We start from the raw sequence: 112,664 nt of genomic DNA, 5'->3' as shown, positions 1-112,664 counted from the left end.
TATTATTATCCCTCCTTCCTTCTCCCATTTTGTTTTAATGTATGAAGTCGAATGTGTTTTAAGATTTGACAAACCCTTATACACACTTGAAATGATTCTACTACCGTTATCTGAATTATATGCTTTTCTAAATAGCTCTATCGGACTAGTACTTGCCTTGGTTACATTTTTAACCATCCTATTAACATATTGTCGCATCTGTAAATACCAATAAAAGTCTTGTTTTTCTAATGTTTTTCTCTTTAAGCATTTCAAAACTGAACAGTGTTCCTTCTTTCATTATATTGCAAAGAACTGTTATTCCTTTAGCTGTCCAGTCCTCAAATCTAGCATCCAGCTTATTCGGCGTAAAATTCGAGTCACATGCACATCATTTAAGAATTGCAATGTCTCCCTCTAGTTTATATTCTTTTATAATAGTTTTCCATATCTTAAGAGTCCATTTCACCCATGGGTTATCAATAGTATTTATGTACCTTTGTAGTTGTTATCAGCCAGAATTGCCTGTATGGGGATGGGAAGTATCCCCTCCTCAATGTTCTTCCATTGAGCATCATATGATGGGTTGCACCAACATATAACAGCTCCGACCGTCTATTCCTCAGCCCGAAACACCGACTGTTTATTCCTCTCCATAGACGCTGCCTGACCTGCCGAGTTCCTCCTCTAATTTGTGTGTACTGCTCAAGATTTCCAGCATCTGCAGAATCTCGTGACCACAATCAATATAAACCCTACCCCCTACACAGCCCATAGACCTCCATTTTTCTTACATCCATGTGCCTATCTTTAGGAATCTCCTGCTGTATCTGTCCCTACCACCAGCCCTGGCTGTGTGTTCTGGGCACCCTTCACTCTCTACCAATTCCCGTAAACCTTCCTGCAGTCACCTCAGCAGGATGTCCTCCGGCACTGGCCCCTGCCTTCCTGGGAAAAAGTGTGTCAGAGACATACAGCACAGACTGGTCCATGCTCCCTGCTGGTCCCAGTTGCCCGTGCTCGGCCCATCAGTTTCCAAATCCCTCTGCTCCACGTACCTCTCCAAAACCCTCCTATTGTGCCCGCCTCGACCACTTTCTCCAGCAGCTTGTTCCAGGTTCTCACTATCCGCTGTGGAAAGAGTTCATTTCTCAGGCGTTTCCCCTCTCGTATGTGTGCCCTCTATCCTGGGGAAAAGACCATACCACTCATAACTTTATATACATCTTTACAATCACCCCTCATTCTCCTATGCTCCAAAGAACACAAATGCTACATGGCCAACCTGTCCCGGTAACTCAGGCCCTCTAGTCCAGACAGCATCCTCCCCGGCTTGACAATGCCTCTCCTATAACAGGGGACCAAAACTGTACATACCGCTCAAGGTTCAAGGTACATTTATTACCAAAGCATGCATTATACAACTCTGAGATTCTTCTTTTCCAGATAGTCACGAAACAAAGAAAACCATGGAGGCCGTTCAAAGAAAAACAACAAGCACTCCCCTCCCACACGCACAAATAAAAACCAAATCGCACAAAAGGCAACAAGAACATCAACCCCTCCTCTGGCACAAAAAACAAATCATGCACACTACAAGAACATCAAAACAATGAACCACCCCATGCAAAAAAAATGAGAGGGTGCAGGGATTACTAAAGATATAAAATTTCTATTTAAAAAAAGAACAAATCACACAAACAGCAACAAGAACATCAAATTCCAAACGTCAAACACACTCCCTCCTCCCCACGCACAAAAAAAGACTAAATAAATTGCACAAACGGTAGTGACTACACCCTCCTCCAGCAGCATCGAGCGACAGGCTGGCAGACGGCACTGAACACCCGCTTGCCTTCCGCTGCACTCACCACGATCTCAATCTTCCTCGGCAAAAAATTGAGTCGATCATGGGATCGCGCCCCATCTCTAAGCTTCTAGGGCTCGAAGTGTGGCTTCACGAAGGACTTTAATAATTGCAATATAATGCCCCTACTCCTAATCTCGATGCAGTGACCGATAAAGGCCAGCATATGATGGTGCCTTCTTCACCACCCTCTTTCCTTGTGCGGCCGGTTTCCGTGAGCTCCTGCTCCCGGGTCACTCTAGTCCACAACACGTATCAGTGCCCTGCACACTGCTTACAAGTCCCGCCCTGGTCTGCAGGTCAAAAATGCATCACCTCACACTCACACTTACAAGACCACAAGACAAAGGAGCAGGATTAGGCCATTCTGCCCATTGAGACTGCTCACGGCTGATTTATTACCCCTCAACCCCATTCTCCTGCCTTCTCCCCGTAACCTTTGATGCCCTGACTAACCAAGGACTTATCAATACACAAAAATGCTGGTGAACGCAGCAGGCCAGGCAGCATCTATAGGAAGAGGTACAGTCGACGTTTCGGGCCGGGACCCTTCAATGACCCAGCATTTTTTGTGTGTGTTGCTTGAATTTCCAGCATCTGCAGATTTCCTCGTATCTGCGTTTTTAAAAGAACCTATCAATGTCTGCTTTTAATTTACTCAATATATTTATCACTCTTCCTAAGAAACCTGGAGCAAAAGAATGTGAATTACATAGGACCATAAGTTTAATGAGTCATATCACTAAGATACTTCTAAGAATTTTGATGACAAGAGCTAAAAGTAAGATACCAGCTGAAAAAGGTAAAGAACAATGTGATTTTGTGAAAGACAAAGGTACAAGAAACGCAATATTGATATTACCAGATCAAGATATTCAAGTGCAAAGAGATTTGTTTCACAATAAGTTATTTGAAATATTACAGGAAACTCTAGATCTAGATTTGAAAGACCTCCGCCTTATCAGAAATCTGTACTGGGAACAAACTGCCGCTGTAAGAATAGATGGAGAAGTGAGTCAGTTTACGAAAATCAAGAGAGGCATTAGACAAGGGTGTGCTTTCTCCCCCGATTTGTTTAATGTGTACAGTGAAACAATATTACAAAAAATAAGAGACATCTTGGGAATCAAAGTTGGCGGTGAAAACACCAATAATTTTAGACATGCGGATGGCACTGTGTTAATTGCAAGTACGGAGATAGAACTACAAAACTTAATTGATATAGTGGTTGAAGAAAGTGCAAAAATGGGTCTGTCTATCAATTGCAAAAAGACAGAATGTATGGTGATATCCAAAAAGGAGGAGAATCCTATCTGCAGGCTGAGAACAAATGGGGAAGACATAAAACAAGTAAAGAACTTTTGCTACTTAGGAAGCTGGGTGACATCAGATGGCAGGTGCGACATGGACATCAAAAGAAGAATAGGGATGGCAAAAGACACCTTTACGACAATGAAGAGTATACTGACCAACACTAAACTAGGCATGACAATCCGCCTCAGAGTACTGAAATGTTACATTTATCCAGTTATGTTATATGGCTCAGAATGTTGGACAATATCTAGTAACATGAGGAAACGAATTGTAGCAGCAAAGATGTGGTTTTTGAGGAGGATGCAAAGAATACCATGGACGAAACGAATATCTAACGAGGATGTCATGAACAGAGCAAGCACAAAAAGAGAAATAATGTATGAGATCATGAAAAGGCAACGTGACTTCATTGAACATGTGATTAGGAAAGAGGGGTTAGAATGCACGGTAATTATGGGAAAGACTGAAGGGAAGAAAGCAAGAGGAAGACAAAGACAAATGCTGATGGAGACAGCAGCCAGAGAACTGGAAATGAATACCAATAAATTGATCCATTTGACCCGAAACAGGAGTGTGTGGGCCATGGCAGTCAAAGCTCAAACTGGGCACGGCACCTGATGATGATGATGATGAATGACTTGGCATCCACAGCTGTCTGTGGCAATGAATTCCACAGATTCACCACCCTCTGGCTAAAGAAATTCCTCCTCATTTCTGTCCTAAAGGGACATGCTTCTATTCCAGGGACTCCCAACCTAGGGACCATGAACCCCTCGGTTAATGGTAGGGGTCCAAGGCATAAGAAAAGTTGGTGACCCCTGTTCTATTCTGAGGCTGTGCCCTCTAGTCCTAGACTTCTGTTTTCCTTTTTCACACCTCAACGTACTCATGTGCGGAGTGATCAGCCTGGATGGTACTGTATCCAGTTTGAAATCAGTTCTGTTACCAGCGTTGACATACCGCAGGCTCCACGGTAGCATGTTGGTTAGCGCATGGCGATTACGCCGCAGGAGTTCGGAGTTCATTTCTGATCCCGTCCATCAGGAGTCTCCGCATGTCCTCCCCCCCGTTCAACGCGTGGGTTTTCCCCAGGTGCTCATTTCCTAAGATTTACTAGATAGGTTATTCGTCATTATAAATTGTCCCATGACTAGGCTAGGGTTAAATTGGGGTTGTCGGGGATTGCTGGGGCAGTGCGCCTCGAAGGGTCGGAGGGACCCTATCGCTAAATACGTACATACATCAGCTAGTGAGCAGTGAGTCAGACATGTCACAAAGCGAAGTGTTTCTGAACCAAATGGACACGGTTAGACTTCTCCCATTTTCACCAAACTGGAACATTAGAAAGATTTGGACAAGAACAGGCCGTTCAGCCTGACAAAGCCTGCCAAATTCCTATTCACATAGAGTGTTGAAGTAACTATCGAGTTTAGCTTTGAACGTCTTTAAGGTACTACTCTCAACTACACAACTAGGTAATTTGTTCCATGAGTCCAAAACCTGCCCTGTAAAGAAACACTTCCTGATGTTAGTCTGAAATCTCCCCTTAACCAGTCTCCTCGTGTCCTTGATGACGGATTAATCTTGAAGTAGCAGCCGGCATCTACTTAATGACTTTGAACATTTCTATCATGTCTCCTCTCATTCTTCATCTACTTAGGCTAAAAAGATTTAACTCCTTCAATCTTCTTTCATGGAAGAAAGCAAAAGGTTTCTGTGTGAAGCTCAGAGAACAGACCGAATACAGACCTTATTCGTTCCTTCACTCACCTCTGCAACGTTTGTTTCAAAATTCTGCTTATATTTTATTTGTGAGGTATAGAATGTGACCGGGGAAAGAAAAAGCAAGAGATTCCGAGCAGGGTCTGGGCAGACCAATGGAGTTTTACCCTCTTTCCCTAGTGCCCCTCTCTGCCCCGTCTTTGTACTCCTAACTCTGGTGAAATGTCTCCTATAGACTACAGGAACAGACCACCGTCTTCAACCAACACAAATAAGAAGGTGGCAAGTTAGTGGGGGAAATTGAGGAACAGTAGTTGGTATATTACTAAGTGGCAAGACAAGAAGAAAAACTGTTAAAAACAAGGGAACCCAGGTTTTACAAACCAGGATGAACAGTACAGCGAAGAAGCTAAATTAATACCTTCTGAAAGACATGTTCAGTTTTGGGCATCACTCTTTAGACATGATGTCAAGACCTTGGATATAGTTCTGAGGCTTCCTAAAATGCCAATGGAACGAGGGATTCTATGATCTCAAGTGATTAAAGGTGTACTGCCCTCCGTAAGACCAATGGGAGATTTTAAGGTGATGTACAAAATGTTTCTAGTGATGGTAGGGTTGTTAATTTCAAGGCTCAGACTGTAGCCCTTTAACAAAAATAGAAAATTGCTAAGTTTTTTTTCTTTCATTCTTATCTTAAAGCTTCAAATATGGGGAATAAAACAGAAGGGAGTGATAATTGGAATGCTCTCTTAAAGAACTGTCATAAACAGAATAGATCAAGTTTCCCTTTCCCTGCTAAAACTATGGGACAAACACTTGTTCAGTCTTGGCTGTCTGGAAGTAAACTGCTGGGTTCCATCTGAACTTTTGTGAATTGTTTGCTCTCACCCAACTGTGGTGCCAAAATTCTCTGGGAATTTCTTTAAGAGATCTCCTGGGTATGTGCACTCAGCGTTCCTGCTGTCTGCAATCAGACCCCTGTGGGCAACATTTGGAGGGCAGGGTCAGTAGGGAGACTTCATTTGGGATTAGGGTCACTCCAACCTCTAGCCAGAGGTAGCCACTTGGACTTCCCAGTGAAAATGGTCCAGTGTGAATGGAGGGTTCAAACCAACTTGTACAAAGCATGGAGCCAAATGCTTAGGGGAGATGGAAGTGCTAAAAGGGGGCAGCCAGATCCCGCACTGGCATCATTTATTTGTAACTATAAGCCAATCGACCTGACCTTCTGATTGTTTCCAGAGTGTCCTTCATTCATTCTGGGGCCAAGCTAACCTGCTAGGACAGTGCACCCCACCCGCCCCTGCTCTCAAACCCCAACCCCTAGCTCAATAATGTAGACTTTAGTTAACCCCACTCCTGCGTACAAGTCTCTGTCCCCACAGTCCGAGCTCAGAATATCAGGCAGCCCCAGCCGTCCCGGGCCACCTCGGCTGAGCAGTTCGCCACCCTCGGGACGCTCCTTCTCCTCCAGCCCGATTCCCCCGAGCAGCTCTCCGGCCTGCAGGCCGTGGGCGAGGGGACTCTCCGCCGCCGCTGCCGCCTCCCCCCGGGGCGGTCCTTGCCGGGTCTGAGCTGAGGAAAGTCCTTGAAGTGCTCCGGGCCTGGGCCTGGGTCCGGGCCCGGGCCCCGCTGCTCGGTGCTCCGGCACACGGGGGAGGGCGGCGGGCTGTCCCGGCCGCCGCCGTGGCTGGAGGTGGGGCTGCCGGAGCTGCGGCTGCTGCTGCTCCCCTCCCCGAAGGCGAGCGAGGAGGGGTCGGGGCTGGGCTCGGAGGTGGAGAGGTCGGAGCAGCTGCAGAGCGCGCAAGGCTCGGTCTGGGTCTGGGCGTCCGACAGGAGCGCCGCCCGTCGGCCCCACGGCTTGTGCCGCCGGCGCGGGCGGGGCGCTGAAACCGAGCACCGGGCGGGCGGCTCGTCCTCCTCCTTGCCGCCGGGGCTCCGCGCCGCCTGCAGCCGCTTGTCGACCACGGTGTCGCCGTAGGTCCGCTTCAGGGACAGGCCGTGCTCCCGCGCCAGCCGCCGCCTCGGTCCGGGCCTCGGCTCCTCCGCTTCCGGCGGCCGCCGCTCGCACTCACTCACCTCGGCCGCCGCCGCCTTCTTCTTCCTCTTCCTGCGGCCCTCCGCTCCATCCTCCTCCTGATTGCCACGGCAACCGGAGGCCGGGCCCCGCTGCTGCCGCCAGGCCGCCGCCGGGGGCTCTCCGGCCCGCTTGCAGGGCTTCCGCTTGCGGTGGCACCGGAAGGTGAGGAGCTTGCCGCCGGCTCGCAGCTTCAGCTCGCCGCGGCCAGGCTCTGACTGCCTGCGGGATGCCTCGCCCTGCGGCGGGCTCGAACAGCCCTTGCCGCTCGCCTTCTCCATCCTCTCGCTCGCTGTGCTGTGGCCGCCCTACTGCCTTTGGGGCCCGGCCGTGGCCGTCTCCACCTCCGCCCGGGCCGAGGCTGCCGGCCCGCTGCCCGTCGCCTGCCTTCCCCGGGACCCTGGCGTCATCCTCGGCAACTCGCTGGTCGTGGCCGCGCTCACTGTGACATCTGCCCAGGCCGCGGCGAAGAGAGACCTGAGGGGAGAGCAAGGCACACGATGGGCTGAATGGCCTGTGTAGCTGAGGGGAGCAAGTGATAAAGACACGTCCACTTCCACCAGTAAAAGACATTCGGACAGACACATTAATAGAAAGTTTGGGAGGGATATGGGATTAGCTCAGGAGAATGCCTCGTTAAAATTGAATTTGAAATGGTTTCAGAGTGAACAGCTACTGTGTCATCTGTTCATAGAGATCAAATCATTTCACGGTGAGCAATTAGAGGCTTGAATGAAGTATAACAGGTACAGAGAAAGTGCGGTAATGAGATAGTTTGATAAGAGTCTATCTCAGATACTGCCCCATCCCCTCCCTCAGTACCGGCTCTCCTACAATGTGGCACTCCTCCAGGTACTATCCTTTCCACAGCAGCATGACTCTGCAGTACACCCTTTCCAACATTGGCACTCCCCTGGTACCACATGGCACTGTGACTCCCTTCATTGCCCCCCTGCTACCCTGTGGCACACCCCAGAGCTGATTTCCCCTCAGCAACCCATCCCACCTTGTGGCACTCTGCCAGTACCACCCCTCCCATAGTACGATGTTCTCTCGGTGTCACTCCCCCCAGTACCACCCCTCCCACAGTGCGACGTTCCCTCGGTGTCACTCCCCCCAGTACCACCCCACCCACAGTGCGACGTTCCCTCGGTGTCACTCCCCCCAGTACCACCCCTCCCACAGTGCGACGTTCCCTCGGTGTCACTCCCCCCAGTACCACCCCTCCCACAGTGCGACGTTCCCTCGGTGTCACTCCCCCCAGTACCACCCCACCCACAGTGCGACGTTCCCTCGGTGTCACTCCCCCCAGTACCACCCCTCCCACAGTGCGACGTTCCCTCGGTGTCACTCCCCCCAGTACCACCCCTCCCACAGTGCGACGTTCCCTCGGTACCACCCCTCCCACAGTGCGACGTTCCCTCGGTGTCACTCCCCCCAGTACCACCCCACCCACAGTGCGACGTTCCCTCGGTGTCACTCCCCCTAGTACCACCCCACCCACAGTGCGACGTTCCCTCGGTGTCACTCCCCCCAGTACCACCCCACCCACAGTGCAACGTTCCCTCGGTGTCACTCCCCCCACACTGCAGCAGTACCCAGTACTGACCCTCACACAGTGCATTAAGATCCGCCCCCACCCCGAGGCACTTGCCCCACAGCCCACTGTGCAGTGATCACCACTGTCACCTTTGAAATTCCAACTGAGATTCACTACCTTAGCTTCACTTCTTCACTGGTGGACTACAAGTTGGTTGCCGTATATCCAGAGTGTCCTCCTGAACATCCATTCACGGGTGGGCACAGGGTCAGTATCTACCACATCCTCGATTGCTCCTGAAGTGGTTCAAAGTGTTACCATACTCTTAACGAGTTATTTACTTGCAGGCATCTATAGGAAAAACAAAAAAAAATAGAATCTATGAGTGGGTGGAATCCAGTTGCAGATTTTAGTCAAAATTCAGAGAGATTGTAATTGAGTGGATTAGAGAGATCTGTGTGTTCTTGTGAACAAAGGAGCTGAAGGACCTCAGCTGGTCAGGCAGCATCCATGGAGGGTAATGGACTGTTGACGTTTCAGGCTGAGACCTTTCCCAGGAATTAATTTTCCGCCTTTTGAACTTGTATCCACATATCTGATCTCCATCTTGTCCCCCTTGTTCAGTCTCTTCCCATCTACTTCCCTGACAGCTCGCAGGCCCCCTCCACCACTTCAACATCTTTCAGTTGCCTGGCCCCCAAGATTTCCAGCATTTCTGGTCTCTTGTGTCTCTGCAAACGGTAATTAACATGGCAAATGGCTTGTTAGCCTTCATTGTTGAGTTGGTGTAGATATCCATCATTAAGGACCCTCACCTCTTCTCATGGGGACCCTGAGGACGCACACTCAACGTTTTAGGAACAGTAGCTTCCCCTCTGCCAACAGCTCATGAACTGCTCCGCTGTTCCTCGTCCATACCCCTCTATCCATCTATAATTGTAACTTACAATAATCTTTTATGTCTTGCACTGTACTGCTGCCACAAAACAACAAATTTCACAACTTAACTGATTCTGTGAGGCAATACCTGAAGCACTGTGCACTGTCATGCTCTTGAAGTTTGGAGGCAGTCCAGATTGGTTATTTTCCAGGGTTGAGACGATTATTCTATCATAACTGATGTTTTTCATGTTAATATGAGTAACAGGGTTATTATGGTGGCATGTTTACTTTTAATTTCTTAGCAAAGTGTAATTAGAAAGGAAACAGTACAAGTAAAGAAGTTTAATTACTGAGACTTGAAGCACCATTTTACCCAAGGTTGGGGGTAGTCCTAGGAAGCTTCACTGATTTGAGGTTGAGGATGAATGGATTAACCAGTGAGGAGAAATTGAGTAGGGACAGACTATATTCCTTCATTTAGAAGCTTTGGAATTTTCCACTGCAGACATGTCTTCGGTTAAGTGGTCAGAATCGGGTTTAATTTCACTGATTTATGTCGTTTTGCGGCAGCAGTACAATGCAATACATAGAAAACTCTATAAATTACAATAAGAAATATGCTGTATGTTTAAAAAGAAATGAGTGGAAAAGGAGACACAAAAGTGAGGAGGTGCTGTTCACGGGTTAGTTCATTGTCCGTTCAGTAATCTGGTGGCAGAATAGCAGAAGCTGTCCCTAAAATGTTGAGTGTGTATCTTCAGTCTCCTGTACCTCCTCCGTGGCCAGCCTCCCCAATGTCGAGGACATCGTCATCGTACAGTGGAGATTAAGAGGATGTGGTGGAGATCTGCTACAGTCAGAACGGACCTTTTCTTTCATCGTCTCTAATAAGAGATCTTGTCCAGACAAGTTAGAACTATTCAGCTTGGAATGGAGCAGGTTAAGGAGCAATCTAATATAAAGATAGCAAAAGCTATCTTTAATGAATGGGTTAAAACTAGAAATCTAAGGCCTTCAGGGCAACATGGTCATAGTGGTTAATGTAACATTATTACAGTGCTGACACTGTGAGATGTTAGTATGCTACTGTGCGTTAGTAAGTTAATTGATCACATGGGTGTAATCAGGAAGCATGGGGAACTTATTAAATAATGACTTGATTGGCCAAATGGCCTATTTCTGCTCCTATCTCTTACAACTTAATTTCGGACTTGTCATGACCACTCAAAGTCAAAGTATTATCAAAGTACATATATCACTATATACAACACCGAGATTCATTTTCTTAAAGAAATACAATAGAATTTATGGAAAAAATATGCATGAGCAAAGACTGACAAACAATTAGTATGTAAAAGAAGACAGATTATGCAAATAGAAAATAAATAATACTGAGAACATGAGTTGTAAGGTCCTTGAAAGTGAGATTCCTTCAGGGGCAGCCTAGTCGCAATGGTGCAAACAGGCTCTACTGTGAAGTCTGTATAGTTTTATCAAAGGGTGGGTACCAGAAGTATTTTAGATGGGTAGGTTAGTTTATTATGTCACTTGATGCACCGACGTACAGCGAGAAACATCCACAGTGAGCTGAGGAAGCAGAAGGGAAAACAATATTGCAAAATAAAACCTTACAGTTACAGAGAAAGGGCAGAGCAGCCAGACAACAGGGAAACTTTATAAAGCAACAGAAGGCAACTTAAAAATAAAACTAAATAAAGTTCAAAGATGAAATATAAAGGTAAACTATCCAATAACATCAGAGAGGATACCAAAGGATTTTTGCAGCTATATAACGAGAGGTGAGGGTGGAGATTGGACAATTGGAAAATGGCGTTGTAGAGGCAGGTAGCAATGGGGAACAAGTATGCCGGACGTTCAATAGAGTCAGCGGGGCAGAAGTGAGAAGAGTTGTTATTACAAAGGAGAAGATGCTTGGGAAACTGAAAGGGCTGAAGGTAGATAAATCACTTGGACTGGATGGTCTACACTCCAGAGTCCTGAAAGAAGTAGCTATAAGAGATTGTGGAGACATTATTAGTGTTCTTTCAAGAACTACAAGAATTTATGGTGACACTCTGCAGGGGAAAGTTGTGCTTTCCCCATGAATGCCTATGGTGGAGGCTTTAAGGGTGTAATTTGACTAAATCGGCTAACTGGCTGAAGATCCCTCTGATCAGTACATAAAGAGAAGGGGGTATTGGGGCTGTGTTGGAACAGGGTGACTTGGAATGCTGGAGATCTCACAGCATCTATGCAGAGGAATAAAAATGAAGAGTCGGCCCAAAACATTGACTCTTTATTCCTCTCCATAGGTGTTGCCTGACCTGCTGAGTTCCTCCAACATTTTGTGTGTGCTACTCTGGATTTCCAGCAACTGCAGAATCTCTTGTGTTTGTGAAATGCAATATGTACCCCCAACAGAAAATCATTTACCTTCAAGTCTTCACAGCAAGTTCAGTCTCTGGGCTCAGGCAGGAGAGATCAGAAAGAGGCTGGGGCACTACACCTGCAAGAAGTAGGGGAACAAGGTTGCAGCTCCATCCGCTAACATTTTTCTTTGAGCTGGACCCTGCACTTACCGAGTCTCTGCTCTGAAGGGTATGACCTTTCCCTCCAAGCTCACAGATCAGATTCAATATAAGCTGGCTTGATCAACAGTGAGTGTGACTTCATAATGGGACAATGGGCGAGTAGATGGGGTGAGCATCAAGCGGTTTCAAATGCAAGGCCAACAAGCAGTAGGAGCAATGATGCTGTTATGTTACCAGACACAGGTTATAAAGTTACTGAAATGAAAATATTTTAAAATTCATTTGCTTGTTCTTTCCCAATTCAACAGTAGGAGGAGTCCGCAAAGGAGGCACTGTGCACGCATTAAAGTTTATAAGAAGGATCAAAGATTAATTTTATTTGCCATATACATTTACACAGATTAGGAATTTGCTGTGGTGTGTTGGTGCAACATGCAACGAAAACAATTATAAAGAATTACAGAAAAATAAAGTTAGAAGTTCAACCCTGGGAAACAGACACTCCCTGTCTACTCTACCTATGCCTACCGTGATCTTATAAACCTCTATCAGATCTCCACTCAGCCTCCGCCGCTTCAGAAAAAACAACTCAAGTTTATCCACCCTCCCATGATAGCACGTGCCCTCTAAACTAAGCAACATCCTGGCAAACCTCTTCGGCACCCTTGCCAAAGCCTCAAAGTCATTCCTTTAGTGGGGCAACCAGAACTGCATGCAATACTCCAGATGTGGCCTAACTGGTTAAAGTTGCAACATAAACTCTTGGCTTTTGAACTCAATGCCTCAACTAATAAAAGCAAGCTTTCCATAAGCCTTCTTAACCATCTCATTGACCTGTGTATCCACTTGCAAGGAGCTATGAACTTGGACCCTAGGATCCCTCTGCTCAACAACACTGTTAAGGACCTTGCCCTAGTACTGTCTCCTTGCATTTGCCCTACCAAGGTGCAACACCTCACATTTATCTGGGTTAAACTCCATCTGCCATTTCTCTATCAAGATCCTCAACTGATCTATATTACGCTGTATTCTTTGCCAGTCTTCTACACTATCCACAACTCCGCCAATCTTGGTATAATCTGCAAACTTACTAACCCACCCACCTACATTTTCATCCGGGTTGTTTATATACATCATAAGCAGCAGAGGTCCCACCACTAGTTACAGACCTCCAGCTCAAATAAGTCCCTTCAACCATTACCTTTTGTCTTCTATGTGCAAACCAGCTCTGAATCCAAACAGTCAATTCGATATGGATTAGCTTTCCATGAGGGACTTTGTCAACTGCCTTACTAAAATCCATGTTGGCAACATCCACTGCCCTACCCTCATTAATCTCTCTCATCACCTTGTCAAAAAAACTCAATCAAGTTGGTAAGACACAGCCTGCCTTTCACAAAGCCATGCTGGCTCTCCTTAATTAGGCCATGGGTTTCCAACCGCTCACATACCCTATCACTAAGAATTCTCTGCAGTAATTTCCCTCAACTGACGTGAGACTCTCCAGTCTATAGTTCTCAGGATTTTCTCTTGTTCCCTTCTTAAATAGAGGTACAACATAACCCACTCGGCAGTCCCTGGGACCTCGCCTTTGCCTAGAAAGGACTCAAAGATATTGGTCAAAGCCCCAGCGATTTCATCTCTTGTCTCCTTCAATAACCTGGGTAAATTTCATCAGGCCTTTGGGACTTATCCAACTTAATACTCATTAGGAACCCAACACTTCTGCCTCCTTGACCTCAAAATACCCTAATGTATTTACACACTCAGCACTGATCTCCTGATCCTCCATATCCTTTTCCTTGGTCAATATTGAAGCATAGTACTCATTAAGTACCTCACTCACATTCTCACATCCAGGCAACTGTTCCCACCCTTATTCTTGAGTGGTCCCACCCTCTCCTGAGTTATCCTCTTGCTCTTGATGTATGTATACAATGCCTTGGGATTCACCTTAATCCTACTTGCCAAGGACTTTTCATGGACCCTCCTGGCTTTCCTAATTCCCTTCTTGAGTTCCTTTCTACTTTCTTTATCCTCCTCATGTGCTCCGTTTGATCCTAACTTCTGAAACTTCACATACTTTTCCCTTTTCTTCTTGACTAAACTCATCTCCTCTCTGGACATCCAAGTTTCTCTTATATTTCTATCACCGTGCTTCCTTCATACATTCCCTGTGCTCTGTGCAATGGATCATTAAACATCCTCCACATGTCTGATGTGGACTTGCCAGAAAAAAAAAAGTGGTCCCAATTAACTCTTCCTAGTTTCTGCCTAATGCTGTCATAATTTGTCCTGCTCCAATTTAAAACTCTCCTGCAAGGACCATACCTACACTTATCTATAGCTATCCCGAAAGTTAAGGAGTTGTGGTCACTGTTTGCAAACTGCTCACCCACTGATAGGTCAGTCACCTGGCCAGGTTCAGAGCAGTGCCTCCTCTCATTGGACCATCCAAACAATGATTTAAGAAACCCTCCCGGATACAGTTAACAAATTCTCCCCACCTAAACCTCTTGCACTAAGAAGGTCCCAGTTTATATTAGGAGAGTTGAAATCCTACATGTCAACAACCTTATTATTTTTACACATTTCCTTAATCTGATTACTAAGGTGCGGGTGGCTATCTATATCCAGGGTCTTTGGTGACATCGCAAAGCCGCTCAAACTGCTCATAGAACATAGAATAGTACAGCACAGTACAGGCCCTTCGGCCCACAATGTTGTGCCAACCCTCAAACCCTGCCTCCCATATAAGCCCCCACCTTAGATTCCTCCATATACCTGTCTAGTAGTCTCTTAAACTTCACTAGTGTATCTGCCTCCACCACTGACTCAGGCAGTGCATTCCACGCACCAACCACTCTCTGAGTGAAAAACCTTCCTCTAATATCCCCCTTGAACTTCCCACCCCTTACCTTAAAGCTATGTCCTCTTGTATTGAGCAGTGGTGCCCTGGGGAAGAGGCGCTGGCTATCCACTCTATCTATTCCTCTTATTATCTTGTACACCTCTATTATCCTCTCATCCTCCTTCTCTCCAAAGAGTAAAGCCCTAGCTCCCTTAATCTCTGATCATAATGCATACATTCTAAACCAGGCAGCATCCTGGTAAATCTCCTCTGTACCCTTTCCAATGCTTCCACATCCTTCCTATAGTGAGGTGACCAGAACTGGACACAGTACTCCAAGTGTGGCCTAACCAGAGTTTTATAGAGCTGCATCATTACATCGCGACTCTTAAACTCTATCCCTCGACTTATGAAAGCTAACACCCCATAAGCTTTCTTAACTATCCTATCCACCTGTGAGGCAACTTTCAGGGATCTGTGGACATGTACCCCAAGATCCCTCTGCTCCTCCACACTACCAAATATCCTGCCATTTATTTTGTACTCTGCCTTGGAGTTTGTCCTTCCAAAGTGTACCACCTCACACTTCTCCAGGTTGAACTCCATCTGCCACTTCTCAGCCCACTTCTGCATCTTATCAATGTCTCTCTGCAATCTTTGACAAACCTCTACACTATCTACAACACCACCAACCTTTGTGTCGTCTGCAAACTTGCCAACCCACCCTTCTACCCCCACATCCAGGTCATTAATAAAAATCACGAAAAGTAGAGGTCCCAGAACAGATCCTTGTGGGACACCACTAGTCACAATCCTCCAATTTGAATGTACTCCCTCCACCACCACCCTCTGCCTTCTGCAGGCAAGCCAATTCTGAATCCACCTGGCCAAACTTCCCTGGATCCCATGCCTTCTAACTTTCTGAATAAGCCTACCGTGTGGAACCTTGTCAAATGCCTTACTAAAATCCATATAGATCACATCCACTGCACTACCCTCATCTATATGCCTGGTCACCTCCTCAAAGAACTCTATCAGGCTTGTTAGACACGATCTGCCCTTCACAAAGCCATGCTGACTGTCCCTGATCAGACCATGATTCTCTAAATGCCTATAGATCCTATCTCTAAGAATCTTTTCCAACAGCTTTCCCACCACAGACGTAAGGCTCACTGGTCTATAATTACCCGGACTATCCCTACTACCTTTTTTGAACAAGGGAACAACATTCGCCTCCCTCCAATCCTCCGGTACCATTCCCGTGGACAACGAGGACATGAAGATCCTAGCCAGAGGCTCAGCAATCTCTTCTCTCGCCTCGTGGAGCAGCCTGGGGAATATTCCATCAGGCCCCGGGGACTTATCTGTCCTAATGTATTTTAACAACTCCAACACCTCCTCTCCCTTAATATCAACATGCTCCAGAACATCAACCTCACTCATATTGTCCTCGCCATCATCAAGTTCCCTCTCATTGGTGAATACCAAAGAGAAGTGTTCATTGAGGACCTCGCTCACTTCCACAGCCTCCAGGCACATCTTCCCACCTTTATCTCTAATCGGTCCTACCTTCACTCCTGTCATCCTTTTTTTCTTCACATAATTGAAGAATGCCTTGGGGTTTTCCTTTACCCTACCTGCCAAGGCCTTCTCATGCCCCCTTCTTGCTCTTCTCAGCCCCTTCTTAAGCTCCTTTCTTGCTTCCCTATATTCCTCAATAGACCCATCTGATCCTTGCTTCCTAAATCTCATGTATGCTGCTTTCTTCCACCTGACTAGATTTTCCACCTCACTTGTCACCCATGGTTCCTTCACCCTACCATTCTTTATCTTTCTCACTGGGACAAATTTATCCCTAACATCCCGCAAGAGATCTCTAAACATCGACCACATGTCCATAGTACATTTCCCTGCAAAAACATCATCCCAATTCACACCCGCAAGTTCTAGCCTTATAGCCTCATAATTTGCCTTTCCCCAATTAAAAATTTTCCTGTCCTCTTTGATTCTATCCTTTTCCATGATAATTATAAAGGCCAGGGAGCGGTGGTCACTGTCCCCCAGATGCTCACCCACTGAGAGATCTGTGACCTGACCCGGTTCATTACCTAGTACTAGATCTAGATCTGGTCGGCCTGTCCACATACTGTGACAGGAATCCATCCTGGACACACTTAACAAACTCTGCCCCATCTAAACCCTTGGAACTAATCAGGTGCCAATCAATATTCATGAAACGTAGCTGCTGGCGTGCCTTCTTCGTGATTGCATCAAAACATTGTGCTGAGGACAGAGCTTCAAAGATGTTCACATTTGATGCTGTTCACCCTTTCCACCACCAACTCCTGTGTGAAGATAATTCTTTACTGATGTGTGTTCTCTCAAATACCCCTTCCTTAAAGTCCACAATCAATTCCTTGGTCTTGCTGACATTGAGTGCAAGGTTGTTGTCATGACAACACTCAACCAGCCAACTTATCTCACATTTGGACATCTTCTCACCTCAACTGTGACCCTGCTAACAACATCAGTGAACTTATAGAAGGTGTTTGCACTGTGCCTAGCCACTCAGTTGTGGGTATAGACGGAGTAGAGCAGTGGGCCAAGAAGGCCTCCTTGAGTTGCACCTGCGTTGATTGTCAGTAAGGAGAAGATGACTACCTCAGTATGGCAACACTATGAACAAGTAAGTCTGAGCCATGACATAGACGGACATTACAGCTTGGCGCCACCTTGATCTATGATGTGACTGCAGTGGGTGTATTTGATAGGTATTTTAAAGGGAACTTAAATCTAGACCTCACTCGTGCTAGTCCTGAGGATGACATTTTGCGTAACACCCCTTCACCCACATGGAAAGTGCTAGCAGTGTGCCAATGTTGAAGAGAAGTGAGTGCAGCTACTATTACAAGGGAGAAGTTACTGAAAAAGCTGAAAGACCCAAGAGTACACAAGTCACCCTGGGTTCTGAAAGAGGTAGCAATGGAGATTGTGGTGGCATTAGAAATGATATTTCAAAAGTCATTGGACTCTGACATGGTGCCAGAGGACTGGAAAATTGCAATTCTTTAAGAAAGGAGGAAGGCAGCAGAAAGGACGTTTTTGACCAGTTAGCCTGACCTCAGCAGTTGTGAACATGTTGGAGTCAATTGTTAAGGATGAGGTGATGGAATACTTGGTGACACTGGATAAGATAGGATAAAGTCAGCATGGGACAGCATTACTTAAGGGAAAATCTTGCCTGATGAACTTGTTAGAATTCTTTGAGGAGATTACAAGTAGGGTAGATAAAAGGGATGCAGTGAATGTTGTATATTTGGACTTTCAGAAGGCCTTTGACAAGCTGCCACACATGAGGCTGCTTACCAAGTTAAGAACCCATGGTATTACAGGAAAGATACTGGCATGGTTTGAGCACTGACTGATTGGTAGGAGGCAGCAAGTGGGAATAAAAGGATCCTTTAATGGTTGGCTGCCAGTGACTAGTGCTGTTCCGCAGGGTCAGTATTGGGATGACTTCTTTTTATGCTGTATATTAATGATTTAGATGATGGAATAGATGGCTATGTTGCCAGGTTTGTAAATGATACAAAGATTGGGAGAGGGACAGGTAGTGTTGAGGAAACAGGTAGGATGCAGAAGGACTCAGACAGATTAGGAGAATGGGCATGAAAATGGCAAATAAAATACAATGTTGGAAAATGCATGGTCATGCACTTTGGTAGAAGAAATAAATGTGCGGACTATTTTCTAAATGGGGAGAAAATCCAAAAAAAATTTGAGATGCAAAGGGACTTGGGAGTCCTTGTGCAGAACACCCTGAAGGTTAACTTGCAGGTTGAGCCGGTGGTGAGGAAGGCAAATGCCATGTTAGCATTCATTTCAAGAGGTCTAGCATACAAGAGCAGGGGTGTAATGCTGAGGCTTTATAAGGCACTGGTGAGGCCTCACCTTGAGTATTGTGAACTGTTTTGGGCTCCTCATCTAAGAAAAGATGTGCTGGCATTGGAGAGGGTTCAGAGGAGGTTCACAAGGTTGATGCTGGGAATGAAAGGGTTACCATATGAGGAACGTTTGATGGCTCTGGGTCTGTACTCACTGGAATTTAGAAGGATGAGGGGGGATCTCATTGAAACCTTTCGAATGTTGAAAGGCCTAGACGTGGTAGATGTGGAAAGGATATTTCCCATGGTGGGGAAGTCTAGGAAAAAGGACACAGCCACAGGATAGAGGGGCATCCATTTAAAACAGAGGTGCAGAGAAATTTCTTTAGCCAGAGAGTAGTGAATTTGTGAAATTATTACCACAGGCAGCTGATGGAGGCCAAGTCATTGGGTGTATTTAAGACTGAGCTTGATAGGTTCTTGATTGGACATGGCATCAAAGGTTATGGGGAGGAGGCCGGGAGTGGGGCTGAGGAGGGGAAAACTCAGCCACGATTGAATGGCAGAGCAGACACGATGGGCCAAATGGCTTAATGCTGTTACTAAGTCTTATAGTCTTATGGACATAATGGATAGGTCAGATTTACTGCTCACTTCTGTCGATGGCCAAGCTGTGCCTGTCCACTTGGTAAACAACCATTCTATGGGTTAGTAGAGGAAGATTTTCTTCCCCAACAAATGTCAAAGTTGAGTTTATCAAGAACACATATGCACAGTAAAACTTACTTGCAGCAGGATCACAAGTTAAAAAAACATGAATTAAACACAAAATGTAATTTTAACAAGAACATAAAACAACAAAACCATCCACATTAGTGGAACTGAGCAGTAAATCTGGCCTGCCATTATGTCTGAAGATGAAAAGGGGAGGGAAGCTTACGTGAAACATCATCCTCAGGACCGGCGCTAGTGAGTGAGTGAGGCCTCCGTTGGTCCAGGTTGACAATGGAGGCTGTGTCCTAGCTGTCTAGATACACAAGCCTGGCAGTACGATATGGAGAGGAAGCGGTTGCCTTTGGAGCAAGCTCTGATGAACCCAAAGGAACGGCAGAGACCAATGCAGTTTGGTACCAGCTGTGTCGCGGGAGTTACCGGTCAGAGTAGGACTCCAGCTCTGGCCTTTTCCCTCAGGGTTTACTCCTGAAGCCTCCCCCACGAGAGGGTATAGCCGCAAGGCAGCGGAGGTTTGAGATCAGAGCTTTCTTTCTGCTGAATGAGCTGCCAACCACAGCTGATGAGCCCCATCTGCCCAAAGTGACCGGCTTTGAGGTGCCAGTGACCTGCCTTTGCCCCTTCTCCTCTCAGTAGAAATGGTTCCGCTGGGCTTAATAGCCAAGCCCCTCGTGAAGGCCAGGAGCCGGACTTGGTTGTCAGACGTTGGTTGAGCGCTAGTAAGGTCTAGATTTAAGTTCCCTTCACAATTCCTGTGATTAAAAACCCATTGCAGTCACATCATAAGATCAAAATGGAGATGAGCTGAGATATCCCTCAAAGTCGTAGCTCAGATTTAGTTGATTTTAAGGTTAGAAGGGATGATTTTGGGGAGAGAGCAGGGAGTTTGGATCAGATTAGAATTTAGAGGCAGGGATGAGGGAGAGTTAGAGGGGTAGAATCTGGACAGGAGTTTGTATTTGGATCGAAACACTCTACAGTCGAACGTCAGTGATCCTGGAGGTCAGGTTGGCAAACGCTGAGAAGACTGGTGACTCTCAGGTCAGCAAGTCCTGGTCCCAGGTCGAGGGTCCCTATGGCAGTGAGACACAGATTCAGGTGGCAGTCACGCAAGCTGGCGACCTCCAAGGTCACTTAGGTCAGGGGTCCACGTGAATCTAGAAGTCAAGTCCCGGCAGCCAAACCTGGCAAAGTTCAGAGGGCAAAGCCGTACGTTGATATTCAGAGCACAGCGAATCAGGAGGCAGAAGGCACGATTGAAGACCGAAGGTAGCTGCCCAAAGGAGTCACATGGGCCCAGGTCACCAGCGCCGGAGATTGACGAATCCTGGGGTGAAGTTCGAAGCCGGAGGCCCGATGTGTGCAAGTGTAAGAATCCAGGGCCAAGGTCTGGAAGCCCGGAGGCAGCTCGTCCTGGGGTTGGGGGTCTGCCTGTGTGTGTGTGAGAGGGTGGGAAAGGGGCTTTTTTGTTTTGTTGCTGATGACTCGGGAACGGTGGTTAGCACCGTCACTCGACAGTGCCGGTGATTACAGGTCAGGGTTCGATTCCCACCACTGCCTGTAAGGAGTTTGTACATTCTCCCCGTGACTGTGTGGGTTTCCGCGGGGTGCCCCGGCTCTAAGACGTCTAGGTTAGGTCAGTAAGAAGTGAGCCTGCAGTGCAATCCTCACTCATTCGGTTTAATGCAAAACGACGCACTCCACTGCATGTTCCAAAGTAAGTAAACATGAATTCTAGATTATTTGCAAAGTAACATTCCCTCCCCAATACAGTTTATGTCAAATCTCATAAATCTTACCTCATTAAAGACTCCAATCTGTAAGGATGACAAACGTTAAATAGAGAGTAAAGAGCTATCTCACATTAAAAACACAAGGGGGCAAATTGAGCAGATGACCTGTGCAGTGAGTGCAGGGGAAGAGACAGGGGTTATAAATGCAAAGAGATTCTGCACTTGCTGGACGTCCAGAGCAACACACACAAAATGCCGGAGGAATTCAGCAGGTCACGCAGCGTCAGTGGAGGGGAATAAGCAGTGAGCGTTTCAGGTCAAGATACTTCATCAAGGACTGGAAAGGAAGGGGGAGGAAGGCAGAATAAGGTGGGGGAGGGGAAGGAGTCCCATAATCAGTTAGCTGTTTTGGACCCCATATCTAAGGGGGAATGGGCTGACACTGGAGAGGGTCCAGTGGAGGTTTACTGGAATAAAGGTGGTGCATAAGACCATAAGACACAGGAGTAGAATTAGGGCCATTGAGTTCATCGTCTGCTCATCACGGCTGATCCTGGATCCCATTCAACCCTATACGCCTGCCCTCTCGCTATATCCTTTGATGCCCTGACCGATCAGGAAACTATCAACTTCTACCCACGGACTTGGCCTTCACTGCAGTCCATGGCAGGGCATTCCACAGGTTCAGCACTCTCTGGCTAAAAAAATTCCTCCTTGCCTCCATTCTAAAAAGTCGCCTCTCAACTTTGAGTCTGTGCCCTCTAGTTCTGGATACCCCCACCAGAGGAAACATCCTCTCCACATCCACCCTGTCTAGTCCTTTCAACATTCAGTAGGTTTCAATGAAATCCACCCCCCCCCCACATTCTTCCAAATTCCAGTGAGTACAGGCCTAAAGCTGCCAAACACTCCTCCTATGTTAACCTCTGGAATCATCCTCGTGAACCTCCCCTGGACTCTCTCCAATGACAACACATCCTTTCTAAGAACTGTTGACAAGACTCGGTACTGGTCACCTCACTACAGGAAGGATGTCGATAATACAGAGACAGTGCAGAGGAGATTAACAAGGATGTTGCCTGGGTTGGAGGGTGTACCTTATGAGAATAGGTTGAGTGAACTCGGCCTTTTCTCCTTGGAGTGACAGAGGATGAGAGGTGACCTGATAGAGGTGTATAAGATGATAAGGCATTGATCATGTGGATAGCCAGAGGCTTTTCCCCAGGGCTGAAATGGCTAACATGAGGGGGCATAGTTTTAAGGTGATTGGAAATAGGTACCAAGGGGTAAGTTTTTCACAAAGAGAGTGGTTGGTGTGTGGAATGCAATGCCAGCAATGGTGTTAGAGGCAGATACAATAGAGTTTCATAGATAGGTCCATGGAGCTTAGGAAAATAGAGGACTAGCGGTAGGGAAATTTAAGTCTGTTTTCAGAGCAGGTTACACGGTCGGCACAACACTGTGGGCCAAAGGGCCTGTAATGTGCTGTAGATTACCATGTCCTCCAAGTGCGGCCTGACTTCTGTCTTATAAAGCCTCAGCAACATCTCCTTGCTTTTATATTCTATTCCCCATGAAATAAATGCCAACATTGCATTTGCCTTCTTTACCATAGGCTCAACCTGTGAATTAACCTTCTGGGAGTCTTGTATGAGGACTCCGAAGTCCCTCTGCACATCTGATGTTTGAACCTTCTCCCCATTTAGATAAAAGTCTGCATTATTGTTCCTTTTACCAAAATGCACCATCATACATTCCCAACACTGTACTCCATCTGCCAGTTTTTTTGCCCATTCTTCCAATCTGTCCAAGTCCTGCTGCAATCGCATTGCTTCCTCAGCACTACCTACCCCTCCACCTATATTTCTATCATTGGCAAACTTTGCCACAAAGCCATCAATTCCATTATCTGGATCACTGACAGACTATGTGAAAAGTAGCGGTCCCAATACTGACACCATGAGTCACTGGCAGCCGACTAGAAAAGGCTCCCTTTATTCCCACTCACTGCCTCCTGTTTATCAAGCACTCCTCTGTCCATACCAGTAACGGCACAGGGTTTTATCTTGCTAAGCATCCTCACGTGTGGCACCTTATCAAATACATTCTAAAAATCCAAGTAAATGACATCCACTGCCTCTCCTTTGTCCACCCTTGCTTTTTAATTCCTTGAAGAGTGCCAACAGATTTGTTAAGCAAGATTTCCTTTACAGAAACAATGCTAACTTTGACTTATAGTCATAGTCATACTTTATTGATCCCAGGGGGAAATTGGTTTTTGTTACAGTTGCACCATAAACAATTAAATAGTAATAAAACCATAAATAATTAAATGGTAATAAGTAAATTATGCCAGGAAATAAGTCCAGGACCAGCCTATTGGCTCAGGGTGTCTGACCCTCCAAGGGAGGAGTTGTAAAGTTTGATGGCCACAGGCAGGAATGACTTCCTATGACGCTCTGTACTGCATCTCGGTGGAATGAGTCTCTGGCTGAATGTACTCCTGTGCCCACCCAGTACATTAAGTAGTGGATGGGAGACATTGTCCAAGATGGCATGCAACTTGGACAGCATTCTCTTTTCAGACACCACCGTCAGAGAGTCCAGTTCCATCCCCACAACATCACTGGCCTTACGAATGAGTTTGTTGATTCCGTTGGTGTCTGCTACCCACTTTTTATCCATTATTTTATCATTAGTCTCCAAATACCTTGAAACTTCATCCTTAATAATGGACTCCAACACTTTCCCAACCACTGAAGTTAGGTTAACTGGCCTATAATTTCCTTTCTTTTGCCTTCCTCCTTTCTTAAAGAGTGGAGGACATTTGCAATCTTCCAGTCCTCTGGGACCATGCCAGAGTCAAGTGATTCTTGAAAGATCATCCCAAGTGCATCTGTTATTCCTTCAGCAACCTCTCTCAGGACTCTGGGATGTAGTCCAGCTCGTCCAGGTGACTTACCCACCTTTGAGTTTGCCTAGCATGTTTTCCTTTGTAATAGCAATGGCACTCACTCCTGTTCCCTGACAATCATGGATCTCTGGCACACTGCTATTGTCTTTCACAGTGAAGACAGATACAAAATACTATGGAGTTCATCTGTCATTTCTTTGTCCCCCATTACTACCTCACTAGTGGTCCAATATCAACTCTCACCTCCCTTTTACTCTTTATATAACTGAAAAACCCCTTTATATTTTTGGATAATCTGCCCTCATACTTCATCCTTCATCCTTTCTCTTCTTATAGCTTTTTGTTGGATCTTAAGAGCTTCCCAAACAACCAACTCCCCACTCTCTTTTGCTACCTTATATGCCCTTTCCTCAGCTTATATGCGGTCCTTAACTTCCATTGTCAGCCACGGTTGCCTGCCTCTGCCATTTGAGAACTTCCTATTCTGTGGGACATATCTATGCTGCGTCTTGTGAACTATTCCCAGAAACTTCAGCCATCCCTGCTCTGCTGTCATCCCTGCCAGTCTCCTCCTCCAATCCACCTGGGCGAGCTCCTCTCTCGTGCCTCTGTAATTCCCTTTATTCCATGTGACATGCTCCTCCCTCTCTAATTGTAGTATGAATTCAATTATATTATGATCACTCAGCATTGATGGCTCTGGGCCTGCACTCACTGGAGTTTCGAAGAATGAGGAGGATCTCATTGAAAAATATCAAATATATAGAAAAGCCTGGATAGAGGATGTTTCCCATATTGGGGGAGTCTTGGATCAGAGGCATGTCTCAGAATTCAAGGACATCCCTTTTGAATAGAGATGAGGAGGAATTTCTTTAGCCAGGGAGTGGTGAATCTGTGGAATGCATTGCCACAGGTGACTATGGGGACCAAGTCATTGGGTATATTTAACGCACAAGTTGATAGGTTCTTGATTAGTGAGGGCATCAAAGGTTATGGAGAGAAGACAGAATGGAGTTGAGAGGGAAAATAGAGGGAGGGAGAGGGAATTGATGGGATAGCAGAGAAGACTCAATGGACCAAATGGCCCAATTCTGTGCTATACCTTATGGCCAGAAATGTAGTTTATTTAGTCCCCTCCATAGATGCTGCCTGACCTGCTGAGTTCCTCAGCAGATGGTGTGTGGCGAGATGTCTCAATGGAGGGAGAACACTGGGGTTTAGGGAGATCATTTCACAAGCTGGGGCCTTTAAAACCAGGCCATTCTGATTTCTTTAGCTGGAATATTCACACAAAAAGCCGGCAGAGGTTCTTTGATCTATTCTCTTTTCCACTGATGCTGCCTGACTTACCTGGCATTCTAGCATTTTATGGTTTTGTTTTGGGCCTCCACGATCTGCAGCTTTCTTTCAATATCAATCAATTCACTCTGAAACAGCACAACCTCGAGATTCAAGCTTTAAAATTTATTTATTAATTCTGATTGCAAATCTGTCATTGCGTGTAGAACCAACACAGCCAAGGGTGTGCTGGGACAGCTGACAAATTTACCCAGTGCACTCCGGCACGAATATAACATGACTACAATGCTCGGTCAAACAACAAACAACAAAAACATAAACAGCCCCGTTTCTCCATCCCACCCATACAGTCCGACAATCCCAGAGCAGGCTGTTGTATGCCTCCAACTTCCAGCAGACCCAAACTCAGCACTTTGACTTGCCCAGAAGGCTCACAGTCTTTTGAAATTAACATTTTAACAATCAAAAATATTAAAATACACACACAAAATACAATAAAGCTACATTTACTCTTTGCTTAACTTTGAAACCCAACGAATGAGCTGAGGCAGATAATATAAATACTTTGTGCAATTAATAAACTACGTATAAATAAATCAAGATTTATCCCATAAATAAATCCCATAAACACTGTCATTGAATTCCCAGACTCAAAGAACAGAAATAAAAGCCAATTAAATACAATTTCGTAACTTCTAATGCCATCGTTTATTTAGTTACTTTGAGCCTGTCAAGCTCTTTGACTTCCTGCTGTCAGGCAGTAAGCAGCAGAGCGTAAGAAGCAGAATTGTTAGAGATGTGAACACATGGGCTGAGTGCCCTGTCCACACCCCAATTCACTTGTATTGCTGCAGGTTCACATCTTTCTTTTAAAACTATAATAGTGTTTGGAACTTCACACTATCTTCTACAAACAGACACTTTGCACGTTATGTCAAAACTCGTCAAATCTTCAGGCCAAGGCACACAAGATTTGAGCCAACATCGTTGTGTGACTCTACGTGCTCGATGGTAACCCTGTGTTCTACGTCAGAGGAATGATGTTTCGTTTTGCTGGGTGGTTGAATACCAGTAACTTTGAACTTGAGCTTGAGTAGTGCTGCCATGAAATTACAGGTTAAAAAAAACAGTTCAAACTTGTTTATCACCATTCTTCAGTACTGCAATGCAGACATCCCACCCTGCAAAAACTCATTTCAGGGAGGTCCCAACCGGAAGTCTCAACCTCATAGCAGCCTGTGTCAATGAATTTGTTAATTTTGCAAGACATCAGATTCACAAGTGTTTTGTGAGACAGCTGACTTCTGAATTCTGTCTTAATGTGACGCACCACGTTCACAGTAGCTGCTGTCTTGGTTGATGAGCAGACATAGTTTTTTGCTATTTCTGAATCAGGAAACATTTTCCTGAACAGCTTGCCTGTGTGCTTACACACCTGGAATGGCAGGTTATGCTCAACGATGAAAGATGTAAAGTACACCTCAGCTCTAGTGACCTTCTCTGTCAGACTTTGGTTTTCTGCTGAAAAGAACTGTGAAATACTTGAGCAGCCTTCCCTGCGCTTAGCCTCCCTAATATGTTGTAGTCCCTAAAGAAATAAAAGCATAAGGTGTGTCCTTATTACAGGTGTGCGCCGTTTAACGTCCATTCGGACAACGTCCGATCACACGTGCGTCCGTAGTCACACACACACACATTGCCTGCAATAGTCGGGATCAGAACTACTTTTTTACATCAAAATGGGGGATTTTAAATGAGTGATTTAGAAGTTTTGTATCTTCAAGTTCAAGTTGATTCTCATCTGGCTGATTGTCCACAAATAAAACAACCTCTGTCCAGACCATGGTGCAGCCACAATACATACATCACGCACACCACATAAAACAATATATTACCATATCATTTAATGAAGTGTGATTCAAAATGCATATAAAGTGCGCAGCACAGGTAAACATTTCACTGTCCTAATGAAGAGACCTCAGTGGGGGCCGGGTATTTATTAAAATCATTTTTTCTTCTGAAAACGGCTGCGCTTAAACCCATCACGTGCTTCGATGTACCTGTAAGTGGAAGTGTTTCAGGAAAAAAACCCCCGAAGAACTTGCTTGCTGCGAGTACGTTTTAAAAGATGTCTTAGCGGACAATTTTGGAATTTTGTTTCAATTTAAACCCCGCTCTAATCCCCTTTAAGACGCCAACGCGCCACACCCATATAGGACAGCAAACAACAGGAATTCTGCAGATGCTGGAAATTCAAGCAACACACATAAAAGTTGCTGGTGAACGCAGCAGGCCAGGCAGCATCCCTAGGAAGAGGTGCAGTCGACGTTTCAGGCCGAGACCCTTCTCTGCTGTGTTCACCAGCAACTTTTATGTGTGTTGCATATAGGACAGCCTCAGTCTGTATAGTCAGGTTGTCACCGCCAGCCTTGGGAATTTCTTCACCAGGCTTTTGTACTTCATCTTCGACAGTTGTCAGTCATTACAGATGGCAGTAACTGAACTGATGGAATATGAGAGAGAGAGAGAGGCCGACTGTAAAGCCCGCCTACACAGAAAACTGATAGGTCTACTTAGCACAAAGAGACACCAAACAGGATTCATTCATTTTCTTTCTTTCTTTTTTCCCTCTCCCTCTCTAAAAAACTGACTTCCGGGATATTGTATATAATTTGCAGGCATCAGGGAGCTGCTATCGATATGCGGGAGACTCCCGGAACTCCAGGGAGAGGTGGGATGTCTGGGAATGTAAAGGAAGCAGCCATGAATGTTCAAACTCTCCTGCTGGGACAATGTTATTCACAAGGATGGTCGAAAAGCTCCTGAATACAAAGAACCCAAACATCCAAAATTTATTCTCTTGACAGATATCCCAACTACTGATAGAACAAGTTTGCAGGAAGAGTAAAGAAGACGCAAAGCCTGAGGAAATGAGACTCTTTCTTTCCTCATAGAATAGCTTGAAATCAATCGACAGGCTCATAAAAGTAGGTCCAAAATTGTCATTTTCTTTGTTTCAGCTCGTGCCTAATTTTTCTCTGTACGTTGTGCACTGCATCATTCAGGTCCATTTCCTTGAGAGTGGTCAGCAGAGTGTGCAGAGAGGCTCCCTTCCCCGTTTTCTGTAGCCACGTGTTAAGCATCTGGTAGTTTGCTTCTGTCACATTTTTACTGTTGTTCTGCTCCGCCGTTTCAATCTCATTTTCAGTCAGAGAAAGCTTCCGCATGTACTGCTTCCACATTTTAATAGGTACCTCATTAACAAGCAGGATAAAACTCTGTCTTAAGTCTGAAAGCAGAGAGAGAAAAAACAAAAGATTACGGTTTGGAGCATCACACACAAAATGCTGAAGGAAATCAAACAGCATCTAGGGGAGAAAATAAAGAGACTTTTTGGGCCGAGATTTACTTTTTAAAAAAATCTTTTATTGCTCTCCCACCAGGGCTATCACACACTAGGATCAAACTCATCAAGAGGATGAGAGAAGGTGATCCAGACCATTGCAAAAGAGTATTGAGGAGGCACATTCCAGAACATTGCACACAGAAATCAGAGTTTACGCACACAGAAAGCCTGTAAGTTCTCTCCAAGGTGCACGCGCGCGCGCGCACGTCTTTTACTACGAGCGCACAATGGCATTGCACCAAGTATTTGCGTTAAACGGTTGGACTTTAGGACCTGGGGGAGCCGGGGAGCTCAGGAACTGTCGCCCGCAGCCGCTGCTGAGTCCTGAGTAAATATAAATTTGAAGAGAGTGAAATAAAGAATTATCGATCCATTAACTTTAATGTGTTAACAGCACCCTTCAACGGAACAGAAATACTGTGGATTCAGCAGCAGCTGCTGGCGGCAGTTCCTAAGCGCCCCGGCTCCCCTGGGTCCTAAGATCCATCCTCACGTCACCAATTCCTTTGTGCACGAGAAGCAAAAGATGCGTGCACATCAAACTCCTTAGAGGGAGCATTAGTCAGGTCCTCATTATGGACGAACTAAATTTGTGGAAATGCAAGTGACCAGAGTTGGTCAGATGCACCCATCTCACAGGATGTAGAAGCTTTCTTTAGAGAGAGTGCAGAGGGGATGCTGCCTGGATTAGAGAGCATGTCTTATGAGGAAAGGTTGAGCGAGCTCGGGAGTTTCTCTTTGGAGTGAAGGAGGATCAGAGCTGACTTGATAGAGGTGTACAAGATGAAATCAAGTGAACAACCAGAGGCATGTTTCCAGAGCAAAAATGGCTAAAACCAGGAGGCATAATTTTAAGTTGATTGGAGGAAAATTTATGAGAGATTTCAGAGGAAGGTTTCATACACAGAGAGCTGTGGGTGCGTGGAATGCCCTGCCAGGGGTGGTGGTAGAGGCAGATGCATTAGTGACATTTAAGAAACCCTTAGACAGGAACGTCGATGATAGTAAAATGGAGGGCTGTGTGGGAGGGAAGGGTTAGGTTGATCTTAGAGAAGTTTAAACGGTCAGCACGGCAGAGTGGGCCGAAGGGCCTGTTCTGTGCTACAGTGATCTACGTTCTATCTCGGAGAGTTGAATGGAATCTTGAGTTGTCTGGGTGGAGTAGATTGAGGGGCCGATGTTACTGAGGCATCTGAATACAAAGAATGCAGATACCATTATGCAGAAGATACAGAAGCCCGAAGTCCCACACCACCAGGTTCAAGAATGCTACTTCCCTTTGACAAAACAGCCAGCTGAACACTAATCACTGCAGCTTAGCAAGATTATCACCACCACTTTGAACTAAAATGGACTGTTCATTTTGTTCTGTGCTTTCGTTGTTTAAAAAATGTTTATGTTTTTCTTGTGAATGCTGCTCATCTGATGCTGCAGCAAGTAAGTTTTTATTGCACTTGTGAATCTGGCAATAAACTTGACTTTGACAGTCTAATCTCCTAAGAGGCAAAAAACTAAACAGAAGTTTTCAATTCTAGTCCCAGGTAACAAACGCACACGTTTGAGGTAAATATGTTCGGAAATTACCTTCTAAATCCACTGATTCATCATCTGTACAATGATGTTGATGTCTCCTGGCTTCCTGTGTGTTTTTAAAAAAAGTACAAAATGATTTGTTTTGTTTACTTTCCAGAAAATTAAAGCATCCTATTTTCACGTTCTCCCTTTCCCCACCGGGTGAGCATTACGGTTCCCATCCTTTTGGGACTTTCACCCTCTGTGGAGTTTGGGTGAATTAAAACAGCATTTACCTACCAACAGCTCTCACTTCATAGTCATAGTCATAGTTTATTGATCCTGGGGGAAATTGGTTTTCGTTACAGTTGCACCATAAATAATAAATAGTAATAGAACCATAAATAGTTAAATAGTAGTATGTAATTCACCAATTTATTCCCCTTGTTTCAGAGATATTTAAATGGGTTTCGTGGGAGATCAAAAGGAAGTGAAGGGCTTCACAGAACATTTCGTCCCAAAATGCCTGAGGCCTAACCAGGGGTCACTTGGAAGCCACTGCCTGTGTGCCAGAGACCCCAGCTTCCACTCTGACCTCCGGAGGCTCCTTGCTGTTACCGCCTGGTTCTCCTCATCCCCCATCCTTGAAACAGGTCCACCACGGCTCCGACGCACAGCGTCGACAGAGGCTGCCAAGGGTTGTGGACTCAGACAGCTCCATCACAAGCACTAGCCTCCCCAGCACCGAGGACCACATGAGGCATTGATCGTGTGGCTAGTCGGAGGCTTTTTCCCAGGGCCAAAATGGCTGCCACAAGAGGACACAGGTTTAAGGTGCTGGGGAGTAGGTACAGAGGAGACGTCAGGGGTAAGTTTTTTACTCAGAGACTGGTGAGTGCGTGGAACGGACTGCCGGCAACGGTGGTGGAGGTGGATACAATAGGGTCTTTTAAGAGACTTTTGGATAGGTACATGGAGCTTAGAAAAATAGAGGACTATGTGTAAGCCTTGTAGTTTCTAAGGTAGGGACATGTTCGGCACAACTTTGTGGGCCGAAGTATTGAGCTGTAAGTTTTCTGTGTTTCTATGTTTCTATCTTCTAAAGACAGAGCCTCAGGAAGGCAGCATCCATCATTAAGGACCCCATCACACAGGACATGCTCTCTTCTCTTCGCTATTTCAGGGAGGAGCAACAGGAGCATGAAGACAGTCAATACTTTTGGAACAGCTTCTACCCCTCTGCCATCAGATTTTTGAGTAATCCATGATCATTACCCCACTAATTTGCTCCCTTTTTGCACTCTAGTGGTTTTCTGTAATTGGTCCATTAATCGGGGCAGCCGCTTACTGGGGGCAACTCTTAAAGAACGAAAACTAATCAAGAGAACAGCCTGGATTCCCTTTGTTAGTTTGGGACACGCCGCCGCTGATCAGTTTCTAACTAGCATCAGTCGTGCGAACTTGCATGGCCGCTCGGAGCGATTAGCTGTTAAGATTGTGTCAACTGCGTTTGTGTTAAAAAGCTGTGATTTTTGTCACTGACAGATGGCAAGAAATAAGCAGTGAGACAATTTAGATCTGTTTTGCTCACCACAGTTTCAAGCATTCAGGCCCATAAACAGCCGGGAGTAAAAAATGAAACCATTTCCCTACTTCAACAAGTTAGGAACCACAAAGAATTTGAAGGTATTGGCAATCGTCTTAAATGTAACAATGAAAATAAAGATTTGGAGGGAGCAATCATCAGTCCATCACCCAGACTAGGAGTCTGCTCTGATTTTGTTCATTTACGCTCAATCAAAAGAACACGCCAGCGTACAGAGGATGAATTCCTCCATTGATAACTATTAGGAACTAATACACAGTTTTATAGTACTGTAGTAGCATTAATTGTGTTCTAATTTGTTACTTAGTTAACTGGTAGTTTGTCTTTTTTTTAAATATCTTTGATGATTGATGAGGAGGAGTTTAGGAGGAGACAATGTTGCCTAATGGCAACTCCTTTGCTTGACCTTCAGAAACAGCTCTATTTCTATCTCTAATGTCTATATTTTTCCCTTTCAGGGTTCTTTTCAAGACCCTGACCTGGAGTTACACGTTGACTTCAGTTCTTTGTGCGAATGGGACCCACTCTCGGGGTTTCACAACTGGCCGTTATTCGATACACCAAGGATGCAGCCTAAGAGCCTCGCTCATGTTTGGGGGTCCGAGATCTCACGGCTCTGGAGATGGGCGGATTGAGGGTCGGTGTCTCTGCAGGAAACTGGTGGGTCATGGGAGACGAAAGATCGAAAGCAGTGATCTGCCTGCTGCCTGCGTGCCCAGAGACCCGAGTCCTTTGGGCACAGAGCTCGGAAAAAGCAACGCAAAGGACCTTTACCATCGCAAGTCAGCGAGTTGTTTGTTATGTCTCCCCTCTCGCTGTGAAACGGAGACACCTCTTTCTCCCTTATTAAGGAGAGAGAGAGAGCCTGTGGCATGTCGAATACTGGGTGACCGAGTAGTCTTTGGGGTAAATGTAAGTCTGTGTCTTTATTGATGCTTTGCTGCACGGTTGAGTGCTCGGTGGGGGGGCGCCAATGCTTTTTTTTGCCGGTGGGGGGGGGGAGATCATTGCCTTGCTGCTGCTTACACATGCAAGGGGGGGAGCTGGGGGGGGGATTTTGGAGTTCTAACATTTAACTGTCATTCATTCTTCGGGGGCACTCCTCTGTTTTCATGGATGTTTGCGAAGAAAAAACATTTCAGGATGTACATTCTATACATTTCTCTGACAATAAATGTACCTTAGAAACCATTGAACTATTTCCCTTAAAACTGGTTATTTTGGGCAGCTGCTTAATTGGGTCAAAATGTACTGGTCCCCATGTGTCCCAATTAACTGAAATCCACTGGTTTGAAATATACTTTTTATACATTTCTTTTTGTAACTTTGTAATTTTTGAAGTATTGCAATGTACTGCTGCCGCAAGACAACAGATTCCACGACGTATGCCAGTGATAATAAACCTGCTTCTAACTCTCCCTCCCTGACCCCAAATCTCTTTGTATTCCCGCCCCCGCATTCATTCATTTACATACTGGCCTTTCCTGATTTTCCTAACAAAGCGGATGATTCTAAACTTCTTCAAAACATGTAGAGGGGGAAGAGAAAAAGGTGAAAGTCCTAAAGGTGGAAGATGAGAATGGTGTCTTACCGTGCCTCGGTATGGAGCTGAAGGTGAAGCCTCATGTGTATTTTGTGATGAGCTCTCTGTGCTGCTAGATCCTCTCGTTGTAATGGCAGCTGCCCCACAGTGGCACAGTTGGCCGGTGTCAAAAGTACAAGGGAGATCTTTGGGGCCTGTCAGTTCACTTTGTCCCAAAGAGTCGTCGTCTTGGCCTACCGGCAGGCTAACAAAGCCCTTGGCGACTGGCCCAGATCCGGCTGGACCTTCGGGGCTATTCTGAAGCAAAGTTGTACTCTCAGCCTGAGATAGCTCAACATCAGTATCTGTCACGTAAGTGCAGGTGTCCACTGAAGTCCCATTTTCTCTGTGGTGATTCTCACTGACCTGAAAGAAATAGCGGACATTAGTTCTGTGTCTCCGACTGGTGGTCACTGAAGGTTTTAGGACAGGGTCATAGAACAGTCATTGAACACTAGAGCACAGAAATAGGCCCCTTGGCCCAATATTCCCTCTAATTTGTAATGACCAGTGTGCGCAAAACTCCAGCACTGTTCCACCTTTTGCCCAGTGACGACAACATGACTAATTTCTTCAATAAAAACAGTATAAATAAGCCAGCTCTAAAATCTGCAGACAAATCATCGCAAACTGAACGGTGTCGACACTGTCCGCATCAGAAATTGGAAAAGGAAATGTGATTGTGTACGATCGTGAAATATACTTAACCTGCCAACGAGGTAGAGGGCGACAACCTTTTGTGCGCAGTTTAAATTCCTTTTGTGCGCTAGTAGCGAATGAAGTAAGCGTGCGCACACCTTGGGGGGGGGGGATCATTGCTTTGGGCCAGCTAGTCTATGCTGAACCATTAACCTGCCTAGTTCCATCGACCTGCACCCAAACCGCACACCCCTCCCATCCATGGACCTATCCAAGTCTCTCTTCAATGTTGAAATCAAACCCACATCCACCACTTTCACTGGCAGCTCCTCTATGGATGAAGATCCCCCTCATGTTCTTCTTAAACATTCCAACTTTCACCCTCAAACTACAACCTCTAGTTCTGATCTCACCCAGGTGGAAAAAGCCTGCTTGCATTTACCCTAACTATACCCCTCATAATTGCATACACTTCTATCAAATCTCCCCTCGTTCTTCCACTCAGTGGAATAAAATCCTAACTTATTCAACCATTACCCGTAACTCAGATCCTCAAGTCATCCCAACGTCCTTGTAAAGTTTTTTCTGTACCCTTCCATTTTATTGATATATTTCCTTGTAGGTTAAAGGCATCCGTTAGTCTTGTGAGACCATGCATCTGCGCCTGGAAAGTCTTCACTCTCCAAGGCACAGGCCTGGGCAAGGTTGTATGGAAGACCAGCAGTTGCCCATGCTGCAAGTCTCCCCTCTCCACGCCACCGATGTTGTCCAAGGGCACTAGGGCCGATACAGCTTGGCACCAGTGTCGTCACAGAGCAATGTGTGATTAAGTGTCTTGCTCAAGGACACAACACGGTGCCTCGGCTGGGGCTCGAACTCACGACCTTCAGGTTGCTAGTCCAATGTCTTAACCACTTGGCCACGTGCCCACACCTTGTAAGTAGGTGACCAAAATTGCACACAATACTCCAAATTAGGCCTCACCAACGTCTTGTACAACTTCAACATAATACCCGATAATTGATTTGTGAAGGCCAATGTGCCAAAAGCTTTCTTTATGACCCTGTCTACCTGTGACTCCACTTTCAAGGAATTATGGATCTGTGTTCCCAGGTCCCCCTGTTCTGTCACACTCCTCAGTGCCCTTCTGTCCTTCTGTTCACTATGTAAGACCAACAGTACTGTGTTAAAGTATTAGCTATGGACACACACACACACACACACACACACACACACACACTATCTAGGGTACTGAAGACTTCTGCACAGTACTGTACTTGTCAACGAGGAGCAGAGAGCAAGTTTGTGATGTTGGGAATGATGAGGGTGGAGTGCTGCAGGAGGGGTGTGGAACAGGAGGCAGAGAAGGTGTGCCAGGGATGAGGGCAGGCATGGGTGCAGACTCACCCAGCCCTGAGACACTTGGTTCCAAAAAATTGGTTTATTGATCATTAGAGAATGTCTCTCTGATGCTTCCTGCTCCCTCCCCCTTTTTCCTAACCATGATTCCCCTCTCCCTGCCCCTTTCCCACTCCCAGTCCACAATAGAGACCCATATCAGAATCAGGTTTATCATCACTCACATATGTCATGAAATTTGTTTCTTTTTGCAGCAGCAGTGCCATGCACAAGCTTTGGGCATCCTAACTATATATGTTTGTGGCTGAGACTTTTGCACAGTACTGTACCCTGGTTGGTCCTACCGAAATGCAACACCTCACACTTGTCTGCATTAAATTCCATCTGCCATTTTCCCAGCTGGTCCAGACTCTGCTGCAAGTTTTGATAGTCTTTCCTCTGTCCACTACACCCACCAAATCTGATGTCATCTGCAAATTTGCTGATCCAGTTAACCTCATTATCATCCAGATCGTTGATATAGATGACACACAGCCACAGGCCCAGCACCAATCACTGCGGCACACTACTAGTCAGAGAGGCAACCATTACTACCATTCCCTAGCTTCTCTTGTGAAGCCAATATCCAATCCAATTTCCTACCTCATCTCAAACGCAAAGCAACTGAACCATTCAGAACCTTGCCAAAGGCCCTTCTCCAATTTAGAATCTCAACCCAAGGACCAGACCTATCCTTTCCCATAATTACCTTGAAACTAGTGACATTATAATCCCTGGATGCAAACTTCTGTCACCTGCCCTGTCTCACTCCCCAACAGATCTAGTATCACACTCTCTGCAATTTGGACTTCTATGTATTGATAAAGGAGACTTCCCTGAGCACATTTGACAAACTCTCTCCCATCCAGCCCTTTTACAGTGTGGGAATTCCAGTCAGTATGTGGGAAAGTTAAAATCACTTACTGGAACAATCTTATGTTTCTTGAAGCAGCCTGCAATCTCTCTAAGAATTTGCTCCTCTAAATCCTGCTGGCTATTGGGTAGTCTATAATAAAATTCCATTAATGTGGTCGTACATTTCTTAATCCTCAGTTCCACCCAGAACGCCTCACTAGACAAGTTCTCCAGTCTGTCCTGACTGAGCACTGAAGTGACATTTTCCCTGACTGGTAATACCACCCCACCTCCCATCCCTCCCACTCTATCATATCAAAGGCAACAGAACAGGAAACTTTCCTGTAGGTAGCTGACCAAAACTGCACACAGTACTTAAAATTAGGCCTCACAACAGGCTCCGGGACAGTTTCTTCCACCAGGCCATCAGACTGATTAACTCACACTGACACAATTTTATTTCTATGTTATATTGACTGTTCTGTTGTATATCTTACTATACATACAGTTTATTGCAAATTACTATAAATTGCACAGTGCACATTCAGACGGAGACATAATGTAAAGATTTTTACTCCTCATGTATATGAAGGATGTAAGAAATAAAGTCAATTCAATTCCGGCCATTCTTCTCTAAACCATTTACTTACCACTTCAGAGGGTGCTGCGTGCACGGTCTGGTATTCAGAATCTGAAAAAGACAATGGAAACTTTACACTCGGAACAAAAATAAAAAAGCTCATAATCAGGAAATCTAACACATTCCGCAGTCAAAACCCTTTGTTAGCTCTCCAGACCTGCCATTTACAGTGGCAGCATTTCCATGCTGTCAACTTAGCATGCCCACTACTCACCACCCCTAACCCCTTGGAGTGTGGGAGTACCCAGATAAAACCCACGTGGTGACGGGGAGAATTTACAAACTTCTATGTTCTCCCTGTCAACGTACACACAGCATCGCAAATTAAATGGTGTTATCATAGACAAGAGAATATCGAAGTTACAGAAGCACATAGACAAGTCCAGTAGGTTAGTCTGGGTGTGTTTTTTTTTAAAAGTGTATTTTTGCCATCTGCTGCTTAATTTTTTTCATTACAGTACAGTCTACCACTGGAATGAAGCCAACCAACAGGTTCCCTGGACAGGTCTAATAAGACTGTTTTATCTTAGGACACTGATGGGGGCCTTCATAGTGAAACAACGAACCAGAAGCTGGAAGAGCACATGGGGTCAGGCAGCATCTGTGGAGGGAAATGGACAGTAAGTGTCTTGGGTTGAGACCACTGACCTGGAGTGAAAGGAGGCTTCTGGGGGGCAGTGGGTACAGGGCAGTAAACAATGAAACAGGTCTTGCTGCTACCCTCTCCTCTGGGGACCCAGGTTCTGCTGGTTCCAATGCCAGGGATTCTGGTTGGGGTCCTGACCTTGGGTGCTATCTGTGTGCAGTCTGAATGTTCTGCCTCTGGGGACCCAGGTTCTGCTGGCTCTCAGTTCCAGGGACCCAGGTTCTGCTGGCTGTCAGTTCCAGGGACCCAGGTGTGGTCCTGTCCTTGGGTGCTGTCTATCTGCAGTCTGAGTGTTCTCCCTCTGGGTTGTTAGAGCTTCTTCCACCAACTTCCTTGTTTGTCTCTTTATTGTTCATAAGTGGCAAAATAAAGTGGCCCATGAGAGAAAAGACGTGTTATAATGAACGATTAAAAAGTAATAAAGGATTTTTATTACTGTTTGATAACACAATAGAAAGACTCTGGGATTGGCCTTCGTGGACATCTACACCGTCCCAGCACACTTTCACTTTCTGGCCGTTCTTCCCTTACCTGCTGAATCCCTTTTGTACAAGCATCTATTAATCTTCCTCATTATCCCTGCAGAAAACAAAGGAAAGTCTTTGTTCAAAAGCTAGCGACGTCATGTCAAACCCCTCAGCAAGCACAAATTTATTTGTTAAATGTACATCAAATCATGCAGTGAAATGGGTCATTTGTGTTAGCGACCAACACAGTCCGAGGAGGTGCCGGAGGGGCGGGGGCAGCCTGCCAGGTGTCGCTGTGTGCCTGGCACAAACATAGCATGCCAACACTACTCACTAACCCCAACATCTTTGGAATGTGGGAGGAAACCAGAGCACCCGGAGGAAACCCACGCGGTCGCGGGGAGAACGTACAAACCCCTTATAGGCGGCAGCGGGAATTGAACCCCGATCACGATCGCCGGCACTGGAACGGGGTACGCTGACCGCTACGCCAGCGTGCCACAAAGCTGGATACATGCAACGCACCGTGATTCTAGTGTCGTGGGCAGAGGTCACTGCGTAGGGTCACTGAACTGCCCGAGGATCTGTGGTGTTAGTGAGAGATTGCCGTCATGATAAACGGTGACCCTGGGGGAAGGCTGTGTCTGTCCGAGCAGTTTGCATCATTGGCCAGGCAGGGCAGATTGTCAGAGGATCTGCAGCGGCCAAATACCACACGGTTGTGGGGGGCCCTTTCATGCACAGTTCTACATTAGTCCTATACACTCACACAGAGTCACAAACCTACATAATTAAACATTGGAGAAGTGTGAAGTGATGCACATTGGAAGATCAAACTTGAAGGCAGGATAAAGGGATCTTTAAACAGTGTGGAGAAACAGAGGGATCTTTGGGTCCATACCCAAATAGAGAATATGTGGTCAGAATTGGTCAGGAGGGAAATCATGTTTGTCACATTTAGTACAGTTCTTTAAAGAGATGAATAAGGGGACACTAACAGATGCAGAGCATTTGCAATTACAGAAGACGCTCAATAAGATGTAACAAAAAGTTTCTACATTGGGTGAGAGTTCCTGACAATGAAGAGAACATGTTAGCGTGAATGGGAACTGACTAACTAACAAAAAAGTGGGAAGTCGGGAAGAATCATTCCTTTTTGGTTTATAAACTGTACTTCGAGAGATGCTTCATGGATTGATACCTCAACTATTTACAGAGTACGTTATAAAAGCAGACCTTTGGCCCCGTGCATTCATACTGACCTGCCACACCCATCTGTACCAACCCCACTCTGCATATTACTTCCTCATTCCTCCAAGCCCTGCTTATTCAAGGTGCCTCTGAAATGTGGAAGTTGCCACTTCCTCCTCGGGCAGCTAATTCCAGACTCTGTGAAAAAGGTACCCCTCAGATTCCCTTTAAACCTCCTTCCTCTCAACTTAAGCTTGGGTCCTGTAGTTTAAGACGCCCCTATCAAGGGAACATGGCGACCAACTCTATCTGTGTCTCTCATAATTTAATAGAACTCTGTCATGTCACCTGTCAGTCTAATTCTGTTCAGGGTAAATAGACACAACTTAACCAATCTCTACTGAAACTGAAGTCCTTCAATCCAGACAACATCACTGTCACTCTCTTCTACACCCTCTCTTCCCTAACCACATTGTTCCTAGAGTGTGTCAACCAGAACTGCACACAATATTCGAAGCTTTGTACAACTATAACATCATCCCAATTCTTATAGTCAATACCACTGCCAATGAACATAACCATACCATGTCTACCAGTGCCATCACCTTCAGAGAACTATCTACTTGTACCTCTAGGTCTTTACACTGCCCAATGCATTCACAATTTCACTTTTGTAAGCCTCTCATTTACCAAGAATTGCATCGCCAGAAAACAGCCCGTCCTAATCCACACTTACCACTCCCTCTCTGATGTCATTAAAACTGGGCTTTCTCCAGTCAATAATCTTAACCTGAGGACCAGACCTATCCCCCTCCATAATTTTAGAAACACAGAAAACCTACAGCATAATACAGGCCCTTCGGCCCACAATGCTGTGCTGAACACATCCTTACCTTAGAAATTACCTAGGGTTACCCATAGCCCTCTATTTTTCTAAGCTCCATGTACCTATCCAGGAGACTCTTAAAAGACCCTATCGTATAATATAATGGTTGGCTTGGAGTTGGATACTGGGTGAGTTGGATGCTTTCCTTTCTAATTTTTCATTTTTAATATGGGTGACTTGCTCATTTGTTAAGATATGTATTTTTGCTATTTTTGTCTGTATCACAATGATCCTTCTATTTATACCATTGATTTTTTTCTTCTATGCTGTAGTTTGTAGAAAATCATAAATAAAATATTTTTTAAAAAGACCCTATTGTTTCTGCCTCCACCACCATCATCGGCAGCCCATTCCACGCACTCACCACTCTTGGCATAAAAATCTTACCCCTGACATCTGCTCTGTACCTACTTCCAAGCACCTTAAAACGGTGCCCTCTCGTGCTAGCCATTTCAGCCCTGGGAAAAAGCCTCTGATTATCCACACGATCAATGTCTCTCATCATCTTATACACCTCGATCAGGTCACCTCTCATCCTCCGTCGCTCCAAGGAGAAAAGGTTGAGTTCACTAAACTTATTCTCATAAGGCATGCTCCCCAATCCAGGCAACATCCTTGTAAATCTCCTCTGCATCCTTTCTATAGTTTCCACATCCTTCCTATAGTGAGGCAACCGGAACTGAGCACAGTACTCCAAGTGGGGTCTGACCAGGGTCCTATGTAGCTGTAACATTACCTCTCGGCTCTTAAACTCAGTTCCATGGTTGAAGAATGTCAAGTATCTTGAAACAAATGGAATTGTGATCACTAGATCCCAGGTATGCCCGAACTGCTTTCATACAGTGACAAAATTGAACCCGGGGGAGAAATGAACCCCCAAGGTCTTTCTGTTCGAAAACAAGCCCTGCATTTCACCGTGTATATCCTGTCTGGTTTACCACTTCATATCCGTCTAAGTTAAATTCTGCTTCCAATCTACATTTCTCAACAAGGCGAAGAAACACAGAGAAGAGGGGGGAAGGCAGTTAGCTTCATGCTTTTATACAACATGGAGCGCAGGTCCTCACATCTCTCAAGGTGGGATAAGCTAATTCGGTGGCTGAGACTATGTAATGGATACACCAGTGGCAACCCCCGCCCCCCCCCCCCAGCACTCAGGAGATTCCTCTCACTAATGAACAATGGGGCTGGGGGGTGGGAACAGTGTAACTCTGTTACAGCACTGGCAAACCCAGTTCAAATCCCTCATTCCTCCATGCCCTGCTTATTCAATGTGCCTCTTAAATGTGGAAGCTGTCACTTCGTCCTCAGGCAGTTAATTCCAGACTCTGTGAAAAATGTATCCCCCAGGTTCCCTTTAAACCTCCTCCCTCTCAACTTAAGCTTAGGTCCACAAGGAGTTTGTGACCACCTGGGTTTTCTCTGGGGGCTCCAGTCTACCCCACATTACAAACAGGTCAGTAGGTTAATTGGGCACATGGGCAGAATTCGGCTCCTTTGGCCTATTTTTGATCTCAAGATAAATTTGAAAAATATAAAATCAAGGAGTGAAGATAGCACAAAAAGTTCACAGAGAGGCAAAGGGTGAGTGACCGGGGGGGGGAAAAATCAGGTGCTGTATAAGATGAGGACGTTTGCTGAGAGACACAATAGTATTATTTCTTTTCAGGCTGGTAAAACCTGAGGCAAGGGCATAGCCAAGCACACTCATTTGTCAATTGCTAGGAACTTTCGCACTATTCTAGTAGTGTTTAGTATTGTGACTTTCTGAGATTTACAGGAATATTACTGTGTAGCCCTAATTGTTCAGTGCTATCGTGCAGTGACTTTGGGATACCACCAGTTATACATTTTACTGCCAGCACAATGTATACCTTGTTCATATTCCAAAGTCCTTCAATTTCCTCTTTTAATTCAGGACATTTCTGGTGTTTTTCACTTACTGATTTCTGTAAGTTGTGCGTGTTTGGAATGACATATCTATTAAATAAGCTGTTCTTGCTTATTTATCCTGTATTATTACATCTGGACAGTTACTATAGGTTGTCCTATCTGTAGTAACTGATCGGTCAGAATATAATTTGTGGTATTCCGACTCTAAAACTGGATCAGGCTTGTATTTATAGAAAGGTGTGATTTCTTTTATGAGTTTGTATTATAAAGCCAGATTTTTCACTGTGCCCGTGTAAGTAATTGTTATTTCTTTTGTAATTTCACAGTTTTTCTTTTGCACATTGCTTGCTTGTCAGTCTTTGCGTGCAGATTTTTCATCAATTCTATCACAGTTCTTTGTTCTACTGTAGAAAATGAATCTCCGGGTAGTATATGATGATATATACATACTTTGATAATAAATTTACTTTGAACTTCGGCAGGAAGAGCAAAAACAAGAGAGTAGAATAATGTCTAAATGCAAAGAGACAATAGACTTCTGTTGTACAAAAGGATCCAGGCAAGCTAATACATGAAACACAAAGTTAATACCAGGCATGGCAAGCAATTTAAAAGAGAAAGGAGCGCAGAATCATCTATACGGGGCTTCAATGATTTGAGCTGTTGGGCTTTCAGTCTGATGTCAGTTCACTAGTGTTCCGGGAACTGACATCTCATTTTACGAGATCACTGGATTTGTTGACATTGAGCTGAGGTGATCTCGCTGAACACCTGACTTCGAGGAGGTCGAGCAAGGTTAATAGTGAAAGCCTGTTATTGTTTCAGAATAAGGGGCTGCCTTTCATTTGGGGATTAGGAGTTCAATCGAATAAAACCAATAGACAATAAGACGTTGGAGATGCCGCTGTAAATCTTAAACTTTAGCAACGTCTAGGGATTTTCTCTTTGGATGGAGGATGGGGTGTGACTTGAAAGAGGTGTACAACATGATAAGGGGCATAGATCAAGTGTTCATAGATTAATGCTTAGCAGTTTGTGGGGCAGTAACACTACAGATGCTAATAGGGCAGTAGTAGAGGAGTTTCTGAATGAGCGTGGTTTAATTTGTTTAAATGATGAAAGACAGCCAAGGAAGGACATTGCCAAAGTTGGGGCTCTTGTCGGGACTCGACTCTTATCTCTGCTCCACTTGCTGGACTTGGTAGCTGGGAAGTAACGACTGACTGAATGGGTAATGATCATTTTGGGATGTAATGACTGACTGAATGGGGAGTGATCATTTTGGGACGTAATGAATGATTGAATGGGAAGTGATTATTTCCCAGTCCTGTGCTTTGTAGGGGTCAAGGTTCACTGTCAGAATTTGAGTTGTCTAACTCTTGTCGAAGTTTTAAGCTACAAGGTTACATTGATGTAAGGTGCAACTGGAAACTGGGTAATGGATGAGAGACCACCCTTGTTGAAATGAGACAGCACATCATTATGGAAATTGAAGTTGTTTGAGTCAATTGTGGTTGAAATTGGGGGAAAGAATAGTAGTTAACTTTTATAACCCTTGGAAATATGATGCCTGATATATTGGAAAGTGCGGGTGGAAATGGGAAAAATGAGGTTATATGGTGTGGGGATTTCAAAGCTTGGTACTATGTGGAGTTGCAGTGACATAAATGTGAATGGGACAGTTTCTGGAAGAAAAATGTTTGTTGTGTTTGGACGATGATAGGAGCTCAGGGATTCATCATCATCATCAGGTGCCGTGCCCAGTCTGAGCTTTGACTGCCATGGCCCACACTCCTGTTCCGGGTCAAGTGGATCAATTCACTGGTATTCATTTCCAGTTCTCTGGCTGCTGTCTCCATCATCATTTGTCTTTGTCTTCCTCTTGCTTTCTTCCCCAGATGGAATGTTAAAAAGGGAAATTGGGTTGCATTCGATGATTTATGTGAAGGCAGATTTCCTGATCGTTTGGTTTTGGAGGATATCAAGCTGAGAGATAGTACCTTGGTTCTGCACTCAACCCAATAGCTAAGGAATCAATTCCCAGATCGTGGGGAGATAATCAATGGACAGATGTTCTCTGGTGGACGGATGAATGTAAAAGAGGTGTGAAGGAGCAGAATAAAACTTGAGGAAAGTTAGGCAGTTCGGCCATCTTCCACACAATGTGAAAGAGCTCAAGCCATAGTTACAAAAGTAATGAGAAAGGCAAAAAATAAAGTATTGGAGAATGTACTGTGATAGCATTAGGAAAGAGATCCAGGGCAGGGAAGTTTGGGGTATAATACAGAAAATGGGAGGGGTTAGAAAACGTGAGGCATTACCGATTTTGTAGGGTGGGGAGAAAGTTGCAATTACTGACTCTGAAAAAGCAGGAGTGTTAGCAAACAAACACACATCAGTGTACATATTTGGCCAATTTAAGTAAAGAAGAGAGAGTCTTATAGAAAAAGTTTTAGCAAACAATCCTTAGATTGCTGAGAAGAAAAAAAAGAATGTTCCAGTTCCTGGCTTGGAAGTTGAATTTACATTGCCTGAACTTAAAAGGGCTATCAATAGTGCTGGTCAGACAACGGCTGGGAAAGGTGATATTTGTTATAATGTGTGTTTACACGGTTATCAGATCCGAAACTTATGTGGCTTTGAAATTCTTTAATACAATATGGGTTAAAGGAGACTCCCTGCTTCTTGGAAATTAGAGGTAGTTATCCTGACATTGATCCCATTAATGATCAATCAGATCCTTCCAGGTATAGGCCTATGTCACTAATCTCACATGTAGGATAATGAGAAGAATGGTTATAGCAAAGCTCTCTTACTTTGCAGAAAGTAATGGAAAATTACTGAAAACCAATCTGAATTTCGTAAAGGGAGAATGACCATGTTAAGTCTGGAACCTGATACTCGTAAGGCCAAGTTAATAAAGAATCAGTGGTGGCAGTTTTCTTTGATGAAGTGAAAGCTTCTGATATGTTATGGACACAAGGGTTGCTGCTTGAACTGGAAAAGGTGATAGGTTCAATGAGATTCAAGATTTTTTTGTGATAGGAAGATACAAGTTAGGGAGGGAACAACATTCTCCAAGGAGTACAAAATAGTGAATGAATGGGGCTCCACAGGGAAGTGCATGTAGCCCACTCCTTTTTAACATGATTAATGGTATTTTCTTAAATGCTGGCTCAGACATTTTCACATCATTATCTGCTGATGATGCAACCATTACTGTTGTGTTTAGAAGAGACCGACAGCTGAACTGAGTGTTGGGAGGTGGGGGGCAGTAAGACCTAAACAGCACATACAGGAGGGGTGAGAAGGGGAAAGGAAGCAGAGTGGTAGGGTTTCCTTTGCCTTTTGCTTGTTTACTATTGCGACGGGATCCTGAATTATCCCTTATGGACGGTGCTTTTAAAAAGAGAGAGCTTGCAACTGATGGAGGCACTGCTGAGAGCTGTGAGAGAGAGAGTGAGAGAAAGAGAAAGAGAGAGTGAGAAAGAAAGAGAGAAAGAAAGAGAGAAAAAGAGAGAAAGAGAGAAAGAGAGAGAGAGAGAGAGAGAGAAAGAGAGAGAGAGAGATTTCTGCAAGGACACTTGCAGCTTCTGAGTTCCTACAGAGAGAGAGAGGAGGAGCTACTTGATGGACAGCTGGTGTTCAGGACAACAGTATTTAAACCAGTGTAATTGCTTGTTTCACAGGACACGCAGACGCACTACGGTGTGGTGAAGTTACCACTATCCTGTTCAGGTGCCCACGAGTGTGGGACTGAGGATCGATTGAGAGGAATCGATCTGTGATTATTAGTGCGTGAAAGAGCCACCCTGTGGAGTCTACCAGTGTGTCTAACCTTTGCCTGGGTTGGTAGACTATCACTTGAAGACGGCGCTCTTAAGTTGGTCAAGTTTGGCTTACTTGGAAGTTTCAGAGGACAACGGGAAGATCGACGGCATCAGCTCACCTGAAGAACTAGACACCTCTCTCTCTCCATCACTACTCAACTCAATACCAGAAACTGAACTGATTCCCTTTACCATCATTGTAAGACTGTATCCATTTACCCCCTAGGCTTGTAGAAGCTTGGTTTTTATATTTCCTCACATATATATATATAATCATTGCTAACCTGTTTGATATATCTGAATTTATATTACTGCATTGCGTAGTTACTAATAAATAGCATTAGTTAACAGCAATACCAGACTCCAAGGTGTTTTTCCATTTCTGCTGGTTCTTTAACCTGTCACAGGGTACGTGACCCTACACATACATTCATTTGATTTTCATTATGTTGTTATAAGAAAGAAAAGAAGAAAGGAGCACTGTACTTTAGGACATTGTCGGTTGTGGTTAAGCTGATGTTGCTTCACAATAAAAACATTTGAAACATTAGTTGCAGGTGAACACAGCAACTTTGATGTGTGTTGCTTGAATTTCCAGCACCTGCAGAATTCCTCGTGTTTACAATTTGAAACATTATCTGCTGATGATGGCGCAGAGTGGAGGAGAGGCAGGGATACAAGTTATATAGTTCGGACCGTGCACACAGCTGTTAATGAAGTAGACACAGGGATTCCCAGTCTGGGGTCACAGACCCCTCCGTTAATGGTAGGGGTTCATTGCAATAAAAACCCCTGAAGCAGAGCAATGGGGATGCTGGTGGGGGGTTTAAATTTTTTATTGCAAAGACTCAAGCTCTTTTGTTTTTTTTCCTAAAAGGAATATTACATCCACATTACATCTCAAGTTATGCGATAAATCTCTTAACCAAGTGTCACCTCAGTGGTGAAGCTTCTAGATACGTAGATAGACACAAAACATGGAAGGTGTGTGTGAATAAAATTCTAGAGACGTGTAAAAACCCCTAAATGTGCTTGGTTGGGTGTGATTGGGGTGGGAGTAGGAGGTCACTTTAACAAATGTATATTGCTTTAATCGGATCTGTTTTTGATTATGAATGTGTTACGTATGGGTCAGCCTCGCCAGTGGTCTTAAAGCCCCCAGATAAAGTCCAAGCTTAAGCATTGAGATTACATTGTGATGCTATTAAATCATCTCCAAATTCAGCAAGACTGGTAGAAATGGGTGAAGCACCTTTCCAACTACACAGTTACTGTTTGCAATGGTTATTCGGTTAACGCAGGAGGACATGAAGTTGATCATCCAATATTAGCAACATTGAGTGTTGGGAGCACTGCATTCGTAAGGTTCTTGGCTTTAGGTGGACGGGAAATGAATGAACACAAAATCTTGGGTTGTTTGATGTGGAATATAGTCCTAGACTGCCCCTTTCTGTCACTCCTCCATGGATTTTCCCTTTGCCTGCGGCTGATCCGGGCCCTCAGGAAAAGATCACAATCAGGAGTAATTGCACAGGAAGTTTAGCAATATGTGCAAGGAAGAGACAGTCCAAAAGATCAAATGGCAGGTCGTTCAAGTGTTTCTGTTTGTTTCAGGTGACTATCAAGACAAGGTTATCAAAGTACGAGATGCAAGTATTGGACATCCTAGGTTGAATAATTCCTTGTTCAGAATCAATACGCATAATCCCAGGATTTGTAGGGAGAGCACTTGCCAAGAAACGGCGCAGCGTTTATTGTTTGAATGCAGTTCCTATGAGGTGCAAAGGAAACATCTAATTGCCGAATTAAGATCTTAGGACAGACGTGGACAGTTTAAGGAGATTTAAGTTTAAGTTTGTTAGGAGAGCACTGACATTGTAGTGTATTTGACTTTCTGAAAAGCTTTAAACTTTTTAATATTATGTGTTTTTTTGGGGGGAGGGGGTGGAATTTAGTGGCTAGCCTTCCTGTCTCTTTGCTTCACACTCCAACTCAGTAGGTGGCGGTAATGCACCTCATGCTGGTCTACCACCGCCACTGAACTTTACAGGAATTGCTGGAAATGACAAGGAAAAGGGCACAAACGTGACGCAACTGAATTCATTCCTCAGCCTTGATGGATGGCTTGTTTGTCCACAACTCAATGGAAAGTCCTTCTGGTTTGTGAGAATTGGACCTGTGTTTGACAATCCTTTGTCATCTGTAAACCTTTTTTAATCCGGACATGCTATGTAAGTTAGAACTCCTAAATTTCAAGCACGTGTCAAGAATTATTTGGCTAAAATTTCAATGTATCATTAAAAAAACTGTTTAAACTACTTTTTTAGCTAGGAGTATCGCCTCCTTGCTAGCGAGAGGGGGACCCTCCACTCAAACAGTGGGTATTGGCAACAAGACTTCCCTGTAGAAACCAGATAGGGAAGTAAACATGCGAAGATGAGTGGGGGGGGGGTGAAATCTTCTTCACTCGGAGTGTGGAATAAGCTGCCAGTGGATGTGGGTTTGATTTCAAAATTACAGAGAAGTTTGGATAAGTTTGCACATTGATCGGAGGAACATGGTCCAGCTGTAAGATGACAGCACTAGGCAGAATAATAATTTCCCATGGACTAAATGGGCTGAATGGTCTGTTTCTGTGCTATAGTACTGATTCTAAAACTGCCTTTGAAGTGCAGGTTGATACAGTATACCCTTCCTATAGTAAATGACATCCACTGCCTCTCCTTTGTCCAGCCTGCTTGTTACTTCTTTGAAGAATTCCAACAGATTCATCAGGCAAGATTTCCCTTTACAGAAATCATGCTGACTTTCAATTATTAGTCTCCAAGTACCTCAAAACCTCTCCTTAAAATTTCCACTAACTCTTTTCCAACCACTGAGTTTAGGCTAACTGGCCGATAATTTCTTCTCTTTTGTCTTCCTCCCTTCTTAAAGGGTGGAGTGACATTTGCAATTTTCCAGTCCTCCAGGACCATGCCAGAATCAAGTGATCCCTTCAGCAACCTCTCTCAGGACCCTGGGGTGTAGTCCATCTGGTCCAGGTGACTTATCCACCTTCAGACCTTTCAGTCTGCTGGCACTTTTTCCTCACTCCTGTTCCCTGACACTCACGGACCTCTGGCATACTGCTAGTGTCTTCCACAGTGAAGAATAAAGCGAAGTACTTATCTGCCATTTCTTTGTCCCCCATTACTACCTCACCAGCAGCATTTTCCAGTGGTCCAATATCAACTCTCACCTCCCTTAAAAACTCCTAGTATCCTGCTTTATATTATCAGCTCATTTACCTTCATATTTCATCTTTTCCCTTCTTTTAACTTTTTTAGTTGCTTTTTGTTGGATTTTTAAAGCTTCCCAGTCATCCAACTTCCCACTCACCTTTGCTACCTTATATGGTCTTTCCTTGGCTTTTATGCAGTCCTTAATTTCTGTTGTCAGCCACAGTTGCCTAACCCTGCCATTTGAGAACAACTTCTTCTGTGGGACACATATATCCTGTGCCTTGTGAGCTATTCCCAGAAACTCCAGCCACCTCTGCTCTGCTGTCATTCCTGCCAGTATCTCCCTCCAATCCACCTGGGCGAGCTCCTTTCTCGTGCCTCTGTAATTCCCTTTATTCCATTGCAATACTGATACATGTGACTTCAGCTTCTCCCTCTCAGATTGCCACACGAATTCAATCGCATTATAAAGACGGCCTCCTAAGGGTTGCTTTATGTTTGGCTGACTAGTAAAATCTAGGTTATTACACAACACCCAATCTAAGATAACGTTTCCACTAGTCAGCTTGAGCACAAGCTGCTCTAAAAAGTCATCTCGTAGGCATCAAATAAATTCCCCCTCTTGCAATCCAATACCAACCTGATTTTCCCTAATCCCCTTGCATATTGCAGTCCCCCATTACAATTGTGCCTTTACCCTTATTTCATGCTCTTTCCAGCTCCCTTTGCAATCTCAACCCCACATCTTGGCTACTGTTTAGAGACCTATACATGATTCCCATAATGGTTTTTTCACCTTTGCAGTTTCTTAACTCCAGCCACAAAGATACAACATTCTGTGACCCTGTGCCACCTCTTTCTAAAGATGTAATTCCATCCCTTAATAACAGAGTTACACCACCACCTATACCTTCCTGCCTGTCCTTTCGATACAAAGTACATCCTTTGATATTAATCTCCCAAGTATTGCCTTCTTTCAGCCACGACTCAAACACATACAATCTATAACTGTGTCACAAGTTCATCCACCTTATTCTGAATGCTACGCGCATTTAAATACAGCACCTTGAGTCCTGTACTCTTCACCCTCCTGAACTTTACCTCTGTCTGCAGTTGTATCCAATCATCGGCTTGTCCTTCCTTACATTTAAATTACATATTACATCATTACTTGTAAACCTGCTGGCTCATCCTCAGCTCTATCCTACTGGTTCCCATCCCCCTGCCATATTAATTTAAACCACTCCTAACAGCTCCCTGCAAGGATATCGGTCCCCCTCGGATTCAAGTTCAGCCTGTCCCAATACAAGGAGGATTAGCTCCCATGGGTCAGGGTTAAGTTGGAAGGACTTATGGACCTGGTACTCTTGAAGGAACGTGAGGTTAAGGCCAGAGGCAGGGCTGGCAAGGGGGATTGTCAGAAGTCAGGGGCTGTCTAGAAACAGTGATTTGATGTTGAGTGGAGTCAGGGCCAAAGTAAATTTATCATAAAACTATGTACTTGTCACCATATACTACCTAGAGATTCAATTTATTGTAAATGTTTACGGGAATATAAATACAATAATGAAAAATTATACAAAGACTGACAAAAATGTGCAGAGAAGACAAACAGTGCAATATATTTTTTAAAAAATCGAGAACATGAGTTAGAGTCTTTGGAAATGAGCCTGTAAATTGTGGCGCGTACTAATTGCTGGACGAACTCAGCAGGCCAGGAATCTACGGAGAGGAATAAACAGCTGACATTTCAGGCCGAGACCCTACAGGTTGTGAAATCCGTTCCGTGTTGAGGCGAGCGAGGTTATCCAAGCCAGTTCAGGATGGCTGTAGGGTAACAACTGTCCCTGAACCTAGTGGGACGCAAGGCTCCCCGTACCTCCTTCCCGATGGTAATAATGAGAAAAGAGCCAGAGGGAAGTGTGTGTGTGTGGGGGTGGGGGGAGCCAGTGTCTGCCATCCTCAACAAAAGCACCAACCTTGTCAACGGTTCAGTCACAGGATCAGGGTCAGGGTCAACAGAATAAAACATTACAAGCTCAGAGGGGATGGTGCAAGAGTGAGCAGGCAGGGTACATTGAGACTTACCACATAGTTCCCTCTTGTAACACGTGGCTAGAATGGCAAGAATGAGAACCAAGATGACAGTAACGGTAATCACGATTGCCACATAACCGCCTGAAAAGGGAAGGAGACTCCGGTTACTGACGCCAACACCATTGTAACAATAGTGGAGTTGTTAAAGACGAGGAGAAGGCACCCACCTCCTGTTGCTGTGGAGTCAGCTTCAGGTTTGGCCTTTCTGCACTCAGTGTCCGAGGTCGGTGTGCAGTTCTTCGTGATCTCACCCCCTGGGCAGCTGGAAGATCAGACGGAATCACACGATTGTTCATCGGGTGCAAGGCGTTGGCCAGTAAGAACAATTCAGCAAAGAGGAATGAGGCAAGGGCAGTGGAAACGGGCAAAGCAAAAGGTCTTTCCTCTTGCCGTGTGGTTACAGGATTGGGGGTGAGCATTTTCCGAACTGGTTCTCGCTGAGGGATAGCTTAAGCAGAGCATGATTAACTGAACGTGGGCACAATCAGATTTCTGCTGATGATCTACTGGACCCGAGACCGCTTTCGGACAAGAAGCTGCTGATTATGTAAAATCACGGGCTTGCAAGAGGAGCGGCCTGTGGGTCTGGTGGTCTGGCTTATTTGCTTGGACAGGTTTGAACCAGTCTGAGTTGGAAACTATCTAGAGGGCAAGTCTGGGTGTAAGAGTCATAAAGCAATACTGCTTGTAACCTTGGGTCCCAACCAATGAGAAGCTGATACAGGCCAGTCAGAGCTTAGGTCAGATCCAATGAGAAGCTAATAGAGAGGTCTGTCAGATGAGCTTGGGTCCCATCCAATGAGAGGCTGATACAGCGGCCAGTCAAGTAAGCTTGGGTCCCAACCACTGAGAGGCCTATACAGGGGCCAGTCAGAGCTTAGGTCAGATCCAATGAGAAGCTGATAGAGAGGTCAGTCAGATGAGCTTGGGTCCCATCCAATCAGAAGCTGATACAGGGGTCAGTCAGATGAGCTTGGGTCCCATCCAATCAGAAGCTGATACAGGGGTCAGTCAGATGAGCTTGGGTCCCATCCAATCAGAAGCTGATACAGGGGTCAGTCAGATGAGCTTGGGTCCCATCCAATCAGAAGCTGATACAGGGGTCAGTCAGATGAGCTTGGGTCCCATCCAATCAGAAGCTGATACAGGGGTCAGTCAGATGAGCTTGAGCCAATGAAACTAAAACAGAGTTTGATCTGACAAGAAGAGCGAGAATGGAGAAATTTGGGAGTACAGGGAGCAACCAACCAGAAGTGGATGGAGATTACATTGGGATCAAGAAGAACGCCTGGCTGGCATAGACTTGTTTTCCCAGATATTACCTTTACTATTCTTTGACTGTTTGGGGTGTGAGGGACTGAGTTTTGTAAATTTGTGTTTGCTAGCTGAGCCAGTACAAGTACTGCCAGTAAATACAGACTCTCTCTGTGCCTACCTGATCATTATGGTTGCGGTTTAACACCTTAAAGGCTTTCATCAATACCGACCCATGCTGGTTTTGGCCTACATATGCATGGTGGGAGGTACGGAATTGATCCCAGCCAACATGTGCTTGGGGGTCAAGCAAGCTGGTTTATTTGAGTCTAACCAATCTTGTGGAGTTTTTTGAGGAAATTACCAGGAGAGTTAATGAAGGAAAGGCAGCGGATGGTGTCTACGTGGACTTTAGCAAGGCATTTGACAAAGTCCAGCATGGGGGACTGATCACCCAGGAGGTTCAGTCGCTTGGCATTCAGGGTGAGGTAGCAAACTGGATTCACCACTGCCTTGGTGAGAGAAGTCAGAGAGTGGTAGTAGATGGTTGCCTCTCTGTCTGGAGGCCTGTGACTAATGGAACGTCCCAGGGGTCAGTGCAGGGTTCGCTGTTGTTTGTCACCTATATCAATAATTTGGATGATAATGTAATAAATTGAATCAGCCAAGTCTGGGGGCTTAATGGACAGGAAGGAAGGCCGTCAAAGCTTGCAGCAGGATCTGGACCAGATGGGAAGATGGTCTGAAAATGGCAGATGGAATTTAACGCAGGCAAGTGTGGGGTGTTGCACTTTGGGAGGACAAACCAGGGCAGGATCTACAATGTGACCAGCAGGCCACTGAGGAGTACGGTGGAACAAAGGGATCTGGGAACACAGAGCCATAATTTCTTGAAAGTGGCACTGCAGGTAAATGGGCTCATAAAGAGAGCTTTTGGCATGTTGGCCTTCATAAATCAATGTACTGAGTACAGGAGATGGGATGTAACGCTGAAGGTATATAAGATGTTGATGAGGCCTAATTTGGAGCATTGTGTGCAGTTCTGGTCATCTACATACGGGAAAGATATCAATAAAAGATTGAGAGAGTGCAGAGAAAAGTTTACAAGGATGTTGCCAGGACAAGAGGACCCAAGTTATAGGGTGAGGCTAGGTAGGTGAGGACTTTATACGCAGACTAAAGTGCTACAGTTACTGAGAAAGTGCAGTGTGGATAGTCAATAAGGCGCGAGGTAACAATGAGGTAGATTCGGATCAACAGCCCATCCTGTCACACTGGGGAGATGTTTATGGTCTTAAAATGCAGGGGAAGAAGCTGTCCTTGAGCCCGGTGGTATGTGCTTTCAGGCTTTTGTGTCTTCTGCCCAATGGTACAGTTGGCACCAGTGAGCAGAGTCTAAGTGTTATAAGTCAGGTTGTGGTGGGAGTGTCTGCAGCCCACAGGCCTAGGCCTAGGCCCAAGGGCAGGGTCACAAGGGTGTCACACTGTAAAGATTATTTGTACTGAACAATGGAAATCCACGCTGTCCATTCATATTGGAGGTGGAGGTTACTTACTGGGCTTTACATTTCTGGCACACTTCACAGGCCTGATCGGGGGCACAGAAGGTCCCAGCTCGACACTCACACACCGTGTTCTTCTGCGGGGTGCAAGGGGACACCTGCCGCTGATCTGTGGAGAGAGAGGGAGAGACACACCCACACAATGGGAAATTACTGATCCACACGTCTGTCCAGGGGAGGGAGTGGGGGACCTACGGGTGAGGATGGAGGCTGGCTGGAATCTCACAGGTCCTGCGGGCAGGGGGAGCGAGTGAGATTGCTTAGGGCCGCCTCACCACGAGCAGGGATTTGACCGGAGGCCCCTCCCTCTAGAAAAGTTTATTTGAAAACAACAGAAAACATCTTATAAGTCAAGTTTATGAGTTATTTACTCTCAAGTACAAGGGGGATATCAGAGGTAAGTTTTTCACACAGAGAGTGGTGGAGTGCACTGCCGGCAACGGTGGTAGGGGCAGAAACAATAGGGTCTTTTAAGACCCTCTTAGATAGGTACGGGCTATGCAGTAGGGAAATTCTAGACAGTTTCTAGAGTAGATTACATGGTCAGCACAACATTGTGGGCCGAAGGGCCGGTAATGTGCTGTGCTTCTAAATTAAACTACAATTGTACAATCAATTCCTGGGGAGGGGGGCACCCCTCCCATTGTAGGATGACTCCCATATGCTCCCACTCCCCAGGGATACCTGGGCACGGTTGTAACCCCCGAGAGTGAGTGACAGGCAGCCAGTCTGGGCAGGCCCGCCACCTGGACCCAAGGCCCAGGAGCAGGCCGAGCAGGAAATCCCTGAGCGTTCCTCCCCCAGCCCATGGATCAGGAGTGCGGGGCTGAAGTGAAGCCAAAACAGGGGCTGCAACCTCTCAACCGCCATACAAAGAGGGACTTCAGTACACCCAATGACTTGGTCTGCACAGCCGTCTGGGGCAATGAATTCCACAGAATCACTTCCCTCTGGCTAAAGAATTTTTTCCTCATCTCTATTCTAAGACTGTGCCCTCTGGTACTAGTCTCCCCGACTACAGGGAATATCCTCTCCACATCCACTCTATGTAAGCCTTTAAATATTCGACAGGCCTCCGGCACTCTGCCCCTCTGGGAAGGCCAGTGGCCAGGAGTACTCCAGATCTCCTCGGGACCCGACGGCCTCCAGCAGGCCACTTGGATTCTGCAGCGACCGCCCCTACTGGCAAACCCCCTTCTGCAAGTAACCCCCATTCAGCAGGGTCAACCCTTTCCCCAGCGGATACCTGCTTACGAGCGCACCACCCCAACAGAGGGGCAAGTCCGTCCCCTTAGATTTCCCCCATATGGGAGGGGTACCCGTCAACCTAGAGGGCATGTGCTCATGAAACACGAGGGAGACATTTCCTCTGACAGCCCCCTGAGCACTCTGGGGAGGTGTGCCCCCTTAGTCAGTTCCTGACCTTCAGATTCGGAGGACTCGCCTTTTTTTTTGCTGATATGGGTAGTTCTAGTGACCTCAATTTCAGAGGAGTTAATATTCCTCATCACCGGATCCTCCCACGGTTCCTCCAAGCCCTCGCTGAGCCATCGAGATATCCTGCCATCCAGGGTAGGTCAACGGGAAACCAGTGTCTCTTTCTCCTGCGGGGGAGAGGCCTGGAGCTGTTCCTCCCTCCTCTTAGCCTCCTGCCCTTTTACCTCAACCCACCCCGCCTCGCCACTGTCGCAAGACAGCAGACTCCACAAACATGGCAAAACAGAAGAAGCTACCGTCAAAGATGAAACTCTGGCACCTCCCTCCGTCCTCATCACTGATCTTCAGGATTTGTATCCGAAAAGAGAAATCAGCCCTGTCCAGAGAGCTGGCACAGTGTGACTCTCCCTCGGTACCACCCCTCCCACAGTGTGACCCTCCCTCAGCACCACACCTCCCACAGTGTGACCCTCCCTCAGCACCACCTCTCCCTCGGTACCACGCTTCCCACGGTGTGACTCTCTCTCAGTATCACCCCTCCCACAGTGTGACCTTCCCTCAGCACCACCCCTCCCACAGTATGACCCTCCCTCGGTACCATCTCTCCCACAGTGCGACCCTCCCTCAGCACCACCCCTCCCACAGTGTGACCCTCCCTCGGTGCTGCCTCTGTCACAAAGGGGTGCACCCTCAGCACCCCTCCCCCCACAGTGCACTATGAACCCATTTTTCAAACGCTGCCCTGTCCTCGAGTCAGGGGCAACTCAAGTACCCAGTGTCAACATGTGGCCGTACAGAGATGGCGTGGCGGAGCGGGGGGGGGAGTGATGTGAAGTTTTCACAGCAGCCAATGACCAGCCTCCGACCAGCGCCCAGATGCCAGGGGAGCATTCAGCCACGTTGCCTACCTTCCCGACAGGTTTGGCAAGCCAGACACTTCTCCAGCCCGTTCTCCCACTCCGTGTACTCCTCTCCCGCCGCGCAGGGCTGGCACTTTGCACTCTCCAGGTCCTTCTGACAATGCGCGGCCACGCGAGTTCCTGCAAACACAGGGCGGGCAGTCAGTCGACACACCGAGGCAGGTGGGGGTGTTTGGCCGCGGGGGACGTGGGAGATGCCAGACGCCAGTGGATGGCCTGCCCTGCTGTGGCCGTAAGCGGGCGTCTGCGCCCGACCACTGAACTCGGCAAGTCTGTGGGGGCCAAGTCAGGAGCAAGGGTGTCACAGTAGCGTAGGGGGTCACTGTAATGCTTCACAGTGCCAGCGTTCGGGTTTAATTCCTGCCGCTGCCTGTAATAATTTTGTACCTTCTCCTTGTGACCACATGTGTGTGGCACGTGGCCAAGTGGTTAAGGTGTTGGGCTCACAATCTGAAGGTCGTTGGTTCGCGTCTCGGCCAAGGCAGTGTGTTGTGTCTTTGAGCAAGGCACTTAACCACACAATGCTCCAGTCCACCCAGCTGAAAATGGGTACCGGCAAATGCTGGGGGTTAACATCACGATAGACTGGCGTCCTATTTGGGGGTGTCTTGTACTCTCAGTTGCTTCACAGAAACCAGTATTAGCACCGGCCTGATGGGCCACAAGTCTGAGACAGACTTTGACTTGTGACCCCGGGTTTCCTCTCGATGAAACAGTTTCCGCCCGGATTTCAGAGACATATGGGTTCGGAAGTTAGAAACTGGGCTGCCCCCCCAATCATGATTGATGCGAAGCACTGTTTCGATGTACGTTTGACACAAAGCTAATCAAACCTAGCTACTTATTACAAACAGGCCACTGGGCAGAAAGGGCCCAATAGTACGGAATCCAGTCCTGAATGGTTCTGGGTCTCCTATCCCTCCTATCACTGGGCTCTTTCTGAGCCACAGGGTTCAGAGTTCAAGTTTATTTCTCGAAACATGTTGCTTGCATTCACAGCCTCCCGGGCGGCCCAGTTTCTGGCAGAGCATTCCAACATAGCATTGCCCCTAACTTCCGAACCCGTACATCTCTGAAATCTGGGCGGAACCTGTTTCATCTACGGAGCGGGCAAATGCAGGCATTTTCCCCACTGCGTCGCCACGGGTCAAGGGTGAAAGGCGAAATGTTTAATGGGAACATGAGGGGCAGCTTCTTCACTCAGGGCGATGCAGATGTGGAACAAGCCGCCAGCAGGACGTGGCCGGTAGCGGCTCGATTTTAACAGGCGAGAGAAATTTGGACAGGTACAGGTAGGAGTACGGAGGGCCATGGTCAGGATTCAGGTGGATGGGACTAGGCAGAATAATGGTTTGGCATGGACTAGATGGGCTGAAGGGCCTGTTTGTCATGCTCTGAAACTCAAAAGCAGTAAAGAATCTAGTCACAAATTTCAGGTGTTCAGATCAGCCAAGCAATAGCAGCTGCTGTCCTGAAGATGACATTAAGACGTTGCTGTGGGGAGATGCTGGGACCGATGTTAGGCTCACAAGGGGTCAAAATTGGCAATGTATGGATCAGGCCACCGGGCCAGGACCAGTCCAGGCCTTGCCTCTGCTCTTGAACCAGCAGTTCAACCTGTCCGTACAAGGGCAGAATGGGCCATTCAACAACCGTAGAACCTCAGCCTACCTGCCGGGCATTTTTTACAGCACAGGTGACTCCTCACAGCATAATATTCCTCCGTGACGCATTCAGGATTTCGGACAATCCGGTTGTGATAACTTCCCTGAATCACTTCTCCCTTCACAGGGTCTCCATGTGCAGCGAGACCCACAGACAGCCCTACAGCAAGACACTGAACAGAAGAACGATGATTAACACAAGAGATTCTGCAGACGCTGGAAATCCAGAGCAACCACACACACACAAATTGATGGAGCGGAAAGAATTGCAACAGGTGCCATCGCTGCTTCACAAGGGTGGTATTAATCCAAAGTTAAGCCTTGTGATGCATGATGGAGAGCTGAAGGAAGATGCAGAGGAACTTCTTCCCCCCTGTAACCTTTCCAGGGATCAACTTGGATCACCATATGCACCCGTGGCCACTTTATCACCTACTCCTTAAAACACAGCGTTGCCGTAGCCCATCCACTTCAAGGTTCAACATGTGTGAACAGACATCTTCCACACACCACAGTTACGACGTGTGGTTATTTGAGTTACTGTCACCTTCCTGTCAGCTTGAGCCCCCTCTGGCCATTCTCCTCTGACCTCTCTCATTATCAAAGTGTTTTTGCCCACAGATCTGCCACCCACTAGATGTTTTTTTTGGTCTCTGGCACCATTCTCAGTAAACTCTACAGACTGTTGGCGCATGAAAATCCCAGGAGGTCAGCAGTTTCAGAGATACTCAAACCACCCCATCTGGCACCAACGATCATTCCACTGTCAAAGCCATTTGGATCACACATTTCTTCTCTATCCTGATGTTCAGTCTAAGCAACGACTGAAACTCCTGACCATGGCTGCATGCTTTTATGCAGAGTTGTCTGACAACTGGCTGATTAGATGTTGGCATTAGCAAGCAGATGTAGCGAATAAAATAGCCACTGAGTGCATACTTACACGTGTTAGGAATTTGCTGTGGTGCGTTGACCAGGATGTGACATAATCAGATATCCCACCTCTCCCGGAAGTTCCGGGAGTCTCCCACATATTAATAGTGACTCCCTGATGCCCACAAATTAGATACAATGTCCTGAAAACCAATTTTTTTGAGAGCGAGAGAGAGAGAGTGAGCACAAGAGCGAGAGAGAGAAAGAGCGTGAGAGAGTGAGAGAGCGCGCACACAAGAACGAGCGAGAGAGCATCCATGACAGAGAGAGAGAGAGCGCGAGCGCGCCATGGCAGAGTGTTCCAAAAAACGAAAATATAAAACGTACGTCACCCCAGACTACACTGAAGTGTACCCCTGCCTAATGGGGGTCAAAAATAATGACAGTGTTGCTCGCTGCACTGTTTGCAACAGTGACTTTTCTGTTGCCCATGGTGGGTTAAGACTGTAAAAGACATGTTGAGGTGAGTTTAACAGGTGTCATTCGTTCATTAGCATAGTTAACGTTATTTAAACTAGCTGGCCAGCTGCTGAGGAGCTACTCTATTGCAGACATCCCACCTCTCCCGGAAGTTCCAGGAGTCTCCTGCAAATTGATGGTGCTACCTCCCAGAAATGAGTTTTTGCAGGGTGGGATGTCTGCAATAACGTAATGGCCACAGCATCACAGTTCCATGTACTGATCCAAATCATCACCTTTACCCATAATACTAACATTAAAATACACACACTTCAGACTATCTGACCCATCATACCGGTTTTTCTGATTTTGCCTTTCAGTACTCACCCCGACTCTACCTTCCAAGTCCAGTCCTTCACTTACTGACCTGTTGCTCCCATTCCCAGCCCCCTGCAAAACCAGTTTAAACCCTCCTGCGTAGCATTAGCGAACTTCTCAGCCAGGATATTGGTTCCCCTCCAGTTCAGGTGCAATCCATCCCTCTTGTACAGGTCACCCCCTTCCCCAGAAAAGGTTCCAATGATCCAACAACTTGAAACCCTGCCCCCTGCACCATCTCCTAAATCACTCATTAATCTGTGCTATCATCCCATTCCTACCTACACTAGCCTGGGGCACCGGGAGTAATCCGGAGATTACTACCTCGGAGCTCCTTCTTTTGAGCCCCTTTCCGAACTCTATAAACTCACTGCGTGGGACCGCTTCCTCTTTGCTGCCTACGTCGTTGGTGGTGATATGTACAATGACCTCAATGACTTCTGGCTGTTCACCTTCCTCCATGAGAATGTACTGGAGCCACTCCGAGGCATCCTGGACCCAGCACCCGGGAAGCAACAGATCATCCTGGTGTTTCTTTCGCAGCCACAGAATCTCCCGTCCGCCTCTCTATCAATTTCCTATCACTACCGCTCTGCCTGTCTTTACCCTTCCCTGATCAGCCTCAGTGCCATTAGCCTGGTGGGTCATCCCACCACCACCACCCCCACCCCCCAGCAGTATCCAAAGCAGGATACTTATTGTTGAAGAAGAAGAGAAATTGCCTTTAAACTCACAGGGAGCATAGTCCATCAACTTTTTGCTGTTGATGTTTCTGTAGCAGGCAATTTCTTTTTCACAAGGTCGAGTTGCTAGCTCGACGCTCAACCCAGCAGATGGAAAGCGTGCCTGGGGAGCCGGCTGGGTTCGAACAATAACAATATCAATAACAATACAAACCGAGATTAAGATAGATATGATCAAAATCATACATATTGTTAAGCTAGCGTAAAATATACAATAAGAAGAAACCAGTGATTCTCCTCTTATCAGTTCATGAAAAGGAAGGAAAAAACATTGAATTTTAACAAAAATCCTAGATGAACTGCACCAATTACTAGCAATTCTCAGCTGCTGGGAATACCTCTCATTTACACTTTCCCTTTCTTCGTGGAGCCACAAGAACTCTAGATGCATCAGCTGACACCTAGGGGAGGGGAACCACTCCTTGCCACAGCCTTGTCAAGTGCACGCCTTCCGCAACTGACACTCAACACCAGAACCTGAGGCCACCTGACCTGCAGTAACAAAGCAAATGTCTCTCCTAACCCTGCTCAAACCCCAGCCTCTCCCTCCTCTGGGAGGGGCTTGGGATACAGACATAGCAGCTGTAGGCCAGTGGGCCGTCATTCAAAGAAATCGTGAATGTCCGTCTAGCTCTCACGTCGATACTGCTCCCAGGAAGATAAACTGGATCGCCTTCGTCTGCGGCTGACCCAGGGAGAGATGAGGAACTGCTGCGTGCTTGCTCTTGCAGAAACATGGCTCACAACATCCAAGCACCATTAATTTTCAGGCCATGCCACTCAGGGACTTGTGCTATTATTGTTTTTTGTGACTGTGTGTGCTGTGTGGTCTGTGTGACCGTTGGTACCGTGTTTTGCACCTGGGGTCCTGGAGGAACAATGCTTCATTTAGCTGTGTACGTGAGTATGGTTGAATGACAATTAAACTTGAACTATATTCCTGCTCACCCCCCACACCCCTTGATGTTTCTCGTGTGCAGATATCCATCCACCATCTAAAATATATTCAGGGTTATGGTCATCACCATCTTGTGTAAAAGAGTTACACCACCCTTCCAACGTCTTCCTCAATATCCTGAAACTCTGACCCCTGACCTCGAGTTATTTCACGCTCATTATTTATTGCTATTTATTGATATTTGTATTTGCATAGTTTGCTGTCCATTGATCCTGTTTACAGTTACTATTCTATAGATTTACTAAGTATGGCCACAGAAAAAGAATGGTAATGTGTATGTAGTCTGACAATAAATTTGACTTTGACCTTGACCAGGTAGCACAGTCAGGTTGTGGTTGGCACAGTGCTTTACAGTGCCCACGACCAAGGTTCAATTCCCGCTGCTGTCTGTAAGGAGTTTGCATGTTCTTCCCGTGGACGCGTGGGTTTCCTCCGGGTGCCCCGGTTTCCTCCCACAGCCCAGAGATACGTGGGCTAGTAAGTCGGGGACGTGTTGTTGGCGCAAACGAGGCAGTTCACTGCACATTTGGATGTAACTGCGACAGGCAAAGCACACTTTTCATCTTTAGATCACTACCCTCTCCCCCTCTACGCCAAATAGCCCCGTAAAGCTTGTCCCCAGGCTTCCGGGTCACCGAAAAGTACAGCACAGAAACAGGCCCTTCGGCCCATCAACTCCTTGCTGAACCATCTAAACTGCCACCCACATTGGGACCACAGCCCTCCGTAACCCCACCATCCGCGTACCTACCCAAACTGCTCTTAAACGTTGGGATCGAGCTTGCGCATGCACCTCCTGCACATTTCAGCACCAACACTGCTTTCCCATAACGCTTGGCATTCTGCAGAACGCAGTGAAGGCTGCCCAGCACATCGCGGGCCTATCCTTCCCTACCCTCGGACGTATCTACCTCAGGCGCTGCCTCAAGAAGGCGACGTCGAGCAAAACATCCCGTCTTCTTGCAGCTACCATCGGGCAGGCGGTACAGAGTCCTGAAGTGCTTCTCTTGTGAACGCTGCTTCTGTGACACTACACGTCTACCATGCTTTTCACCGCACCGTAAAGTTAAAGATTAGTTTTATTTGTCACGTGCAGTTGTAATGTGTCAGTCGCTTCAGCGACCAACCCCATTCGGGAAGGTGCTGGGCAGCCCACAAGTATCGCCAACATAACATGCCCGCACTTACTAACCCTAACCCATACATTTTTGGAAATTGCAGACACGTACTTGTTCAAATGACAATAAACTCAACTTCAATTCTTCTAAACCCCACTGAAAAAGGGAGTACTTGACCCCTTCTGTCCTTACTCAACCCCTCTGTCCGACTAGGAGCCCCTCTGGTGAACCCTCACCATTTTCATACCCTTTCCTAGATGAGAAGTCCAAAACTGAGCACAATATTTCTTGTAGTGGGCGGACAGCTTTTGTTGTTTTTGTACTTCAAAGCTCTGCCAGCGAAGGCCCGCATTCCATTCCAGGAAGCACCTGCTCTTCCTGCATGTTTGCTTTCTACAACTGGTCTAACAAGGCAGTCAGATTTCTTCTGAACATCCCGGGCTGTTTCTTATTTAATTCATTCTGGTTAAAAAAAAATTATTTATTTGCTCCAATCCTCTGTTAACACACCCTTCCTCACATTCCTGATGCCCACCCGCTCTTCAGCATTCCTCCGATCCTGGGCAAGGACTCCCCCCCCACCAAAGACTTCAACATGATTCCACAACCGGTGTGCAGCACGATTAGTGCAAGGTGAAAGTGTCGGCCAATCACGACCCTCTCATGCTCGACACCATTGAAATTCCAGTCCGACAGGGTGACAGTGAGCGTTCCCTCAAGGTATGGCATGTTCCTTCACCAGGAGTAGCACTGTTTTAGTCTGCAGGGAGTTCCACTACTCGAGACACAAGTGTGTGGACAGCTTGTGTGTCCAAGTACTGTTCCTGTTCCTCGGTCAGGAGGAGGAAATTGGTCCCAAGCGGAATTTCAGATTTGCGGCCAACTGCTGAAAGCTCCCCTGCAAGAACATAACAAGCAACAGGGCCACTCTGCCCTTCATGCCTGCTCCGATGCCTCGAGAAGGCAGCGTCCATCGGAAAGGACCTTCACTATCCAGGGCACGTCACCAGGGACGAGGGACAGGAGCCCAAAGACCCACATTCAATGCTTCTTCCCCTCTGCCATCAGATTTCTGAATGATCCATGGACACATGAACGAGTCACGAGTAGCCAACATCTTCACCTTGCTCGTCCTGCTTAGCATTGTTTGTTTCAATGGGTACATTTAATGTCAGGGTAATGTATACAATATGCATCCTGAAACTTCTTTTCTTCGCAAACATCCACAAAAACAGAGCAGTGCCCCAAAGAATGAATGACGGTTAAATGTTAGAACCCCCAAAGGTCCCCCCAGCTCTCCCCCTTGCATAAGCAGCAGCAAAGCAACAATTTCACCCCCCACCAGCAAAAAGCATCGGGCCCCCCCCACCGAGCACTCAAGCATGCAGCAAAGCATCAATAAAGACACAGATTTGCAGTATCCCAAAGACTACTCGTTCACCCAGTATTCGACATACCACAGGCTCTCTCTCTCTCCCCTAATAAGGGAAAAAGAGGTGTCTCCATTTCACAGCGAGAGGGGAGACATAACAAACCAGCTCACTGATTTATGATCTGTTGCATACAAGGTATTCTTATTGTAACATACAGTAATCTTTATGTAATGCGCGTAGCTGCTGTCACTAAACGTCAAATTTCACAGCATACCATACATCAGTGAAAATAACCCTGATTCTGATGTTCGTAGCTAACCCTCAGCTTAAGTCACACCTCCCTGCAATAACCGCTATCCCTCAAATCCCTTAAAATCCAAGTTCTGTTTTAAATATCCTCAGTGACTGAACCTCTTGGGTACAGAGTTCCAAAGTTCACCACGTTCTTTCCCCGAGGACCCGACCCTTTCCTCTGCCAGGCAACAGGAAGGTTGAAGTGCTCCTTGGAACTGAGACTCGGACCGAGCTGCAGGACACCCAGGGACCCCCTGGACCGCTCAGTCACCGACATTACCGTGGACAAGAGAAGTTTGAACAGTTGTTGGACTAGCGCAGTCAGACGCCAAGGGGAACAGGGAAGAACGCAGTAAATCTCCAACATTTCAGAAATCCCAAAACTGCTATACATGACTCAGCAGATGATATTTACCTCAATCCTTTCTAACTCACTTGGGCTCTGAGCCTTGCAATCAATTCCAACCTTGCTGCCTTGAACCCTTTTGCCTGTTATTCATAATAGTACCATAATGTTCTATTCACATTGTTTTGCATATTATAAAAAATATCTCAGTGAAGTTTGTGGATGATGTAAAAAAAAGCCAAGTTTGCAGACAATATGAAGCTATGTGGAGGGGCAGGTAATGTTGAGGAGGCAGGGAGTCTGCAGAAGGAATTAGACAGATTAGGAGAATGATCAAAGAAGTGGCAGATGGAATATAGTGTAGGAAAGTGTATGGTCATGAACTTTGGTAGAACAATTAAAGGCATAGAATATTTTCTAAATGGGGAGTAAAATTCAGAAATCTGAGGTGCGAAGTTACTTTGGAGTCCTTGTGCAGGATTCCCTGAAGGTTAACTTGTAGGCTGAGCTGGTGGTAAGGAAGGCAAAGGCAACATTCATTTCGAGAGGATTACGATATAAAAATAATCACCATAGGTGATTTATTATTCTCTCAACCCCATTCTCCTGCCTTCTCCCCATAACCTTTGATGCTTTTACTAATCAAGAAGCTATCAACCTCCACTTTAAATATATCCAATGACTTGGTCTATGACAATGAATTCCACAGATTCACCAACCTCTGGCTAAAGAAACTTCTCATTTCTGATCTACTGAGATGTCCTTCTGTTCTGAGGCTGTGCCCTCTGGCCCTAGACTCTCCCCCTTCCATCCTCTCCACGTTCACCTTTTCAATATCACTGCACAGCAATTTTTTTCAAAAGTGTTGCTTCCTCAGAGTTGTTTTTTTTGGTTATGATGGACTGCTTTTAGCTGAACACAAAAATAATTTCAGATTACTTGTTATCACATAGAAGATTGAATGGTCTGCCGGTATTGGAGTGGGTCCAGAGGAAGTTTGCAGAAATGATCTCAAATTGGAATTAACCACTGGAATTTATTGCAGATACGAGAGAGAGTTTGACTTGTGTTAATGTGATCGCATGGCTTCCCAGAATTCCAAAAGGAATGATGCCAAGAATTATCCCATTTTCCTTTTTAATAAACTTTTTTAAAAAGCCACGAGGAGAGCGGAAATTCCCAGCAGTAATTCAAAGCCGATAGAGAAGGCTTCCCCTGTTCACGGCATAAAAAGGACTTCAGCACAACCACTGAAATGTGAAAACCAGCATTCTTATCAAACAATTCGCAAAATACTTCAGGAAAATCACACAAAATTACCTTTGATGAAGGTCGGCATTTGTCTGCCATGATTAGTTGAGGATTAAATATTCAGTGGAAACTTAAGAATAAATTCGTGGCACATTTTACAGTACATGGGAAGATGCCCATTATAGATGCTGGGGAGGGGGATGGGGGTTGAGGGGAGGGGGCAGCTTCAAGTTTAACTTCACCCAACGTGCATCCCTCAGAACTGCCCCCCCACACCAACCCTCCCTCAGTAAAGCCCCCTCCCACAGTGCGACCCCCTGCAGTAAAGCCCCTCCCTCAATGCCATGCATGAAGATGTTACTTTAATTCACCTCGGCCATCTCAGGAGCACTGAACCCTCGTGCAGGAAATGCGCTGAAGGAGATGTAAATGTGTGTGTGTGTGTGTGTGTGTGTGTTTGTGTGCAGTGAGTTCGAGGGTGCACCCTCCCACCGTCAAAATTATTGATGGAAACTTTTGGTCAGAGCCCAGGGCATGCAGGTAAACTGACAGCTTCTACTCCTCTGGGTTTTGTGTGTGTTCCACTCTTTTCTTCCATTATGGTGAGCAAGTGCACAGCTCAGACCACACCCCATGTTGTCTCAGAGTGAACCTCATCTCTTCCAAGCACCTCCCAAACAGAGAGAGGACAGGAGTGGACCGAGAGATAATTGTACAAAGGATCACTAAAGCTGATCAACACCTCCACCAGTACCTTATCAATTCCTGTCAGTCACTTTATGTAGAGACACCCCTGTGCCCTATGTCAGTGGTCCCCAACCTTCGGGTCGCGAATCATGCAGGGGTGCAGCGGTAGCTGGAGCGCGCCCAGCACATCTTTAAGAAAAAAGCCGAAATAAACAAACTAATTAATTAGGTGCCGCCCGGCACGTAATTAATTAGCTTATTTATTTTGACATTTTTCTGTGCTGGGTGCGCTCCAGCTACCGCTGCACCCCTGTTTGATTCGCGACCCGGAGGTTGGGGACCACTGCCCTTTGTCACATGTACATACAATCAATCCATATATGTAAACTTCATTATGTATTTATATTTACTGGGTTCTTATTAATATTGTGTTCTTTTTGTTCTGCATTGGATCTGGAGAACAATTATTTCATTCTCCTACAACTTGTGTCCTGGAAATGACATCTTACTTGGTTAATAGGGAGCTTAAGGGAAAGAACCATTAGGAGGCAGTGAGCATAATATGATGGAATTCACTCTGCAGTTTGAGAAGGAGAAGCTAAAAGTTAGATGAATCAGTGTTACACTGGAGTAAAGGGAATTACAGAGGCATGAGAGAGGAACTGGCCAACATTGATTGGAAGGGAACACTGGCAGGGATGACAGCAGAGCAGCAATGGCTGGAATTTCTGGAAGCGACGTGGAAGGCACAGGATATATACATCCCAAAGATGAATAAAGTATTCTAAAGGCAGGAAGACACAACCGTGGCTAACAAGAGAATTCAAAGCCAACATAAAAGCCCTCATTGCTAGGGGAAAGGCTCTGTTCAATGCAGGTTGGCACTTCCATTGTATCCTGGGTAATGGACTTCCTGGCTGGCAAAGCACAGTTAGTATGGCTTCACAGCCTGTGTATCAGACAAGGCTAGAAGCAGAACTGGGTTCTGTAGAGGCTTCCTTCCTGTTTACCCTGTATACCTCGGACTTTAGGTACAACACTGATTACCGCAGAAATTCTCTGATGACTCATATGTGGGGGAGGGGCAGGAAGTGCTGAGGAAGTAGAGTGTTTACAGAAGGCCTTAGATTAGGAGGATTTGCAAAAAAGTGTCAGATGGAATACAGTGTCGGGAAGTGTATGGGCATGGACTTTGGTAAAAGAAAGAAAAGTATAGACTATTTTATAAATTGAGTGAAAATTCAAAAATCTGAAGTACGAAGGGACTTGGCAATCCTCATGCAGGATTCCCTCAAGGTTAATTTTCAGGTTGAGTCAATGGTGAGGAAGGCAAATGTGATCTTAGCATTCATTTCAAGAGGACTAGAATATACAAGCAAGGATGTAATGTTGAGGCTTTATAAAGCACTGCTGAGGCCTCACGGAGTATTGTGAGCAGCTTTGGGCTGCTTGTCTAACAAAGGATGTGCTGACATTGGAGAGGGTTCAAAGGAGGTTCACAAAAATTACTCCGAGATCAAAAAGGCTTGTCATTTGAGAAGTATTTGATGGGCCTGGGCCTCTCCTCACTGGAGTTCAGAAGAATGGGGGGGTGGGGGTGGAATCTAATTGAAACCTATCAAGATGAAAGGCCTCAATAGAGTGGACGTGCAGTGGATGTTTCCTGTGATGGGGGAGTCTAAGATCAGAGGACATATCCTCACGGTAAAGGGGCATCCTTTTAGAACGGAGGTGAGGAGGAATTTCTTTAGCTAGAGAGTGATGAATCTGTGGAGGCCAAGTCATTGGGTATATTTAAGGCAGAGGTTGATCGATTCTTGATCAGTCATGGCGTGAAGGGATACGGGGCGAAGGTAGGAGATTGGGGCTGAGAGGGAAAATGGATCAGCCATGATGAAATGGTGGAGCAGACTCAATGGGCCAAATGGCCCAATTCTGCTCCTCTGTCCTATGGTCTGATTGTCCAAAGTAATGGTCACACCATCAGCTTAGAGGCTAACAAGATGCAATTTTGAGGCGCTGCTGCCCTCAACCTGAATTTGGCCTCCTCGTGACTATAAGGGAGACCATGGATGGAATGGCATGTGGGACAGGGGACGGGAAGCAGAATTAAAATGGATAGCCCCCAGGAAATACCACCTTTGGTGGTGGATGGAGGGAAGGTGCCGAATAAAGTGGTCCCCCAATCTACCAACAAAGAACAAATTGGGCAAGATGGTGGACCCAGGTTCGATCCCCACCTCAGGCGCTGTCTGCACGGAGTTTACACATTCTCCCTGCTCCCCCCGCCCAGGTGCTTTGAGCCCCCCCCACACCCGTCCCAAAGACCAGCTGCCAATAGACTGACCTTTGGCAACGCTCACTTCCGTGTGGAATAAATAATCAATAAATGGTGAAGTTGGGCCCTGGGGAGGAACAGACATGGCGAGGTGGCATTGCAGTCAGCGTAACTTTGTTACAGCGCCAACGACCCAGGTTCAATGCTCAGCGCTGTCTGTGAGGAGTTTGTACGTTCTCCCCACGACCGCATGGGTTTCCTCCGGGTGCTCCGGTTTCCTCCCACAGTCCAAAGCCGAGCAGGTGGGGGTTAGTAAACTGTGGGCATGCTGGGAAGTGAGACGGCACCTGCGAGCACAATCCTTGTTAATCCGATTTGGTTCCGCTGTGACATGGCTATATTCGGACCACACACGAATTTACTGAGATACAATACAGTACAGGCCAAAGATCAAAGCATAAACAATCAAAGTACAAACAACTCGTTTGTAGATCAGATACAAAAATAGGAGCCTATTCTGTCAGATTAGTCATGAATTGGAAATGGCGCAGGCCATCCAGGCATTCAGTAAAAAAGACACTCATTTCCTGAGAACTGTATAAGCCACTGTTGGACAGGCTGTCTTGTGATGAGAAACACTTTGCTGTCACAGGATGGTAGCCAGAACAACCTGAGATGTGACAATGGGTTTGACAGTGGCAGGCTGGTTATGTGGAGTCAAACAACAGTAGCCTGATCAACATTATGTTCAGGCAGGGGAAGTTCGGGGAACACACAACCGTCCTCATTGAGGAAAAGGGTGGGTGGCTTCGAGCTCCAGAACGTCAACATCTTTAAAGCTGATGCAATCAGGAAGAAGCCACGTCAGTGGCTACACCTGCTTTCAGGAGTTTCAGAGGACGTCGTACGTCACCAATGACTCCAGCAAGTTTCTAGAGAGCTTTCTAACTGGTCGCCTCACAGACTGGTACAGAGGGGCCGCTGTACAGGATCGCAAAAAGGCTGCAGAGCTTTGCAGACGTGTAGTCTCCCCAGATCGAGAATATCTTCAGAAAGTGATGTCTCGTGGTCTCGTGATCACACACACACACACACACACACACACACACACACACACACACACACACACACACACACCCCCCTTACCTCACGATTAGGGCCCACGGCTCACTAATCCTAACCGCAGACCTTTACAATGTAGGAGGAATGCAGAGGACCACGAGGAAATGCACACAATCAGAGGGAGAACAAGCCAAATCCTTACAGGTAGCAAGAGGAATTCACCCCCCCCACCCCCACCCCCAATGGGTGATCAGCGGCATTGTAAAGCGTCGTGCTGACCATGGCGCTACCAGATATAGGACTACATGGATAGGAGGAGTTTAGGGATACGTGCTCAGCAAAGGCAAATGGGATTTGCCCGGTGAGCACCAGGACAGGTTGCGCTGAAGGTCCTGTTTTCCTACGCCCAACTTTGGAAACATAATTTCTATTTATTAAAGTGAGATCACGTTCTGTTTCTCTTTACCTCTTATCTCACCTGCCAATCACCTCTCTGGCGCCTCTCCCCTTTCCCTTTCCCCCATCCTCTCCTATCAGATTCTTCCTTCTTCATCCCATTACCTCTTCCACCTCTCACCTCCCAACTTCTCCCTTCCCCCTCACCTGGTCTCAACTATTACCTGTCAGCTTGTAACCTTCCCCCTTACCTTCTTATTCTGGCTTCTAGCCCCTTCCTTTCCATTCCCAGTGAAAGGTCTTGTCCCAAAGCATCTCCACAGATGCAGCATGACCTGCTGAGTTCCTCCGGCATTTTGTGTGTGGCCTATGTCAGGATGCTGTTCATTGACTATAGCTCAGCATTTAATACCATCGCTCCCACAATCCTGATTGAAAAGTTGCACAACCTGGGCCTCTGTACCTCCCTCTGCAATTGCATCCTCGACTTCCTTTTTTTTACATGTATTAAAAAAATCGTATTTTATAAACAGATACACATAAGAAAAAAAACAAACAAAAAACAGACAAAATACTCCCTCCCACCTCCCCCCCTACAACCCTGGTAGGGAAAAAATTTCTTCCTCGTTCACAATTGAAAAATAGCAAAAACAAAAATTTGATCAAGTAAGGTATGAGGTCCTAATGTGTATTAGTGAAGTATATATTACTAGAGTAAGCAGACAGAAGCACGGGAAGGCAGGTATCCATACCAATTCAGTCACCAAGGCGGTGTAATGATGGTAATAAGGCCAAAAAGGAGACCCATATTATTTCATACGTTGCTGGTTTCCTCCTCACACTGTGCAATATCTTTTCAAGTTTACTACAGGATGTTAACTCATTTAACCACTGCCTGAGTGAGGGAGGAAATTCAGATTTCCAGTTTTGCATCCTCGACTTCCTAACCAGAGACCACAATCTATGCGGATTGTTGATAACACCTCCTCCTCGTTGACGATCAACACTGGAGCACCTCAGGGGTGTGTGCTTAGTCCGCTGTTCTACTCTCTCTATACACACCACTGTGTGGCTAGGCATAGCACAAATACCATCTATAAATTTGCTGACGATACAACTATTGTTGGTAGAATCTCAGGTGGTGACGAGAGGGCGTACAGGAGTGAGATATGCCAACTAGTGGAGTGGTGCCGCAGCAACAACCTGGCACTCAACATCAGTAAGACGAAAGAGCTGATTGTGGACTTTAGGAAGGGCAAGATGAAGGAACACGATACAATCCTCATAGAGGGATCAGAAGTGGAGAGAGTGAGCAGCTTCAAGTCTCTGGGTGTCAAGATCTCTGAGGACCTAACCTGCTCCCAACATATTGATGCAGTTATAAAGAAGGCAAGACAGCGGCTATACTTCATTAGGAGTTTGAAGAGATTTGGCATGTCAACAAATACACTCAAAAACTTCTATAGATGTACTGTGGAGAGCATTCTGACACGCTGCATCACTGTCTGGTATGGAGGGGCTACTGCACAGGACCGAAAGAAACTGCAGAGGGCTGTAAGTTTAGTCGGCTCCATCTTGGGTACCAGCCTACAAAGTTCCCAGGACATCTTCAAGGAGCGATATCTCAGAAAGGCAGCATCCATTATTAAGGACATCCAGCATCCAGGACATGCCCTTTTCTCACTGTTACCATCAGGAAGGAGGTACAGAAGCCTGAAGGCACACACTCAGCGATTCAGGAACAGCTTCTTCCCCTCTGCCATCCGATTCCTAAATGGACATTGAACCCATGAACACTACCTCACTGTTTTAATATGTATTATTTCTGATTTTTGCATGATTTTTAATCTATCCAATATACATCTACTGCAATTGATTTACTTATTATTGTTTTCTTCTTCTATAATTATGCATTGCATTGAACTGCTGCTGCTAAGTTAGCAAATTAACTTTTGTTACATGCAGTGATAATAAACCTGATTCTGATTGGTGTTCTTGATTGCATTTGCACTAAGTGTTTGATCAAGCGTGAGTCGGAGATTATGAATGATGTTGCCACATCTAGAAATAAAAAGGACAGGAAACCCGTCAGTCAGGGAGGGGCCGGCATTCCTGAATACAGGTGAAAATAATCGCTCACATTCCTTTGTAATGATGCACTCAATTCAAACTCCAAGTCCCAACTGAGACGCTGCTGTAAAAATCGTTAAACTTTAATAGACTGGGACTTTTCTCTTTGGAGGGAAGGAAGACAAGATGTGACTTGAAGGAGGGGGTCCAAGATGATATGGGCAAAGATCGGGTGGACAGCCAGTGTGTTGGAAACCAGGCATTAGGCTATTTAGACTTTCTCTCTTTATTACACAGGTTATCTGTTTCCCACAAGGACTGTAGACCACAAGACACTGGAGCAGAATTAGGACATTTGCCCCATTAAATCTGCTCTCATTCTTCAAAACTGCAGTGAGCACAGGCCAAGGGCCCTGAAACGCTCTCCACACATTAACCCTTTCATTCCTGGGATCATTCTCATGAACCTCCTCTGGACTATACGACACCGGAGCAGAAGGCGGCCATTTCAAGTCTGCTCTGCCATTCCATCATGGCTGATTTATTATCCCTCTCAACCCCATTCTCCTGCCTTCTCCCCGTAACCTTTGATGCCCTTAATAATCAAGAACCTCCAATTTACATATACCCAATGACTTTCCCTTCATAAATAAGATCAGCGTTATTTATCATATGTACATGGAAACATGCAGTGAAATGCATTATTTTGCATCAGCAACCAACACAGTCTAAGTGTTGCAACCCTCATATATAGTATATATAGGCATCTGTTAGTCTCGTGAGACTATGGATTTGCGCCTTGGAAGGTTTCCAGGGCACAGGCCTGGGCAAGGTTATATGGAAGACTGGCAGTTACCTATGCTGCAAGTCTCCCCTCTCCACGCTACCGATGTTGTCCAAGGGAAGGGCATTAGGACCCATACAGCTTGGCACCGGTGTCGTCGCAGAGCAATGTGTGGTTGAGTGCCTTGCTCAAGGACACAACACGCTGCCTCAGCTGAGGCTCGAACTAGCGAGCTTCAGATCACTAGACCAACACATCTTAACCACTTGGCCACGCGCCTACACAACCCTCATAGTGTGCCCACAATTTGCTACCCTGTTCATCTTTGAAATACACGAGCAAACCAGAAGACCTGGAGGAAGTCCATGCAGTCACAGGGAGAGTACACCCTCTCCTTACGGAGACCAGCAGGAACTGCACCCCGATCAGTGACGGCCAGTGCTGTAAATAATTCTGCTGACCACTCGGCCACGATCTATCAGCCTCCCTCACTGAATGTACTGACCCTTCCCAGCCACTGGGGGTGGGGCAGCCGGTCACTGTGCCAGCGATCCCAACATCCGGCACTGTCTGTGTGGAGTTTGCACGTTCTCCCTGTGTCCATGTGGATTTTCCCCTAGCTGCTCCCGTTTCCTCCCACCTCCCAAAGATATACAGGTTAGTAAATTAACCCGGTAAGGTGCCCTTAGTGTACAAGTGAGGGCTGGAATCTGAGGGAGTAAATAATAAGAGTAAAGTTTTTTTTTAAAGAGTACCGTAGGATTATTTTGAATTGGTAATTGATGACTGGCACAGAGTCAGTGAGCCGGGGGGAGGGGGGGCCTGTTCCGGTACTCTGTTCCCCCATTGCTCTCTCCCAGTTGGGTTAAAGATCAGCTTTATTCACCAGATACATTTACACGTATTAGGAATTTGCTGTGGTGCATTGGTCAGGTTGCGGCATGCAACAAACAAAGTTCAACGATTATAAAGAATAGGGAATTATATTTTTTAAAAAAACAAGTTAGAGGTTAAAGTGTGGATAAGGAATAAAATGTGCGTTTAAAAAAAAGTAAAAGGGACTGCTTCCCGAAAGTCGCTCATCTCTGGACACCATTACAGCACGCTCAGTCAGTGGAACTCATCGCCCCGGCCCCTGCGGAGACCGGATATACTTAAAGCGGGGGTGGATGGCTTTTGATGAGCAAAGTGTCAAAGGTCACGGGGAGAAGGCAGGAGACTGGGGTTCAGAGGCAAAATGAATCAGCCATGATCGAACGGCGGAGCAGACTAGATGGGCTGAATGGCCTAATTCTGCTCCTATGCCTAATGGTCTTGCAGTAGTAAAGGTTCATTTATTATCAAAGTATACAACTCTGAAATTCTTCTTCTCTAGGTAGCCATGAAACCAGGGAAGAAAAGAAAGGCAGCACGACTGTCAGCCCTCAAAATCCCCCCTCCCTGCACAAAAAAACAAACAAAATGGAACAGGTACATCAACCCCCAAATCCCTTCTCCTACCACAAAATAAGATAGTGTCCCTTCAGGGTAGAGATGTACAGAAACGTCTTCAACCCGAGGGTGGTAAACCTTTGTAATTCTCCACCACGTGGGCATATTGGAATATCTGTGCACTTGTAATGCTACTGTGACACTGTAATTTCCTTTGGGATCAGTAAAGTATCCATCTGTCTACGTATTAATAAGCTCTTATTATAAAATTATTAGGTAATATGTATTAATTTCCGGTCCTCTGGTCAAGATTTTGAGATGACCCCTGGTTTAGACCCCCAGCCAGAAGAAAGATCCCCTCTGCACCGTCCGGCCACTGAGAATGTTTACACTGAGTATCCCATTTGGCCACCTTAAAGAATTGAGACACAGCGCTTGTGTATCAGAATGGGGGAGCAAGCAGAGAGTGATAGATGCAGCTAGTCCATCACACAAACCAGCCGATTCTACCTACACTTCCCACTGCCTCAGGAAAGGAGCCCACAAAGACCTCCCCCGCCCCGGTCACCCTCACGTCTCCCCTCGCCGCGTAGCAGTGGCACGGTTAACGCACCGCTTTCGAGCACCAGCAATTAGGATTCAACTCCCGGCGCAGTCCGCGGGCAGCTTGTACTTCCCTCCCGGTGACCGTGAGGACTTCCTGCGGGAGCTTCCTCATCCCATCTCCTCCCACCTTCCAAAGGTGCGCAGGTCAGGGTTAGTAAGCGTGCTACGTTACCCCACCCCGCACATCTTCGGACCGCGATGGCTGCTGACACAAACAACACGTTTCACCAAGTTTTGATGGACACGCGAGAAGTGAAGTTCATCTTTAAAAGAAGGCTCAAGGTCAGCTAAACACCCACCATTCCCAGGCTCCTGAATGAACCTCTCCTACACTAAAATAATGAACTCCCCTTCCAATGTACCTCGTCATTACACTTTCTCTGAAACTGTCACACTCTATTCTGCATTCAAGTTTTCTTTTTACACCTTTTTATATTAATACTTGCACAATGTCTTCTTCTGCATATTAGTTGTTTGTTAGTCTTTATGTATAGTTTTTCATAGTTTCTATTGTAGTTCTTCATTTTCCTGCAAATGCCTGCAAATGAATCTCAGGGGGAGTACATGGTGACATGTATATACTTTGATAATACATTTCTGTAACTTGACGGCAAAGTGACTGTGCATAGCACAGTCTGTATGGATGGCATGCAAAACAAAGGCTTTTCACAGTGTCTCAGTATGCGTCCATAATGAACCAGTATCATAGCATGAGCCCAGGTCCAGATAGGAGCGAGGGTGGGTGGAGGGGCGTGGGAGGGGGATGCTGGAAGGAAGCCACGTCCAAGGAAATCAATGGGCTCCTTTGATCGGAAGAAAATTCAGTTTCTGTGCGGCTCCATTCTTTTCCCCGACAGGCAGGGTTTCATTCCAAACGGCATTCGCTCGTTTTCTCATCTTGATCAGGGCACCCTCCAAACGTCCGGAGATATATCCAGAATGCAAGATTTTATTTAACGATACAGCACGGCCTCACGAGCCCACTCTGCCCATTTGGCCAATTAACCTGCTATCCCGCACATCTTTGGAACGCAGGAGGAAACCAGAGCACCCGGAGGAAACCCACGCGGTTACGGGGAGAACGTTCAAACTCCTTACAAACAGCAGCAAGAATTGAACCTGGCTTGCCAGTGCTGTAAAGCGTTTATGCTAACTGGTACGTTATTGTGCCATCCCAGAATTAGTTACAGGCGTCTGTACATAGCACACTGCATCAGTATAGTCTTCTTTGTACAGAGGAGGCAGCGAGAAAAATCAAAAATCCAAGGACCTGGGAGTCGCAAAAGGTTAATTTGCAGTTGAGTCAGTGGTGAGGAAGGCAAATGCAATGTTAGCATTCATTTTGTGAGGGGGGGAGAGGGGTGGAACTAGAATATTAGAGCAAGGATGTAATGTTGAGGCTTTATAAGGGACTGGTGAGGCCTCAGTGGGAGTATTGTGAGCAGTTTTGGGCCCTCAGTTGGTGGTAGAAATCTATGGCACAAAAAAAGAGTTCAGGAATCCCTGGCCTATATAGAGTGGATGTTTCCTGTGTGGGGGAGTCTAGGAGCAGAGGGCAAAGCTTCAGAATAGAAGGACGCCCATTTGGAATGGAGATGAGGAAGAATTCCCTTAGCCAGAATCTGTGGAATTTACTGCCACAGGTGACTGAGGAGGCTAAGTCACTGGGTGCATTTAAGGCAGAGGTTGAAAGGTTCTTGATTAGACAGGGCGTGAAAGGTTAGAGGGAGAAAGCAGGAGATTGGGGTTGAGAGGATAATGATGGAATGAGATTTGATGGACTGAATGGGTTAATTCTGCTCCCACATCTATGGTCTTACACAACAAACTGGGACCAATCTCCCTTCCTTACGCTTGAATGGTCCACAGGTTAACAGCAGTAAAATTCAACAGTATTCTCTCACCAGTGGCCAAAGCCCACAAGGGGGATTTTTTTTTACACAAACAAAATGCTGGAGGATCTCAGCAGGTCAGGCAGCATCTGTGGAGGGGAATAAAGAGTCGACATTTCAGGCCAGGACTCTCGTTGAAGACTGGAAAGGAAGGGGGAAGAAGCCAGAATAAGGTTGGGGAGAAGGGAATGGGTACAAGCTGGAAGGAGATCTGTGAAGCCAGACAAGGGGGAAGGTAGGTGGGTGGGATTTTACTGGAGCCAGAAGTCTAATAGCAGCGCTGTATAAGGCTCACTTGAGCCTGGTGGAGTGTGCTCTTGGGCTTTTGCATCTTTGGCCTCATGGGGAGAAGGCAGGAGAATGGGGTCAAGAGGAATAATAAACCAGCCACGATTGAATGGGGGAACTGAATGGCCTGAGCGTGTCTCTGGGAGAGGGGAGAAGAGAATGCCCGGGGTGGGGCGGGGTGGGGGTTGATTACACTGGCTGCTTTGCTGAGGTAGCGAGAAGGTAGATGCTCCTCTCCAAGGGGAAGTTGGTTACGTGCCCACAGCGCTGCAATTTCCTGTTCACAGGCAGAGCGGTTACACAGGGCGGTGTAACAAGCCACATGGCATCCAGAGAAAATGCTTTCTATTGTTCTTTAATTTCAGAAAAAGCAAAGCTGTTGGAGTTTTCCAGGACGTTGATTCGGCGAATGAAACAGCAACACCTGACAAAGTGACCACTCGGCCTGTGTTCACGGTCTTCTGCTGCTGCAACCCCGTCCACCTCAAGGTCCAACGCGTCAGGAGCTTGAGGAGATCTGGTTTGTCACCCAGGACCAGCAAATCTCTACGATGTGCCGTGGAGAGCATTCTGACTGGCTGCATCTCCGTCTGGTACGGAAGGAACAAAAAAAGCTGCAGCCAGCTCCATCATGGGGGGAAATCGCCTCCCACCATCGAGGATATCTTCAAAAGGAGGCATCCTTCATTAAGGACCCCAACCACCAAAGGGCATGCCCTCTACTCCCACCCCATCGACTCTCTGAACGGTCCATGAATAGACCCACGCTATTTATGCGCCCTGCTGGCACTACTTATTGCAATTGATAGTATTTATGTTGCTTGATTCTGAATTCAGCAGGTCAGGCAGCATCTCTGGGGAAGGAACAGTCAATGTTTCCAAACGGAAAGGAAGCGGGCAGAAGTCAGGGAGGGGAATGAGTACCAGCTGGGAGGTGATGGGTGAGCACAGGGTCAAAGACTTGGAGATCACACAGGGGGAGCAGTGAGACTGCCTCACTGAACTCCCGCAATAAAAACATATTTAGGACACGTTTAACATTCTATAAACCGATACAGTAACATCAACTGCCGGTCTTCCATATAACCTTGCCCAGGCCTGCGCCCTGGAGAGTGAAGACTTTCCAGGCGCAGATCCACGGTCTCGCAAGACTAACGGATGCCTTTAATTTCACATTTTATAAACCAATACAGTAACATCAGCTGAGGTCACATGACAGCAATCTATATTACAGAAATCAATTTCATACCAATGTGTGATCTGAATTTGCATGTGGTCGCTGTCATACACAATTGAATCAACCGAGTAAGACTTTCAACTTTCAGAAGTTTAAAAACAAGCAAGCAGCTCCTGAAGTTTTACTGTTCAGCCGCTGGCATGGTCTTCCTCACCCCACTCCCTGTTACGGAGTCTGGTCGCCTCCCTCCCTCCCTCCCTCCGCCAGCTCCACCCCACAGTAAATGGGAAACAACGAGCCACAATTCAAAGTCAGGTGAGCAGAACAAAACTCAAACCGACACTGGTCTGAGGGAATGACTGTCACGCCGCTCCTTCGGCGGCTCAGTAGTGGGAACAGCAATATCTCAGCTCCTGCTGCTCAGCTCCTTGTTGCATTTCTGCTTTGGATCAACAACTACTAATTTAATAAATAAATTGTTCAAACAAAACACTATTCATTTACATTATTAAATTAACAAATGTGTATGATTAAATAATAATGTTAAATTTACTGAACAGTAGCTGCTATTCAAAAATCACTTTTCCTACAAAGCTCTTTACTTTTTCTACTTTCTTTTTGAGCACTCTCTCGCTCAGATCAAGTTCAGCGTTCTTGCCATTCAGCTGTAAACCGCCAAACAAACTACTGTCCAATTCTCACTGTAATGTTAGTCTATGTATTGCACTGCGGTGCTACCGCGTTTCACTACTTGATTCCGATTCTGTGGTTCGGAGACGAAAATCTTCCTTCCACCTGCATATGACATTATGTAACTATTACACAAAACATTGAAACGGTGGGGGGAAGCCATTCGGCCCCTTTCTCCTGCTTGCCCATTCATCTACGGCATAAGGGGAGGTCTGGGCGCCATTTTCCTACACCATCCTCTCTTCCCTCCGTTCTATTTACGGCCAGAAATATCCCGAACTTGGTTTTGCCCCAACCCTAACACTGACACGGCGAGCCGTGGTCCCGGCCTCCCTGTGACAGGGAAAATGTCCCGAAATTCCCATGGAATCTCACATCCTTCCTAGTTTTCCCAACCTACCCAGGCACGAGTCTGATGAAATCTTTGCTGCACTGACTGAAGCAAGGTACAATCTTCCTTTTAAGATGAGGAATACAAATCTCCGCGCAAGGTCAAGGAGTAAAATTAAAAAGTGGGATGGGGTAGATAATCTGGACAGGGGGAAGGTCTGGGAGGAGTAGGGGGGGGACAGGGAGAAGGTCTGGGAGGAGGGGGGAGGGGAGTGAAGGATTGAGGAGGAAGCAGCGGGAATGATGCGAGGGTCTCGGCGGCGCTGGGTGAGGACCGGAGTCCCACGGAGGGGTTCGGGGAGAGGCGGGGGTCCCGCTCACACAGACCGGACTCACCGCGAGTACGAGGAGGCGGCGGCGGAGGCAGGCGAGTCCCGTGCCCTGCATGGTTCCCCGGCAAAAAACAAATCCTCAACCACGCTTCCCAAACTTTCCACAATCCAGGCGAGCAGAAGCCGAGGACGGGAAACACGAATCCGATGGAGCGAAATGAAAGCTAAATACCCCCACTTCCCCCCCAAAAAACACTTTAAAAACTTCTTCCGAAGAAATACATAAATCGAATAAACTTCGAAGGAAAGTCACAAGCGCTTCACTCAGAAGATATGCGAATTTGGAGCAGGAGGAGGAAATGAGTCACGGGGCGGAGCGGAGACGAGGTCGGACTACTCGCCGTTGACAGGGACACTTCTCCCCCGCTTCTGGCTGTATTTTCAATCAGTAGAGCACGGGAGCTTGGGTCTATCATGCCTCCCTCTGCCGCCTATGATCCCAGATTAGATCAGTCTCTTCTGTCGGCATATGGTCCTGATCTTCTGCTGCTGTAGCCCATCCAGTTCAAGGTTCGGTGCGTCGTGCGTTCGGAGATGCGCTGTTGTAATGGGTGATTATTGAGTTACTCGAACTAGCCTGCCCAATCTCTGACCTCTCTCTCACTAACGAGATGTTAGAACTACGGCTCGCTGGATGCGTTTTGAGTCTTTCGCACCGTGGTCTGTAAACTCTCGAGCCTCGCGCCGGAAAATCCCAGGCGATAAGCAGGTTCTGAGAAAGATCAAACCATCCCGTCTGGCACCAGCAATCATTTCCACGGTCAGAGTCGCTTAGATCTCATTTCTTCCCCCGATTTTGAAGTTTGGTTTTCTCGTGAAGTTTAGGGGAGGTCGGCAGGCCCAACACAAGGTGCATTACCGCCACCTACTGAGTTAGAATGTGGAGCAAGGCGACATGAAGCCTATTCACTAAATTCCGCCCCCAAAAACCGCAAATTAGTACCAAGAAGTCAAGTCCAATGGCAGTGATATCCTAATAAACTTTCCCGAGTGGCTGTACCAAATATCCTAACAAACTTTCCTAAATGTCGGTCCCAAATATCCTAACAAACTTTCCCAAGTGTCTGCCCCAAATATCCTAACAAACTTTCCAAAGTGACCTCAACTCGGTAATCAGATGTTTCCTTTGCTGCATTTAAACTATAAATACTGCACCATTTCATAACAAGTGCTCTCCCTACAAATGTTCGGATCGGACTCTGATCAAGGGATTAATTATTCAGCCTAGGGTGTCCGATACGTTTAAGTAATAACTTCTTCCCTCCAAGTCGGGGAGATTTACTATCACCGATTAGACCTAAACAAAGACACAGACCCCAGTATTCGGTTTAATTACTTTATTACATAAGCGCGGAGAGCCCACTGAGAGACTTTGCTAAAGCGAGCACAAGCATGGTCTTCTATATCTTAAAATTGAATTGACTTTATTTCTTACATCCTTCACGTTGAGGGGTAAAAATCTTCACGTTACGTGCAATGATAGTAAGTTATTATAAGTAGAACAGTCAATGTAACACAGAAATACATGCAGTTCACCGGTTTTCACGGGGCATGAGTTTATCGACCGAGTTCAGCTGCTTCCACACGTTGCACAACATTAGACATCGGGTCCCCACAAACGCAACCAGTTCCCCATTAATTAGGAGAAACCCAGCCGTTAGTTATGTAATCTTGAAGGCAGAAGGAACCTCCCCAGTAATTATAAGAAACCATGCCACTGGTCATTCAGCCTCGAGGGCTGACGGTTCCCCCTTACACACAACGTCCGAGCTCCTCCTCATCCTTCGTTACTAACAACTGTCATCTCGAACAGGACTTAGTGCTCATTTGTATGGGGAGACAGACAGACCCCATTTCCCACCCTGCTATCCTCGTGATTTTGTTAACCCTTCATCTTCAAGCTTAATTTTCCTCCACACCCCTCTCCCATTTTAATTCCCACCTTCCTCCGAATTAATCTACTCCTCAGCTTTTTTTCTCCAGTCCTGCTGAAGGGTTTTGGCCCGAAACGTCGACTCTACTCTTTTCCGTAAATGCTGGGTTCCTCCAGCATTTTGTGTGTGTGGCTTCGACTCCCTGCGTCTGCAGATTTTCTAAAGTTTGTCCATAACTTAGAGAAGTCTTTAAATTAAAACTGTCAACGCCCAAAGCTGGTAGTGGAGCCTGCGTTCGCTTTATTGCAACCTTGTATAAGAATATGTTAACTGTTTCACAACGATGACGACGCCCACACACCCCAGAGTGATGTTTTCCAACAAGGTGTAAGGAATAATTAAGCATAGTATGCCCAGCTGAACCTCTTGACCGTGTCCGCATGCTTTGATGCATTGAGTTGCTGCCTCACGATTGGCTGATTAGATATTTGCATTAATGAGCAGGTGTACGAGCCTTTATGTGTCAAAAACGATCTTAAATACCACTATGGTTTCTGCCCCACCCCCCTCAGCCGCACTCTGTGTAAGATCCACACATCTCACATATGTAGTGATAGGGGATCCACTTGTCAGAGGAACAGACAGGAAGAAGTCCTGTGGAACGAGATTCCCAGACGGAATGTTGCCTCCTGGGTGCCAGGGCCAGGGTCAGGGCCATCTTGGATCGAGTCCATGACATTCTTAAGTGGGGTGGGGTAAGTAGCCAGAGGGCGCGGGCCGTGCCAGTACCGATGACATGGGTGGGGAGGGTGACGAGGTCCTGCAAAGTGACTTCTGGGAGTTCAGTGACAGTACCTTCAGTGCCTTGATCTCAGAATTGCTTCCTATGCCACATGCTTGTGAGGCCAGACACGTAGCTAAGGAGATGGTGCAGGAGGGAGGGCTCCAGATTTTTTTTTTTGGATCATGGGCTCTCTTCCAGGGAAGGTGGGACCTGTACAGAAGGGACAGCGTGCAGCAGGACTGGAAGGGGACTAATATCCCAGTGGGAAGGTCTGCTAATGCCGTATAGGGAATGAGGGTGGGTGCTTTAAACTACAGATGCAAGGGATGGGAACCAGAGCATGAGAACAGATAGTGGGGAAAATGTTGTTAAGCCTAGGTAATATTCTGAGCTGCATATACATCAATGCAAGGGGTATTGTAGGAGAGGCGGATGTGCTTAGGTCATGGATCTGTACAAGGAATTATAGACATTGTAAGACTTTGTTGCAGGAGGGGCAGGACTGGCAGCTCATCGTGCCGGGGATCCATTATTTTAGGCGTGAATAGAGCGGAGAGATTAAAGGGGAAGAGGTGGTATTACTAGTCAGAGAAGACGTCACAGCAGCTTGTCCGCAGAGGCTATATTGGTGGAACTGAGGAACAAGAAAGGGATGATCACATTAATAGGATTATATTATAGACCACCCAACAGACCGCGGGATTTAGAGGAGCCATCTTGCAGAGAGATCACAGGGATCGGTGCTTGTCGTCTAACACTAACGATCTGGATGAAAATGCGACAAACTGGATCAGCAAATTTGCAGATATCACCAAGATTGGGGGCGTAGTGGACAGCGAGGAAAACTACCATGGCTTGAAGCAGGATCTGGACCAGCTGGAAACATGGGCTGAAAAACGGCAGATGGAATTTAATACAGACAAGTATGAGGTGTTGCATTTTGGGAGGACAAACCAGGTATAACACAGTGAGAACAGAGGGATCTGGGAATACAGATCCGTAATTCCTTGAAAGTGGTGTTGCCGGTAGATAGGATCATAAAGAAAGTTTTTGGCACATTGGGCTTCATAAATCAAAATATGAGTACAAGAGTTGGGATGTTATGTCGAAATTGTGGAAGACGTTGGTGAGGCTTAATTTGGAGTCTTGTGGTACCTACAGCAACGATGTCAATAAGATTGAAAGAGTGTAGGTAAAATTTTCAAGGATGTCAGGATTTGAGAACTTGAGTTATGGGGAAAGGTTCAATGGGTTATTTTATTCCCTGGAGCACAGGAAAATGAGGGGAGGTTTGTTAAATGTGTACAAAATTATAGATAGGGTAAATGCAAGCAGGCTTTTTCCAATGAGGTTGGGTGGGACTACAACCAGAGGTCATGGGTTAACAGTGAAAGGTGAAAAAGAGAAAATTGGATAGGTACTTGGATTATAGGATTATGGAGGGCTATGGTGCCAGTGCAAATTGATGGGACTCGGTAGATTAATAGATTAGCACAGACTAGATGGGCTGAAGGGCCTGTGATGTGCTGCTCTGTCTGTCTCTATGTGGAAGGGAAGAGTTAGACTGATCTTGAACTAGGTTAAAAAGTCCTTCCCTCTACAGACGAGCAGGATTGTATCTAATACTCCACCTGTGGTCTAACCAAATTGTTATAGACCTACCATATGACTTCCTGACATACTCAAAGCCTGACCAATGGTGTTATATGCCTACCTGACCACCCTATAAAAGCCCAACCAATGGTGTTGTACACCTTCCTGACGTACTCAATGCCCGACCACCAGTGGTGTTGTACGCCTTCCTGACCACCCTATCGAAGCCCAACCAATGGTGTTGTACACCTTCCTGACATACTCAATGCCCAACCAATGGTGTTGTTCGCCTTCCTGACACACCCAAAGCCTGACCAGTGGTGTTGTACGCCTTCCTGACACACCCAATGCTTGACCAATGGTTTTGTACTCCTTCCTGACGTACTCAATGCCCGACCAGTGGTGTTGTACGCCTTCCTGACCACCCTATCAAAGCCCGACCAGTGGTGTTGTATGCCTTCCTGACACACCCAATGCTTGACCAATGGTGTTGTACTCCTTTCTGACACACCCAAAGCCTGACCAATGGTGTTGTACTCCTTCCTGACATACTCAATGCCTGACCAATGGTGTTGTACTCCTTCCTGACACACACAAAGCCTGACCAATGGTGTTGTACTCCTTCCTGACCACCCCATCTACTTTGATCGCCACTTTCAGTGAGCAGTGAAGCCACACTCAACATCAGTAAGACCAAGGAATTGATTGTGGACTTCAGGAAGGGGAAGTCAAAGGAACCCACACCCATCCTCATCGAAGGGTCAGCAGTGGAAAAGGGTGTCTTTGTTCAAGTTCATAGGTTATCAACATCTCTGAAGACCTGTCCTGGGCCAACATATTGATGTAAGTGTTCAGAAGGCATGCCAGTGGCTACATTTCTTTAGGAGTTTGAGGAGATTTGAGCCTAACATGTTAGAGAAATATTAATGGGAGGGCATTGGTCTGGGTGCGGGTCAACTGGACTCAGCATAATAATAGTTCAGCATAGACTAGATGGGCTGAAGGGCCTGTTTCTGTGCTGTAGTGTTCTACGTCTCATAATCAGGGAGACCGAATAATACAAGAACTAGATAGAGCGGACACGGAGACTCTCGGACCAGAGAGCACAGCTTCAGAATAGAAGGGCACCCCTTTAGAACAGAGATGTCAGACTTGCAGGGCATCAAGCCTCTAACCTCCAGTCCCTGGCCCAGGCTCACAGAACCCACCTTTGGCCTCTGTTGTCAGACTCACCCACATCAGCCTTCAACATTCAGACTCCCTGAGTCCTGGACTTTGACTTTCAGCTTGGTTATAAGAGGCTTACAGGGCAGGTTCTCTTTTAATACAGAGAGTGGCAGGTGTCTGGAACAGGCTGCCAGGGAAGGTAGTAAACTCAGATATGATAGTCAGGCACATGAACAGAATAAATTTATTTCACAATTTATCTTCTTCTGCACACTGTTTGTTCTTATTTATGTACATTTTTTCATAAATTATATTGCATTTCTTTATTTTCCAGTGAATGCCAGCAAGAAAATGAATCTCGGGGTTGTATATGGTGAAAGATACCTACTTTGTTGATAAATTTACCTTGACTTTGGAGCAGGGAGATGGAATTAGTGTGGGTTGGAGTCATGGTCAACAGGAAGTCAAGGATAGGGCCCAGTTCATCACAGGAATAGCCCTCCCCACCTTTGAGTACATCTCCAAGAAGTGCTGTCTCAGGAGAGCAGCATCCATCATAAAGAACCTCCATCATCCAAGGCCATGATCTCTTCTCACTGCTGCCATCAGGAAGGAGGTACAGGAGCCTCAGGTCCCACACCACCAGGTTCAGGAACAGTTATTACCCCTCAACCATCAGGCTCCTGAACCAGAGGGGGTAACTTCACTCACCCCCGACACTGAACTGGTTCCACAACCTACAATACGGGTTCACCTTCAAAGATCCTGCAACTGCCTGTTCTCAATATGGGTAACCCTAGGTAGTTCTAAGGTAGAGACATGTTCAGCACAGCTTTGTGGGCCAAAGGGCCTGTATCGTGCTGTAGGTTTTCTATGTTACTATATTTATTTGTTACTTGCTACCATTTTGTTTTTTGTTTCTTTCTCATATTTGTACGTTTGTTAGTTATCTTTTCCACCTTGGTTGGTTGCATCTTTGTTGTGCGTAGTTTTTCACTGATTCTATTGCATTTCTTTGTACTTACTGTGAATGCCCACAAGGAAATGAATGCCAGGGTTGTACAGTATATGGTGACATACAGATACTGTGATTATAAATTTAGCGCAAACATGGTTGACCAAATGGCCTGATCCAGAGGCAGAAAATCTTGTAGAAACGCAAAGAGTCTTAAAATAAAGGAATACATAAATTATTCAGTGTGGTAAATTTTAATGGACGTTGAGTTGTTATAGAACTGTAATTAAACAATCATTTGTCTGTAGATAGAAGGAGGTTTAAAATATTTACAAACACAGACACATACTCTGAGGGTGAGCCACAGGCTCCTGTGGGGATAAAGCTGCCCTCATTGTTTGAGCTCCTGCCCCTTTCCCCCATTCTCATTCACCACATCGGCTGGCCCTCACCAAAGGAGGCTCCCAGGCGTGTCTCGGCCTGACGAGGCTTCAAGGCGGGCCTGAGTGAGGAAAAAACACCAGAGTATCTACAGGATATTTGCATGCATTTTAAGATTTTTTTTCTTGAAAGGGTGCTGCTTTCCCAACTTTCCTCAGCAGTCAAAGATTATTTCCGTGCAGCTGTGTTTATATAATCCAAATTTCCTGGTTGCTCTTTGGTAGAGAAAGTGAGTTACTGACCCTTCCCGCTTTACTCTGGGTTGAGTTACAGACTCCAAATGCTGGGCCCCAGGTCAAAGGCCTCTGAGCCTCTGTTCTAGGCCTTCCTGATTTTTCTGCACATAATATAATTACAGATAACCTGGTTTAAAATCTTTCAGCAAGACACGTCAAGTGTAGGCTCTTCGTTTAACACGGGAAGTCCAACAGCAAGCACAAAAGCTGAACAGAAATGATTATACAGCATGCAATGTATGATCTTAAACGTGGCCCCGTAGAGGTGACTCCATTCTTATGTCGGGGCAAAGAGCGGACTCCATCGACATCCTTGGCCCCGAGGGGGACAGCCCCTGAGCCATCCAGAGACCCCCTCCGCTCCGATCCTTGCAGAGCACCCTGGGGTGCCAGTCAGCTCAATAGTCACCACCGCAGGGCTTGTATGTATCCAGTGGGCAGGAAGAATCATTGTGGACATCATCCAGCTTGCAAACTAGCTCTTTGTAAAGCTTCATTTTGCAAAGCGTCATAGGGCTATTAAAATATAGACCACACCTTCTTAGAAGTTCCTTCTCCCAGACAGTTAGTCTTTTCCATCATTGTAGTGAGTCCCTCACCCCTCTATCGATTACCTTCGCTATTACACTGCACTGTAAACACTTTAAACCACTTTTTATAAAGCTGTTTTCATTGTACAGGTAATTATATGCTGGCATTTATACTTATAGTATTCCTGGTCCATACTTTAACCTCTAACTTTATTCCTGTACAATGCTTTGTTCTTTGTAATTGTTGAATGTTGCGAGTCGCACCAACATGCCACAGTAATTCCGAATACGTTTACGGTGAATAAAGTTGATCCTCGATCCTGGACGACCGGAGCTCCATTAAGCCTCAAACACAAACCGGCTCGTGGAACCAGCTCTGGCCCAAGGGAGGCCCCCTGGGAAATGGACAAACACAGCCCCGTTTGCAGAAGACGTGAAGTTACTCTCATGCCTCCTCCTCAACTGCCCTGGTTCCTCTGCCCGACTGGGGCGTGACGTCCAGGGTGGGTAATTCATCCAGCCACTGCAACCCCCCCCCCCACCCCCGTCCAGCTGATCTTCAATCGTATAAAGCAACCTCTGGCGACATGCAGATACCAAATGCAGGGTCTTTCGATTGTAAATCTGGACAGGGCCCGGATGGACAGCACAGCCCGTCTCATGGGTGATGGTAGTCAATTGATCCACCAATCCTTTAGGGAATCCTGCACTAGGACTCCCAAGTCCGATTTGCACCCCCAGTTTCTGAATTCTCTCCCTATTTAGAAAGCAGTCTACATCTTTATTCCTTCTACTAAAGTGCATGGTCATACATTTCCCTACGCCGTATTCCATCTGCCACTTCTTTACCCATTCTACTAATCTGTCCAAATCCTCTACAGGCCCCCCTGCTTTCTCTACACTTCCGGCTTCCTGCACCTACCTTTGTATCGTCCACAAAGCCACTGATTCCATGATCCAGATCATTGATATAAGGTGCAAAGTAGAGGACCCAACACCAACCCTTGTGGAACATTACTAGTCACTGGCAAGGAGGAAAGGCCCCCTTTATTCCCACTCTTTGCCCTCTGCCAGTCAGCCAATCCTTTGTCCATGCAAGTGTATTTTCTGTAACACTACGGGCTCTTGATTAGCAGCTTTGTGTGCTGACCTTGTCAAAGACCTTCTTATACACACCTGTCAAAGGCCTTCCAGAAATCCGGGTTGAGAGTTTAGACATTGTTAGGGCAGCCCTGGTGCAGGGAAGCCTTGGACAGCTCAGTGTTGACGGTGGACAGCGGGAAGCTCTCGTACCTCTCCGAGGAGCCGCCACAGCGACACCGGTACAGCAAGGCCTTCACTTCCTTCTGGAAGTTGGCGTTGAGGAAGCCGTAGATGATGGGGTTGACGCAGGTCGACAGCATGGCTGTCAGGTGGCAGAGGGAGAAGATGAGGTTGTGGTGGCAGACAGAGATGGCCTCGTGGTCCCAGTCGAAGACGGTGTTGAAGATGGTGAGCGGCATCCAGCACAGGCCGAAGGCCACAACGATGGAGGCCAGCATGATGTTCACCCTGCAGCTGTGGCTGACCCGGCGGTTGCTGTCCCGCGGGCGGTCCACCATCTCCCGCCGCCGGCGCAGGCGCAGGAAGATGCGGAAGTAGCAGGTGACCATCAGGAGCAGTGGCAGGCCGTACTGAAAGACCAGGAGGGAGGTGGTGTAGGCCAGCTTCTGGCGCTCCGAGGCCCAGCGCTCGATGCAGGCCACCTGCTCGGCCAGCCCCTCCGGGAGGAAGGAGATGTTGGCGTAGGGGTCGCTGGTTAGGACATTGAAGGACACAAAGGGCAAAGAGATGAAACACCCCACCAGCCAGCTGATGGCCACTGCCAAGTAGGCGTGTCCCACCGTCGGCTTCCAGCCGGTGGGCTTGATGATGAGCTGGTGCCTCTCCAAGGCGATGAGGACCAGCGAGAGAACGGAGACGGTGATGGACGTGCTCTGGACAAACGGGGTCAGCTTACACAGCAGGGCGCCCAGGATCCAGCGGTCCATCATGGTGTAGATGACCGTCACGGGCAGGCAGATGACGGAGATGAGGATGTCCGAACAGGACAGGTTGGCGATCAGGACATTGGTGACGTTGCGCATCTCCTTCTGCCGGGCGATGACCAGGACCAGGCAGGTGTTGCCGATCAGCCCCACCGCCATCACCGCGCTGTAGGCCATTAGCAGGAAGGTGGTGCTGCTCACGGGGTCTGAGCAGAGAGAGAAGTGCTCCACCAGCAGTGACGTGTTCAGCCAGGAGGCGTGCAGGAACCTCACCGTCCCGTTCAGCTTCCAGTCCATCCTTCGAAGAGCCCGGGCACGCGGCACCAGGTGGCCTTCCTTGAGAGCGACGGTGCGGGGGGGTGGGGGCCTCCTCCCTCAGCCCACCCCCCTGCTCCTTGTACACTCCAGCGTGAACAGAGGAAGGAGACTGTCAACGTCACCCACGCCTTCGTCGCACCATCGGCGGCCTCCTGGGAAGGGGAAAACAAACCTGAGTCACTGCCCGATTTGCCCAATCGCGGAGCAGCTCAAACCACCTACGTGTCAGCGGACGCACAAGACACCGCAGACGCTGGAACCTGCAGCAACACACAACGGCTCTCACTCCTCGATCTCCCTTCATCTGCACGCAAGGGCCATTGCCAAAAAAGCACGGCAGCACCTCTACTCCCTTAAGACTTCGCAAAGATTTGGCGTGACATCTAAAACGCTGAGAAACCTTTATAGATATATGGTGGAGAGTGTATTGACTGGCTGCATCGTTGCCTGGTATGGAAACACCAATCCCCTTGAATGGAAAAGCCTACAAAAAGTAGTAGATACAGCCCAATCTATCACGGGTAAACCACCCCCACCATTGAGCACACCCACATGGAGCATTGTTGCAGGAAAGCAGTATCCATCATCAGGGACTCCCACCACCCAGGTCATGCTCTCTTCTCACTGCTGCCATCAGGAAGAAGATACAGGAGCCTCAGGACTCAGACCACCAGGTTCAGGAACAGTTATTACCCCTCAACCATCAGGCTCTTGAACCAGAGGGGATAACTTCACTTGCCCCATCATTGAAATGTTCCTCTGCACTCACTTTCAAGGACTTTTAATCTCATGTTCTCGATATTTATTGCTTGTTTATTTATTATTATTATTATTATTATTATTTATTTTGTGTTTGCACAGTTTGTTGTCTGATGCACACTGGTTGGAGCCCAAGTTGGTGCAGTCTTTCATTGATTCTGTTATGGTTATTAATCTATTATGGATTTATAAAGTATGCCACAAAAACGAATCTCAGGATTGTATATGGTTACATATATGTAAGACCACAAGATATAGGAGCAGAATTAGGCCATTTGGCCCATCGTGTCTAGTTGCCATTTCACCATGGCTGATCCAATTTTCCCTTCAGCCCCAAACTCCTGCTTTCAACACATAACCCTTCATTCCCTAACCAACCAAGAATCTATCAACCTCTGCCTTAAATGTACATACAGAGTTGGCCTCCACAACTGCCTGTGGCAAAGAATTCCACAGACTTAACACACTTTGGCTAAAGGAATTCCTACATATCTCCATTCTAAAAGGACGCCCTTCTATTCTGAGGCTGTGTCCTCTGGTCTTAAACTCTCCCGCCACAGAAAACATCCTCTCCACATCCACTCTATTAAGGCCTTTCATCATTTGATAGGTTTCAATGGGATCACCCCTCATTCTTCCAATTTCTAGTGAATACAGGCCCAGAGTCATCAAACGCTCTTCATATGACAAGCTATTCAATCCTGAAATCATTTGTGTGAACCTCCTTTGAATCTTCTCCAGTTTCAGCACATCCTTTCGAAGATAAGGGGCCCAAAAGTGAAGCCTCAACATTACATCCTTGCTTTTATATTCTAGTCCTTGTGAAATGAATGCTAGCATTGCATTTGTCTTCCTCACCACAGGCTCAACCTGCAAATGAACCTTGAGAAAATCCTACACAAGGAGTCCCAAGTCCTTTTGTACCTCAGGTTTTTGTATTTTCTCTCCATTTAGAAAATAGTCAACCCTTTCATTTCTTCTACCAAAGTGCATGACCATACACTTCCCAACACTGTACTCCATATCATTTCTTTGTCCATTCTCCTAATCTGTCTAAGTCCTTCTGCAGCCTCTCTACTGCCTCAAAACTACCTGCACCCTGCCCTCCATCTACCTTCATATCATCTTGAAACTTTGCAACAAAGCCATCGATTCCATCCTCCAAACCATTGACATACAAGGTAAAAAGAATCGGTAAAACACAGACCCTGTGGAACACCACTAGTCACCGGCAGCCAACCAGAAAAGGCTCCCTTTATTCCCACTTCTTGCTTCCTGCCAGTCAGCCACTACTTTATCCACGCTAGAATCTTTCCTGTAGTAACATGGGCTCATAGCTTGTTAAGCAGCCTTGTGTGTAGCACCTTGTCAAAGGCCTTCTGAATATCCAAGTACACAACATTAGCCAGTTCTCTTTGTCTATCCTGCTTGCTCTTTCTTCAAAGAATTCCAACAGATTTGTCACGCAAGATTTCCCCTTGAGGAAACCATGTTGACTACGGCCTATTTTATCATGTGCCTCCAAATACCCTGCGACCTCATCCTTAGTAACTGACTCCAACGTCTTCCCAACCATTGGGGTCAGACTAACTGACATAATTTGCTTTCTTCTGCCTCTGTCCCTTCTTGAAGAGTGGAGTGTCATTTGCAATTTGTACTTTGTAAATTTACTTAGAACTTCGAAGCTGTAATCTAGACTAACTTTCTTAAAATAACTTTATATTCTAGAGGAACCTTATAAAGCCTAAGGCTTTACCAGGTATTGGTCAGACCACACTTGGATATTGAAAGTAATTTTGGGCCTCTTATCTAAGAAAGGATGTGCTGGCATTGGAGAGGGTGCAGAGGCAGTTTATGAGAATTATCCTGGGAATGAAAGTCCTAACCTATGAGGAACGTTTGATGGCTCCAGACCTTCACTCACCTGAAGTTGAGAAGAATGATAGGGATCTCATTGAAACCTACCAAATACTGAAAGGACATGGAGAGGATTTTGGAATCGTAAAGCAGACTGAATGTGATGAATGGTCCAATTCTGCTCCCATGTTTTATGGTCTTATTTTATGGAGTAAGTTCCTTAAAACTTTCCTGTAATCTGGAGCTACACACAAAATTATCACCTGTGGGCTCTTAATGCACTTTAGTTTGTTATTTATGTGTGATTCATCTGTAGATTTTATTCCTGCCTTCGTAAGTTATCCTGTGTTCTGTGTATTACTGTGCTTTACACCCCGTTGCCTCGTTTCTATATAGATTCTATATGTCATATACATGTATATAGTTAAATTTCAATAAACTTGACTTGACTTGATAGCAGGGTAACAGGCCCAACAAGCCCAACTATCGATGTGACCAATTAACCTACTAACCTGTACATCTTTGGACTGTGGGAGGAAACCGGAGCACCTGGAGGAAACCTACATGGTCACCGGGGAGAGCGTACAAGCTCCTTACGGACAGCGACAGGAAGTGAACCAGGGTCACTGGCGCCGCACTGACCGCCTCGCTCTCACGTCGCCCTGTGAACAGTGACCCTCTCGCTGACCCGCAATGCGCCTGTCCTCACGTCCAACAACTTCAGCCCCACTCACGCCTTTCGCATCCGAGGTGTTGCCGTTGGCACTCACGTAGGCCCAGGCTCTGACTGTCTTCTCACGGGATGGGTGATCTACTGTGATCCTGGCCAAGCCCACTCTCTCAACTGCTTATCCAGTACATCAGCCAGTGAAGCCTGCCGCACTCCCGTAGAACTCAACACTTTCATTACCAAGAGCTTAGAACGCAGAACAGGGAATTGTTGAGAGCCCCTCCCATCCGTCCCACAACCTCCTTGACCCCGTACTGTCAGGGAGGAGGTTCTCCAGTACAAGAAAAGGACTGCTAGGCTGGGTAACAGATTCTTCCCCCCGCCTGTGATACTTCTGAACACCCTGCTACAACCTGGTACCCACTACGACAGCCCCAGTAGCACTGTACCGTTGTACGTTTGACTCCATCTCATACAGTGTATGCACTTCATGTCAGCTTGATTCTGCATATCTAGGGCAACACACACAAAGCGCTGGAGGAACTCAGCAGGTCAGGCGGTACCAATAGAAATGAATAGACTGTCGACATTTCGGGCCCAGACCCCTCCCCGTCAGGACCAGGAAGGGAGGGGAAAGACGCCAGAATGAAAAGGTGGCGGGAGGGGAAGGAGGACTAGGTGATGGGTGAAGCCAGGTGGATAGGAAAGGTAAAGGGCTGGAGAGGAAGGAATCTGATAGGAGAGGAGAGTGGATCGTGAGAGAAAGGGAAGAAGGAGATGCACCAGGAGGAGAAGGGGTAAAGAGGCCAGAGTAGGAAACAGAACAGAGGAAAGGGGGAGTGAAAAGAAATTACCGATAGAAGAGATCAACACTCATGCCATTAGGCTGCAGGTCATCTAGACGGATTATGAGGTGTTGTTCCTCCACCCTGAGAGTGGCCTCATCATGACAGAAGGACCATGGCCCGAAAGGTTGGAACCGGAATGGGGACAGAAATTCAACTGGTTGGGCAATGGGGAATTCCACTTTTGGCAGATGGAGCGGAGGTGCTCGATGAAGCGGTCCCCCAATTTACGATGGGTCTCGCCAATGTAGAGGAGGCCACATCAGGAGCACCAGATACAATAGACAACCCCCAACAGGCTCGCGGGTGAAGAGTTGCCTCATCTGCGGAGGCATCCAACACAACATTCTCCGTCATCTTCAACGGAACAGTACTACCAACACATCTTCACCTTCCCACTCTCCGCTTTCCGCAGGGATCACTCCCTCCGTGATTCCCTTATCCATTTGTCCCACCCCACTAATCTCCCGCCCGGCACGTACCCCTGCCATCGACAGAAATGCTACAGTTGCTCACTCACCTCCTCAGGGCCCCAGATGAGGCAACACTTCACTTGCGAGCCTGCTGGGGTTGTCTGTTGTATCCGGTGCTCCTCTACACTGGTGAGGACCACTGTAAATTGGGGGACCGCTTCGTCGAGCACCTCCACTCCATCTGCCAAAAGCGGAATTTCCCAGTGGCTCACACAAAAATTGCTGGTGAACGCAGCAGGCCAGCAGCATCTCTAGGAAGAGGTACAGTCGACGTTTCGGGCTGAGACCCTTCGTCAGGACTAACTGAAAGAAGAGCTAGTAAGAGATTTGAAAGTTGGAGGGGGAGGAGGAGATCCAAAATGATAGGAGAAGACAGGAGGGGGAGGGATGGAGCCAAGAGCTGGACAGGTGATTGGCAAAGGGGATATGAGGGAATCATGGGACAGGAGGCCCAGGGAGAAGGAAAAGGGGGAGGGGGGAACCCAGAGGATGGGCAAGCAGTATAGTGAGAGGGACAGAGGGAGAAAAAAATGTGTGTATAAAAATAAATAACAGATGGGGTACGAGGGGGAGGTGGGGCATTAGCGGAAGTTAGAGAAGTCAATGTTCATGCCATCAGGTTGGAGGCTACCCAGACGGAATATAAGGTGTTGTTCCTCCAACCTGAGTGTGGCTTCACCTTTACAGTAGAGGAGGCCATGGATAGACATGTCATTCCCATTCCCATTCTCCCTCTGTCCCTCTGACTTATACCCCTTGCCCATCCTCTGGTTCCCCCCCCCCCCTTTTCCTTCTCCCTGGGCCTCCTGTCCCATGATCCTCTCGTATCCCTTTTGCCAATCACCTGTCCAGCTCCTGGCTCCATCCCTCCCCCTCCAGTCTTCTCCTATCATTTTAGATCTCCCCCTCTCCCTCCCACTTTCAAATCTCTTACTCACTCTTCCTTCAATTAGTCCTGACGAAGGGTCTCGGCCCGAAACGTCGACTGTACCTCTTCCTAGGGATGCTGCCTGGCCTGCTGCGTTCACCAGCAACTTTGATGTGTGTTGCTTGAATTTTCAGCATCTGCAGAATTCCTCGTGTTTGCGCTCCCAGTGGCCAGCCATTTGAATTCCTGTCCCCCTTCCCGTTCCAACACTTCGGGTGGAGAAGTAGCACCCCATATTCTGTCTAGATAGCCTCCAGCCTCCAGCATGGCCACAATGAGGCCACTCTCAGGGTGGAGAAGCGACACCTCATATTCCATCCAGGTAGCCTCCAACCTGATAGCACCAACATCAATTCCTCCTTCCAGTAATTTTCCCCTCCCTCCCCCTTCCCTTTTCTTCTCTGCCCCATTCTCTGGCCTCTTACCTCTTCTCCTCACCTGCCCATCACTTCCCCCCTAGTGCCCCCCACCCTTCTTCCCTTTCTCTCCCATCAGATTCCTCTTTCTCCAGCCCTTTACCTTTCCCGCCTACCTGGCTTCAACTATTACTTTCTAGCTAGTCCTCCTTCCCCTCCTGCCGCCCTCTCATGCTGGCATCTTCCCCCTTCCTTCCCAGTCCTGAGGACCCTCAGCCCGAAATGTCGACTGTTTATTCATTTCCATAGATGCTGCCTGACCTGCTGGGTTCCAACAGCGTTCTGTGTGTGACAGCTACAGAATGTTCTCAATACGTTAATATTACCTGTGCTGTGTGTGATTTATGTGCTGTATTTTGCACCTTGGTCTCAGAGGAACGATGTTCCATTTAGCAGTAAACGCGTGTGTTGGTGAATGACAACAAACTTGAACTTCAAACTTGGATTTTGCTGCATAGCACAGGTCCTTCGGCCCATGATGTTGTGCCAACCTTTTAACTTACTCTGAGATCAATTTAACCCTTGCCTCCCACATAGCCCTTCATTTTTCTATCATCAGTGTTCCTATCGAAGAGTCTCTTAAGTGTCCCTAATGTATCTGCCTCTTCCAGCACCCCGAGTGCAAGTCCCACACATCCACTGCTCTCTGTGTTAAAAAGAAACCCTGCCTCTCCCATCCTCCTATCACACTACATTCTGCCCCATTTTCACCCTGGGAGAAGGTGCTGGCTCTAACTATGTCCCGTATCATCTCATACACCTCCAGCAAGTCCCCCCCCCCCATCCTCCTTGACTCCAAAGAGAAAAGCTATAGCTCGCTCAGCTTCGTGTCTTGCTCAGCATTTGTGGCATCTGCACAATTCTTTGTGATTACGACAGACCTAATCAAATCGAATTGAATTGACTTTATTACTAGCATCCTTCAAATACATGAGGAGTAAAAATCTTTATGTTCAAATGTGCAATGTGCAATTACAGTAATTTACAATAAATGTTACGTACAACAGGACAGTCAATATAACATGAAAATACAGTAGCATCAGCATGAATTAAGCAGTCTGATGGCCTGCTGGAAGGATTGTTATGGAAAAAGGATCTGGTGCTTTCCTGGCGTATATAACGGATAAACTCCTCAAGCCAGGGATAGGTATCAATTATAACTGATTGAATACATCCCTGAAGAAGATGGCAGAGTTTGTAATCGCTACCTGTACCCGGCTTGAAGAGAAGAGTTAATTCGACTAATCATTATGGTCTAGCAACACAATGACCACTTGGTACGGAAATGGACTTTATTTTATGTAATTGCATTCTGCGAGTCTACTGTAGGCCTGGAGGTGACCTGTCTCGGGTTTGGCCGCCTGCCTGTGTGCGTGAGTGGGTGGGTGTTGCTGTTCTGCTGGACATTGTGGGCATTTGTCGGTGTGGTCATTGTGGGCATGCTTTGTCGGTGCCAGAATGCGTCGTGACACGGGCTGCCCCCCCCCCGCACATCCTCAAGCTATGTGGGTTGTTAATGCAAATGACGCTTTTCACTGTATGTTTTATTGCACGTGTGATAAATAAAGCTCGCCTGAAGATTCAGATCTGAATTTGACTTTTTCTTGTAAAAAGACCACACATAACTTGTTTAATTTATGTTTTTCTTATTAATGCTTTTTAACTGACACTCTGCGCCTGTGATACTGCTGCAACTAAGTTTTTCATTGCACCTGTGCATAAATTCAACTTAAAATTTTACAGTAATAATAACTTCCAATAAACTGTAAAAGACAGCTGAAAGATAGAGGGGAAATATGAGAATTTTCTTTAAAAACACCATTGCTCTTTACAAGCTGCACTGGTAGAGATGATGGAAGCAGTCGATTGAGCTTTTAAAGGGTAAAACTCTGCAGCCTGACCAGCATCTGTGGAGCGAAAAGTGTTTTGGGGTCAAGACCATTCACCAGACCCTTCACTAGAAGAATGAGGGGAGGTTATAGAGGTATGTGAAATTGTGACGGGTACATTTAGGGTAAATGCATGCTGGCTTTTCCCCGTCACGTTGAGTAGAACTAGAACTAGGGGATCGTGGGTGGGTGAAAGCAGTAATATTTAAGGGGAACCTGAGGGAGAACAACTTCTCTCAGAGGGTGGAACAAGCTGCCAGTGGAAGTAATGGGTGTGGGTTCGGTTGTAAAGCAAGAGAAGTTTAGATATGTACGTGGATGGGAAAGTTACAGAAGGTGTCTGGGTGCAGGTCGATGGGATTAGGCAGGAGGTCAGGCTGGTGTGGACCAGAGAAGTCGAAAACCCTGTTCCTCTACTGTAGTACTCTACGACTCAGAGAGAACAGGAATGGATAGCAATCTGTAGGGAGGGGATGGGGCAGGAGCTGATGGGTGATAGGTGGAACCAGATGACGAAGCAATGATAGGGACATGGTCCACCTATTACCTAAAAGCCTCTGTTCTACCCCTCTTCCCTTCATATCCCCCTCACCTCCTCCCCATCCAGCTTCACCTATCACCTCCCAAACTCTAACCCACCCAATGTGCTCCTAAACAATAAAATAAAATAATCCTCCCTATCCCCATCCCAGAAACCTCACCTTACACCCTTCTTTCCCCACAGATACTGCCCGACCTGCTGAGTTCTTCCAGCGGCATAGTTGTTACTCCAGATTCCAGCATCTGCCATCTTTTGCCTTTAGGTTTCTGATGGGAAGTGAGGGAAGATCATTTGCAGGGGTTGCAGAGAGAGAACGAGGGAGCAGAGGAATAGGGATTGTTCTATAAAGACCCATCATGGCCTCAATGGGCCGAATGGCTTTACACAGGAATGGGACCGCTTGGAAGTCGAGGCAGAGGCACAGCAGTACCAGGTGAACACTCTACACAGAAGCTGGAGCAGGAGGCAGTCATTTCATAGGAAAAGCCTGTGATGAGCCTTCCTGAAGGATCTCTGCCCGAAAAGTCCACTGTTGATTCATCTCCATAGACGCTGCCTGACCTGCTGATTATGTGTGTGTGTAGCCTCACCCATAGACTGACACATGGGGCCAATCATCCTCTCTACACCATTCCTCAGGGACAGCAGGAGACTGATCTCCCGAGCAGCGAGAGACCATTCAGCCCCTCGAGACTGTACACGAAAGGATGCGGGAGAACCGAGCCGCAAACTCACCTACGGTGTCCCGGAGGAACACGCAGCCGGCGGCCGGAGCTGCTGAGGAAGGAGCGGGAGGGTGTGAAGGGCCGCTTCCGAAGGCCTTGGTCCGGATTGTCAGCGAGCCCGGCCGAATGATGTCTGCCGTCACCCGCCGGTCCCTTCAGACCGGGAGAGAAGGGCGTCCTCCTCCCGGCTCCGCTGGAACACCTCCGCAGTCCCGCTGAACTGCGGCTCCGCAGCCGCCGAGTCTCCGGGCTGGCGGGCGGCGCAAGGTTAACGCTTGCTGTGCGGGACCCGCAGCCGTGACTGGGGCCGGACGCAGGCAGCCGGCGATCCCGCCCTACCTCCCCCTCTCCCACCTCCTCCGTCTCTCCCCTCCTTCCCTCCCCACTCGTTGCGCCCCATGTTCCCTCCACATTCACTCTCTCCTCCTCCCTCCCTCCCCTCCCTCTCTGCCCTGTCCACCTCCACATATCCTGCCCCCAAAGACCAGCCCTCACCCTTCTCCTCCTCCTGCCCCCAACTCTCTGAGAACAAACACACTCCCCTCCCCTCCCCTGGTTCCCAACTGATCTGGGGTGATCTCCACCAATCCCACCCTTGGAGCAGTTGAACCCTCCTCCACTTGCCTTCCCCTCCCCACTCAGAAGGATGAACCCCCTTCCCTCTCCTACACACTCTTTGGCTGGGCCTGTCCCCCGTACAACCCCCCATAGAGGGCTTGACCCCTCACTGTCCAACCTCCCGTCTGTGCCCTCATGGAAGACCGCAGGTGGGCACTGGGTCCTCAGACTAGCACAGGTCTCTGTTCCTGTACAGGACATGCTCTCTTCTCACTGTTACCATCAGGAAGGAGGTACAGAACTCTGAACGGACAACACTCAACGATTCAGGAACAGCTTCTTCCCCTCTGTCATCCGATTCCTAAATGAACATTGAATCCATGAACCCTACCTCACTACTTCTTTTATTCCTGTTTTTGCATTACTTATTTAATTTAACTATTTAACTTGTTGTAATTCACAGGTTTTTTTCTATATTATAAGACCATAAAGATGTAGGAGCAGAATCAGGCCATTCGGCCCATCGGGTTTGCTCTGCCATTTCATCATGGCTGATCCAATTTCCCTGTCAGCCCCAATTTCCTGCCTTCACCCCATATCCCTTCATGCCCTGACCAATCAAGAACCTATCAGTCTTTGCCTTAAGTATACATAAAGACTTGGCCCCCACAGCAAAGAATTCCACAGATTCACCACTATCATGTGTTTGCAATGTACTGCTGCCGCAAAATTAGCAAATTTCACAACATATGTCACTGATATTAAACCTGAGCCTCATAATCATTTGAAGGATTTCAGTTGAATCTTTGATTTAACAAGTTTTAAATCTCCCCATACCTGAATGGATCACTGTCCAGAAAACATTTCACTCGGTGCTGATGACAAAAACCAAACAACGCAATCTCAGATGAATTAAATTCCAACACACAAAAGTGGCTGGAGGAACTCAGCAGGTCAGACAGCATATACGGACAGTCGATGTTTCAGGCAGAGACCCTTCAACAGGACACAAAAAGGAGGGGGCAGAAGCCAGAATGAGAAGACAGGGGAGGAGAAGGAGGAGTACCAGCTGGCAGGTGGCTGGATTTTTATTCTGGCTTTGTCCTCCCTTTCCAGCCCTGATGAAGGATCTCAGCCCGAAACATTGACTGTTTGTTTACCTCCACAGACGCTACCTGGTTTGCTGAGTTCCTCTAGCATTTTGTGTGCGTTGCTCAAGATTTCTGCAGAACCTCAAGCTTATGAATTAAATTGCAGCTGGGTCCTAGATTTCAAACGATATTTGTTTTCTTTCTGCCAAATAGTTTAAGTGAATCATTTCTATCCTCAGATCTGACAGTAACGTTCATCGCAGCATCTTTAACATTGTGGAAGATAATACCCTTGTCCTTAACCCGTTGTCTTCTGAATGAAGACGACCCTTCAAAGTAGGCTTATTATATCATGGACATATGGAATGCACTGGTGGTAGAGGCAGAACCATGAGGGATATTTAGGAAATTCTTAGATAGGGTGATAGAAAGATGGAGGAGTATGTAGGAGAGAAGGGTTGGATTGATCTTGTAGGTTTAAAAAGTCAGCACCACATCATGGGCCAAAGAGCCTGTACTGTGCTGTAACGTTCTGTGCTGTGTGTAGCAGGCCACAGTTCTAGAGTTAAACAGTATGGGGACTGGCCCTTTGACCCTGTTCATCGGTGCTGACCTGGAGCTCCTCCTTGTTGCCTGCATTTGGTCCACAACCCTCTAAATCCCATTGAAGAATCCCTTTAAACATCATCCACTTCAATGTCATACGCACGAGGGCAACAGAGAAACTTTCTTGCAGCAGTGTCAGGGCTATATAGCATCAGGCACCCAACGTTTACAAGAAAAGCACAAATTAAACATAAATTAATACATAATTTTTTACAAAAAAAAGAATCGGAACAAAACAAATAAAAACAAACAAAAACAAACAAGGCAACTTTTAATGGTGCATAATGCTAGTGTTATTTTCACAAAGGCATAATCAATAGATACACAGAAACATAGAAAACCTACAGCACAATACAGGCCCTTTGGCCCACAAAGTTGTGCTGAACATGTCCCTACCTTAGAAATTACTAGGCTTACCTATAGCCCTCTATTTTTCTAAGCTCCATGTACCTATCCAAAAGTCTCTTAAAAGACCCTATCATATACAAGATGCTATCTCCCACAAAATGTGTAAAAATCCATTTGCCTTGCCAGAATGCTAGTCTCCAAGAGCAGGAGGGCATTAAAAATCCTAGCAACCCATGATCGGCAACAAATAACCCGCGTTTAGCAAGGCCTGAAGGTTAAACCTGTGATCAGCGAGTCCTGGGGTCAATACTCGGAGGTCAGCAGAGTATGGAGATGAAAATCGAGAGTTCAGCAAGTCCAAGGGCAGAGGCTTGAAGTTCAAATCTAGGAGACCAGGCCAAGGACGGGAGGTTGGAGGCCCAATATCTGAGAGTGTGGGGATGAAGGGCTGTCTGAGTGTGTGAATCGGCGGGGAGATGTGGGAGGCTGTGTTGTCTTGTTTCGTTCTGGTGTTCCTCGCGTTCTGCTGAGCGCTATACGCGTGCTATGTTGGCGCTGGAACGTGCGGTGACACCCGCTGGCTCAGCCCCCGGCACGTCCTTTGGTGTGTTGGTGGTTAACACAAGTAACACATTTTACTGCCTCGACGTACCTACGATAAACAAATCTGAATCTGAACCCACTGGAGGAAATGACAGAGGGTCTCGGCCCGAAAATGTCCACAATTCCTTTACCCCCCCCCCCACCTCTCACAGATGCTGCTCGACCCACTGAATTCCTCCAGCATTGCTCCAGATTCTGGCGTCACTGTCTCTTGATGTGCGTGCGTGCTGTGTGTCACCATTACTAAACCTACACTGCTGAATCACTTTGATTCATACATTTAACGGTTCTCTGTTTAATCAGTGCCAATACCTTGGTGAGATGATTTGACCAAAGGTCACATCCCTCTTCTAGTCACTTTACATATTTGACTCAATGCTATTACACAACTTGGGATTTCCATATCCATTAGAAAACACAGGTTCCAAGGTTGTCAAGCCAAGGAGTGGTAGTGGGGGCAAGCTTGTTGTGGTAAACCATGTATATATGTTGTAACTGGGTTACCTGTCTGGACAGGCCCCTCTGCTGACTGCCCCTGTGGCTCCTCCCCCAGACCCCTGAATAAAGGCGATTGTGCCACTGCTCCTCCTCTCAGTCCAGGGCAGACACTCAGCATGGACGTTGGACCATTTACTGTTAATAAAAGCCTTTCAGTATTTACTCTACTTCCAGTCTTTTGGAGTAATTGATAGTGCATCAATTTTATTAACAGTAAGTTTAAAGCATGGAACACGTTCTGAGACCCGACAAGCTAGACCTCGACCCGCAAACACCTGAAGCTGGAAACACTTTCGAACTCTGGCTGGCCTGCTTTGAATCATACCTAGAGGAGATTGAAGTGACCGAGTCCACCGCGAAGCGCAGAGTTCTTCTCTCCAGGGTCAGCCCACGGGTCTACTCAATGATTAGAGACCAGCCGAGCTACAACGGCACGATGAGCACCCTCAGAAGACAATACCTGCGGCCGATAAACACCACCTATGCGCGACATTGCTTAGCGACATGGCAGCAGCGGCCCGGGGAGTCAAGCGCTGAGTTTGTCCAGACCCTACAGACACTCGTGCGGACCTGCGATTGCCGGGGGCTGACGGCCGAACAGTATTCGGAGCTCCTAGTGAGAGACGCCTTCGTCACGGGGACCAGGTCAGTGTATGTGCGCCAGCGGCTGCTAGAACACGCTGATCTTATCTTACGTTGGGCGATTGAGCTGGCTGACACGCTGGAGGCCACTCTGCACCACTCTGAGGCTCTCCAGGCACGCGATCTTCCGACGGTCTCATGGACGCCGCAGATCCCATAACCCGCCGGCGAATGGACCACGGCTGCTGCCAGTCACGAGTCCATGAAGTGCTACTTCTACGGACTCAAGAAGCACCCCAGGAAACGCTGCCCCACCCGAGAAGCTACCTGCTCCAGCTGCGGAAAGAAGGGCCACTTCACCAAGGCCTGTAAGTCCAAACCGCGAGCAGGATCGAGCAGCGCCGCATGCGAGGCATGGGGGTCACCATCTTGCCTGCACACCGCCACCATGTGCGAGACATGGGGGCAGCCATCTTGGTCGGCGCCACCTTGCACTGCCTATGACCCACAGGTGCTCACGAGGCACCCCACCGTGCCGGACCAAGACAGCGACTCAACTCTGGTCTCCATGACCCTCGACCAAAGCGCTTCCCACCAGCTTGCTAGATCAATGATGGACATCCTGGTGGAGGGGTGCAGGACAAGCTGCCTGTTTGATGCAGGCAGCACGGAGAGTTTTATTCACTCAGACACGGTGCAGCATTGCGGACTTGCGATACGGCCAGTAAGTCAGGGGGTCACCATGGCTTCTGGATCGCATACAACAGAGATCCAGGGAGGTTGTGTAGTGACGCTAGTGGTGCAGGGCACAGAAAATCGAGACTTTACATTACTGGTCATGCCTCAACTGTGTGCCCCTGTGCTATTGGGGCTCGACTTCCAGAGCCACCTGAAAAGCATGACGATGGAGTATGATGGGCCCCTCCCACCAATCACTGTCGGAAATCCTCAGTTTTGTAGGAATACGTCACGTACCCTGCTACTGACCACACACACACACCAACCCGCACATCCCACCCAACACCATGCCAACAGCCGCACTGGCACTAAAAGCAGGAGGTACAGTGCAGGGGACAGAGCCTTCATTAAGTCCAAGGTGCAGCGGCTGCTCAGGGAGGGGGTCATTGAGGTAAGCACAAGTCCTTGAAGGGCCCAGGTGGTGGTTGTTCGGAACGGGGAGAAGAATAGGATGGTCGTGGACTATAGCCAGACCATCAATAGGTTCACGCTACTCGACGCGTACCCTCTACCCTGCATCGCGGATATGGTCAATCAGATAGCACAGTACAAGGTGTACTCAACCATAGACCTAAAATTCGCTTACCATCAGCTCCCCATCCGCCGGGAGGACCATCCTTGCACCGCCTTCAAGGCGGACGGCAGGCTTTATCAATTCCTGCGCGTCCCCTTCGGTGTCATGAATGGTGTATCTGTCTTCCAGAGGGAAATGGACCAGATGGTGGACCAGTGCCAACTGAAGGCCACGCTCCCATACCTGGATAACATCACCATCTGCGGTCACGACCGGCAGGATCACGACAACAACCTCCAAAGATTTTTCCAAGTGGCCAAATCTTTCAACCTCACCTATAACAAGGACAAGTGTGTGTTCGGAACCACCCGACTTGCTATCCTTGGGTGTGTCATGGAGAACGGAGTCATTGGCTCTGACCCCAACCATATGCACACCCTGTTGGAATTCCCTCTTCCCAACACCCTTAGAGCCCTCAAAAGGTGCCTGGGCTTCTTTTCATATTACGCCCAGTGGGTCTCTAACTACGCAGACAAGGCCCACCCCTTGGTCAAGTCCACCACATTCCCCCTCTCCGCCAAGGCCCGCGCGGCCTTCAGCTGCATTAAAGGGGACATTGCCAAAGCAGCAATGCATGCGGTGGACGAGGCCATTCCCTTCCAAGTAGAGAGTGACGCCTCCGACTTCACGCTGGCTGCTACCCTCAACCAGGCCGGAAGACCGGTGGCGTTCTTCTCCCGTACCCTTCAAGGCCCTGAAATTCGGCACTCCACAGAGGAGAAAGAGGCCTAGGCCATAGTGGAAGCTATTAGGCACTGGAGGCTCTATCTCGCCAGCAAAAAGTTCACCCTGCTGACTGACCAGCGCTCAGTCGCATTCATGTTTAGTAACCAACAGCGGGGCAAAATCAAAAATGATAAAATTCTGAGGTGGAGAATCGAACTCTCCACCTACAACTATGACATCATGTACAGGCCTGGGAAGCTCAACGAGCCCTCCAATGCCCTATCCCGGGGAACGTGCACCAGTGCGCAGATCAACCGGCTATACGCCCTACATGTAGATTTTTGCCACCCGGGGGTCACCCGGCTTTTCCACTTCGTGAAAGCCCGGAACCTGCCTTAATCCCTTGAGGAGGTCAGGACGATGACTAGGGACTGCCAAGTCTGCGCAGAGTGCAAACCGCACTTCTACCGACCCAAAAAGGCACAATTAATCAAGGCCACCCGCCCCTTTAAGCGACTGAGTGTTGACTTTAAGGGCCCCCTTCCCTCCACTGACCGCAATGTGTACTTTCTTAACAATATCAACGAGTTCTCGCGGTTCACCTTTGCCATCCCCTGCCCCGGCACCTCTACCATGTCAGTTATAAAAGCCCTGCGCAAGCTCTTCACTCTGTTCGGATACCCATGCTATATCCACAGTGACAGAGGATCCTCGTTTATGATGACGAGCTGCGCCAATACCTGCTGGCAAGGGGAATTGCATATAGTAGGACCACGAGCTATAATCCCCGGGGGAATGGACAGGTGGAGAAGGAGAATGGCACAGTGTGGAAAGCCATACTCTTAGCCCTCAGGTCAAAGGGACTGCAGGTCTCCCGCTGGGAGGAGGTCCTTCCCGAGGCACTCCACTCCATCCGCTCCCTGTTATGCACAGCCACCAATGCCACCCCTCATGAGCGGCTCTTTTCATTTCCCAGAAAGTTGACCACTGGGACCACCCTACCATCTTGGCTGACGTCCCCGGGGCCAGTGCTGCTCCGGAAACATGCGAGGAGCAATAATTACTCCCCGATGATCGAGAGGGTTCACTTACTTCATGCGAACCCCCAGTATGCCCATGTGGTTTTACCTGATGGGTGGGAGGACACGGCCTCCATCCGCGACCTGGCGCCCGCAGGAGCACTGGGCCCCTATCCTGAACACTCCGTGGTGACTATTGACCCCGTTCCCACCGATATATATATATACCCACGAGACACCGCGCACTCCAAGCCCTACACAGACACCACATGGCACTCCCATACCGGGCGTGACGCACACGCACAAGGGATTAACAACGCCTAACGCGCTGACACCTCAAGTCAGGCCGGAACCAGCACAACCACCGTTGCCAGTGCAGATACCACTGGTGCTACGTAGATCACAGCGACGGACTCGACCGCCTGATAGACTTGACCTGTAAGTATACTTGTTTTAAATATTGTCAGTCACTTCACCCAGCAGGACTCTTTTTAAAAAGAAGGGGTGAATGTGGTAAACCATATATATATGTTGTAACTGGTTTACCTGTCTGGACACCCCCCTCTGCTGACTGCCACTGTGGCTCCTCCCCCAGACCCCTGAGTAAAGGCGATTGTGTCACTGCTCCTCACTCAGTCCGGGGCAGATACTCAGCATGGACGTTGGGCCATTTACTATTAATAAAAGCCTTTCAGTATTTACTCTACTTCCAGTCTTTTGGAGTAATTGATAATGCATCACTTCCATGCCTAAAAGTTCTCCTCACGGCATGCGCCTCAAATAGCCTCTGACAACCAAGTCCAATTCCTGGCCTACTTGTGTGACTTAGCCTCCAAGCCCGGTGGAACTGTTTCTACTGACAGAAGAAGGGGCGAAGGCAGGTCCTGGTGCCTTAAAACCAGTGCTTCGGGTAGATGGAGCTCGTCAGCCTGGAAAGAGAGGGAAAACTCTGATTTCAAACCTCCGCTGCCTTGCGGCCATACCCACTCATGGGAGAGGTTCAGGAGTAAACCCTGAGGACAAATCTGGAGCTGGAGTCCGTAAGGCAGTCCGACGTTGCCTTCAACCTCGTTCTGGCAGCTCCTGCGACAACACTGGTGCCAAGTTGTATCGGCCCTTGCCCTTCCCTTGGACAACATCGGTGTCGTGGAGAGGGGAGACTTGCTGCATGGGCAAGTGCTGGTCTTCCACACAACCCTGCCCAGGCCTGCGCCCTGGAGAGGACACTCCAGCGTCGCCTCACCGCGATAAACTGAAGCAAGACTTTCCAGGCGCAGATCCATGGTCTCGCGAGACTAACGGGTGCCACCACCAGAAAACACAACTCAGGGTTTGGTATTCCAGATGATGGAGTTGTTTGTTGAAAGGGACCCACACTTGTGGGTTGTCATAAAAATCATAGAGCACCACGGCACAGAAACAGGCCCTTCAGCCTATCTAGTCCATGCTGAACTGGCATTCTGCCTAGTCCCATCGACCCACACCAGGACCATAGCCCTCACACCCCTCCCACCCATCCACTTAACCAAACTTCTCTTAAATGTTGCAATCAAACCCACATCCAGCACTTCTGCTGGCAGCTCGTTCCACATTCTCACCACCCTCTGAGTGAAGGACATCCCCCCCACCGCACCCCGGTTCCCCTGAAATATTTCACCTTTCACCCTCAACCTATGACCTTCAGTTCTAGTCTCACCCAACCTAGACGGAAAAAGCCTGCTTGCGTTTACTCTATCCATACCCCTCATACTTTTGTATACCTCTATCAAATCTCCGCTCATTCTCCTATATTCCAGAGAATAAAGTCTTAATCTATTCAACCTTTCCATATAACTCAGGTTACAGGGATCTAAATAAGATCTATCTTGTCCGTGGCTTAAAATGGCATTTACTGTCTAATTACAACAATTAGAAGGATCTGCAGATACTGTGAAGTCAGAATGAATACTGAAAATGCAGTCAACACTCAGCAGGTCGGACGGCGTCCACGGGGAGAGAAAATGTTACCATTTTAGGTCCACAGCCCTTCCTCAGAACTGAAGGGACCCAGACAGGAATGTGTTCTGGTGACAGGTTCTATACCTGGAACATCAACCGCTTCCACAGATACTGACTGACCTGCTGAGCCTTTGCAGAATTTCCTGGACCTGTATGGCTAATTATGGGAGATAGATTTGCACTTCAATCCTTGGAAAGACCCAAGTGTCCAATCCAAGGCATGTATACAAAATCTGATTAAAACATGGGGCTGGAAAATGCAAGCATTTCTTTACTGAGCTTTTAATAATGCTATCCAAGTGAACTAATCTCCTTCGACAGGGAAACTAGAACACTAGGAGCAGACTCTTCGGCCCACAATTTCAGTGCTGAACATGATGCCGATCCCCCGTGCCATCATGTCATCCATATCTTTCCTTGCCCCGCATGTTCATGTGTCTAACTTTGATGGAGGTACAGCAGAGAATGTTCTAAGGTTTGCATCATGGCCTGGTGTGGAAACACCAATGACCAGAAACAGAAAAGTTCTACAGAAAGTGGTCCATCACGGGCAAAGCTCTCTCCACCGCTGAGCACGTCTACAAGGAGTGCTGTCACAAGAACATAAGAAATAGGAGCAGGAGTAGGCCATCCGGCCCATCGAGCCTGCCCCACCATTCAATAAGATCATGGCTGATCTGTCCGTAAACTCAGCTCCGTCTACCTGCCTTTTCCCCATAACGCTTAATTCCCTTACTATGTAAAAATCTATCTAACTTTTTTTAAAATATATTTAGTGACGAAGCCTTAACTGTTTCCCGGGGCAGAGAATCCCACAGATTCATCACTCTCTGGGAAAAACAGTTTGTCCTCATCTCCGTCCTAAATCGTCTCCCCTGAATCTTGAGGCAATGTCCCCTAGTTCTAGTCTCGCCTGCCAATGGAAAAAACTTTCCTACTTCTATCTTATCCATCCCTTTCAAAACTTTGTATGTTTCTGTAAGATCCCCTCTCATTCTTCTGAACTCCAGAGAGAAAGCAGCATTCATCATCAAGGACCCCCACCATGCAGGCCGTCCTCTCTTCTCAGTGCTGCCATTGAGAAGGAAGTACAAGAGTCTTCAGTCCCACACCACCAGGTTCAGGAACAGTTATTACCCTCCAACCATTAGACTCCTGAACCAGCCTGCATAACTTCACTCAGCACAACTCTGAACTGATTCCACAACTTACAGACTCACTTCCAAGGACCTCGACAACATTATTTTTTTGTTTGTTTGCAGTTTATCTTTTGCACATTGTTTGTTTGTAAGTCTTTATTTATGTTTGTTTTTTAGACCCTAAGACAGAGGAACAGAATTAGGCCATTCAGCCCATCGTGTCTGCTCCACCATTTGATCATGGCTGATTTACCCAAGATTCCTGCACTTCCTGCCAGTTGGCAGCAGCGAGAAGAGAGGAAGACCCAGTCAAATGCAGGCAGACGGCGCTCAATGCCTGTTCATTTCCCACTCTCATCTTCGACGATTTTAATCTTGCTCGACGCAGAGCAATGGAGCCTGCCACAGGGTCGTGTTCCGCCATCAGGAATCGATGCAGTCACTCCCAGCGATGGCACTCTCTGCTCTCATCCTCGCCGAATCCCCCAGGAGACTGCAAAAGCACCAGATTGTTTAGTTGGCTCAAATGTACGTCTTCAACAGGGAAATTACAGGCTGCAATCCATCACAGTTCAGAAAAAGAAGAGTATCTAGTAGTTTTGTGCGCTGTCTGCAACATGTCGCCATTGGTCAACGGGTCCATCTTGTCAGATAGGCCTTTCAATAAAATTTCCCTCCCACCACCACCACTACCACCACTCTGTCCCCTAATCTTCAGGGAGAACAGGCCCAGAGCCATCAAACACTCCTTACATTAACATACATTAACTCCTTATACATTAACTGTTTCATTCCTGGATTTAACTCTTGTGAACCTCTCTGCACCCTCTCCAATACCAGGACATCTTCTTAGATAAGGGGCCCAAAACTGCTCACACCACTCCAAGTGCAGTTTGACCAATGCTTTGATATTCTAGTCCTCTTGAAATGAATGCTGACATTGCATTTGGCTTCTTTACTACCGGCTTAATCTACATGTTAACCTTTAGGGAATCCTGCACAAGGCCTCTCAAGTCCCTTTGTACCTCTGATTTTTGAATTTTCTCCCCATTTAGAAAATAGTCTTTGTCTTTCTTCCGTCTACCAAAGTGCATAACCATACATTTCTCTACAGTATATTCCATCTGCCACTCTTTGCCCATTCTCCCAATCTGTCTAGGTCCTTCTTCATACACCCAGCTTCCTCAGCACTACCTGCCCCACCACATGTCTGCAAACTTGGCCATAAGGCCGTCAATTCTTCATCGAAATTATTGACATACTGTAAAACTTGAAAAGAAGTGGTCCAAACACTGACCCCTGCATAACACCACTAGTCACATCAGCCAGGCAGAAGAGGATCCCCTTATCCAGTCAGCCAATCTTCTATCCATGAAGTCCCTTCCTCATAATATCATTGGCTCTTACCTTGACAAGCAGCTTATGTGTGGCACCTTGTCAAAAGCTTTCTGAAAACCCAAGTCTGCTGTTTATTAACTGACTCTCCTTGGTCTATCCTGAGAGTTATTTTCTCAAAGAATTCAAACCAATTTGTCAGGCAAGGTTTCCCCTTCAGAAACCATGCTCACTTTAGCCTATTATGCCATGTGCCTCCAGGAACCCTGAAACCTCATCTGCAAAAATGGACTCAAACACCTTCCCAACCACTGAAGCCAGTACTTACTGGAGGTTAGAAGAATGAGTGGTGGGGGATGGAATCTTACTGAAACCTACCGAATATTGAAAGCTAACTGGTCTTTACTGTGTCTATCCATGGCCTCCTCTGCTGTAAAGGTGAAGCCACACTCAGGTTGGAGGAACAACACCTTATATTCCGTCTGGGTAGCCTCCACCCTGATGGCATGAACATTGACTTCTCAAACTTCCGCTAATGCCCCACCTCCCCCTCGTACCACTTCCGTTATTTATTTATATACACACATTCTTTTTCTCTCTCTCCTTTTTCTTCCTCTGTCCCTCTCACCATACCGCTTGCCCATCCTCTGGATTTCCCCACCCCCTTTCCTTCTCCCTGGGCCTCCTGTCCCATGATCCTCCCATATCCCTTTTGCCAATCAACTGTCCAGCTCTTAGCTCCATCCCTCCCCCTCCTGTCTTCTCCTATCATTTCGGGTCTCCCCCTCCCCCTCCCACTTTCAAATCTCTTACTAGCTCTTCTTCCAGTTAGTCCTGACGAAGAGTCTTGGCCCAAAACGTCGACTGTACCTCTTCCTAGAGATGCTGCCTGGCCTGCTGCGTTCACCAGCAACTTTGATGTGTGTTGGTCTATAATGTCATTTCTTTTGTCTCCCTCCTTTCTTAAAGGGTGGAGTGACATTTGCAATTTTCCAATCCTCCAGAACCATTCCAGAATCTAGTAATCTTTGAAAGACCATTACTACTGCTTCCACAATCTCTTCAGCTGCCTCTTTCAGAACCCTGGAGTGTAGGCCATCTGGTCCGGGTGACTTATCTATCTTCAAACCTTTCAGCTTCTCAAGCACCTCTTCTTTAGTAATTACAACTACACTCAGCAGCCCGACACTCTCAAATTTCTGGCAAACTGTTAGTGTCTTCCACAGTGAAGACTGATGCACAATATTTATTGAGTGTGTCCACCATTTCTTTGTACCCCATTGTTATTTCTCCAGTGTAATTTTCCAGTGGTCCGATAGCTACTCTTGCCTCTTTTTTACACCTGAAAAAAGCTTTTGGTATCCTCTTTTATGTTACAGCTATATTACCTTCATATGTGCCACGTCATTGGGTGTATTTAAGGCAGAGATAGATAGGTTCTCGATTAGCCAGGGCATCAAAAGGTATGGGGAGAAGGCAGGGGAGTGGGGATGACTGGAAGAATTAGATCAGCCCATGATCGAATGGCGGAGCAGACTCGATGGGCTGAATAGCCTACTTCTGCTTCTATATCTTATGGTCTTATTTAATCTTTTCTCTCCTTATGGCTTCTTAGCTTTATTCTGTTGGTTTTAAAAAGCTATCCAATCCTCTAACTTTTGCTATATTACATGCACTCTCTTTTCCTTTAATGCTGTCTTTGTCTTCTGTTTACTGCCATGGTTGTGTCATCCCCCCTTATTCATCTCTGGGATATATCTACCCTGCGCCTTCAGACTCCAGCCATTGCTGTTCTATCGTCACTCCTGCTAGTGTCTGGAAATGGCCGAGGCTTTGAATGACTATTTTGTATTGGTCTTCATGGTGGAGGACACATCGAACATGCCAAAGAGAGACGTTATGTATGTGATGGGAGCTGAGGATCTCGACACAGTAGCTATCACTAAAGAGGTAGTGCTGAGCAAAGTTGTG

General features: G+C 46.9%; 2 protein-coding genes across 2 annotated transcripts; both read right to left on the bottom strand.

Annotated features, from left to right (window-relative positions):
• Window positions 1-25,483: 25,483 nt before the first annotated feature.
• LOC140201731 (uncharacterized) lies at window positions 25,484-80,705 on the bottom strand. Its single transcript, XM_072266320.1, has 11 exons — window positions 79,915-80,705; window positions 58,042-58,207; window positions 56,359-56,490; window positions 54,008-54,122; window positions 51,365-51,459; window positions 51,189-51,278; window positions 38,144-38,191; window positions 36,977-37,017; window positions 33,444-33,800; window positions 30,319-30,373; window positions 25,484-28,617 (listed from the first exon to the last, which is right to left on the bottom strand). Exons 1-11 carry the CDS (start codon window positions 79,963-79,965, stop codon window positions 28,331-28,333), a joined length of 1,437 nt encoding a protein of 478 aa, XP_072122421.1. The 5' UTR covers window positions 79,966-80,705; the 3' UTR covers window positions 25,484-28,330.
• A 5,830-nt stretch (window positions 80,706-86,535) lies between these two features.
• On the bottom strand, window positions 86,536-99,254 carry LOC140202321 (neuropeptide Y receptor type 1-like). Its single transcript, XM_072267227.1, has 3 exons — window positions 98,949-99,254; window positions 88,667-89,987; window positions 86,536-87,476 (listed from the first exon to the last, which is right to left on the bottom strand). Exon 2 carries the CDS (start codon window positions 89,812-89,814, stop codon window positions 88,702-88,704), a length of 1,113 nt encoding a protein of 370 aa, XP_072123328.1. The 5' UTR covers window positions 89,815-89,987; window positions 98,949-99,254; the 3' UTR covers window positions 86,536-87,476; window positions 88,667-88,701.
• Window positions 99,255-112,664: the final 13,410 nt, after the last annotated feature.

The sequence above is a fragment of the Mobula birostris genome, chromosome 8 (genome assembly GCF_030028105.1).
Source record: "Mobula birostris isolate sMobBir1 chromosome 8, sMobBir1.hap1, whole genome shotgun sequence".
NCBI classification, from domain to species: Eukaryota; Metazoa; Chordata; class Chondrichthyes; order Myliobatiformes; family Myliobatidae; genus Mobula; species Mobula birostris.
The sequence above is the reverse complement of the archived record's forward strand: the minus strand, read 5'-3'. Positions and strand labels throughout refer to the sequence as shown.

Coding starts and splice junctions, on each gene's coding strand:
- LOC140202321 (XM_072267227.1), bottom strand. CDS start 89,814: ATGGACTGGAAGCTGAACGGGACGGTGAGGTTCCTGCACGCCTCCTGG.
- LOC140201731 (XM_072266320.1), bottom strand. CDS start 79,965: ATGCAGGGCACGGGACTCGCCTGCCTCCGCCGCCGCCTCCTCGTACTC. Junction 51,279..51,364: donor TGACTCCACAGCAACAGGAG/GTGGGTGCCTTC, acceptor TTCCCTTTTCAG/GCGGTTATGTGGCAATCGTG. Junction 33,801..36,976: donor ACGCAGCACCCTCTGAAGTG/GTAAGTAAATGG, acceptor TATTTCTTTCAG/GTCAGTGAGAATCACCACAG.